Source organism: Sinohyriopsis cumingii, chromosome 17 (assembly GCF_028554795.1).
Source record: "Sinohyriopsis cumingii isolate HCF-2022 chromosome 17, ASM2855479v2, whole genome shotgun sequence".
Taxonomy (NCBI): Eukaryota; Metazoa; Mollusca; class Bivalvia; order Unionida; family Unionidae; genus Sinohyriopsis; species Sinohyriopsis cumingii.
The window spans coordinates 114,220,931-114,365,109 of NC_142977.1; the positions used below are offsets into that span (position 1 = coordinate 114,220,931).

General features: G+C 37.5%; 1 protein-coding gene across 2 annotated transcripts; it reads right to left on the reverse strand.

Annotated features, from left to right (window-relative positions):
- Positions 1-37,936: 37,936 nt before the first annotated feature.
- On the reverse strand, positions 37,937-117,654 carry LOC149779697 (clathrin heavy chain 1). Of its 2 annotated transcripts, XM_089940548.1 has the most exons (32): positions 117,472-117,654; positions 113,182-113,389; positions 101,525-101,551; positions 99,295-99,444; positions 97,515-97,633; positions 95,970-96,131; positions 92,240-92,353; positions 91,490-91,663; positions 87,524-87,721; positions 86,234-86,434; positions 85,070-85,162; positions 77,934-78,116; positions 76,217-76,354; positions 75,542-75,634; positions 72,833-72,904; positions 70,552-70,732; positions 70,074-70,237; positions 69,098-69,223; positions 65,903-66,168; positions 61,952-62,063; positions 59,752-59,874; positions 57,453-57,598; positions 56,331-56,514; positions 55,725-55,917; positions 53,383-53,540; positions 51,994-52,158; positions 51,078-51,234; positions 50,352-50,470; positions 47,160-47,723; positions 46,501-46,722; positions 45,669-45,744; positions 37,937-41,906 (listed from the first exon to the last, which is right to left on the reverse strand). In XM_089940548.1, exons 1-32 carry the CDS (start codon positions 117,511-117,513, stop codon positions 41,788-41,790), a joined length of 5,049 nt encoding a protein of 1,682 aa, XP_089796674.1. In that variant the 5' UTR covers positions 117,514-117,654; the 3' UTR covers positions 37,937-41,787. The 2 variants fall into 2 exon arrangements, with proteins under 2 accessions (XP_089796674.1, XP_089796675.1); XM_089940549.1 differs by lacking the exon at positions 101,525-101,551.
- Positions 117,655-144,179: the final 26,525 nt, after the last annotated feature.

Consider the following 144,179-nt stretch of genomic DNA (forward strand, 5'->3'; position numbering starts at 1 on the left):
ACGTTGTGTGAATAGTATATTTGGGGTTTGTATGCGTTCGCGTACGTTTGTGTTGATAGTTTATTTGGGGTTTGTATTATCTCCCTTCTGTGTTGATAGTATATTTGGGGTTTGTTTTTGACTCTTCCCTCTGTGTGTGTGTGTGTATGTGTGTGTGTGTTTAATCGCGTACGTTGTGTAGATCGTATATTTGGTTGTTTTTTTCTTCTTCCTCCCGAGTGTGGATAGCATATTTGGGGTTTGTATGCGTTCGCGTACGTTTGTGTGGATAGTTTATTTGGGGTTTGTATTATCTCCCTTCTGTGTTGATAGTATATTTGGGGTTTGTATGCGTTCGCGTACGTTTGTGTGGATAGTTTATTTGGGGTTTGTATTATCTCCCTTCTGTGTTGATAGTATATTTGTGGTTTGTATGCGTTCGCGTACGTTTGTGTGGATAGTTTATTTGGGGTTTGTTTTATCTCCCTTCTGTGTTGATAGTATATTTGGGGTTTGTTTTTTCCTCTTCCTTCTCTGTGTGTGTGTGTGTGTGTGTGTGTGTGTGTGTGTGTGTGTGTTCGCGTACGTTGTGTAGATCGTATATTTGGTTGTTTTTTTCTTCTTCCTCCCGAGTGTGGATAGCATATTTGGCGTTTGTATGCGTTCGCGTACGTTTGTGTGGATAGTTTATTTGGGGTTTGTATTATCTCCCTTCTGTGTTGATAGTATATTTGGGGTTTGTATGCGTTCGCGTACGTTTGTGTGGATAGTTTATTTGGGGTTTGTATTATCTCCCTTCTGTGTTGATAGTATATTTGGGGTTTGTTTTTTCCTCTTCCCTCTGTGTGTGAGTGTGTGTGTGTGTGTGTGTGTGTGTGTGTGTGTGTGTGTGTGTTCGCGTACGTTGTGTAGATCGTATATTTGGTTGTTTTTTCTTCTTCCTCCCGAGTGTGGATAGCATATTTGGGGTTTGTATGCGTTAGCGACGTTGTGTGAATAGTATATTTGGGGTTTGTATGCGTTCGCGTACGTTTGTGTTGATAGTTTATTTGGGGTTTGTGTTATCTCCCTTCTGTATTGATAGTATATTTGGGGTTTGTTTTTTCCTCTTCCCTCTGTGTGTGTGTGTGTGTGTGTGTGTGTGTGCGTGTGCGTATGTCTGCGCGCGTACGTTGTGTGTGTGTGTGTGTGTGTGTGTGTATTGGTCTCTGTTTGTCCCTATAAAAACTCACTTTATCCCTATCAGATACACTCTACCTACCTACCTGCAGTAGCGTGTATTCAGGTCAGCCACTTGCAACACTGTTGACATTTATCCCCTAGTGTTCAGTACAGTGACGTCACTGACGCTGGAAATTTTGAGACTATAAATATCGACTTGGGGATTTCCGCATTTTGTAGCTATACATATATACTAGAATTCATTAACAGGAACGTCACTCAAGCTGAGGCTATAAAAAGATAGTAGGATTTTCCAAAGGAAAAACCCACAAGTTGGAGCTATAAATAGATAGTGGGATTTCATAGGAATTTCAGCTGCTTATAGATACATGGGTATTTATTCACGATCGTCACAGAAGTTGATATTGTAAGTAGTTACTAATTTTATCCATTTTAGTCTAAACCATTGTAACTTAATTTTCGGGTATATGTTTATTTTCCTTTAAATTCTGGGACAATTTCGTCATTTTAGCGTTACTTTTAGTCACATCCATTTTGTCGTTGAGCATTTCCTTGATTATAGCTATTTATAGCATCATTACAATTATGCAAAGTTTTGAACACCCCAGCAAGATTTCAGGTCTTGGTAATGCTTTATATATAAATCCCACGCTTGTACTAGTGTATGTATGTCTCTGTCTCTGTTGTGTTTGACCCTCTACCATCATTGTCCCTAGACAATCCCACCATGTTCAATTTCCCTTGACGCTAGACAGTCCCACGATTTTTCTCCATATTCAATTCCCCTTGACGCTAGACAGTCCCACGATTTATTCCCATGTTAAATTCCCCTTGTCCCTAGACAAGCCCAAACTCTATTCCCCCCATGTTCAATTTCCCTTGTCCCTAGACAAGCCCAAACTCTATGTTAAATTCCCATTGTCCCTAGAGTTGCCCACGATTTTTCTCCATGTTAAATTTCCCTTGACGCTAGAGTTGCCCAAGGGGTCTTGTAATGCTAATTCCCATTGACGGTAAAGTGGCCCACTTAACTACTGTTGATTGTTGATTTTTCACAGCCTCATTTTGTCGAGCTTGACAACGGCAGACTCTAGAGTAGCATCTAATTGCAATTTTTCTGGCAGTTTTGAATCCAGCAGAACAACTACAAGTCGATCTCTGATCATTTCATCATGTAGTGGCCCGAAATTACAATTATCTGCTAACACATAGATAGCTGTAACAAAACTGTTCAATGTTTCTCCCTCTTCCTGTTTTCTTTGATTAAATGTTGCCCTTTCAAAAATTACATTCCTCCTTGGAATGAAATATCGCATGAATCTATCTGTCACAAGCTTCCACTTCTTTTGGTCCTCCGCTGTCAGGTTGAACGAAGACAAAATGTTATCAGCCTCACTTCCCATGGAATAAATCAAGGTATTTACTGGAATTTCTTCCTTTTTTTTTTCTCACCAAGTCCAGACGCTTGATGAAAGCATTCAAAGCGCTGAAATCGCTTTTCCCAAAAGTTTCAGGTATCGAAAAGTCAAAATTGTCCGGATTTGTAAATTGAAATGAAGCCATTGTTATTTGTTATTGAAGAATACTGCAGAAGGAGTTCTATACTAGTTACAAGACATCAGTACTGCTAGGAAGGGGAGTAAAGACTGCCCTGAAAGTATTTTCCCATGAAACTTAAACCCTAGTGAACATATAACATAAACCAGCTATTGGTGAATATCAGTTCTAATCCAGAGTGGAATGTCTGATTACTTTTAGTGTCAACTGATATTTCAAAGCTACTTAGATTAAGGCTTACACCACAACAGCCTACACGTACGCAGTGAAATTTAAAGATTTCAAGTCGGACGTGCCACTGGAGAAAGCAGAGGGGTTCATCACCGATGTGTGGGATTCTTTGTTAACCACAATGAAAGGACAATGTGAAGCCAAAGAAGACGATAGCTTGAGACTCTCCATTTATCATGACAGTCTGAAGTCCCCTGTTTGGATCGAGTTTAGCAGCCCAGCAGAATTTACACCTTCCAAAGTCATCGACAAGAATAAACACGTGCAGCAATACAACGACAAATTTCACATCACTGATGGAAAAGCGACACTGCACATGACCCACGTTTCTCTTCCCAAAGGGACCGGACAACGCAGAAAAGTGTTATTGGTGAATGACCTTCTTAGAACCAAACAAAGTCTCGCTCAAATTAAGAACCCTCAAGACGAGATGTGTTTAGCCCATGTCATCGTGGTGGGTTGAACTTATGCCGACAAGAATGACATGGCAGAATGGAAAAGGGCATAGAATAACATTCGAAAATCGAACAGAGCCAAACAACGAAGAGAAGCAGAACTCATGTTACAGCAAGCTGGCATATCTAAAGACACATCCTGTGGCATTCCTGAAAAAGTACAAGACTTCTTAGCTCCCTGCTACACCTTGAAAGTTCACCCTCAAGAAGTGCGCGGACCTGTGTTGTTTCGAGGCAAACATTTCAAAGAAGGAAAATACATTCACGTCTATCATCACGATGAACATTTCGACGCCATTACCAGTATCACTAGATTGCTGTGATACGGTTATTATTGTGAGATATGTGACTATGGGTATAACAATTGAGAGCAACAGAAGCATTGTGGATCGAAATGTGAGGGATGTTTGGCCTCTAAACCCTGTCGTGACGAAGGACATGAACGAGGTGCAATGCACAGCTTGTTACCAACATCTGAAGACGCAAGGTTCAACTCCTGAGATTTTGTTCTACTTGTGGACAAGTCATATGTACCAATAGTACCAAGGCGCACGTATGTTCAGGAAAGAAACGATGTCAAATTTGTCACCAAATCGTGGACTTGGAACATGAATGCTTCATTCAAAAATACCAACCCCACCAGGAGGAAGAAGAAGATGACCACAAGAAGAAAGGCAATTTCATCTTTTTCAGTTTCGAATGCATGCAAGAGACCAGCATTCACATTCCTAATTTATGCGTGGCTCATCAAGCGTGCAAGAAGTGCATCCAAGAGCCGATCTTTTGTCATTGCCCTCACTGTAGCAAGATTCCTGGAGGACTTGAAAATATATTTCGGAGACCGAACACGCTGACCGATTTCGTTCAATGGATTAAGACCTTATCGACGAAACATGGAGTCAAGAGGGCATCGAACGTTACGGAGATTGCCATCGCTATGCCACGGTAATGGCTCACAATTTCTCGGGATACAATGGACAGTTTCTTCTGAAATACTATACGGAACAAAGTACCGAACGACGATGCGATGGTTGAGCACCAACTAAATCCCGTACAAATATTTTCACGAGGCCGCACAAAAATACGTACGTGATATATTTGACTCAGCGATACACGCATGTACCTAACGTAAGTCATGACAACTGAAACATGTTGAAGATAACTCATGGCATTTAAGCGCATGGACAAGGGAATATTTATTGGACTTGGTGTGCTGCTGATCACACGTGGGATGAATTTCATATGTTTGTGAGGATCACCGTTGATTTGACTGTGGGATTGGACATATCAATTTAACAATCAAAAACAATCATATAAAATGTCTGCCAGGTTTGTAATAGAAGAGTATGAGAAGCGACGTGGTAAAGCCCCTCATGACGTCATTGGTAACGTTATTGCAGTTCGTAAGAGCATCAAAGATATGTTACAATCGAGACTGCACGAGAAGACTTCACGGCTGTCTTTGAACAATTATTTGCCCCCCCCCCCCCCCCCCCCCCCCCCCCCCCCCGCTTAAACGCACAAAGTTCGTAAATTAGCTAGACGTACCAATGCTATAAAAGTAGTAATAGAAGCAACTGCAGCGACTGTTACTGGCTTGCCAGCGGATATGGCAGAAGTCAAAGAAAACGTTAAAGAGGCGCTTGTGCATCTTCCACAAGAAAAAACACCAAACTATAAATAAATGCTAAAGGAAACAAAATATAAAACATTTAAAGCATCAGCACGGCATCAAATTTACAACGATCCTGTACGATTTGCCTCCATAGTACCTAATGAAAAACAACTAACCGAGTATATGTTGGAAAATAAACAACCAGCGAATAAAGATCGTGATCACATTGAAAAGATCTGGCCTGTGTGTGTATATTCAAGTAGTGGACTGGGCAAAACAAATTAAGCAGCAGAGGTCTAATGTGGATTGAGGTTGAAAAGCTTGTTGACCTTTATCGAATCATTAGGTCAGGAAAGATTAAACCAATTTTGAAGGGGCTATAACCTAAATCTATGGTAGAAAACGTGAAATGCATATCATCAAGGAAACCAGAATTCAATATGACTTTTTCTACAACTGTTACCGCTGATGAATCATGCACAATTGCGATCGCACTTGAGTCGCTGAGAATGTATTATAGTTGGCCTAATTTCCGATTACATTCATTTGGAGGTCTGCCCGCAAATGACGCACTTGGGTTTTCTGGAACCACTGACTCCACCTGGAATACTATTGAACTTTCTGCCAGCGAGTACGACATATAATCAATCAATGAAGAAATTCGATGAAGAATCGCATTGGTGACTTGAAAAAACTAATATTTCAGTACATGCCAATGAGCCCAAACTCAGCTCTGCCATTTCAGTCGATTCAGTACCATACGCACGTGACATTGCACGGTCATCAATGACATCAGTTTTGGTTGACCTGACGACATTTCAGATGATAAACAATTTGTACGTGTGGGACGTAACATCGCGCCTTACACTGTGAAACTTACCTCAACGACGCATATCAATTTTAACTTGTGATGCTGCCATTGATGGTTATGACAGCAGGTCCGAAACGAAAGGCGTAGTTGTTCAGTGTTATAATTTGGGATTTGACCAACAGTATAGCCAGGTGAACTGATATTAGTTAGGCCCACATCACCTCTGTATCTTCCATTTCATAATATTCGGTTGACATATTCAGTTTACACCTGTGGATCAAGCCGGGTATGCAGTTGATGTGAATGGTGAAACATTAACGATACAAATGTACATTAGAGATTTTACGAGTCTATGGTCTTAAAATAAGAGTAGTGAAGGGGGGCACTTTACGTACAATGGGAATTAGCATTACAGACCCCCCCCTGGGTTAGATTACGTACAATGGAAATTTAACATGGCGAAAAATCGTGGGTCAGATTACGTACAAGGGGAATTAACATGGCGATAAATCGTGGGTCACTCTACGTACAAGGGGAATTTAACATGGGGAATAGAGTTTGGGCTTGTTTAGGGACAAGGGGAATGGAACATGGGATTTTTTTTCTTTTTTTTAAAAAATTTTTTTTAAAAAAGGGGTAGGCAATTCAAAGACTATCTCTTTTCGAGAAATATGGCTGGCCCTGAAAAGGGCCTTTGGGTTTATGTTAATATTAATATTAGCATCGATGGCATCTGTCACATCTTCTTCTTCTTCTTAAACTCCTTCTAACTGCCGGTCCATACACAAGTACCCTCTTGAGACATCCTTGTCTTTCTATATAAACTCTCCTCATCCATAGACTTGTATCTGTCCTATCAACAACAGTCCACTTGGACCGGACATACATGAGCATGTCCGTCCTGAACATCATTGTTGACACAAGGGTTGAAGATTGAACGTCGGTCCACATCTTGAGGCTCCGAGAAACAGGTGAATCAATGCAGTGAACGGCGCTTATTTATAGGGCAGAGGTAGGATTGAAACGGATTGAGTTCATTCACCAATCCGAACACGCGTTAAAAAATTCAGCCAGCCGCATCCAATCCGAAGAGAACAGTCTGTGACGTCACGTAGTCAATATAGATTTGCTAGCGCTTGTGTGCAGTCAATCTATGCGACAGTGATTCAACATGACGGAAACTCAGAAAACGATCCATTGGGGTGCACCAGCAGGGGAGACTGCCCAAGGGAACCCGGACTTACTTTCAGAAGAGGTGAATTGGGATTTTGTGGATTTTCTCTCCTCGCAAGAATTTGTTCCGGAACCTGCGTTACCTTCTTCATTACCGCAAGTGGAGAATTTTAGACAGAGACAGAAAGAAGAATTGGAGAAATTTATACAACGACAAAAGGAAGCGGAACAAGCTTTTCTCCTACAGCAACAGCAAGAAGAAGAGGTAAGAAAAAAACAACAGCAGCAACAGCAAGAAGAAGTAGCAGCAAAGAAACAAGAGGGTGAAAATCAAACGGTCACGGTACTGTTGGACATTTTAGCGGAGTTAAGAAGTCTGAAACAAATGTATCAGACTTCTTTATCACGACCGAAGAGAATACGACCTTCCCGAGCTAAACACGTCAACCCTGTGACTAAGCCTACCGTACCACCCTTAGTGATTTCAACTCAATCATCATCATCATTACGTAGTCCAGAAGTAGGCCTTGGCCGTGGCAAAGGCTTAAGGCAGTTAAAGTTGATTGCTTAAACTCACCCCTGCACCAAAAAAGGCCCTTTTCAGGGCCACCCACATTTCTCGAAAAGAAATACAATTTCAATTTGACAATAACTCCAAAAAAAAAAAAAAAAAAAAAATAACCCACCCATTTTACCCTTATAGTACGTGTCTGTGTATGAGTGCGTGAGTGTAGCTTTTTTTTTTTTTTTTGAAATCAAAACTCAAAGACACTTACCTTATATCATTAATTTATTCTTTTCTCCATTTTTTTACAATCCAATTCACAATTCACAACACAACACTTTAATTAAAAGTTCATTCACTTCTTCTGTCTCCTTGTTTAGTCTCTCTGTTTTTTGAATTTTTTCACCGTCACACTCTTTTCCTCTTCTTCCTCCTCCTCGCTTTCTTCCCTTCTTCTTTTTTTCTCCTGTTTCTTTTTCTTCACCTGTCTTCTTTCTTCCTCATAAGAATCCCTCTCTTCCTCTGAAGAATCCCTCTCTTCTTCTGAAGAATCCCTCTTTTCTTCTGACTCCTCTTGTTTCTTTTTTGGGCAATCTGGAGACCAATGTCCTTTTTCTTTACAATAATAACAGGTATCTTGACTTTTGTCTTTTTTAGCCCCTGTTTTTGTTCTTTTTTGACGGTCTGGACACTCTGAAGACCAATGCCCTTTCTTCTGACAGATATAGCAAGTATCTTGACTTTTATCTCTAAAGGAAGGAGAATAGTCCGTAGGCTGGTCTGAAGAGAATTTTCTAATGACCCCTCGCAAAGCTCTGACGAAACGTTCCATCTGGTTAGTCTCTTCCATCGTTGTGCTCGGCTTGAGAGTGAAATGAATAGTGAAAGGACAAGACACACACCCTTTTATATACGCTGGTCTGCTATGACTATAAAGTAGCTCATGGTGTTTGAACTTGAGTCATTTGACTTTTTGCTTTCAAGATGAAACGATCTAATTCATTCGAGAAGAAAGAAGAAGAAAGTAAGAGGCAGAAACGTGATCTATCGCCTCGTACCAGGGCTGAAATCTTGGCACAAATTCATGCCAGTGATTTTGAAGAGGACATGAGTGAACCAGAATCCGAACCCTCTAAACCAAGTTCACCACCCTTAGTCAACCCTGAAAAGTACTATTCCATTCGAGAGACGGAAAAGCGCTCCTCTAGAAAATCTAGAACCACGGCTTACAAATACACAGTGAAGTTTAAAGATTTCAAGGCTGAAGTGCCGTTAGAGAAAGCAGAAGTGTTCATCACTGAGGTGTGGGATTCTTTGCTCACTGCACTCAAGCAGCAATGTCAACCCAAAGAAGACGATCGCTTGAGACTTTCCATACAACACGACGGTTTGAAATCCCCTGTTTGGATCGAGTTTAGCACCCCTGCAGAATTGACCGCTTCCAAAGTCATGGACAAGATTCAACACGTGCAACAATCTAATGACCAGTTTGACATCACCGATGGAAAAGCCACATTGGACATGACCCACGTCTCTCCTCCTCAAGGAACTGGACGCAAAAAGATGTTATTGGTGGACGACCTTCGCAACACCAAAAAGAGTCTCGTCCGAATTAACAACCCTCATGACCAGATGTGTTTAGCCCGTGCCATCGTGGTGGGACGAACCTATGCCGACAAGAACGACACGGTAGAATGGAAAAGAACCTGGAACACTATTCAACGTTCCCATCGAGCCAAACAACGAAACGAAGCAGAACTCCTGTTGCAACAAGCTGGCCTGTCCAAAGACACACCCTGTGGCATTCCTGAAATGCAAAAATTGCAAGATGCCCTAGCTCCACGCTACACCTTAAAAGTGCACCCTCAAGAAATGCGCGGGCCTCTGTTGTTTCGAGGCCAACATTTTAAGGACGGAAAATACATTCATGTTTATTATCACGATGACCATTTCGATACGATTACCAGTATCACCGGATTCCTGGGATACAGTTATTACTGTGAGAAATGTGACCATGGTTATAATAATCGAGAGCAACACAAGCATTGTGGATTGAAATGCTCAGGATGTTTGGCCTCTTTACCCTGTCTGAGCGAAGAACCAGTGCCTTGTTCGACTTGTCTGCGCACGTTTGTTAGCCCTACTTGTTACCAACAACATCTGAAAACGCAAGGTTCACAGAAGAAATGCGCTTGTCAACTCCTGAGATTGTGCCCTACGTGTGGACAAGTCATACGTACCAATAATACCAAGGCACACGTATGTTCAGGAAAGAACAAATGTCACATTTGTCACCACATCGTGGACTTGGAACACCAATGTTACGTGCAAAAATACCAACCCCCACCAGAGAAAGAGGACAGTCACAAGAAGAAAGGCAATATCATCTTTTTCGATTTCGAATGCATGCAAGAGACCGGTATTCACATTCCTAATTTCTGCGTGGCTCATCGAGCGTGCGAGAAGTGCATTCAAGAACCTATCTTCAGTCATTGCCCTCACTGCAGCAAGATTCCTGGAGGGCGTGAAAAAATCTTTCGGGGACCAAACACGTTAGCCGATTTTGCCCAATGGGTCTTAGACCCCATCGACAAGACATGGAGCCAAGAGGACATCGAACTTTACGGAGATTGTCATCGTCATGCCACAGTGATGGCTCACAATTTCTCCGGATACGATGGACAGTTTCTTCTCAGATACTATACGGAACAAGGCACCGAACGTCCTAAAGTGACTTTGAACGGAGCCAAAATCATTTTCATGCAAGTGGGACAAGTACAGTTTAAAGATTCGATGAGCTACTTGGCCATGCCTTTGAGTCGAATGCCTAAAACGTTTGGAATGACAGAAATGGCTAAAGGGTACTTTCCACACTTTTTCAATACGGAAGCCAATCAGCACGCCGTTCTACCCCATTTACCTGAGGCTCACTATTACGACCCCGACAACATGCGTACCGAACAACGAGAAGCTTTCTACGCTTGGTATCAGGCTCATGCCTCTGACCCCTTCGACTTTCAGGAAGAAATGTTAAAGTATTGTCGTTCCGACGTGGACATTTTACGGCGTTGCTGTGGAAAATTTCGAGAACTGTTCATGGAACACGGAGGGGTCGATCCTTTGAAAGAAGCTTGCACCATTGCCAAAGCGTGTTCCTTAGTGTATCGACAACGATTCATGCCTGAAAACACCGTGGCTGTCATCAGTCCTCAAACGACCCACTTTGTCAAACGTCAATACTCGGTCAAAGCCCTACGTTGGTTACATTACTTGTGCGACAAGGAAGACAAGTGGATTCAGCATGCCCGCAACGGAGGAGGCGAAAAGACCATCGGAACGTATTCGGTCGATGGTTGGGACTTAGAAAACCCCAAGATCGTGTACGAGTTTAACGGTTGCTTATTTCACGGATGTCCCGTCTGTTACCCTGACCGTGGCACTAAAAATCAGTTTTTGCAACGAACCATGGAAGACTTGTACCAGGACACTTGTCTGCGACGCCTAAAGTTAGAACAGCAAGGATACCAAGTGGTGGAAATGTGGGAACACGAGTACGATCACCGTATGAAAACCGATCCCGAGTTTAAACGTGCCGTGGAAAGTTACAAGCTGATGGACCCCCTAAACCCGAGGGATAGTTTGTACGGAGGAAGGACCAATGCCATCTGTTTGCTGTACCAAGCCGACGAAGAGAAAGGGGAAGAAATCAAATACTTGGACGTGTGTTCGCTGTATCCCTACGTGTGCAAATATTGTCGCTTTCCTGTAGGGCACCCGCAATTGCTGACGCAACACATCGACCTGAAAAACATTCGACAATACGAAGGCTTGATCAAGTGCAAAGTTTTGCCTCCCACGAACCTATACCATCCCGTCTTACCTCACCATTGTCAAGGCAAACTGATGTTTCCCTTGTGCCGTACTTGTGCCGAAACGTGCAACCAAGACCAACCTTGTCAGCACACCCAGGAAGAACGGGCCTTGACGGGAACCTGGGTCAGCGTAGAATTGTTCAAAGCTCTGGACATGGGATACCAACTGTTAGAAGTGTACGAAATTTGTCACTTTCCCAAGACACAACAATACCGCAAGGGTGACCCTACTCAGAAAGGCATTTTCGCCGACTACGTGGATGCCTTTTTGAAACTGAAGCAAGAAGCCAGCGGCTATCCTTCCTGGTGTCACACTCCCGAAGACCAAATAAAATTCAAAGAGAAATACTACGAACAAGAAGGCATCACTTTAGACCACATCGAGAAAAACGAAGGCAGGCGGTCGTTTGCCAAAGTGATGTTAAATTGCTTGTGGGGTAAAATGGCACAACGACCGTGTTTACCCAAGACGGAATATTTGACAGAACCTTCTCGCTACTTCCAGATGATTCACGACAGAACCAAATACATGAAACACGTGGACGTCGTTCGCGAGGATTTGATCTTGGTCAATTACGAAGAAGATCTGGACTTTGTACAAGACGACCCTTTTGGAAATGTCATCATTGCGGCTTACGTGACAGCTCATGCTCGCTTAAAATTGTACGAAGCTTTAGAACTGTTAGGGGAACGTGTCCTGTACTTTGACACGGACAGTTGCATTTACATCCATCACCCGATTCAACATCACCCTAACATCGAAGGAGACCGTTTAGGAGCCTGGACAGACGAGCATCCCGACGACAAGATTCTAAGTTTCGTCAGTGGCGGTCCCAAAAATTACGGTTACGAATACCGTGACAAACAAGGAGAAGTGCACACGACGTGCAAAGTGAAAGGACTGACTCTGAATTATCGTACCAGTCGTGTGGTCAACTTTGGGGTATTGAAAGAAGCCTTGCAATCGGGAGAGGATGGAAACTTTAAAGTGACCACCTATCAACCGAACAAGATTGTACGTTTACCCACTCACCACATCGTCAGTCGACCCTTGGAAAAAGTCTATCAAATTGTATACCAGAAGCGAGTTCGACTTCCCAATCATTTCACCTTACCGTACGGTCACGTCGGTATTGGTCTGTATATAAAAAGGAACCCTAGGCAAGATCGATAGTTCATTGTGACTACCAAGACCGAGCGAACAAGATGAATACTTTCAGAGAAACACAGAACAAGTTGTTTAGAAGGGCACAATTCAAGTGTGAGGCTTCGGAAGTGGAATGCGATTGTGAGCCTTGCCATGGGTACGATGCTGTACCTTGTGACCTGAGCGATGCCGTAAAGCATCATGGGAACTTTAGTGCCCCTACCCCTATCATGGAAAGTGATGCTGTGCGTGTCAAACCTGTGGGATGCGAAAGTGATGCCGCTCGTCCTCTTGGACATTTTACTGGGTTTCGTTTCAAAGGGGAATGTTCACCTTCACGTCTACCCCCCTACGGATGTCATCCAGCCCTGAGCAAACTCCTACCCATGTCACTCAACCCTCATCGAAACGAACCTGTGAAAGACGAATATTCGTTCCCTGTGCGTTTGTCGGAATACTGCGACTTTGAAAATCGTCTTCAATCGTTCAAAGGAAAATGGCCTAAGTATCTGGGAGGACCGACCCCCGAAGAATTAGCCAGAGCCGGATTTTTCTACTTGGGCGAAGGAGATAAAGTCAAGTGCTTCAGTTGCGGTGTGTCACTTCACCACTGGGAACCGCAAGATTCGGCCTACGTAGAACATGCTCGATGGTCACCGAATTGTCATTACTTACCCTTAGTGGGACCGAGACATTGAAGTAACTTCTTACCATAATAATCTGTTCATGGATACTTTACAAGAGAACATTTGTGCTTTGCCTGTGGAGTTGAGAGAACGCATTTATCGAGAACTGGTCAAAATACAAGTGAAACGTAAAGAACAATTGCATCCGTTACGTCACCGGTGTTTGAACCACTGGTACCTTCAGGCTATACAAGGACTGATTGAGTTGAAAGTGTTCCATTGGACAGACATTGATCAACGACCTCCTGGTTATAAAAAGGAATGGTTTGGTATGGACGATTCTATCTACTACATTGTAAACGTACTGCATCGAATTCCAGAGGAAGAGTTAACGAATTACCAACATCTTTCACGCAATGTCAACTTGGTGAAAGAGGAAACTTCTGAACGAATTGTAATGTGTAGATTAGTGGTGAAACGATTTAGATTTGACAATGAATTAAAACCATGTTTGTGCAAAGAGTACATTTCTTGTGTCAGACCAAAGAGAATTTAGTATAACCTATTCATGGATACTTTACAAGAGAACATTCGTGCTTTGCCTGTGGAGTTGAGAGAACGCATTTACCGAGAGCTGGTCAAAATACAAGTGAAACGTAAAGAACAATTGCATCCGTTACGTCACCAGATCTTTAACCACTGGTACCTGAAGGGTATAAGAGAACTGATTCGTCAGAAATTGTTTCAGTGGTCAGACCTTGTTCAATACTTCCAGGCCCCCGATGATTCACGTGTTGATCATTTTGGTTACTTCGAGATTCACCTAGAGCAACCCATTGAGGAAGACGAGGTAAAGGATTACCAACATATTTTCCGTGGAATCTACTTAGCGGAAGAGGAAACTTCTAATCGAACTCTGACGTTTCGGTTACAGTATGCAAGATTTACATTCCCAACTGGAGAACGAAGATCACTGGCTAGAAAGTACGTGTATTCTTTTCGAAACAAAGAGACTATAAAAACAGGCAGCTATGCCACGACTTATGTCGTATGTCATCCAACAGATTCCGTGGAAGGAACTCAATGACCATATTCAAACCGTGGATCATTACCATCGATTATTACAAGAACTGTATCCATTCAATTTGGGACGACAAGTGGTGTGTGTCTTAGTGACTTGTTTTCTGGGATTTCGTTTACCAGCCGATTCTTTGTGGACTCTTTACGATCAGTACTTACCACCTCCATGGCCTTAAATGGTCACGAAAAACTCCTTTTGCTCAAAGCCTTGCGGTTTCATCTGGATACTTCTCGACCTCAACAGGAAAAAAAGATTCGTCAACTTTTAGCTACCCAAGACGTGTATGACGATGTGTGTGTAGCTTGTGACTTACACCCTCATTGGACAGATGTTCGTGACTGGAAAAAGGGGGGTTTTGAGGCTTGGACCCAAGAAGTGGCCCAGTATGCACAAGAGTTGTTCAAGGAAAAAAGTTACTTTTCAACCTGTGTTAGTGACGGTGCCAGAAGAACCCGTCACCGAGAACAACCACTCGCTTCAGGACAGGACGTCATGGACATTCCTGAAAGGTCATTCCGGGAGGACACTTGTGTGACAATACCTCATGTAGAGACTGTAAGAACATTACACACTGTCCCTAGGACATCTTGGTTACCCAAAACATGTTGTACAGACACTTGTTTATATTCCACTTTGATCGCTTTGCTGTGTTTTATATTCCTGTACATCACTATTTGGGTTGTATGTATTTTTGTCTTTCGTGTTCATATTTGAAACATTCAATAAACGTGTTCTGAAAAAGTATATAAACTCTTGTCTTGTTTGTTTTTCGTGTCACAAGTGACATTTCTCATACCATGGCTACCTCTGCTGTCTCTGCTCCCTCTTCCTCTACTGTCAAAGTCATCGACGAACACTTAGATCGTGCCAGTTGGGAGGCTTTGTATCTTCGCCATCCCTTTAACATGCTCATTGCTGGACCTAGCGGTTCAGGCAAAACCGAATTCGTCAAACGTTTGATCGAACATAAACATCATTTGATCGATCGGCCCCCTCAACGGATCGTGTGGTGTTACAAAGAGTGGCAATCGGCGTACAGCCTTTTGCGAGAAAGTCAAGGTGATTCCATCGTGTTTGTGGAAGGCATTCCTAAAGAAGACGACGGCATCGTCTCTGACTCCCGTCAAACCCATTTGGTCATTTTCGACGACATGTTAGGAGAAGACGAAGAAGAAATTAAATTGTGGTTCACGCGCAAAGGGCATCACCGTAATGCCAGTGTCATTTACATCACCCAAAATTTGTTTCAACAAAGTAAAGCCCATCGCACCATCAGTCTCAATGCACATTACGTGGTCTTGTTTAAAAGCCCTCGAGATAAATCGCAAGTGCAAGTCTTAGCCAAACAGTTAGGAACGCCTTGGCTGACTCAGGCGTACGACGATGCCACTCAAACGCCACACGCCTATTTACTCGTCGATTTGAAACCTACGACCCCCGATGATTTGCGATTTCGTACCCACTTGTTTCACCACTGGTGCCAAGACGGAGGGCCTGTCCTGTACACGTCTCCGTCCTCGACTTCATTTCACTCCCCATAAAAAATCTATAAAAACCTCAGACCCCTTTTCGTCTGTCTCACACAGTGTGAACATGACGTCCCTTCAGTCGCATCTTCCCGTCAAATTGATTCGTGCCTTGTATGGCATCAGTCGAGAAAAAGATCCACAAACACGAGCTCGTGTCTTAGAAGCTAGTCTCAAAGAAGTCTTACGATGGTTCACGGTGACGGCACGTCAAATACTCCAAGGAATCATTCAGATTCCTCATCAAACCCAACGCTTTTTCGATCGAAACAAAGTCGCTTTGGTCCAACTGGCCGATCCCCGCATCGACACTCAAACCAAAAAACAAATCATTTTGAAACCTGGAGGGAGCGGTACTTTAGGAGGGGTCATCATTCGTTCACTCTTAAGATGGGATCCTAATGCCCCCAAAGTTATCCCCAAGACAAAAGTTCAACGAAGCCCCAAGAAGAAAAAGAAAAAGACCAGGTCCCCAAGAAGAATAACTTCTCCAGTGGCGGGACCCTCCTCTTACCAGACACCACCCCGGAAAAAGAAAAGAAGCCCCCAAAAAAAGAAACAGAGAAAAAGTCCTCAGAAAAAGAAAAGTCCACAGAAGAAAACTAGTCGCAAGAGAGGCACTTCGGCCAGGACCCAGCCTTACACTCGCAAACCACGACCTGCCACAGCGGTGACTGCGTCTCCGGCAGCCTCACGTTTATCCACTTCTCCGTTGATGTGACCAGGAACTGAAGAGTACTTGGAGACGTTGATCACACCAAGAACTTCTCCGTTGATGACCCCCAAAAGAACTTCCCCAGTGGCAGGACCTTCCAATTTAGCGGCAGTGGCTGCTGCTCACAAAGTACCTTCTCCCAAAATCAAAGTCCATGAAAGATCGGGCATGTTACAAAGTTTACTGGATTTGTCCAAGCAAGAACTGGCTCGATTTAGTCCGTTACGTACCCCTGCACGACGTGTCATGCCTGTCCTCAAACTGATAAAACGTAAAGACAATCAGTGGCGACGCGTTCCAGTATAAAAAAGGCCTGTGACCGAGTAGGATATCAGTTTTTTGGTGCTCCTGAAGACTCAAAGATGTCACCCTCCAGAAAACCCCAAGGAAAGAAAAGGAAAGGACTGCCACCACGTTTAGCCAAACATGGGGACCTGTTATCTGTCCTGTCCAAAGCTTCTCCACCCCTACGAAAAAAACTCATTCAAACGGCCTCCAAAGAGGTCATCGATACCGTGTGCGAATGTTGTTTGAACGTTTTGAAAGGCACGATCCCTTTGTCCAAACACCAGAAACAATGCTTAGGCAAACATCGTCAGGTTCTTCGGAAAATGGTTCAAAAGAAAATTCCCATTCGTCAAAAAAAGAAGATGTTGGTCCAACGTGGAGGCATTTTGCCTCTCTTGTTAGGCCCCATACTGAAAGGAGTCTTGGGAACCATGTTGGGAGGACTGGTGGGAGCAAGATAAAAAGGCCCTCGGAAGTCCCAAGATCTCAGAATCGACCGCTGACAACCCCATGGAAGGACGAAAACTAGCTTTAGTGCCGTACAAACGATGGATGGAATACCATCGGTGGCAAGAACAACGCACCCCGCATTTACCTCCCAATCCCAATTTGAGCGAGATGTCCCAGTTACAACACGAATTGCAATCCTTGATGGATCGCCAAGATTTGTCCGAAACAGAAAAATCGCAAAAGTACGGTCAACTCTTGCAAAGACTGCAACTCTTTCACCAGAAAGCTTTAGACGAAACAGCTTTACCCACTCTGAAAGATTTTAAGACCTTGATGAAAAGTCCAGCACCATCATCATCATTACCACCACCACCACCACTACTGTCATCCCCAACCGTCACCAGAGATGCTACCCCACGAAGACCTGAGGAAGAAGAGACGCGCGAAGTGTTTCAAACACCGTCAGCAGCTCCCATTTCGAGTAAGATTGCAGCATCCTTATTGACCCCGTCCCCCACACCCCAACGAGAAGAAATGAAAGCTTGGGTTAAAAAGATGATGTCCACACCTCCTTCGACAGAAGTGAAAAAGAAAGAAGGGAAACCAGAAGCGAAAAAAGAAAAGAAAACCAAAGCCATTCCATTGCCACCTCCACCACCACCACCACTACCTTCGACTTCTACTCCCGTAGCCCATCGGACTCGTAAATCCGTTTCCAAACCACCCTTTCGACCCACCCAAAGTAGCATCACCGAAGAGTGGGTGACTTATTAACACACCAACACAAAAATGGAAAAAGTCTTAGCCAGCATTTACTACGATCCCTCGCATCCTGCAGGTTACGCAGGAGTTCAAAAATTGTATCGTGCTGCCAAAACGCGACTGAAAAGTCTCCGTTTACCTCAAGTGCAACGATGGTTACAAGAACAAGCTACCTACACTTTACACAAACCCATTCGACGCAAGTTTGCCAGAAGTCGCACCCAAGTGGAAGGCATCGATCATCAATGGCAAGCCGATTTAGCCGATGTTTCTCATTTGGCCAGCTACAATTGTGGTTACAAATATTTGTTTTGTGTCATCGACGTCTTTTCCAAATTTGCCTGGGTCGTGCCCTTGACTTCCAAATCGAGCAACGAGTTAGTGCGAGCCCTGCAACGGGTGTTGAAACAAAGCGGTCGTCACCCTCTTCGATGGCAAACGGACAAAGGCACCGAATTTCTGAACCAAGCTTTCCAAAAAGAATTAAAGAAACGTGACATTCATTTTTTTACCACCGAGAATCCCGAAACCAAAGCCAGCATCGTGGAACGTTTTCAACGCACTTTGAAAGAACGCATGTGGAAATATTTTACGCATCACCACACTCTGAAGTACATCGACATCTTACCGCACCTGGTGCAAGCGTACAACCAATCTTACCATCGAAGCATCGGACGTGCCCCGCAAGACGTGACTCCCGACAACGAAGTGTTGGTGTTTGAACGCCTGTTTGGTACGTCCCCGACGAGGGCTGTCCCCAAGAAAAGTGGAGAGTTGGTCGTAGGAGATTGGGTGCGCATTGGCAAAACCAAACGCACTTTCGACAAAGGTTACTTACCTAACTGGACGACCGAATTGTTTCGCGTCACTGGACGAGTGCATGGCCGTCATCCTACCGTCTATAAATTGGAAGACATGAACGGAGAAGTACTCAAAGGAACGTTTTATTTGCCCGAGTTACAACGTGTCACCAAAAAAGAAGACGACGTGTACGACATCGAAAGCATTCTCGAACGCAGAACCCGTAAAGTGGGCAAACGACGTGTCAAAGAAGTCAAAGTACGTTGGAAAGGATATCCACCCAGTTTCGATTCTTGGATCGACGCTTCGCAAGTCATCGACTATAAAAAGAAGAAGTGACCATCATGCCCTTTCACACAGCAGACACAGCTACGTCGACCAGTCCTTCTTCCCCTAGTTCTTCTGTGCAAGATTTACAAAAACAACCCTTGTGGGTGTGGTGTGGAGAACGTGTGCCTAAAACGCAAATCGTCTTTTTCTGCCAAATCTTCGTGGTGTACTGTGTCATCGGGGCAGCCATTGCCAATTTGAGTTTGCAACAAGGAGACAAACAATTGTGGACCATTTTATTGAGCAGTTGCATCGGTTACCTGCTTCCCAATCCCTCCCTGAAATTCTCCTCGAACGGGAACGTTGTGTCCAGTGCCAGTGTCAGTCACCACTCCAATCACAACCAGAACCCCATTTTGGGCGGAGACACGCCTCTGACATCCACTAACCCCTCGGACAGCCACAGAACTCTGGAATTATGAGTCACCAAAACCAATTTTACTTAACTTTACCCAGTGACAGTTCCATGGAGGTGTTTCCCAATAACACGTTGTGCTGTTACACGGCCAAATTACCTCAAGCCATCCCCTTAGATCACGAAGCCCATTGGGAAGTGGCTTTAGTAGAAATGATTCACCCGACCCAAGTCCTCAATGTCGTTGCCAATCAAAATAAATTTGTGGTGGAAGTTTATGACGATACATTGAAAAAGTGGATGAATGACAATAGCAAATATCCCCATAAAAAAACTAACAAAGTCAATCCAAATTGGACCGACTATGAGTTGTCCATTCCCTCAGGCTATTATTTTAGTGGTCAACATTTGGTCCACACCATAGTCACCAAGTTTAATGGCGTGTTCGGGGAAGCTTTTAAGACTTTCAAGGCCAAAGCTGTCACCATGGAATACCACAAAACAGCTCGTCGCTTCCTGATAAAATTTCCTGAGGGGGACAAAATCATGGGTTTCAATTTTATTGATGATGAATTGTTTGACATGTTGGGTGGTGACGTGAAGATGAAGAAGAAAACAGAACAAACACTAAAAGAAAAAACCATCATTCACGACAACGATTCTTTTGTCAAGTATTTTCGTACCCCGGTAGAACTGAACCAAGGACTGAATTTGATGTTTGTGTATTCCGATGTGGTGGAATACAACGTGGTGGGACACACCTCCGTGCCGTTACTGCGTGTCATTCCTTTCAAAGTAGATTCTGCCACGAACGCTGACGAGGAAGGTGGTAACACTTACCACGTTCACCACGAATTTGTCCATCCTCACTATTTGCCGGTCAGCAAGTCGTATTTGGACACGGTCAACATTACTATAAAAGGAGATTTGGGACAAAATATTCCATTCACCAAAGGAAAAGTCACGGTGAAACTCCATTTTCGAAAACGGTTCTCTCACGATTCATAAGTAAGTCATGTATCCAGTGTACCGAGGGGTTGCACGACAGCGAGGACACGGTTTAGGAGACATGTTAAAATCGGCCTTTTGTTCGGTGGCTCCGGTGTTGAAACCGATGGTGACACGCGGATTGCACGCCTTGAAAGATGCGGCACTGACGCAAGGCAAAGAATTTCTCCAAAATGTCATCATCGACAAACAAAACCCTAAAGAAGCCTTCATGAGGGCTGGCAAAAATGTCTTGCTGCAAACGGGAAAAGACATTTTGGGCCGACGAGACACACCTATAAATGCCCTGCACGCTACCGAGTCAGGCATTCAGCAAGGACAAGGCAGAAAGAGACGACGAAGAAAACACCCTTTCACCAGACTTCAAGCGAGAAAGGCCAAGAAAAGAAGAACCGTTCGAGACTTAGACGTTTTCGATTATTGAGAAAGAGAAAAAAATGATGCACCGAGAGTCTTGCGCTTGTTCCAAGACGGAACTGGATCTGTTTGCCATGCCCCCCACCATGATGACCATGCAAGAATCCCAGTGGGTGGAATTTAATCCCATCTCCTCATTGACCGATTCTGCTCCCATCGAGTTCGAAATCAAAGGACAGCCCGAAGATTACATCGATCTGAATAGCAGTTACCTATACTTAAAAGTGAAAGTGATCGAATCACCCAACGATGACCTAGCCGATGATGATGCAGTAGCTCCCGTCAATAATTTCATGCATTCCTTGTTTAGCGAAGTGGACTTGTACTTGAATAACAAACTGGTCAGCAGCAGCATGGATACTTACCCTTATCGAGCCTACCTGGAAAATCTCTTGACGTACGGAAAAAACGCCAAGGACAGTCATCTGGATGCTTGCGTGGTATGGAAACCTGACCTAGCGACTAAGTTCAACACTATTGTACTTGCTGCGGATGCTTCACATTCAAAGGGATTTGTAGACCGACGAGCGAAAATTGCTAAAAGTCGTAGTTTAGAACTGATGGATCGCTTGCATTTGGACATGTGGTTACAAGAGAAGTATTTGCTGAATGGGGTGGATATCCGCCTGAGACTGAATCGTAGCAGTGCCGCTTTCCATTTGATGGCTGCAGAAAATTCCACTTACAAAACCATCATCCAAGAAGCCAGGCTCTACGTGCGTCGCGTGGAAGTGTTGCCTAAAGTAGGTAACGACATCAGTCAGACATTGAGCAGAACAACCGCCAAGTATCCCATACGACGCGTGGAAGTGAAAACGTTCACCATTGCCTCTGGACTCCGATCCAAGATCGAAGATCATCTGTTCCAAGGACAGTTACCCAAACGTTTGATTGTTGGTATCGTCAAGAATTCAGCTTTCAATGGTGTCTACAACGAAAATCCTTTTGAGTTTAAACATTACAAAGTGTCCAAGATCGAAGTCAGTCGCGACGGCAAGACCTTGTGTACCCGGCCTTTCGAACCTGTCTTTAATGACGTCGATAGGACTAAGTCAAATTACTTGAGATCGTACTTGTCCCTGTACGAAGCCACCGGTCAGTTAGGAACCAACACCAGTCACGGCATTACGTACGACGAATATGACGGAGGCTATGCTTTGTGGGCTTTTGATTTCACTCCTGACCAGGGCAGCGACGAGGGACATTTCCACCCTATAAAATCTGGCCAGATTCGTGTGGAACTTCAGTTTGCGAGTGCTCTACCAGACACAGTGAACGTCATCCTGTATGCAGAATTCGATAATACCATAGAAATCAACAGTTTGAGAGAAGTCATTCTAGATTATTAGAAAGCCATGGAAGACTGTTATCCCTCTTTACCTAGTGGAGAAACTTTGGACATGGAATGTGAGGAGACTGTGGAAGGAGAAGAATCTCAAGACAAAGACGAAGAAGATATCATAATGAAGTCGAGATGGCCAGAACAAGAAGCCCATTTAGTCTCCTGTTTTGCCAAACACTTGGTCGACAAAATAACGGAATTGATCAAGAAAAATTGCTATGGATGTCAAAACGATCATCCCAGTCAAATTCAACACGATAAATGCCTGATGTTAAGTCAAGAAGAAAAATTGGACGAGTATCTGGACGAAGCTTGGAGTCTCATCTCGAACAAAGACGTGTTGCACCAGTGGTATAAAGACTTGCGTGAACATTCTTGTCCACCATTAACCACTCAAGAGATCCATCGTATCGAAGCTCTCCTGAATCAGAGTGAGGAAACAGAACGAATAACCGTTTATTCGTCAGACATTTTCAAGCAAAAAGTCAGGATCGAATTGACGACTTATTATTACCTGTGAAGAAAAAAACCACACAAAACAATGGATACCTGGGAACTTTATTACCTTTTGAACCACAGTTCGTATACGTCTTCTTGGAATCCTGTCGTCTGTGCTAAAGATGAACTCCCTCATCGCAAACCTAAAGACCATCAAGCTTACATGATCAACACGGACGACAGTCATCTCCCAGGAACCCACTGGGTAGCCGTCTACTTTCCTCAAGAAGGATGTGTGGAATATTTCGATTCGTACGGATTGCCCCCTTTGGAAGACGATATCATCGACTTTATGAGAAGAAATGCTCAAACCACCCGATTCAATAACGTGAAATTACAAGGCACAGATTCCTTGGTGTGTGGACAGTACTGTGTGTATTTTCTGCATCATCGCAGCCTGGGCTATTCCTTAGAACATTTAGTGACTCATTTCGATCCTCGTTCTTCTGCTAGAAACGATGTGAAAGTAGATCGATGGTTTTGTGACCATTATGTTTATCTTTTGTCTCAAGCTAGGAAACGTAGTGTCCATCAATGGCCTAATGATTTCCAACAGTGGAAATCACAATTTCATTCACAACGTTGTCAGCCCTGTTTAAAGTAGATTGTACATTGAGAAAAAATGTTTGTGATTTGAAAAAAATTGTTTGATGTTATAGTGTTGGATTATTGTTAAAAAATGTTAGAGTTGTTGTTGTTTAGTGTTAAGTGATTTTTGAATAAAAAAATGTTGTGTTTTGAAAAAATGCCTTTGTGGTTTGTTTAGCTATAAGAATATTGGATTGATGCTCTTTCATTTCTTACTATCCCTCTCATGACACTCACTAAACGTTGCGACTCAAAAACCGTGTGGGGGATGTTTTCCTTCACGTCCGCGCTTTGACTTTAAGAACCGGTTTGTTCCCAGTCTAACCATCCATTGTCGACTCATCCTCCTACGAAGATGTGCTCCAAACTAGCTAAACTCAACGAAGCCTACGTGAATTTGCATAGGGTCAGACACAGTCTGATACCGAAGCCAGAAGAAATAGAGAATGTGAGAATGTTAAAAATCACTGAAGACCTGATAGAAGAGCTCTTCAGAGAAGAAATGAACAGGGAAAAAGAAGAATGGACAGAGAAGTACAGACTTCAGAGACAGCAGCAACAGCAGCAACAACAGCAGCAGCAGCAGCAACCTGAAGCTGACAGAGGCTTTGTCGATTGTCGTATCGACACCAAAGAGTTCTTCTTCTCTTTCCGAAGAAGCAGACCTATCGCCAGAAAGTCTATCCTCAGAGGACATCGCATTCTTAGAAACTAAAAAAGAATGCCATAGCAAAACAAAAAAACAGCCCTTTTCAGGGCTACCCAATACTCTAGAAAAGAAATAACCATCCATTTGCCAATGCGTGTAGGTAGAGTAGTGTGAAAATAAACACTAACTCTTTATTAAAAAATGTGAGGGAATGTGTTTGTGTATAGGATTGTGTGTTTGTGTGTTTGTAAGTGATCAAGTAAGTTGGTATGCATAGTAGATTAAAATGATGTTTGGTTTTTTTGGCTGTTAGAGGTGTATATTTGGGGTTAGATTGGATTGATTTGGGTATGTGGATAGTCTATTGAAGTGATTTATAAAAAATTTTACAATAGTGATGGGTAGCATAAAAAAGTGAGTGAGTGTTTCTTTTAGGTCCGCGCGTTGTTGTTGTTTTTTGGTCATGATCTAGGTAAGATGAATTTTATGTTTTTAGGGGGATGTTTTCCTTCACGTCCGCGCTTTCAGTATAAATTAAAAACAAATCGTCAGTTGGGCCCATCGTCGACCTGTTAACAGCAAGACAATGAATACAAGGATTGTGAAGCTGCTAGAACTCCAGATGCACCTGGAATATGCCAGGCGCATAGTAAACGAACTATCAGCGGACGCTATCGTAGAAGAAACAAGAATGAAGAAAGAAGAGGAGGAGAGAAGAGAGAGGGAAGAAGAGGAAAAGAAAAGAGAAGAGAGGATGTCGATCAATATTCCCGAGACAGAGGATTGGGGTGTTGAAGCGAATCATCCTCCCTCTGCGCTCCCCAGAAGAAAGGTGAAAGAAGACTGGGGAAGAAGATGCGTGTGTGGCGCAAGGCCAGGAAGGTGCAACCATTAGATAGGTGCATCTGGAGTTGAAAAAAAACCAACAGCCCTTTTCAGGGCTACCCAATACTCTAGAAAAGAAATAACTATTAATTTGCCAATGTGTGTAGGTAGAGTAGTGTGAAAATAAACACTAACTCTTTTTTAATAGTGAAAGTGTATGTGTTTGTGTGTGTTTGTGTTTGTAAATGTTGAAGTAAGTTTGTAAATGGTGAAGTAAGTTTGTGTGAATAGTAGATTATGGGTTTATTTATTGATTCTTAGCGTATGTAGAGAGTATAGTTGTGGTTATATTATATGAAATGAGAAAGTAGGGGGATGTTTTCCTTCACGTACGCGCGATGTTGGGTCATGATCTAGGTAAGATCAATTTTATGTTTTTAGTGGGATGTTTTCCATCACGTCCGCGCTTTCAGTATAAAACTAACAGTGTTGGCCATTGGAACCCATTCTACGGAATAAGCAAACAAGAAGATGCCAGCAGCTTCAGCTTTATACAACGATCTTATGGGAAGTTGGTATTGGATGGTGGATGGATTGAGTGTAGTAGAAAAGGTTGAACAGGAATGGAGGTATGCAGTGACAAAAGACTTCGTCTCAAGACAAGTAACCAGGCTCCACTTATCCGTAAATATTGTAAAAGAAATGATAGAGGATGAGGAAAAGAGAATCAGAGGTTTAATTAACCCACCGTATGTCAAAGTGGGTAAGTTAAAAGAAGCGATAGATCATGTGACGAGTGCAAGGTTCTTTCTAGAAGACATTGTAGAATGGACAGATTGGTGTTCCGCGAAGTGGGGGTTAGAAAAACTTAAGAAAGCTGAAGAACTAATGAGGAATGTGCTGACCGAAGAGGTCAAGAAGATCAAAGAAAAGTGGTCAAAGGAAAGAAAAGAAGAAGAAAATAGAAAAAAAAAGGGATGAATTCGAAAAACTTAACACAAACTGGATGAAAATCCAAGAGAAGTTCCGGGCCATGGGCCACCCGGACTGGTTGCCGGAAACAGAAAAGAAAAAGAAGAAAGGAATGATGGACAAAATAAGAGGATGGTGGAAGAAGTTAAGAAGTTAAAAGAAGAAGAAGAAAAACCCAAAGGCCCTTTTCAGGGCCAGCCAGCCTTATTTCTCGAAAAGAGATAGTCTTTGAATTGCCTACCCCTTTTTTAAAAAAATTTTTTTAAAAAAAAGAAAAAAAATCCCATGTTCCATTCCCCTTGTCCCTAAACAAACCCAAACTCTATTCCCCATGTTAAATTCCCCTTGTACGTAGAGTGACCCACGATTTATCGCCATGTTAAATTCCCCTTGTACGTAGAGTGACCCACGATTTATCGCCATGTTAATTCCCCTTGTACGTAATCTGACCCACGATTTTTCGCCATGTTAAATTTCCATTCTACGTAATCTAACCCAGGGGGGGTCTGTAATGCTAATTCCCATTGTACGTAAAGTGCCCCCCTTCACTACTAATAAGTAACAGAAAAGAGTGAAGACAGCAAGCTTTGTAAAATTTAGCAATTAATTTATTTCCCTAGAATTGAATGTAAAAAATGAGACAAAAGAACTTACGGTTTTGCGAATTAAATCCAAAAGTAATTTAAGAATTAAAAACACAAGTTCTAGTAATAAAACGTCCTAAATAAAACTCAGTTCAAGTCTCGAAGAGATTTAAAATTGAAGTCGATGACGTGAATGTTGTGGTCAGTGAAGTGCTGATGTGTCGATAGTCGTATGTTGAATCACAGAAATATTATTCCAGGTTCTAATTCAGTATAAATTCCGATGAATGTAATTATCCAGAATTTTTTTCAGACCACTTTTTTATTTCCAGAGAAAAGAATCACTTGAATTCAATAATTTGAAGAAAATAAACTTCATCCTAAACTGGACACAACATAATAGAACTTAAAGTGCCAGATGTTAAAGCACAACTAGTAAAATTCTTGCAGTCACAAGATAATATAGTTATCTGTTTGACCTCAGGTCACAAATTAGCATTTTCTAAAAACATTTATTACCTAATGGAAAATAACTAATTACAACACAATAACCTACTAAATTCACCTGGGGATCTCCAAAACCCTGACCTTGATCAACATGTTTACGCCTTCTTGTTTGCTTGAATAATAATTTGGTCAATGACCTCATACCCATAGATGATAATGAAGCTATTATTATCTATGAAAAAAAAAGTCAATCAGGTCAAACAGAACTGAACTCAATTTTGGACAATGTAAGTCCAGCAAACAATGTCACAGTACAACAACAGATAATGCAAAAAAAAAAAATTAAAACTAGCAGACAAACAATTTAAATTAATTATACATAACAGATATCGACCTGACATTTCGTACGTGCACATGTGAGGCCCCGTGCGCGTTAACGCGAGAAAACCCGTTTACGCGACATATTACGGAACTGGCCTCGGGTATTATATTCGTGGATTGTTTAGAGGCGCACCAAAGGATCTCATGGCTTTGACGTCGTGCGCCAATCGCTACACAAATTACAATGCGAGTGGTGATAATATGAAAAGTAGGTTGGATGAAACAACTGGCATCATAATACGGCTCAGTCGCTTCAAGAACGACTGCGACGATTAATGACTCGAGCACCACCAATGGTTCCAGTTGTACTACCATCAACAGAGACAATTCCAGTTGTAGTTTGTAAAATGAAACCGCTCACTAACGACTGTCAGATTCAGTGACTGCAAATCTGGCAGTGGTGGAAAGTAGTTTACGTTTGAGGACGTGAGTGGTAAAGCCACCAAAGCCGTCACATTAGACAAATTCAATAATGTGTAAACAATGGTCCAATTCAAATATATACCTGCACTTGACATGGGAGCGCCTGTGTCAGTGGATCGAAGTAAAAGAAATCTTCGTTATTACTCATATCCAGTCAGAGACCCCAATAAATTAAAATAATATAATTGCAGTGCAGGAAACGTCTAAAGTTTTCCTTTCATGTGAGGCATTTGTGCAAATTGAGGGAAAAGATGTACAAAATTATGCTGGAGGTACCGGTTATCCTGCCAATACCATAACTGGATTTTTAAACAAAGAAACATGGCGTTGTTTAACTGTGCAAATTATTCAATCGACGGAAAGGAAAGAGAATCAAGTCTTAACACGGAAACGTGGCCACGACGATTATCGGACTTCACAGATACAATGATGATTACGCCAGATTATCTATTCCAGCTATGATGTTTATCAAGGGTACATCTGATAATGCCGATCCTCAAAAGTATACAGTCACATATTTGGATTTGTAGTGACGTTCATAAGGTTATTTTTTGTATGCCAAACATAGTCACATTAACCTGTAAGAACATTTCCAACGATGCAATTTGGCGTGGTGCAGCTGCTGTTGATAGTAGAGTTGTATAGGAAACATTTATGTTGTTGATGCTTGTGGTATGCACTTTACTTTCTGCAGAACCAAATCTGTTATCATTCATGAAATCTGGAACCGTTTCAACGCTGTCATTTCTCGCACATACCACAGACGTACTCCCACCATCTGGTATTGCATGACTATTTACTTGGCAAATAAGTATCCAACATGGCATACTGCACCAAAGCATGTGTTTGTGGCATTTCAACTTACAAATCGAGACAATGAACAAGTGCAGGTAGAAATTATATTTGACAACTGAGAAGTAACTGATGTTTCGTTGGGGTTTAACGTTCATCAATAACCTTCACATCACAATCTGAGTCCGTACATGAACCGGCATCAATACATTGATATTGGTTTGCAAATTTCCCAACACCACTTCGTGACACTCTATCCGATTTATTACTGTTGATTGTAACATCAGGAGTTGTACAGACAATCCGTTGTCGACATCTATTTTCGTGTATGTGTTTGTACGGCTGGTGCTAATTACAGATGTTATGATGTGATGCTTTCTGACAAGATGGTACTGGTGGCCGAAAGAGGATTATCAATGCACCTGCGGAAATATATAATTGAACATGTTTTGTATTTGTATTTGTATAATGTCCTATCACGATGTGAATGTCCGCTTAAGTGAAAATCAACTTGCGGAAACAAAAAACGCATTCAAAACAATTGGAGGGTCACATTGAATCTTTCTCCAGCAAAATTAACTGGAAATGTCCCTTTGTTGTTGATCGAAACACAACTGGCTTTGCTTAATGCAGCCAAACAAAACCATACATCAGTGACGTTCAAATTATCCAGGTTTGAATGACACGAGTGCAGAAGACCAGTGGGATATTTCCATTCCTTCCAGGGATTTCAGCATTATTGTCAACAGCGGCTCCAACGGTCGCAAGAGCTGTGGTGTTAGGGGCTGTCGAAACTGCGTCAGGAAAGGCGCTGAAAAAGGCAGTTGGTGTACGCTTAATAAATGAAAAGGTCTTCGATTACCAGGAACAAGTCGTCGAATCCCACCGGTGCAGAGGTCTTCGATTACCCTGTTGCAGAAAATTACGCCGTTTACCGTCCATTTACCAATCTTGATTTATTCGTGACAGCACAATCAAATATTTTCGTGGTGTTTCTATGCGAAATGAACTTGCATCGATGGTACCATGCACATGAGAAACCTGTATTGTCAACATAGATTTGCCAACAGGACCCATCACTTATTGTGCCGCATAAGTGGTGACACCTAAACGTCATTTGTTGTTTGATTCTTATTGGCTTGCACCACCAGTTGAAGTTATTAATTATTTAACCAGGAATGGACGGCAACCACTGTTTTATTCGACTATACCAGTACAAACTCGGATGGTCTCATCTGCGGTCATCTTGTCGATGGAACGTGGCGTTCTTTAGATGTACAATGAAAATGTTTAAATTAAACATTTCAAACAATGTTGTTGTTGTTGTTATAGGGTTTAACGCCATTTTTCAGCACAAGATAGGCTATACATGGTGGCCAGTATTAATGGTGGAGGAAGAACCGGGAAAACCCCGGAAAGAACCACCGACCCACGAGAAGCTACCGGCAAGCTTTCTCACATATCCACATTTGCCGAGCCTTGGACTCGAACCCACGCAGACAGAGGTGAGATGGCAGTGATCCGTGACGGACAGCGCTTTAGACCACTCGGCCACTCGGGGCCCCTTCAAACAATGTCCTTTAACAACAAATACAACAACTGAAAATAATAAGCCACGTTTTTTTCAGTCAACGTAACATTATAGGCGAAATGTGCACGAGTTCGGAGTGGAGTATTCCTCGGATGAACGAAGGTACTTTTCGTCATACAGACCAAATCTTAAAGGTTACCACCTAGTGTGTAGGTAGGTATACATGCTAGTCGGATCAGCATCATTTTGGTTTCAATTTTGTAACGTTGGACGTTTCATTGCATGTACAATCTTAATCAAACAAACTTGACAACTTGTATTTCAACAATACATCGGTTACAGTCTTTAACCAGCAATATCCATATATGCATACTGTCGTTGAGATCTTTCTTTGCAAGATCAGTTGTAATATAGCTCCCTTGCATTGCAAATCTACTTTGTTTATTTATGTAGCGATAAAAGGTTTGTATGTGCAAAACAGTTATGAAGGAAACAAAAATCACAAGCGGTGTTCCCTTAGCACATGCTACTACGTTAAAGTTTATTCTTGTCATCTAGCTTATCTAAACGTTTCTCAACCTTTTCTCTTTGTTTCTGAATTCATTGTTTTCCTAATTTAATTTGTTTTCCCTTGTATCATTTTGATGATCAAAGCAAACTCATGTTTGTTTTTACTGTCTTCTTTATGTCATAAATACTGTGCAATTTGGAGAAGGACGATGTTCAAGTCTTGATACATATTATTATATCAGTCAAAGCTTTTTGAATGAAGTCTCCTGAACGTGATACATTATTGCCAATCAAATTAACGATAGAGATGGAAAATTATTTTCAACGCAAAGATTAAATTTTGCTACTGAAAATTATACAGTTTCTGATGAATCCACAACAACCTATTTACTTGCACCTGTGATAAGAATAAAACGAGACTGTTTCAATTCTCACAATGAGTGCTGATGGCCATTACAACCAACCAGTGTATTTGCAAAATCAAAATCAGAGGGAATGATTGAAAATTGTGACAGTGATGAAAGTATTATTGTTGAATTTTGAACCACAATAAAAAGTTCATTTCAATACCAGTAAATAGAGCAAAGTGCGTGTTACCGTTGTTAGGACTCTGTGGTCTTAAATTAAGTCTGGTTTTATTTTTAATATCCCTCAAATGAATTCCGTCTGGAAATTTTGAGGTTGCACACATTATGGTCAACAGGCGTTGGTTGCCTGGCTTGGTCTTAGGTAAGGGACCGACACATTCTACCATTATTCTGCTACCTGGTTCGTGAAATGCAGGAATAGGTTGAGGATAAGCCTTAGGGATTTGGGATTTCCTACTTGACTTGTGTCACTATGATTAGAATAAAGAGAATGCGTATTACAAAGAAGATAGCCGTGATCAATACCTCCTTATTGGTCAATACCAGAAGCAAACGTAATCTCTTCAAAAGACAGACCAATCAGCTAAAGAATTAACTTCCTGATTAACATCATTCTCAAGAGCTCTTATTGCATAACTCTAGTAATTGTAGAAACTGGACATAGATCAGGGATTTCATTTTCAATAGCATCGACTTTCTGATCCAATAAAGCTTATCAATTACAAGTGGATTAACCGCAACCTTGTCTCCAACTGGGTCATTGCCTAGTAATAAATTAATATCATCGATGGGTAAAGACGCCACTATTCCAACTGTCGTCCAGAAACTAAGTCTGATGACAAATTTACATAACTGAGAGGAATACAATTAAAACTGAATAAAGACAACGTAAATGATGATAAAAGAGTCTGAGAAACTCCTGTGTCTCTTAAATATTAATAGGGATAAGATTGGCAGTATCACTAATAAATGATATAGAACCTTCCGACATGAATGGTTCATAATTCTCCATAACAAACTTATATTTATCCATAAGAAACTTGGGTTTGATTAACCCAGCAAATATATTGCTTTCATTACGGACTGTCACCTTGACTTCGTAGAAAATAGAGCATTTGGAATAGCTCTGTCTGGATGATGTTGATTAACTTTCAATCGGTAGCAATCAGAATTAATGTGATCTTTCTTCGTGCAATAGGTGCACGCAGGAAGAGATAAGGATTTTGGGTCAGTCTTATCAGAAATCTGATTCCTAACAGTTGTGCTAGTTTGAGATTTGGAAGGGCTTGCATGAGACTAAAAAGCTTTATTACCAAAAAGCCGCTGAGAGGAGGACTTTTTGACATAATAAACTTTGTAAGTCAAGAAAAATAATCGTCACCTGTAAAAGCAACGTATTCTACTAAAGTTTCGACTTTCTGCTCATCAAAGTAGGTTTTTAAAGCCAAACTAATGCCCATTAATTCTCTGCAGAAAAGTTATTCTTCTTGTCTAAAGTCAACCCAATGTCCATTAATTCTCTGTGCAAAAGTTATTCTTCTTGTCTAAAGTCAACCCAATGTCCAATAATTCTCTGTGCAAAAGTTATTCTTCTTGTCTAATGCCAAACTAGTTGGAAGTCCAGTAGCAGGTCTGAATGCACTATATTGATTTAGTCCAACAAACATCATGAAACGTCTTTTAAGTGAAACCCCTGTATCAATTTAAAACTCCAATATGAAGGAATAACAATAACAAACTCTTCAAGGTAGCTACAATGGTCGCATTATGAGATGTCAGATTAGCAGTATTTTCATTTAGTTTGGCATCATCAGAAGTCCATCAGTGAAATAAAAAACATCTCAAGATGGCCGGCACTGTGGCAGCCATACTGGATATCTGAGAGGGCACAAGTTTCATCTGGAAGCAGCTGATATCATAAGAAGTCACGTGGAGAAAACCCCATTTTAATATAACAGAACATGTTTTGGTTAGATGTTTTTCTTATGGATTTTAACGCCATTTTTCAGCACAAGATAGGATATACATGGAGGCAGTATATTTGGTGGAGGAAGAACCCGGGATGAACCACCGACACACGGAAGCTACTGGCAAGCTTTCCCACATACTTACGTTAGCCAAGTCTGGGTCTTGAACCCACGCAGCCAAGGTCTGTAAACGCGAGCGCCTTTTTTAAGTGTGATTTGAATTTTTAACGTAGCTTTAACAATTTTTCAGTCATATCGCTACGATGTCTGCAGTGTGGCAGTTTGTAGTGATGTCTAACACTGGGGCATCATGCCGCAGACATGTAGCATGATGTCCCACCCAGTCACATTATCCTGACACCATGCCGACCAGTCCTAACACTAACCTCTTAATGCTGAGCGCCAAGAGAGGCAGCTGTTAGTATCATTTTTGTAAGTCGTTGGTATGACTCGGCCGGGGATCGAACCCAAGACCTCCCGCATCCGAGGCGTACGCTGTAACCACTAGGCCACCGGAGCGGTAGTAAAAACAGTAACAATATGTCCAAGATGGCTGCCATGGCGGACACATTGGGTGTCAATGAGGTACAATTTGTAACTAGTACCTATTAGACCTTGGAACAGATGTGTTTGTAATTTTCCATGGCAGTGATAGTAATAGTTTATGAACAGTAGCAAGAACAAACATGTGCAAACGAACAATAGACGTAGGACAGCATTCCATAACATAGGGTCCTTTTGTCTATAACCGGCAGAGCTACAAAGGAAGATGGTACCACAATTTTAGAGGTTGTTACATTTTTCTGGTTTGAAAAGTGCATTATGTTTATCGAGATGAAAGCAACACAGGTGTGTATAACAAGTAGCCAGTTTGTCCAGTGGTACTGAACTATGCTTGACAAATTGTAACGAAGATTTTAACTGCTGAACACTCAAAATGGATTTTAACTTTGTTGAAAAAAGAGACACTTTAAGGGTATGTCTAGACCTATGAACGTGTCAACAATAATATGATATTATTATTTTAATGCCTGCCAAGGGGTGTTAATTACCAAATGTTTCCCACAACATTGTGTGAAGACACAATACATTTGGATTGCAGTGCTTACTGTTGTCGATTTTTCCAGAAGTTGGGATAAAGTCAACTACCTTTTCAAGCTTCTTGTTTCTTACAAGTCATTCTACTTTTAGGAAACAATCATAATCTGCATGTTGAGCCAAGAATCAGACAACTGCAGGTGTCTGTGTTATTGACTTAGAGGTTAAAGGGTTTGTTGAGTGTGTCAGGGATTTATTTTTCGTTAAATTATGAGATATAAAATTGTGAATAGATTTCATGAAATAAATAATCAAATATATTAGCTGAAAAACTTCAAGCAAGACATAAAACAAGTACTGCATTATACATCCATGCTGTGACATTTCCCATACCAACATTTGATCTTAATTATGTTACTTCCGCTGTATGTCTTCTTGTGATGAATCTCCTGCAATTCATTATAACACAGTCTAGTTGTGACAAAATCCCTGCATCAGAATTTCAAGATGGCTGCCAGTTTGGCAATAATGACTGTCAGATCAGTGCCATTTTCATTCACTATAGACTGTATGTCATTAAAAAGAAAAGGCATCCTTGGTGAAAACCAAATGTTCCATTTAGAAGGAGTAGTGATAACAAGATTTCAAGGCAACTGCTGTGGTGGCCATATTAGATTGGCACATTTTCATTTAGGATCAACAAGACACTAAATAAGTCATTTAGTGAAAACCCCTGGCTGATGTGACATCCTTTAATTGCTCAGCGTTTAAACTGTTTGATATTCTTTAGCGATTAATATTTTCATAAATTAAACAGAAGCAGACATACTGGATGTAAGAAAAGCACCAATGTCATTTAGGAAAAACTAAGCATTGATTTTTTGTGAAAACTAAGTGTGAAAACGACCATCCATGTAGAAAATTTGTGACAAGATTTTCAATATGTTCATTGCTGCAGCCATAATGGATGTCAGCAAGGCACCATTTATATTTAGGATCAACTAGATTGCATAAAAAGCGTGTTGATGCAATTCTAGAGAAGTAGCAATAAGAATTTTCAAGATGGTCACGATGGGGATCATTTTGGATGTCCAGGTGACACAATTTTTCATTCATAACATTATAAGAAGTCTTGTGGTGAAAACTCCAAGAGTTTCAAGATTACTTCCATGGCAGCCATATTGGACATCAGATTGGTAATATTTTCATTTAGGTCCAACAGTACGTCATAAGAATTTTATTAGTGAAACTAACGAGTTGATATGGCCATCCAATCAGGAGTCAGTGTATTAACAACATTTTCAAGACAGACGCTGGTGGCTAAATGGGTTGACCATTTTCACTTAGGACCAAGTAGACATCTTAAGAAGTCTTCTGTTGAAAGCCCCATGTCAATGACTTTCCATTCATTAGTAGAGATAAAAGATTTTTAAAACTGCTGCTGGATTGGACATCTAAACGGAAACAATTTTAAGATCAACCTGACATCTCAAGTCTTCCTGTGAAACCCCCATGTTAATATGATCCTCCATTCAGAAGGGGTAGTGATAACAAGATTTTAAAAATGGCTGCTGTGGCCACCATAATGGATGTCTGAACAGACCCATAATCATTTAGGACCAACTAGACCCTTGGGATGAATGTATGTGTGTCAAGTTTCATGGCTATCCCCCAAGTAGTTTAGGAGAAATAGTGATAACAAACTTGAGTTAATGAACCGACAGATGATGGACAACAGGCCATCCTATAAACTCTGGTGGTCTATGGGAAGTATGGATAAAAATGCTCAAATTACATTAAGCACATACACATTTGCATTTGTGAAAGATGAAAAGGGACATTTTGCAACCAAACAAAATGGGTAAGTAGTTTGATAAAAAGCATGGCATGATTTTTTGTTGTTGTTGTTGGGTTTAACGCCATTTTTCAGCACACGATAGGCATGCATGGCGGCCAGTATTAATGGTGGAGGAAGAACCCGGGAAAACGCCCGAGAAGAACCACCGACCCACGAGTAGCTAATGGCAAGCTTTCTCACATACCCACATTGGCTGAATCCTAGACTCAAACCCATGCAGACAGAGGTAAGATGGCAGTGATCCGTAACGGAGAGCGCTTTAGACCACTCGGTGCCCCAGCATGGCATGATGTAAACCAAAGTACGTCAAAGAGACTGATGCTCTACTGGTTTAAAAGAATTTCCAGGAATTCTCAAGAAGACCATTCTTCCTTTTAACTGCCGAGTATTGAAACCAACTCTGACATGCTTCAACAATAATAAAATTTTCATATTAGCAGCTGTGGCAGACAAACGAGAAACAATAATGGCTTATATAATGGTTGCTGTGGTGACCATACTGAATGTCAGAGCAGTACCATTTTTACTTATGAGCTAGAGCAAGCGACAAATCTGTATGTATTGTTTCATAGCATTGCTCCTTGTAGTTTAAGGAGATGGGTAACGGACAAAGGACTGAAGACCATGTCAAGGTCTTCTGGCCTATCACTAATAGAGCTAAAAGACAGCCCAGAAGTGGGTAAAATGAAATGGCAGGTTGCCATTATAGCCTGACCTGAAGGGAAAAATATTTTCTCATGTGATCTTGACTGATGAAAAGGGGATAATTACCGAGTTATGCATCACATTGTGTAGTTTGTGATGTATATGCAGACCAAGAAAGCATCTCAAGTTGTTCAAAAGTTCCAGCCTGGATATGGAATTAGATTAATTTTCTCTTGCCACAATCATGATCTTATAGGTGTGTGCAACTGTTGTACGTGTTCCATCTAGTTGATGTATACAGAAAGAAGATCACAAGTTACAGACTGACAACACAAGACAAATGGGTACCAAGTTACATTTTCCAACCTGAATGGGTGAAGAAGAATTATGCAGTATGCCAGGTCTCTCCTGCTCCAGTTACCAAATTCTTAAACACAAGTCTCTAAGCAACTGATGCTCTACTAGCTGTAACAAATTTCCATGAATCCAAGATAAGACCGTTTCTTCTTTTTAACAGATGAAACTACTAGCATCTCCAATATTCTTGAACAGTAAAAAGATTTACAGGGTGGTGATACTGGAATTCAGATAAGCGCCATTTTCACAGGCAGTCTTGTGGTGAAAATCTCAAAAAGGCCATCAATTCAGGAGGAATAGCACTAAACGGAATTTTTTAAGATGACTGCCATAGCAACTATACTGGAGGCCAGACTGTTCACTAGGAGTAGAAATGAGATTTATAAGATGGCTGCCATGGTGGCAAAATTTGTTGCCAGATCAGCAACATTTATATTTAGGGAATACTAGACATAATGTACTTTTTTCTTGTGAAAACACCATCTCTATATGACTCTTTTTAGTAAGAGTAGCTATAACAAGATCTTCAACTGGCTGCCAAGGCAGATATGCTAATCTGAGATTGGCACAATTTTCAATTTTTACCATGAAGACAACATCAGAAGTTTTTTGATGAAACTCTTGTGTTGATATGACTGTCCATCCTGAGTAGCAATAACAAGATTTTGAATATGCCTGACACAGCAACAACACCAGATGACAGATTGTCACCATTTTCATTAAGATCCAAGGGCCTGAGATGGCTGACACAGCAACAACGCTAGATGACAGATTGGCACCATTTTCATTAAGATCCAGGGGCCTGAGATGGCTGAGTGGTATAAGGTGCTTGCCTTTATGAATCGCTTTCACATCTCACCACGGTCCACACAAGTTCAAATTTTGGCTCAACCAACATGGGTCATGTGCGAAAGTTTGCCAATAGCTTCCTGTGGGTTAGTGGTTCTTCCCCAGATTCTAATCCACAACTTTTTCTGGTCTATTACCAGCAGAGCTAAAAACCTAGCAAAGCAACGATAAAAAGTAGGTCACTATGACCTACTTTTGCTTGTACCGAGCAGTACCCCTAAAAAAAAAGACCAATGAATTTTCACAATCATACATTGATGCATATGTTACTGTTTCTGTCATCATCAACTATGACAACAGCGATGATAAAGTGCCACATGTCTCTGCCTTTACAGATGAGACTGAAACTGTTCACACTGGAGGTGAAGAAATGACTGCTTTTTGTCACCATTCCACTAACATCAACTAGACAAAAATGCAAACAAATGGGACTTAACTGTATTTATTGTTTGAATCAAATGAAATAAATACATCACTAAACCCATATAATAGAATATCACCAACAGCTAATGAGTGCTATCATCCAATCAACAACTCTGCTACACTGCACCTCAATGAATAATTCATAGTAAAGCTTTTTTAAGTACTTTTGATTGGCTAAATAATTTGGGCATGCATTATGTTCTGCCCCCTAAATTAACAGTTACCTATAAATAAGTATTGGGTAAGTAGCTAGATATGCTATAGTAAAAGTAATGACCAAACAAACAAAAAGAACTTTAAGGTCTTGAACTAATAAATCTGAATTTTTTTCAACACATTCAATATAATACTTGACAATGCCAATAACTACTTAATGCTTTCATTTGTTCACATAGTACCCATCGAAAGAATAATGAAATCAAAGAAACCTTGAGTATTTCTATCATTATTTAAGTAACTAATGTTTTTAATTTAATTTCAGATAAACTGATGAAATCTATCCTAAATATTTTTTTCCTATTGTTCTCCATAGTTTAAATATACCAACCTCATTCCAGCATGTTTACATTTTAATAGCAAAACAGGTCAACATGGGCTTTTGAAAGCCAAAACATGTAAAAACAAGACGAAAAAAAACACAAAAATAAAATACATAGCTGTATTTAAATTCCTGGCATGGCATATATACACCTTATGTTTCTAGGGGGAAAACTTTAACAAACCACAGTAAAATAGGGATCAATTACCATTATGAAAACAGGTTTCTTGGAAACAAGATGAGTTGTCATGACCTAGAATTCTTGTTAGCTCAGGAGAATGCAGTGATTAAAAATTTTAATTTATGACAGGATAAGAACATCCTCTAACTTTTCTGCAGGTATGACAAACTTACAAGACAACTGAAAACAAAATATAAGGAAATCAATTTCACAATAAAAGTATCTTGTATACTCTCAAAGAAGGAATAATGAAGATTTGACTTTTCTGTCAAGTTAAAAAAAATACTATTATAGCAAACTGTAAATAATAATCTTTAAAAAAATATTTTAAGACAAAGAACAAAGAAAATATGCCCAAAGACAATGTTTCTTAACTATACAAAAGGAACAAAAATATCCATGAAATGACAGTTACACGTATCATAAAAGGTAAATACAGCTAACTATAGAAAGTGTTTATTTTTAGAACAGAAACTGCATTTCATTTAAGAAGAGTTGACAGCATGAATTTCGGAGGAATGGAAATTCCATCCAAGCCAAAAATAAATTCAGATGTTAAAAGGCCAATAGAGCTAAATATAGAAAAGTGTCTATTATTAGAAGCACAGGCTATTTATAGTAAAAGAAGAGCTAACAGCATGCCATGGACTTAAAATTCCTCCAAGCAAAAGATTTATTCCATTAATACACAATTAAACAAACAGGATATTATTTTAATCAAATTTCATGTAATACACACCTAGTTCTATTTTGACCTAGACATGTTAAATATATAAAAGTTGATCTCAATACTTTTTACTTCCTTGACTTCCTAAGTTAAACAGTGCTTTTGGTGATAAATTAAATGCTCATATACAAGGAAAAGACTACCGTACAAACTAACAACTAAATTCATCCAATATCGAATGTCACAGCTAGTCAAGATACATGTGTGTTTTAAAATGCATGTAGCCAATAAAGATGACAATTCTTAATATATACACTTATTGATAAATAAGGATGTGATAAATAAATTCAGAACACATGAATGATGTCACCTACTGACATCCAATAAGCTGCGACATCAACACACGACTTCTGTATCTGTTCACAAGAGTGTGTTGTAATTGATAACTATCTTCTGTCTCTAGGAAGTGTATACATACAATTATTAAACTACATGCTTTTATATACATGCATTTATAACATGGAAAGGAAATAAAAATATTTACCTCTTACTAGGATATTATATATGATTTAATGCATATTCTTTTGACAGCCAGAGTCTTTGAAATTGAAAGCATCTAAAACAATTTTCCAAAAATCTATTGTTGCTTTAATTTTAATAATTTGATCATCAGCTTCTACATCACCGTGCTGTGCTTTCACACCATTCTCCCTACATCCTTATGTTACAATACAATGCATTAGGCTAATTAATAAAAGTACAATGTTGACTTGTGCCACTTGTCTTTTTAAAAAGATTTCAAACTCTGTAGTCAATTCTGGTTCTAATTAGATAATTGTTAAGTACATAGCTATCTATGGAAGTAAAGCCGAAAACTCACACATGACCAGTGAGAAAAAAAAGTGACAAATTAAACATCTACAACCCAATCAGGACCAAATTATGATTTGGTGGCCTTTTCCAGGTCCTTTAGAAATAAAAGCTTTATTTTTATCTTTTTGTTTCCTCCGATAAATGTTAAGATAACAGCTGCTGACTTTCAACTTTAAATTATTTTGAGGCTACTGTAATTATGCCATACAACTGTGGTGATGTAGAACTAAGTCAAGTTATAATAGTTTTAATATTAGTTCATCATTTGTTTTAATGATGTGACAAAATATGCAAAAATGGATGTCGACTCTTTTGAATATAATAAATGCTGAAATCCTTTCTTCCTTCTGTTGCCAACCGAGTCCTATTCAGGATGGAGAGAAGTAATTTCGCCATAATATTAGTCCACAAACTGGATCCTGTCCAAGAATTGGTGGAGCCTCAAAAATTCAAATTACATAAAAAGTTAACCGTTGGCCTACCACAGACTATCAGCAAATGCATGACAACTTGGATAATTGCTAGATGATACAGGTGACTATAACAACAACAACAACAACAACAACACATGTCCAATTATATAATATATGGTATAGCTTATGAAAAAGCTGTTATGAGGTTTATGGAAATAATGGCATTGAAATTGCACAGAGCACTGCAAGAGTAAAATCCAATCAATAATAAGTAGAGTTTCAACACTGCTTACAAGCAAATATCTAAAATACTGCTTTTTCAAACAAGTAAAACTATAAAATTGAGTGAACAAAAGCCAGAACAATAAGTGTCCAAAAAACTAAATCTGGTTCCAATCAAATGAAATCAGAATTTGATATATTTTATTGTTTCATTTATTCATGATAATGCAACAAAATGGTGTGATTTTGATCATTTTTCTCATGGGTTTTATTGAAATTCAAAATATATTGATGAAATAAGAAATTATACTGTTGGCAAGGCAATCTGATAAGCCATTATTACTAATTATTACATTATACTAAATTCATTCTTAGTAAAATCATTAACATTTATATAGGAACAAATTCAGCACTTCTTTTGCTGTTTTTCTTTTTACATTTTAACAAAGAGAAAATAAACTGAAATGTTCCATTTGTTCTCATATACACACATAAGTGACCATTTAGATTTCCTCTAATTAAACAACATACAACTCTCTATACATACTTAGTGAAAATGATACAAATACTTTAGGTCCCATCGTGTCTTCATTTATCTTTAATTTCCAAGTCTTCTTCCACAATCATTTCCAATTTTCCATTGTACACAATACCTTGATTCATATCAACAAAAGTGACAATCCACCATAAACTAGATATGGAAAACTGAATGCATGTACAGTAGTCCATCACTAAAAGCGTGATTACGGGTTATTGTCCACAAATTGCTTGTTACAAAATGGCATTCTAATCTTCTACTCATTAGATAATCCATTCCTACACCCAATGTAACTGCCTCTCTGGAATCCCATGTGGATATTCAGAACCAGATAAAAAGAATGATCCGTTTTAGCAAAGGACCACTGAACTGTAGTCCATACCAAGCTGTAATTAATGGGAAGAAGGCGGAGTCCTGATATTTCACATGCTGTAGCCATATGGTGGCATACCGCCATATCCTGCCCCATATCCAGGCTGTGGTGATACGGATGGGGGTGGCATCAACCCAGGACCTGCCGTTATCATTAGCTGTGGTTCTCCTGAAACAGATACATATCACCAAAATGTCAAGCCTATATTTCACCTCTCATTCAAAGCTGAGACAATAAAATAAACTATCAAATTATAAGGAATGTTTGGTTTGGTTTTGTGTTTTTATCCACATCAACACAAATAGGTTATTTATTGCTGAGGAAATTGCAGTGCCTTGCCGAAGGACACACCATGGTAGCAGGGATTATGCTGGGCTTCGCCAATATAGCAAATAATTTTTTCTTTTCTTTATCGCCAGCAAATTATACCATCTGGCGATATTTTTGGCAACAAAACTGCTTCATCAAGGAGAAAGACAGGGGCTCAAACTTAAATGAATCAAGTCATGTCAAAACCCAGAAGAGATTCCATTTTCATAACAAGGTGATGAGGTATGACCAGGATGTTGAAATCAGAAACACCTCAAACGGGTCCTTTCTATGGCCAATATTGTCTCTTCCAAGATGGTTTGGTTTGATGTTTTATGGCAAAGCACAACAAGCAGGTTGTTTCGTGCCAGGGCAATTGAAGAAAAGTGCCTCACCCAAGGCAACATCATGGTTGCTGACCCTGGATGAGCCAATGGTAGGAACTGAACTCGCACCCTTTGTGTCATCAATTAGGCACACTATGAGCAGAGATGTCAAAATTTTGGGAAATTTCTACAGAGTACCAAACAATCCTAACTATCAGTTACCCAGGTACCTGATCAAAGGAAAATTGTATTAAATGTGAACCTGAACTGCTCTGTTGTAGGTTCACACATGCCAACCGCCAAGAGAGGTATAAACGTAATTTATTACTAATATAAGGCAAAAAGTGTAATCTGAGCATAAAAATAGTAATCTATATATGACATACCATAATTACAGAAAACTGTAGAAACAATGTACATATTTATTTTATTTAACATTTATTTTTGCAACTTACCAGGATCTGCAGTTATAATTTTTGTCACAAATTGGCTCAATCCATGTGGATTAGTAGTTAATACAAGAGTAGAGACACAAAAGAAATTGATAAATTATTTATGCATAACACTCACTTCGACTAGTTTACATGTCTACAGTAACTTTCACAAATAGTCATGAAGTCCACAAATGATGACTTGTATCCTTGACCTGCCATGATTCACCCATTAACGACAGTCCGATGCAACATGTTTTTAAGTTTAACAAAATCTCTCTCCTAACATTTTTCAGTCATATAACATCCAAGAGTCACATCAATACAGCCCATTCTTTTATGATGTCTGGCGCTATTTATTTTTTATGTAGACTGGTCCACTACATATGTAGTATCAAAATATAGCTAAGACAAGTGGTTTCAATTCAAGAATCCCATCTGTTTTGTTGGAACTGTTTCAAGTAAAATTAACGCAAAAATTACACACGTGGTCAATTTTTATTAGATTTTTTTCAGTGTTATTAAATAACAAAGATTTCCCTTATATTTAAACATTTCAGTGAAAAATTTCATTCTGTATAGTTGTTGATTTTGTTCATTTTTTCCTAACATGGTATAAGTGCATGCTACGGTAACCAAGTTTTTGTGTTGCCTTTACAGTGACAAAAATATGTCAGGTTTCCTGCTAATAAAAAAATTAAAAAAAGAGTCCAGTAAACAAACATGTGAACAATGGCCCTGACTTAAACAGCAAATACTCGTTCCAGGGCCAAAATGGCATTTGTTAAATCGGACATTGTATTGTGCTTTCTTTTATTTAATTGTATTACGATTTAAATTTTATTTTGTCAAATAACTTACTGTCACTGTCAATGAACCTAGTTAATAAATTCATCAGGATCTCAAAACAATCGTGTTTAAGTTGCGTGAAAAATGGCGCACAAAGAATGGACAGGCACAAAATTAGGACAGTGTAGGTTTAAATATCAGCACTGACTCTTAAAAAGGTCTTGCGAGAAAGGAGGGAAGTGTCCTCCCTTGTATTATATAATACATATATGACAAGCATATGACACCGGTGGCCTAGTGGTTAGAGCGTCCATCTCGGATGCAGGAGGTTGTGGGTTCAATCCCCAACCGAGTCAAACCAAAGACTTACAAAAATGGTACTAACAGCTGCCTCGCTTGGCGCTCAGCATTAAGAGGTTAGTGTTAGGACTGGTTGGCCTGGTATCAGAATAATGTGACTGGGTGGGACATCATGCTACATGTCTGCGGGATGATGCCCCAGTGCTAAATATCACTATAAACTGCCACACTGCAGACATCGTAGCGATATGACTGAAAAATTGTTGAAGCTACATTAAAAATCCAAATCACATCACACACAAGTAAATTGTAAGCAGCCATATGAGCCCCTGTGATTATGAATAAATGTGCACATGATACGAGCCTCAAACTGTAATTGTTATGCTGTCTCGATCTAAACTTGGAATACATTTTTTTTAACGGGTACCCAGTTCTTCATTTTATTACCTGGGTTATTATTAACAAGCGGGTACCCAAGTAACCGGGCACCCGTCTGCATCTTTAACTATGAGCCGCCATTGCTCTTCTCTTCAAAGATTTCTAAATGTTTCTGTGATCATAGAAATGTATACCTTGATTCTGATGGGCTGTGATCATAGAAATGTATCTCTTGATTCTGATGGGCTAACTTCCTGAAAGAAAGAAGTTAGCCAGTTGGGAAATGCAAGCTGAGAGTGGTGCGACTCCCTTTTTGTGCAAGGTATCCATGACAAGAGCCAGGCATGAAGGATGAGTTTATACTGACACAGATTGAATAATGGCGACTTGGCTGCTTAAGCTGTGCAGGGTTGATATGATTTCCTTAGATATGTCCATTACCAAACTGAGCAATTGTTGATCCATGATCTGTTCCACACAAGGGGCAATCAGGACTATATTTTGCAAGCACCGACACTTTTCATGCCAGCTGCTTGAAAGAACATCAATGGCCCAGGCCTCTGGGTCTCAGCTGAGACTAGTTCTAGCACTGGTTGGCCCCACAGGATGCAGACTCGATGAGGATGGATGGATCGAGACAACCTTGTATGAAGCAACTGGCCTCTCCTTCATAATAAGCCACCTAGGACATTGGGGATGCGTTGCACTTGCATGTTTATATGATAATGGGATGATCAACGAAGGTACTTTCTTACTTCTATACCAATGGAACTAATATCAATGGTCAAAATTAAATATAAACTTTACAGACTGTTCACAGTTGCAAGTGCGAGTTTATACTTGATACATCCATGATACAGGTGGCTATCATGAGGGAAAAGGGGGAGCTAATCTGTAAAAGTTACTTCCCTCGGTATGACATGTGAACAGAAGGATTTTTTGTCTTTCAGATTGGGTTGAATTTTGAGGTAGCAGTTAGTCTTTGAGAAGGGTAAGGTGCTTAGACTATGAAAGAGAAATCCAAAGTCTGAACAAAATCAATCATGGTGACATGTATGCAAAAATGCAATACATACAAGTCCCCTCATGCAATACAAGAAGGGAATTTGCCAATTTTAACTAGAGTGATTTAGTACTTTAATTTGTGCCATACCCATGTAAACCATGCATATCCTGCATTACCACACCCTAGGAACATCAATGCATACATGAAAGGAAAGTAAAAAAAAAAACAATCTTTAACACTAAATATAATCTAATGTTGACAGACATATGGATACACCCATCAATGCCAAAATTTCTATGTAGCGATTCTGCCATGACAATTCAACAGATCAAAATGAAAAGAGCACATACTACAACTGGATATTTGTGTGTTATACACAAAAAATACTCACCAAAAACAATGGGTCTTTCTTCTGCCTTCTGTTCTTCTTCACTCCTCACAGCTTCTGACTCTTCAAGCTTGTCAACCTACAAGGCAATGATAGTGTTTAATCATGGCAGGGAAAACGTGAAAATCAGATTGTCTGTGTTAACAGTTATTTTTTAAAACGTAATAAAAGCTTATCACAAATTGACGGCTCCAGTAAGCAAGTTGACACAGTTATCAAAACTCGCATTATATTGATATACTGATTGGATATTGTAACATGAATGTTTATAAAAGAATTTACAAAACAACTAATTTTATCACATTGAAACGTATAGTAACTTCCATAGTGGTGAGCAATCTGCTCATGTAAATAGAGCAAAAAAGAAGGCATAACTTGTGAAAATAAGGAGTATGTACAATGGTTGGTTATCTTCTGGTGATAACAAGTTTCACAGCAATCCAATAGAGGCTGCAGAATACTATTCCAGTAGAATTAATCAAAATGTTATTTTGCGAAAACCATTTTTCTTCTTCATTCACCATGATCTTGGTCTATAATTTTCTGAACCTAAAACTGATAGACTTCTTCCAAACTCTGTCTTCTAGCATTCTAGAAAGCTTGGTTCAGGTCTGTGATGTAGAACTAATTTTATTTTGTGCAGAAACCAATTTTTATTTTGCTTTCATTAAACCAGACCTTTGACCTCCTGACCCTGAAACCAATAGGTCATCCACAAAGTCTGGCAATAGTAGATGGTGGAGAACTCGATTTATTCTATGAAAAAGAAATAGGGAAGAAAAGGGCAGACATTATAAAACAATATGATCAGCTTGTAAAAAATGTGCCCACTAACCTTGGATATGTACTCTCGCGTGACTTGGATCATGTATGGCATGGCAAAGTCCATAATATTGTGTCTCCAAGCCAGCTCTAGAATCACATCAGGTCGCAGAAGGTCGTAACACTGAAACAAACATGCTGCAAAACATTCATGGTAGTCACTCTCAAGGAACCAGGCTATCAGGTCTTCAGCAATATCAATATTTCTGGACTCCCCAGCATACAGCATGGCATCCTGTAATGACAAGAAAACACCATTATGATATTATTTAACACAAGTATCCAACAACAATAGATTTCTCATGATATGATCTTCCATTTTTAAATCATTACATTATTGAATCAAGAAGATTCTGCATATACCTTAAAATGTACAAGAGAAATAGAAACTTCACCATGATTACATTATTTAAAAGTCTATTAGCGCAAAAAAGGCATGTGGAGAAAAACTGGATAAATCAGCTCATTCATTTGACTTTTGTTTATCATGAACCAAATACAAGTAGGTCTTGCCTTAAAAAATTGATCTTTCTTGCATAGATTGTCCAAATACAAGTAGTTTTCACCTTAAAAATCTGATCCTTCTTGCATAGATTGACCAACATAAGTAGTTCTCACCTTAAAACAATTTATCATTACTGCACAGATCAACCAAATATAAGTAGTTCTCACCTTAAACAATTTATCCTTCTTGCATAGATCAACTGACTGCTTCCAACGATTGTTTCCTTTGTACAAATAGGCTGCTATCCGTCGGAATTCAATAAGTTCATGTTTCTCTAATCTCTGGGCAAGGGTAATATTATCAAAATTATCGTATGCATCAATAGATGCTCTCAATCCTTGGTAATCTTCCTCTTCTATAAATAGATTGTTTAGTGCTTCGTTAATGGCCTTGTTGTTGTTCTTCTGAACGGCCCGCAGATACGGCTTGACAAGAGGGATCTGCCTGACTTTGATGAAGTAGTTTACAGCTCTCGTGTGGTCCAACCTTGGTGTGAGGACCATTAGCAAATCATTGATTAGTAATGGCTTGTAGTCTAGGTAGAACTGGATAGCCTTGTAATAAAGCTCTATATTGGCTACTTTTGTGATGATATCTTTAAATTGGGCCTCACGCCATGCTTCACTTGGATGGTTCATCATGGTGATAATTGCGTTATCATACTCCTCATATTTGTCGTAGAGGAACACAAGTTCAGGCCACAGGTGGGCTTGTTCAGCAGCTCTCAAAACCTAAAGCAAAATAGGAAAGCCCACATTTGATGATAGTTTAATATGTTCCAGATTCCTAGTCAGTACTTATCATTCACACAAATTACATCCACCACAAGTGTAAGATCTGTAAGAATGTTATGAAAATAGCCTTCTATACAGATGGCACTCGTTTCCACACAAATGGGACTCATTTCCATGCAAATAGCACTCAATTCCATACAGATGGCACTCGTTTCCACACAAATGGGACTCATTTCCATGCAAATATCACTCAATTCCATACAGATGGCACTCGTTTCCACACAAATGGGACTCATTTAATCATTTTCAAACAGACAGCACTTGTTTCCATACCAATTTTGCACATTTTCAGAGATAGCACTGTTTTCCATATGACTAGTGCTCACTTCCATTTTACAGGAAGTCAGTTTATGGAGGGTAACTTCCACTTCTCTTATGAGGACAAGATCTTTGATCCGATAATCCACCTTGCCATTATTTTACAGACAGACTTTAACATATATAATTAGGAATTTGAGGACTAGTAAATTTAACCACTTTCTTTTATTCACTTCATTACTAGTCTAACAAATAAGGTAACAGTGTCCATCTTCAAAGGTTTGATGCACTGCCAAAACTAATGCAAGCAGAGAAGAACCCAGGACCCCAAAGGCAGGAGACTGGTGTTCCCTGTCCTCCAAATCTGGGGGACACAACATTTCAAGGCACAAAGAAAATTCCGTAATGCATTAGTATCAGTAAAAAAAAGCATCCAAAAATCTTCTTTAATTTGCAGTGCTGCCACATTAACTCTTGACCTCTGCACTGCACTATTATGATGTCCAGTAACATTTACATCATTGTTAAAAATTGTTCTTAAGATCTCATTTTTAACCCATTAAATTACACTGACATGGCTGGATATTTGGTCTGAACTAAACTGATCTTGCTCTAACCTGAGTGTTCACTTGATAACTATCTGTGCTTATTTTGAATATTCATTTGAAACTTGAATTCACTGATTACATGTCAAACTGCATATTTCTTTAAGTTCAGGGAAGAAATTTTCTCCTTTTTGGCATTAATTTACCACTCCAAAATGCCATGCTTTGCACAGAAACTCTACGGACTATTACAAAATTTTAATGTTTTGATAACCAAACAAGTTGTTTAAAGTGGAAATTAGCTGCCATCTTCACACTTTTACCACTTGTGTAGACTGACCATTGCTAGAGCCAACAAACAAGTGAAGCATGGAAGAAAATTAGCACAATTTTTCAAGTTTTCACTGATGAAAAATCTGCCCAGGAGGATGCACAGGAGTAAACATTCTAGGGACACTGTGCTTAAAGTGCAAAACTGGTATGCTATTTTTTTTCTTCTAACCCAAATGTGTTTCTGTACAACCAAAAGAACCAACACAGATGTCAATAAGAAGTCTTTCAGCAGGCAAAGTAAAGAATTTCCAAGAATTCAAGATAAGAAAATTTCTTTGTTTTACTACAGTATTTAAACCCTCTTTGACATTCTTCAGCAATAACAAGAATTAGGCCCACCCCCCAATGCATTTTTCCAGATGTCCGACCACAATTTTTCCATTGCCAACCCTAGTACTTTTTCCCCATGGACCCCCCCCCCCCCCATTTCCCCAAATTGATTTATGCACCTAACTGAGCTGGTTTTGACCAGTACTTTCAAGTGCTTAGTACACTGTTTGTACTGATCATTAAAAATAAATATAATGTTTAAAAAAAACTAATACACTAATTTTAAAATCAGTGCAATAGGAAAGAGATATTTTTGGCCAAAGTACCAATAAGGTAACATAACAAATCTCCTGGTGGAAAACCCATTTTAATAGGATTTTCCCTTTCCAAGTAAAAATGATAAAAAGATTTTTAAGCTGCGTGCTATGGTGACCATATTTGATAGCAGACTGGACCCATTTCAATTAAGTACCAACTAGACATAACAAGATGTCTTTTTGAGACCCCATTCATTCATTTAAGAGAAATCATGACATTTTCAACAAGGGCACTGTGACAGGCAAGCTGAATGCTCGAATGTCACTATTTGGACCAACTAGATGTCATAAGAACTTGTTTAGTAAAAAACCCATGTTGATAGGACAATTCATTCAGAAAGAGTAGTGAATTGGTTTTCAGCACGATTTTCGTCTTGGAGCATCTACACACCATCAAGAGGCTTCTGGTGCCATGGCAATATTAGCATTCATTCAGAAGTAGGACTATTGAAAGAATATTGACAAAATTTATTTAAGTGTTGCTTCCATTCATTCAATTATTTAAAATCAAAAGTCAATCATAATATTTTAAACTAGCTGTCAAAATTGTAAGTTTTAATATCATAAGGTATGGCAATAGTGCACTGTTGCAAAACTTTCACCTATTTTATATATTTTGCTTTTACCAAGTGTTGCTTAGAAGTAGTGAAATCGCTGTATACAGCCTCATTTCATCTAAGTAGTTCTCTCCATTGGAAACTCGAACTTGGATAACGTCAAAATGGAGTCAGTGAATACATTATATTTTGACATCAGTAAATAAATCAATTGGAAATCAAAATGTAAAAGAAGCTAATAGAAGCCAATATGTCCTTGATACAAGGTGAACTGAAACTTCTTACCTTTGGAATGTTGACTCTGGACCAGAACAGCTCCAAGTGCTCTCTCATTTTCTCTGGTTTGAACTTAGAGTACAGGATTGCTAACTCAGTGAACATACCCATGTGGGCTCTTTCTAGACCTGCAAAAATACCAAGATACAAATTGACTTTTTGTGTGTGTAGTTCCGAGATAACAACCAACACTAAGTTACAACAATTTAGTCTGGTGTCCAAATTACCAAAAAGCAGACGATGATACCCAGTAAAGAAAAACAATACAGGACCAACTTGACGATACATTATTAATTTGTGGGATGATGAAAGAAGGTTTCTATACAACACTATTTGTATGTGAACATCTTCTGTTGATTCTCATTTTACAGAAAAACAAAACTTCAGTCCTATATTGATATTATATCAAAGTTCGAGTTCAATGCCACATCTAATGCACAAGAGGCTGGATAATGAAACTCACAAAATCTTGCATTGACGTTAAGGAGGATAAAATTGGAATAATTGATGAATTGTGTCCCCTGCCAAGGAGTGAGAGATGAATCAGCTGGTACCAGTATCATAGTATATTAACACATAATTTATTTTTACTTTTTGTTTTCTTCTATTACTGTCAACACCTGCTTATGTATAGCAGACGCATGTCATAAATGACTACTTTATTTGTAGTTTAAACTACTTGCAGGAGTAAACATGTATTTTAAAACATACATGAGGGTCTTTTATACCACTTACCTAATGCTGCTTCTAACAATGCTATCAGTTCCTCAAAGAAACCTCTATCTTGATAATAATTAATTAGTTCCTCTAATTCATCGGCATGAACTACTATGTGCAGCCCACACATCTGTGCCAGTCGGAATTCCTCATTGTTCACACAAGCAAAGCACACCTGCAAAATACAGGAGTGAAACCGTCAGTTTCACAATGATACATACCCTGATCAATTTAAAGTGCCAGAATTCCAAGATGTGAGAATGAACATTTGTGTCAAAAACGGATAATTACTAAAATTATGAAAGGAAATTTTTTTATATTTTAACTTAACTGGGATTCTCTTGGTCAAAAGCCCATTTGGTTTCAAATGTGTAATTTACCTGCATGATTCATATTTGTAATGTACTGGATGGAAAGCTATGTTTCAAATGTGTAATGTACCAGATGGAAAGCTGCTATATTTCAAATGTGTAATGTACCAATGGAAACCTGCATGGAGAAAAGATTAACAGACATAGGCAATATTATGTGCACCCTCAACAGAGTACAGCAGATTACAGAATACAACATTATTTTGATCTGTTTATGACGATCGCTAAAATTTACATACTAAAATGTCTTACATGTAGGAAGATTTCTCCCCTCTAAATTGGAATATATGCAATTAAATAACATACATGTGATTAAACTGACATTTCACAAAACCAAGATATCAATATGTAATAATAGCATTTTTGTAAGCAATTCATATCTCCACCACAACATCAACAAACTTTTTACAAACTTCTGTACACACATTATATGCCACTTTCCCATTTCATTCAAGGTAACGGTTGGGGGTGGGGTGATATCTATCTACTTATAAGAGAGAAAGAGGAAAGAGGGGGAAAGAGTAAAACTGAAAATTCTGGGCATATGTGATTTATGTACATACCTCCTTCCAAGTTTTAGTGCTGTTAGCCTTCCTTGCACCGTCAACAGCTCCTTGATATTCTCCCAAGTGGACAAGGGTTATAGCCAGGCGGGCATAGTTGGAGACATTGTTGTACAACAGTTTAGCTGCTTCATACATCTTATCATCAAAACATCTGTCTGCAACCTGAAATTCAGTCCTTTAGTTATTAATCCACAAAAAAAATTCTCATGCAAAGGATAATGATTCACCTTCCTGACACTGCAAACTGTTCAACAAAACTATTAGTGTCATTACAATACGCCCTTACTTAACAAGGAAGATTTGGAAACCTATTTATATTCTTTCCACTTCAGTCTGATGTTAATGGAAAGTCTCTCAATAAGGGAGGTTTACTATTACAGTATAACATGTCCATATATATACAGTAGAACCTGTCTTGAAAGACCACTCCTTCTGCACAAAAATAATAAAGACAGGTGGCTTCTCATAACAGGTCATAACACTATACAATTAATAAATCAGTGCACAGAGATCCTGGCCTCTCAAAACAGGTAGTCTCTCATAGCTGTGGTCTCTCAAGACAGGTTTACTGTATCATATGAAGCTAAATGTATCTGCATACATAAAACTGAGCTCTAGATACAATTTTCACAAGTTGGGTAATTTACTGTATCGTTTGGAACCAATTATTGGGGGGGAAGGTATTTTGAGAGGTTATTTTCTTATTTCTTATGTTGATATTCTTGGACTAAATGCAAAAAATTAAACCTCTGGTAAAACATTAATAGATATAATGAATCACTTTAGACAATCCCATATATGGTATCCAGGGAAGGCAAGAGTATTCCATTTAAACATATATGGTACCCAGGGAAGGTTGCACTATTCCATTTGAACATTCCAGGTGCCCAGCAAAGGGAGGAATATTCCAAAACATATATGGTACCAAGCAAAGGCAGGACAATTCCATTTAAACATACACTACCCTGGGAAGGAAGGCAGGACTATTCATTTAAATATGCATGGGAAAATATTAAATGCCAGGGTTCTCTGATTACTCAGAGATCAAATGAAATGATAAACAATTGTAAACTGCATCTATAGGAGGCTACATAACATTTAAAGTGACATCCCTTAGTCCCAAATAAGTTTACTGGAATGGTTTCCAGGTGTTTTTCATCAAGTTATGTGCATTAAAATATGTCATGAGATATGATAATCAGATAAAGCACACTTCATGTTCCCAATCACAAATTAAATTCAGAGCAGTGAAAATATGAAATATCTTCCATGTCTCAGAAAGGTTTAAATTTTCATCTTCAATAAGTTGATAAAAAGTTACATTTAAAAAAATCCCCTTTCTATTACTACTAGTTTTCAGGCATACTTTCAGCAGTTCCTTCCTACCTGTGTGATATTGGCATGATTCGGGCCCGATATAAATTCTTCCAAGTCAGCTAGCCGGTTTGTTTTTGCATAGGCATATATCAACTCAGTCTCAATGAATGTCTCGCGTGCCTTTTTCCTGGCCATCTGTAAGAACTTGACAAGATCCTCCCAGCTGTCTATAAAGGTAAACAGAAAATCCTTAAGTCACAAACACGTAGCAATATTTTAAATTTGGACCATGTGCTTTACTTTTTAAGGTCAGCAGAAGAGTAAGGCGATATTTTATACTGTTAAAGAATTAGACACATGTTCTATAAGTATATGCTTTATTTTCTTTATAACATACATTCAGCACGATTAGTTAAGCACTATCTGATCAGTATTACTAAAGGTCAGAAAACAAATGCCTGAGAAACTTGCATAGCCACAAAACGTGACTGTATGAAAAGAGGATTTGGTTTTTCCTTTGGTTTTAACAGCACTTTAAACATATTGCCCAAATTATGCCAAGGTGAAGGGAGCCGAGTGCCTTTATCTCTAGACATTGGCATTAGTACATACCACATTTATATTGAGCATGAGCTGCAAAACTTTAACCAAAGATACTGAATTTCCTAAGTTCTACTCAGGACTGTTACAGCAAACCAAACCTGGAACCCACAGAAGGCACTTTCAATAGGTATTAGTCAAACATGATGTAATTTGAATTTTACCACATAAGTATTTGAGTAATCTTAGTACCCTGGCATGTATTTTAGAAAACATGTCTTTCATGGGTATCATGCATTTTCAACTGAATAGTACTCCATGGCTTGCACTCTGAAGGATACTGGAAACTCTGGGGTATACTTCTCATAAAATTTCAGTCCAATATATAGACAAGAATTCCTCCATATGCTATGTCTTTCAAGATCTGCAGAAGCATATTCCAAATATCAATGTCAAGTCACTGGAGTATGATATACAAGTCACTATGACCTCCTTTAGACAGTGATGAAAAGCAGTACCTTCCACAATCAATATACCCATGAAGTCTGATAACTGTACATGAGATAAGTGTGAAAGCACAACACTGGTACCAATGCTAACAACAAGCATAACACTGATGCCAATGCTAACAACAAGCATGACACTGATGCCAATGCTAACAACAAGCATGACACTGATGCCAATGCTAACAAGAAGCATAACACTGATGCCAATGCTAACAACAAGCATAACACTGATGTCAATGCTAACAAGTTAACATTGATGTCAATGCTAACCACAAGCATAACACTGACGCCAATGCTAACAAGCAGAACACTGATGCTAATGCTAGCAACAAGCATAACACTGATGCCAATGCTAACAACAAGCATAACACTGATGCCAATGCTACCAATAAGCAGAACACGGATTCCAATGCTAACAAGAAGCATAACACTGATGCCAATGCTAACAACAAGCATAACACTGATGCCAATGCTAACAACAAGCATAACACTAATTCCAATGCTAACAACAAGCATAATACTGATGGCAATGCTAACAACAACACTGGAAAAGTAATATCTATGACTCATCTTGTTACTTTGATCTCCTGGATGCTAAATATTGTAGATTTCACAACTCCAACGTAGACAATAGGGCACAATGCTACATGGGACAAATATGACAACTCCAAAATAAACAGGGTCACAATACTGAAGTTACAAATATGACAACTCCAACGTAGACACTGGGGTCACAATACTAAATTTACAAATATCACAACTCCACGGTAGAAATAGGATCAAAATGCTATATGTTATAAACATCCAGACTTGACAGTAGACAACTGGATCAAAATGCTACATGTTATAAATATCCAGCCTTGACAGTAGACAACTGGATCAAATGCTACACGTTATAAATATCCAGACTTGACAGTAGACAACTGGATCAATGCTACATGTTATAAATATCCAGACTTGACAGTAGACAACTGGATCAATGCTACATGTTATAAATATCCAGACTTGACAGTAGACAACTGGATCAAAATGCTACATGTTATAAATATCCAGACTTGAAAGTAGACAACTGGATCAAAATGCTACATGTTATAAATATCCAGACTTGACAGTAGACAACTGGATCACAATCCACAAATTTTAGTACCAACAGAATAAACGTTTCTTACCAACCTTAAGAACAAATGAATGCAGTTTCCGACACAAGGGATCACGACAAGCATCTTAACTTGACTGAAATGTACATTCATGGAATCACTATCCAAAATTAGGCAAGTTTCCCTCCCCAGTGAACTTTTTCATCTGTCTATCTAACTTTTCCTTAACCCGTAATTATTTAAATGTCTTTGGCATTTAAGTACATACTATTCTTGCTGGCGACGGCGACAACTTCCATATACTGTGAAGGATCATCTGCCTTAATGAAGGAATCAATGGCTTCTTTAACTAATCCAGCATTTATCTGGGCTTGTCCAAGTTGGGTCCAAACAGCAGGATCATTACAGCGCTCAGCAAACTCATAGGCTCTGTCTAGATTGTTCACATGCTCAATCAGCACCTACATATAAATAAAAGATTGTTCCCGATTTCAAACTTGCATAAAAACAATTAAATATGAAAAAGAGAATATTTGATCTGCAGCGCGTGAAGACAAGACCCTGTCTACAACTTAAAATTTGTCTACATATTATGCTGTATCCTACTGAAGCTAGATTTATCTTAAAATCAAGGCTGATTCTTAATCATTTTGTGGATTATCAATATAAAAAACTGACTATATATTAATAATAATACTGTTAATCGTCAACAAACAATGAAGACTAGACACTATTATTAATATCACATGATCAATTGTGAGAACAAACAGAATTCCAGATGATCAGTTCTTAAAACTTGTTCAAAAAGAGTGTGAAAAACAAAGAAAAAGTGGTGGTAAAGAGAATAACAATAAAAAGGAAAGGAAAGGTATACCTGTATAGCAGATGTATTAACTTCAAACTTCCTAAAGATGGCAAATGCTTCTTCATACAGTTCATTTGTAATGGCAATGTTCGCTATATCAGGAGCATCATAGTTGTCCAGGCGATTGATGTATTCCATAACCCTGGTCCTGTCAGCTTTAATGGCAGTCAAAATCAGCAGGTTTTGCAAGTTTCTAGTAAAGGAAAATTAATGCAAAATCTATAAACATGTCCATACCACATGGACGCCCCCAACAATATGATACATTGATGGGTGTGTGTGTGAATGATATATTGATGGGTGTGTGATATATGGATATTTAACATAGCTTTAACTATTTTTCAGTCATATCGCTATGATGTCAGCAGTGTGGCAGTTTACAGTGATGTCTAGCACTGGGGCATCATACCACAGATATGTAGCATCATGTCCCACCCAGTCACATTATACTGACACCAGGCCAACAATTCCTAACATTAACCTCTTAATGATGAGTGCAGCTGTTAGTACCATTTTTATAAGTCTTTGGTATGACTCGACCGAGGTTCAAACCTGTGACATCCCACATCCTAAGCAGACACTCTTAACCACTAGACCAACGAAGCTGTCTATACTGAAGGGCAAAGTTATGATTTAAACAGTGGCCATAGCTATGCAACATTATCAGAAAATGATGTAAAATAAACTCACCTAAAATCTCTGTGACATAAAGCATCATTACAAAATATGATTACAATTCATTAGAATTTTCATAAATCATTTAGTGGAAAACAAAATCATGAAGGACATGATGGAATGACATGAAAGACATATGGGTAGAACTATATGCTTCCTCCAAAGATATTGTGAGAGCAAAGAAGGGGGAAAATTTAATCAACCATACAATCCTGAACCACTAATACTTTAGTGCACGAGTGCAAGACATGGAAGCAACAAACTAGATAATAATTGACAAATAAAGTCATTCTAATACAAGCAACTGAAATTTCTCTTACTCTTTTAATTTCCATGTTTTTATCTCTCCTAGGCAAAATAACGCAAGTAATTAAAAATAAAAAACGTCTAATCAACACATAATGAAGTTTCTATTAATACATGACATCCTGTTTCACCACAGCGCAAAGGCCCTACCTGTGGTCACTGAAGACCGAGTTCTCCAGTACAATCTTCTCTAGAAGCTCAATCAGTTCATTTGGCAAGTCTGAAGTCATAAAAGCCCTAACCGTCACAGAAATGTCTTCTGGGTCCTGAGTTTCTGAAAGGGCTGTCTGTACCACCTATAATTATAAAAAAACATTTTTGATAAATACATTGAACTGTATTTATCTTTCATTTCTAAAAGAAAAGCAACACCTTTCTAGAACCTAGGTTAAGCAAACTTCTGCATAATCTCAATTAGCGTTGTTCCAGTAATACATACCCGAGGCCCAGAGAAGGCACTTTTAATGTGGGGTACTCACCCATAGATGCAATTTAGAACTTTCCTGTCATTTTAATATTAACTCTGTGCAATTAAAGTACCCTGATATATATATATATTTTTTAAACTGCCTTCCCTGGGTACCATGTATTCTTAAATGGAACAGCCCATACTAGTTACAGACTAAATAGTAGTAATTGATCAATATTTTTCTATGGCTTTGTTCAATAAACAAAATGATGGTTAAATCAGCCAGTTGCACTGGTCACATAGGATGCTGTAAATTGGTTCCACTTATCCTGTACCCCAAAAATATTAATGACTAATGTTTTTTCTAGTATGATATAATCATCTTAAATATATCTGCAAAATTTTACTATAATTTTGTGCCAATGTTACCAGATTATACATGAACGAAAAGGATATAGGTATTAGAGTCGTATCTTGCTCTTCTTTTAGGAAATTCTTCAATTGGTTACTGGTCCATGTTTGTATAAAGTTTTATAGGATGTAATGCCTTTTTCCACCACATGAGGCTATAGATAGTGTCCTCTACATTTTGGTTGAGGAAGAAATCGAGAGGACACGGGGGAAGAACAACTGACCCACAGATAGCTAGTTGCAAGCCTTCTCACATACTGCCCTGGCTGAGACACGACTCACACTCAAATTTACAGTAGTGCAATGTGCAAGTCGTCTGTAAATATAAGCACCCAAGACCACTTAGCCACCTGGAGGCCCCATTTCTATAAAGCAATACTGTTGATAAATGGAGTGATAGGTAGGTAGCAAGCAGACAGATATACTTAGATTGGTATATATTTATAGGGTTTAACAGCATATTAGCACAATCTTGTTCTTATATTGCCAAGTAAAAGTTGTTTTAAAAGGTCAAGATAATTGGTCATTATGGGCAGGGACATGCAGATACACAAAAATCTGTTCACTCAGAAATACAACAGAAGCATGCTTTTTATGGGGTGTAGAGCTTTTATTTGGTTTTGTGGGTTTAATGTCATTTCTCAGCACATTATAGGCTATACAAAGCAGCCAGCACATTTGGTGGAGGAAGATCATGGGACACACACACACCCCAACCCATGTGAGCTTTCTCACAAAACCAGACTGGCCATGCCAAACCACCGTGGACAGAGGTGAAATTTCTGTAATCTGTAACCACTCAGCAATCCAGGGTTGGGTTTGTTGGTTTAGTGGCACTTTCAACACAATATTGGCAATATTATGCCAAAATGCCTTTTCCAGGGACACATCAAAGATTGAGTAAACATGTCTAAGCATTGCCACTATGTAACAAAAGCTTGGACATTGGAATGCATATTGTACAGACTTCCATTGAATGTTTAGGAGAGTTAAGTAGGTTGGTTGATATGGTGATAGCTCTCTATCAAGGTTGGCATTATAGTTTTCCATGTTGTCACAAACTTTGTCCATAATACATGGATGTGACTGAAAATATCAATATATTGGATTGTACTGTGGATTCTGGATCTTGATCTTATTAACTATAGATAAAGTTTTACTATCTATGGTTTCTTGAAAAATTGTCCAACTCCACAATAATTGTTTCTTTACACAATAATATCTTATCTAAGTCAAAGGAACATATCTGCCCATTTTGTGATAAAGACCTTGATATCAATCATACAACCTTTTAAATATGCCATGGACCCTGTAACAAGTGTTTCATAGACACTATATGGAAAAAATAAGTGAAATATAGGACACATTTAGACATTTTCAATCATGAAATAAATGTTTTTTACTGGAATGAATTGCTATCTGAAAATTCTGTCTTTGGAGACTGTCATTATCACCAATGTGGTCTGTGTAAGTTAAACAAGGTTTCAATAAACAATCTGCTGATACGAAGATTGAAGAGAGATAGGCAAAAGATATAAAGACTTTCATAGTGATTTTAGATAGGCAGAAATATTGGTTTGTTGCTTGGCAGATAGGTGGATTTGTAGGGCTTCACACAGTATTTCTTACCTGATCAATAAGCTGTCTGCGATACTCATTATCCTCCTGCAGAACAACGGCCCACAGCTCTGGATCTCGTCTTCTAACCAAATATCGGGCCTCACTCTTGAACAAGGAGTTCTCATTGCACACCTGAAAAAAGACAACAACATGTAAACCTTTCTAAACCTAAGTAGTGTAAAAACATGTCTAAGAGACTCCCCCTTCTGCCAACAAAAAGCGGTTGCTCAAGACAGGTAGTCTCTCATAACAGGAGTATGAAACCAGGTCAGTTTTCAAGTTAAAAGAATTCAAATGGGTTTAAGGAAAACTATCCATATGCACAAATATTATCTTCTTTATTCATAGTTCCTATTATATATCACATGCATGTAACAACAAAAAGTGTATACAGCACTAAAACTACATGAATCACAAAGACTACTTTTATGTGAAGTTCACTGTAGTCTAGTGGCATTGTGGCACATGACTTGCTAAGTACCTATCACGGTCTACTTTTATGTGAAGTTCACTGTAGTCAAATGGCATTGTGGCACATGACTTGCTAAGTATCTGTAACACAACACTTACCTGTCCTCTCCATAAATTACTAACTCACACCTTTTTAACCTTTCTCCACTCCATCAGGAGTCGAAAAGCAGTCTGTCCGAAGTTTTCAACTACCATCTGTAGTATAGCTAAAGCTAACAGTTCAGCCATAACAAAATATTCATCCAAAAAACATTAGTTTTTAATGACATAATTATGTATTTCTTTCATGAAGAAATATCTTTTCTAAAACCAGTATCACTCTATATGCTCTAATTATATTCTTAAAAAGTTTACCTTCCCTGCCAACCAGTATCACTCTTTATGCTCTACCTATATTCTTAAAAAGTTTACCTTCCCTGCCAACCAGTATCACTCTATATGCTCTACCTATATTCTTAAAAAGTTTACCTTCCCTGCCAACCAGTATCACTCTATATGTTCTACCTATATTCTTAAAAAGTCTACCATCCCTGCCAACCAGTATCACTCTATATGCTCTACCTATATTCTTAAAAAGTTTACCTTCCCTGCCAATTTTGCTGCCCTTGAACATTTTCTTTAAATCCTGACTTAATCAATCAGCTACTTTCAATGGCAGGTTTAACTTAGTCAAAAAGCTAACTCATCGTCACTTCAGCATGGATTGTCCAACACTGTGTTTAGTAGAATGACAACAGACTTATTTGTGGCTTTTATTTTGGCCCATTCCTTGTGGGATTTGCACTCAACAAGTCTTCTTTCATCACAGCTACCATCATGTGTAACGAAAAATCTGATTTGAACAAAACATAGTGAACATATTTTATAAACAACCAGATATGTGTAATTCTTGAGAAACTTTTGGCTAGCAATCAACTTTTCAACTTCCTACAATTTTCTTCTGACACCACACTGGTCTTCCATTTTGAAAAACAACTGCCAATTGTTTCCTTACAGATGTTATACCAGTTTGCACATTTACCACTTCTTTGACATTAAATAATTTTTTAATGAAAAGAGAAAAATAGAAGTGGAAAGAAATGCCAAGACATGTAGTTATTTTCCAATTTGACTGCTTTCCATAGTCTTGTCTAAATGATCCAAAGTCAGTACTTTTTGCCACCATCCATACAAAATACAGAAAATCCATAGGGATAATCAGGTCTGTTTATTCTAAGATAACACTTACTTGCCCTGTCCATAATTTTAAAGTTTAAGATAACTCTTACTTGTCCTGTCCATGATGTTAAAGTTTAATATAATACACTTGTCCTGTCCATGATTTTAATGTTTATTACAAAACTTACTTGTCCTGTCCGTGATTTTCAAGTTTACTATAAGATAATACTCATTTATCTTGTCCACAGATATCTGAAATTAGCTACAACATCACTTACTCATTAAATTTATGTACACTCTAAAACCAAGCCACCCAATATAAGGAACATACATGGATCACTCACACACAAAAGGACGTAACAGATGTGCATCCAGGATTGCTAATCCTTTAAAGACGGAATATCTAATCACAACAGGGTTTTTGTTGACTACAGCATTACAATGGGTCTATAATATGCTGTGATCTGGTGTAAATATTCATCAGTGAAGGTGTAACTAAGAGTGTGTGTGTGTGTGTGTGTGTGTGTGTGTGCATATGCACATGTTAAGAATTAAGAATTTAATAGTTGCATTAGCATACCTTGATGAGTTCCACATCACATTTTCCTCTCTCATAGGCCACACACGCCAAGTGGGGATCTCTCTTCTCACAATATTTACCTACAATCTTGCTGTCATAGAATTGGTTTTCCCTGGAAAATTCAATTTTCAGTATGTTTTATTAATAACTTACAAGCACTAATCAAATCCTAACACTTGACAAAACTTTAAATACATTTTAAATCCTAAAAAAAATAGCAATGTATTCATGAAACACAAATGCCCTAACCATAGTGCATGCAAAATGATCTAAACAAATAAAAAATACACACTTACCTCAATTTGCATCATGATGTCATATCATAACAAGTGGCCATGTGACTGATCACTTGACGGACTTAAAAAAAAACTTTAAACAACTTTATCTCAACATAAGTCCTCTGTTTCAAGTTTGTCCACATGGCTGACATCTGCCTCAGAGCCAAATGCAAGGACATTTGGCAAAGAAATCTAGATAACAAGACATTCTTTATAAGTTTCTTCTAATCCTGTTAACTAGAGATTTTATGAAAACAACTGTTGCATGGGTTCTCTATATTTGATATTTTCAGCCATATTTGATTGCACATCAGCATTTGTACAATATTAAAATGCCACTATGCCAACTGTACAATATTAAAATGCCACTATGCCATTTGTACAATATTAAAATGCCACTATGCCAGCTTAGTCCAATTCAGCTTGTAATACATACATGCTATCCCTGAGAGGTGTAAGCGAAAGCATTGCTAATACAAGGGGCAAACAAGTGCAATCTGAACACAAAAAGTGTAATCTATATATTACCAGTACCAACATTAGTACTCCTACTTTGTTAAGGTTATAATATTGTAGCTAAAATGTACATGTTTATTTTTACTAATAACCTGGATATGTAAGTCAAAATATTTGGCGACAATGGATACATTCCATGTGAATTAAAACCAGAATACCACAACAAAACAATTCAACACTCACTTTAACAAGTCTACATGTCTAACTTCTGCCAAATCATTGTGAGGTCCACAAAGTCTGCAATGAAGTGCTCAACCCTAGTGCTGTATTGCATCACTCTATTTTGTTTTTTAATTTGTAAAGCAGTGATTTAAGTTTAAAGACCCATCTGCTTAAATACTGGCAACTGACAGTTAAGGTGATGCTAATTTTTATGGTAATGAAGTACACCAGACTGGGAAAACTGTTAACTGTGATATTAGTGGGTAATTTTGATCCTGAAATGCAAGTCTAAATGCTGGATGGACAAAAATAGCATGCCTGTCAATCACCCTTTCAGCAAGTGTAGAAAAGGCAGAATACCAAGCCTAATTAAAATAAATGTATTTAAAAGTAGAATGCAACTTTCATTTCTTTCCCTGCGGGATCATGTACTACAAAACTATATTTCCCTGTCGGGGTTAAGATAAAAAATGAATAAAAGAAGAATGACCAAAAAAATGAAATTAAGGAGTAAAGATCGTTATGTATATCAACAATTCTAGTAAATGGTGGTACATGATTTTATCTAATTTTTTTCATTTTTATTCATGGCTATAACTGTAGTGATTATCTTTAGTGATTTTGCATGTGACTAGGGTCTGTTTTGGGAATATTAAGAGCGTAAAATTATGTAGCATCTATAAATAGATCCTTGCATATATGTTGACAATTGCTAACAACAATCTTAACAAGACTTAATGATGACTCTGGGTTAATTTGTCATTGGCTGGTGGGCTTTGGTTGGTTCTAGAAGAATTAAGTAACTTCTCATTGGATATGCAAGGTCACATGACTAGGTATTTCAAAATATTTAAAAAGTAGCATAGTCTGTCACATGGTATGTAATGAATTGTAATCATAATAGTAGGTGCATTTAAGGAGTTATCTGCATGGGTTCGAGTCCAAGGCTTGGCTAGCGTGGGTATGTGGGAAAGCCTGCCCGTAGCTTCACATGAGTCGGTGGTTCTTCCCTGGATTTTCCAGGGTTCTCCTCCACCAGTTATACTGGCCGCCATGTATAGCCTATCTTGTGCTGAAAAAATGATGTTAAACCCTAGAACAACAACAACAGCTTTTAAGTAGAGAACTGAGCAATCAGATTTATTATTTTGGAGTCATTCTCGTTTCTTGTGTTCCTGTTTTAAGTCTGCAGACATGTTTTATGTTGTACTTGGATATTACTTGAGATGAAAAACATTCATTTGAGCTGTTCAGTGGAAATAGAAAGTGCTCACTTTTGGACTACAACATTATTACGATACTATTGTGAATTAGTTCTGGACAATGCCATTTTGACATCACGATTCTTGGCAGATCAGTTTATTTCCCGTTCTGAAATTTATATGGAATTTCTCATTCTCTTGGACTTTAATACAACTTTTTCAGGATTATTTTGGATTCACTTCATGATACTGTAATTTCCTCTCACATTTTCATTTAGAGATCTTAATAATTCAATTATTTGTTAAGTTTTATAAAACTTGGTTTTGCTTCTTTCTCTCACATTGTTTATGACCATAGAGTCGTAACAAGATATTTTGATAAATATACCTCTGGTGGCTCGAGTGAGTCCTGCATCTGATCCGATGGAGCAGCCATATATGGTCTAAAATGGTCAATACAAATCACTGAAAACTAACAGGCAGTCTGTTTGAAAGTACTTTTGTTGTCTTGCCATGAATGAGAAAGGCATATAAATCTGTGCTAGGTACAGGTCTGTCTGTAATCTGCATTCAGTAAATTGTCAACAGGGCACTACCTACCACTGACACACCTTCTAAAGGCAGAATGACCATCAAGATAATGTATCTTATTGTAGACTGTGTATCATGAGTAATATCGATACATGGCATAGGTGTATTGTTTCACCTGTCTTAGCTCAAAAAAGTTTGGAAACTTTTCTTTCTGGTTTTTATGTACAATTATTCTAGCTCATGGGTAATATCAATTAGATATCTTGGCTCCAAAATAAGATTTGTCACAACATAGACTCTGCCAAAGTTTCACTTTCTAGAATCATTGCTTTGCTGACTACTGTGCCCGATTTCTCATCTTTTCCATAATGTTGTATTGGGGTTTAAAGTCCATCAATGCCAGAGTACCACTACATATAGAAGTATTTTGATCAAATAAATACTCTGACATTTAAGTTTCTGTTTAGATTCTTGTTTATTCCATTTTTAAGCCACAAGGGCTATAGAGTTTCAAAACAAAAGATCCTGCATTGCTGAACTGGTTGAGAAAAGAAATGACAATTGTGCTCTCCTTTTAAAATGCCTATATTTTAATTCGGTTTGGATTTCCTCTTTTCTAACATTTAATTTTGAAACAATGGTGAATATGGGGCACACCGTCTGTGTTCATCTATCCACCACATATATCAGACTGGTATTCAAGACCATTTTCAGTTCAAAATTACTCACTGGTATTTCCAGTAACACTTTTGCAACTCCAATAATATTGTATACTTCAATATATTATGTCTGAAATACGTTTAAATCAATTAACACACAAATAATCCCAAGGTTCTGATTAGTAGCTATATTACAGCTCTTTAGACAGAACAGATTCACAAACATTTGAAGACTGAGGGAATATAAAATGGCACAAGGTAAGCAGCCACAAAAAAAAACAACATACAAAACAAAGATGAGACAAAAATATTTAATAGCCTTAAAATACAAACAACAAAAAGATACCAACAAACCTAACTCTCGTTTTAAATGGTCAAAGACCATGTCAGCACAAGTACTGTTACTGACACAGCACAAACACTGCTGCTGTATGCATCTGACTCAGCACAAACACAAAAGGTTGCCTCCATTTAGTTGTCTCTTATGACATGCAGATGGGTACATCCCCAAACCTCTACAGATAATATTCTAAAGCGCTATAACTTGTTTTCTGTGTACATTTATTGATCACTTACAAATAATGTAAAGACATTTTAACATACCTAAGGAATCGCTCCGGGTTGTTGTTACTGTCAATATAAATCTTGGCCAGAGCATTGTGTGTAGCCGCTTCATTGACACCCTCATGACTCCGCATCTCCAGCCATGGCAGCAGCAACTTGAGTCTATTTCTCTTTTCAACCTCCTCCACCAACTCATCTGTTGAGAACTGACCCTTCACAACCATTATCAGCTGCTTGATTACATCTTCTCCACAGTCAACGTCCAGTAATCCTCCAATAACTACAGGCAATCGTGCTGGATTTACCTGAACACAGACACAGGTGTTTTCTTTTTAACCTTACGATGAATTAATATAACTGTACAATGAACCTGGTGACCTCTATATCACATCATAATTATATATATATATATATTTAGAGTTTTCAAATTTCAACCTAGTACAATTCAACACATGAATCAAGAGATCATAAAAACTGGTACAAATCTAGACAATGTACAACCTGGTACAAATCTAGACAATGTACAACCTGGTACAAATCTAGACAACGTTCAACCTGGTACAAATCTAGACAATGTATAAACGGGTACAAATCAAGACAATGTACAACCTGGTACAATTCAAAACATTGTACATATTGTACAGTTCAAGACATTGTACAATCTGGTACGATTCAACACACTGTACAATCTTGTACAATTCAAGACACTGTAAAACCAACCTGGTACAAGTCAAGACACTGTACAATAAGGTACAAATTAAGACAGTTAAACCAGGAAGACAGAACCATTTGGTTTAGAAGTCAAACAAGGCACCTTGCTTGCTGCAAGGGAGACAGAACTATATGGTTTAGAAATCAAACAAGGCCCCTTGCCTGATGCAAGGGAGACAGAACTATATAGTTTAGACTGTAAGGGTGATAGAACCATGTGGTTTAGAAGTCAAACAAGGTGCCTTGCTTTCTGCAAGGGAGACAAAACGATATGGTTTAGAAGTATAAAAAAATGCACCTTACTTGATGCAAGGGAGACAGAACCATTTGGTTTAGAAATCAAACAAGGCGCCTTGCTTGCTGTAAGAGTGATAGAACTATATGGTTTAGAAATCAAACAAGGCACCTTGCTTGATGCAAGGGAGACATAACCATATGGTTTAGAAATCAAAACAGAAGGTTTACAAGTAGCAGTCACTGAATTTATAGGTAAAAGTACAACAGTAGTCAACATTATTTTTCTTCTTTCATTTGGTTCCCTACATTGTAATTCACCAATAAGCTTACATTATACAAATCAAATAAGGATGCTTATATGCAGTAGACTGTGAAATTACAGCTTAAAATGCAACTTTTCTCCAGGTGTGATCAAGCCCAAGGTGTAACTGGATGTTTTTAACATTTTTTTTTAAGGTCAGACTGAGTGATTTTTTTTGTTACAGCTGTGTCCATTGCAAGTGATAAATGCTGCTCATGCAAGACCACTACCATCTTCCAGTAGCAGACATTCACACACAAAATTTAGCATACATAGTGAACATGCACACAGCTAATCACAACAACTGGTATATAATATCAAGCCACAAGCCAGAAGGCATTTTTATTCAACTAATAAAACTGAATCTTCAGTCACATCAATAACTTGTTTATCCTATTTTCATTATAAAAGTTTCTCAATGGGCCTAATGCCCTATTGGTCAAAAAGAATTTCAAGAATACCACAATGAAGAAATGTGTTGTCCTTTTCTTTTTTACCGGAATGTAGAAAACCAAAATAATTTCTTTTGCAGATAAGTTAACCTATTTCCTGTAAGTACAGCACAAAAGTCTTTATCATTGCTTTTGATGTTGAACTTGATGTCACAGATGGAAGAACCACTGTGAAGCCATACCAAATTAAATTTATATTACTAATAGTTTTTTAAAAGAAAGAAAAATACAGTTTTTGAACTGGCATTATTCAAGTGTTCTTCAGATGCATATCCACAAACTGGGTCTGATAAAATTCATTCAAACTTGTTTCTGTGATCATGCTCACTAGCCAACTGTATTAAAAACTACTCTTAGACCTTAGACCTGATAATCACTGTTTGCGTACATACTATCAACTTGTTTATTGGAATTCAACTGAACACAATGTCAGGTCAGAATCCATTTGTATTGGTACAAATCACTTTATTCATAAGCTCAATCCAGTATGAAAATTCAAGCAATGGCCAGTAATATCTGGCTTTTGAACTCTGTCACAAAAATCATTCAAAAGCAATTATGTACTGCAGAAAGTGTTTTGCTGCAAAACCCATGTCAATGCCACCATTTGTACAAGAGTGGTGTTTAGGTACAAGAGCCATGTCAATGCCACCATTTGTACAAGAGTGGTGTTTAGGTACAATAGCCATGTCAATGCCTCCATTTGTACAAGAGTGGTGTTAAGGTACAATACCCATATCAATGACACCATTTGTACAAGAGTGGTGTTTAGGTACAATACCCATATCAATGACACCATTTGTACAAGAGTGGTGTTTAGGTACAATACCCATATCAATGACACCATTTGTACAAGAGTGGTGTTTAGGTACAATACCCATGTCAATGCCATCATTTGTACAAGAGTGGTGTTTAGGTACAATACCCATGTCAATGCCATCATTTGTACAAGAGTGGTGTTTAGGTACAATACCCATATCAATGACACCATTTGTACAAGAGTGGTGTTTAGGTACAATACCCATATCAATGACACCATTTGTACAAGAGTGGTCTTTAGGTATATTACCCATGTCAATGCCACCAACTATACAAGAGTGGTGTTTAGGTACAATACCCACATCAATGACACCATTTGTACAAGAATAACATCAAAATATTTGTAGAAGGCAATTATGGTGCCATGTTAGAGGTTTGATGACACCACGTTTACTCATGACCAGCAACATATTGGCAGTCTTTAAATGAAAATCGAACATCAATAAAACCATCTACTGGGGAGAAGTAGCTATATAAAGATTATCAAGATGGCCATCAAGGCAGCCATTTTGCAGGTTCAATGAACATCATTTTAATAATATGAACAATGACATTGTATGTCCATATGACCATCAATTCACGAGAAGCAGATGCAGTTTTAACACTTAGCTTTTGTACAAGTAATAAGCATGTTTTTTCAAGCTTAATTAATATTTTCATTTAAATCAGAACTTGGTAATGTGATAAAAATACAATATTCAGGATTAGACTTACCTTCTGGACATAGATTTCAATGTACTTTTGCAGATTATTGCGATACAGGTAGAGGACTAGATCATGCACAAAGTCAAATCTGTCGCAGACAATAATCAGTGGAAGTTGATCTGTCAACTTGGCCTCCTGTAATTGAAAACAAAATAAGACATTATTATTATACCAGCTGCCTAAGCTCACATACTTTGAGAAAATCTTAACCAAAGTTCTTAAAAACCCACAAAAAAAGCCAAGCCATCACTATAACAGGACTGTCTTTAGTAATGGTCAATGCCGATGGTTTAAAGAAAATACTGCTATTCCATCTAATATTAACATCACAGTTGAGAAAATGTTTCATTTTATTTTTTATGGTACAAGTAATAGACCAAATATCAAAAGACTGACATACATTATTCTATATTTGTCTGATGATGGTTATAACCTGCACACAACAAGGCAAGCAGCGCACAGGGACCAATTTTCCCTTGAAGGAGAAGCACAATAATGTAGAAAACACATTGTCTATATGAGTTAATACAAAATATAGGTCACTCTGACCTACATTCCCACAAGATAATTCAGCAGAAACATTTATCAAATTTGCCTGAAACACAAAACTTATAAAGCTAGTGTCATAGCATAAATAACAAAAGCAAGTGGAAAGTAGGGTAGTCAATTTGACTTCTTTTTCCAGAGATGGTTCAGAATAAGGTACAGAACACCCTAAATACAATAATGACCTTGTGCATAAAGTTGGCCGCAGTGATAGTAAAGCCTAGTGTCACTTTGCTAAGTTGAATGTCAATCATGCTGGGGGGTATAGCATTAGCTCTCCTATACATGTTACAGGTAAGGTTAAAAAGAAATATGAATTTAAACGAATTGCCCAAATTATGATTCACACACTGCCTGACATAAAGTAACCTTCTTGCATTTCTTCTTGGCCCTTTCAAGCTGATTTAAATGGAATGGCCCTGTGTAACCATGATCTCACCTTAAGGAAGTTCTTGACTCTCTCAGGGTCATAGCAGTTACTCTCACGGCAGATTCTCTCTACCTCTTTAATCTGACCAGTCTTACATGCTGCCTGTATATACTTGAAGTGAACATCTTGATCCTGACTGAAATTAACAATGGATCCCAGGAAATAGAAGAGACCTGAAATGGGAAAGTGAAGGTAAATATTATTAATGTCTCATAGTCTGATTCCACCGTTTATTATCCTTTCTTTCTGCTGTACCAAGATTTCTTAACATTGCAAAGTTGAAATTATTAACAGAGATTATACATGGCATCCAATTATTCCTTGAAAAGCTTCTGATAGATCAGCTCAATATATCTTTGGATGTCTTGCATCACGGTGATTTTTCCATCAAACAAGCCAAAAGTGAATAAAGCAAAATAAAAGCGACACAATGCTAACAGGGTCAACTGTGTTGAAAGTACATAATTATTTCCATAGGCCTGCTTACCTTCATAGCTCTTGAAAGATTCAAAGATTTCAATAAGTGACAGTGTGGACAACTGTTCGTGGTATTTTGATGCAATCTGGACGCAAACCTGCAGGTTTTGTCGAATGTTAGTCGTCAACATGGCTTTCAAACACTCCAGTGAGTCCTCCACTGACAAATTACCAAAATAATTCACCAGCCACTGAAATAAAAAAGGTACCTCTAAACCATATGCTACACAACATAATTAATGACTAATTTAGAGCAGTTAAACCCAAACATATTTAATGCTCCAGGGCCAATCAATTACTATAGCCCCATGTCCAGGGCTATTCATTTTCGATGTCAGGCAAGTAAAATTTTCCACATCAATAATCTGGAACAAAAACTTTCCTTGGACTTTAAAAAAAAGCCAGACAAGTGCTATAATCACTTTGTCTACCTTTATCCGACTATTCATGTTTGATTCTACCCCTCTCCATGTATCTATTTACATACTGCATCACACATATCATGTCATTGATAACTGTTGCATGTGAACCTATTCTATTGACTGACTGCATATTAGAATAAGCGACCAAACTATTGGCCAATCAAACACATGGAGAAAAAGCCTGTATGATCAATTAGCAGTGTGTTAAACAACTTCATTATATTGTGATTACTTAAATCATACCCAAACAAAGGACTCACTCTTAGATTTTAATCCAGTTAGTCAAGTTAATTAAATTAACCAAAGTCACCTTACCAACATTTGTGTTGGTTCTCTTTATGAACTGATTAAATGGGAGTGATGATTATTTAAGTTTTAATTGATTTTTACACATAATTATCATCAGAGTAAGATGATCATGATTGCTAGATTACACCGAGTTGTCAGCAACAGAAAATCGGGATCATTAGAAGGCATGATACAGATTTCTGATGATGTTTTTAACGAGATGTGATCTAGCAATCAAAATCACATCAATGTGATAATAATGCTATCACCATAAAAACTGAGATAAATTAATATTTATGAAAATCAAAACACAATTGCTAAACTTTTCAACCTCTTTAATACAAACTTCATCTTAAAAGTAAACCAAATTGCATTCTGATCAACTGACAGGTGTATGAATAATAATTTTATGAAACTTGTGAAGCAGCAGTCACTCAGTTTGACCACAATCACTGACAATGACAAATTCTTTGAGGCGTTTTTTTTTTTGGGGGGGGGGGGGGGAGGAGGGAAAAGATGTATATAAAATTTTAAAGTTATTGTACAGTTCACGAAGTCTGCATCATTGAAGATCTCACCAGATGAATGGAAGTTTCTTTCAAAGGCAACAGATGATAGCGGTTGAACAATTTCTGGCGGAACACTGAAAGACTCAGATGTGAACATGCCATAGGAATGATGTAATTGTCAGTTATTTACAGCAGAAATGGACCAACTGTTGAAACCTGATACTACAGATTTGTTACAGCAAATGTTACTCATTTCCTTTTGCTTGTCAAGTGCGGCTACACTCTGCACATTTTTGTGGCCTGTAAGTTGCTGAATTGTTGCAAGAACTTTTCCAGCTTGAATAAATTTCATTGTGTGGATTTTTATGCACATTGGTTATTTTTTTGTCTAGGAAGGTTAGTTTTCGATGCCATTTTCATAACTGTATGCAGTGATAAATATATATAAATAAGTATATTGTACATTATTTCATTCTGTTTTTAATGGATTCAAGTTGGGATGAGTGGATGATCAAGATATTTGCACAGCCCTGTGTTCTCTACTCTAAAATATAAGTATCACAAAAGATTGCAACATATAAGACCAGGTCTTTCAGAATGATGTGAATGTGTAAAAACTTCAGCAATATGTATATTAAACTAGTACATGGGCCTTAACACATTTGTAGCAAAGTTTTAACTTAATTCCCCCTTTCCATTGTCAGATTCAATAATCTTTTCCAGAGTAACATTCATAATCTGTTGGAAAATTAATGGAAACTACGATTATAAGCTGTCCCAGACATTACATGAATGTAATGCAACTATATTACCGAAAATATTATTTCTGGTTTATAAAGGTCCAAAAATGAACATATTTAAATCAAAATCTTTACACTTTTCAACTCAAGAAATTGTTCAAGTTTACAGCCTGAAATAAACTTATTCAGCTATACTCTTCACCGTTCTGCTGAGAAGCAATTTACACGCTGATAGACCTTAAAGAAAATGTATCACCTTAAAACAATTTTATTAAAGTGAAATACATATATTGCATACCCAAGTACTGTGCAAGGATTTTAATTCACTTTACCTCTGGGTTCAGAAGATGTGTGTGGACCACAGCTCTTTTGATGTCATAAAGGTCAGTATAGTGCTCCAGTGCCTACAACAATAATAATAACAATAACAACAACAATAACAACATTGTATTTATCAAAATATGAATAACTGAATGGCACACATCCTAGATACACATCAAACTGCAATACCCCCCGCAGTGGCTCAGTGGTTAAGGCAGGTAACTCTTGCACTGAAGGATGTTGGTTTGATTCTTGCTATCCGATCAGTATGTATAGGCTTCTGTGGTCTTTCCTTGGGGAAGGTATTTTATTTGCCTCTGCATAAGAAAACCTTCAAAGCATCATCGTTTCATTAAAAAACACATGCATACAAAACACATCAGAAACCAGCCCTTGGTTTAAATAAGGCTATCCTAATATTAATCATACCTACCCATACTGGACATCTTATAAATCAACACAATTCTTGGTTCCAGGGAAGTCTGGTTTAGTTCCACTGCACTGAACTTTTCATTAATTTACAACACAAGTATGTTTCTATCAAAACCTATTTAGCAGGTCGGCACAGTTGTACAAGCATAAATTTGTTAAGCATCAACTTTCTTAAGATTTGTCCCTTACTGCTGCATTCCAACCATGCAGAGTTAATTCAGAGCCTGAGACTTTTTCAAGGACTTTTCACACATTTATTCATATATCCCCTCCCAACCACCCCCAAAGAGACTGCAGCAGCTCTCACTTGAAAACAGCTCAATCATGCTTTATGTTCTCTGACAAAAGAGCACTAGTTCTTACTTTATCTATAGCACATTCTTGGTGTACCTACAGCAGGTTCCAAGTTTAGCTACAAGCAGCGTGCCACACTGATGCCAGCCTGTGGGTCTGGTGCCAGCTAATTTCACAGCAGACTGGGGTGAAAAATTAGTAGCCAGTCCATCTGACCAGTTGGATATTTTAGGTATATCAAGAAAATTTAATCTAGAAAATATCTATTGTATGATATAAAAAGAAATACAAATTGAAACCATGTGACAAATAAATAACAGGTATAGTTTTGCAGGATGTTTTGGCAAGCTTCACAAACTGGCTACAGCAGGATCCTTATTTAGATACACCATCATGGATGTTTCCTTATTAAGTCATAGCTGCCAACCTTCCAGGCTCACAATTAGTGAAAATAAGGATAAAAAGTCGTGAATTTGGACATGAATTCGTGAAAAATACTATGACAATAATTCCATCAACTCTGACCAATCCGACCGTCAATACTACACTATATCAAGTTCACAAAATAAAAATAAAACACTACATATATGCAGAAATATTTATTTATCAAGACATGATAATGTGGCAGACTTGAACTTCCTCAACTGCTTGATCGTAAATTTGTTTTCTAAACAGTTCTGACTTCTTGCCTGCTGGTTGATCTTGGGGACTAAAATTGCTGACAAATTTTCTGCAGCTAAGGAGGCCCTAAAGTCTGTCTTATTTTTCCTCACTAAAGAAAATACTCTTTCGCTGTCACTGTTGCTGTGAGGAATGCACAGGAGCTGCAGCATTTTTGATTCTTCCACAGGAAAATTTGGAAGCGATTTTCGAGTCCGGGAAAATATGTCAGAACAAATGTTTAGCATGGTCTCCAGCTGATAAAGGTAGATTGTGTTCGACACAAGAAAACTCACAAATAATGCTTAAGCGTTGGTAGCCTGCAGGTCTTCCGCCAATGGTTTAAAATATTCCAGAGCTGAAATCTGCAAATTCTTAATTTTCCCAACTTCTACGTGCTTTTTGCAACCGACATTCTTCCTCACATTGTCTCTGTGATGGCACACTGAGTGCAAAAAGCATGAATGAATATCAATTTTTAATGGCAGAATGCACAGCCAATTTTTGATATATTCCAAATTAAACTTCACTTTTTGAGTAATACATTTCTTTTTCCTTGGTGGTGAAGACATTTTCAAGGTCTTACATCCGATGCTGAACGGTAACTCAAATCAGTGTTTTGACACATGCGCGGAGCAAATTTCCGGTTAGGCCCCAGTTTCTCTTAAAAGCATTTGTAAAACTACTCTTATACATATAGATTAAAATTGGCTAAAATGCTTGCTACCGGGCCAACTGTACTAATCGGCTGTAGATCTACTAATATCGTGACCAGCAGTACCGGACCGTTTCGGCAACTGCAAATATCATGACTAGCACTTAACGGGAAATCGGTTATTTTATTAAAGATATAAAATAATCGAGGATTGGAAAATTTGTGAATTTTTGTCTTAGGGCGTGAATCCGCGAATTGCATATAAAGTCGTGAAATTCACACTAAATTCGTGAGGGTAGGCAGCTATGTTAAGTATAAAGCTATCTTCAAAATGGTAGTACAATAGTCAACTACATAGTACATGTAACTATTGCAAACAAAACAACCATGCAATCTAACAGGCAGTGTCTAATGGCAGCCAACAGTGATAATATGCTTCTTTCAAGCAAATTTGTATTTTTAAAAAATATTTTTGCTGAAATGCTAAAGAGAATCTGCTTTGGTGTGCAGACATATCCCCTACTGTAAGTCATATATTAAATAAATTGCAGACATATCCCATACTGTAGGTCACACATTAAATAAATTGCAGACATATCCCATACTGTAGGTCACATTAAATAAATTGCTGCATGGACTTTTTTTTTAAAGTTTAACAGACACAAAGAAAGAAACTGACCCTCTGAAGCAGACCAGCTTTTTCACACAACTGTGCAATGTGTGCTCTGTCATAGTGGGTGAACATCTGATTGCCTAGAATGGCATCAGCAACCTGAAAACAAAACACATACATAATCCTAAAATAATATTACATCAAGCTCAGTGAAGATGTATGCATTCTTATTAAATAGTTTTATACTAATCTTGAATTTTAATTAGGTCTACCAAAACCATTTATTTCATGTGTGTTGGTGCTTGTTGGTCATTTTGTCTAATACTTCAGTGCTATGGTAATTCTGAAAGAAAATGTGCTCAAATAAATACTGCTAATGTTCATGTATCAAACAAAATATACACTATAGTGACTTATTCTTAATCCATTTCATTCAGTGCTTTGCAACAACTTGTGAGAATTAATTTCATCTTTCATTCTTCAAAGCTTTTTATTAATCAAGATCACTCATTAGTCCATTAGCATAAAAGCATTAAAAGTTAACAAATTTGCAATGTGCAAATCTACATGTGTATTGCACAGTAAAAAACTTAAAAGTTGTGTATTCAAGATAATTTTCGCTATTAATATATTGCACTAACTGAGATCAGAATTGTATTTATACAAATTTTTTATTACAATTCATGTGTATACGATCTCCTGAAAAGATAAAAACATTTCTTAGAATGTGGATATATTAACCTGAGGGGCTGAAAGAAGGTTCATCTCCAGCAGGCGGGTCTGAAGTGGGGCTTCAGATGGGCGGTTATTTTTCAGGGCATCCAGGAGGAATGAGGTACACTGTTGAATCAAGTTGCACTCCATGAAGACATCCACAATCTGAAATGGACAATAAATATACACACATTACACTCCATAAAAAAATCTACAATCTAAAATGGAAAATAAATACACATTATCTTACACTCCATAAATTATCCAAAGTCTAAAATGAAATACACAATACACTCCATAATAACACCTACAATCTGAAATAGAAACTAAATACATGCAAATTACACTCCATAAAAAACATCCATGTTATGTATGTGATGAAACATCTGGCAAGAGATGGCAAAAAATGTAGCAAAATTCGGCATCAACTTGTTCTTAAGGAATGCCGTTAGTCTAGGGTACAGACACAGACATTAAGACCGAAATGATCACAATGTGAAGCTTCCACCAAGTGGACTTCATAATGGTAGAGAACAACGATAATTGGGGATAGGCTTATCATTAACCTAATTTGATGTTAATTTGTTTTAATGGCACTTTGAGCATATTATTGGCTGTATCATATCTAGGAAAAGGAAAATAAATGCCCTTTCTTAGGCCTTACTGAACCAGATGAACCAGCTAGTCTGAGTAGGTATTAAACCTGTGACTCTCTGATTACAAGTCTGACTAAAGGTGCCTCATCAAGCACCAGTTTGTCATCAAATGAATACTGTACATAGTTGAGGTCAGCCAATGGTTCATCATCTAACAAATATAGTACCTGGTTGAGGTCAGCCAATGGTTCATCATCTAACAAATACAGTACCTGGTTGAGGTCAGCCAATGGCTCATTATCTAACAAATACAGTACCTGGTTGAGGTCAGCCAATGGTTCATCATCTAACAAATACAGTACCTGGTTGAGGTCAGCCACTGGTTCATTCTCTAAAATACAGTACCTGGTTGAGGTCAGCCAATGGTTCATTATCTAAAATACAGTACCTGGTTGAGGTCAGCCATTGGTTCATTATCTAAAATACAGTACCTGGTTGAGGTCAGCCAATGGTTCATCATCTAACAAATACAGTACCTGGTTGAGGTCAGCCAATGGCTCATTATCTAACAAATACAGTACCTGGTTGAGGTCAGCCAATGGTTCATCATCTAACAAATACAGTACCTGGTTGAGGTCAGCCATTGGTTCATTCTCTAAAATACAGTACCTGGTTGAGGTCAGCCAATGGTTCATTATCTAAAATACAGTACCTGGATGAGGTCAGCCATTGGTTCATTATCTAAAATACAGTACCTGGTTGAGGTCAGCCAATGGTTCATCATCTAACAAATACAGTACCTGGTTGAGGTCAGCCAATGGTTCATCATCTAACAAATACAGTACCTGGTTGAGGTCAGCCAATGGTTCATCATCTAACAAATACAGTACCTGGTTGAGGTCAGCCATTGGTTCATTCTCTAAAATACAGTACCTGGTTGAGGTCAGCCAATGGTTCATTATCTAAAATACAGTACCTGGTTGAGGTCAGCCATTGGTTCATTATCTAAAATACAGTACCTGGTTGAGGTCAGCCAATGGTTCATTATCTAAAATATAGTACCTGGTTGAGGTCAGCCAATGGTTCATTATCTAAAATACAGTATCTGGCTGAAGTCAGCCAATGGTTCATTATCTAAAATACAGTACCTGGTTGAGGTCAGCCAATGGTTCATCATCTTGTACCAACATCTGTGCAAACTGTAGGCCCTGCTCTGGGTTTATCCTCATGATGTTCCTGAGCAGGAAGATGTAATCAGGGGTAAAGCCCACCTTCTTGGCATACAGAACTATCTTCTGGAACTGGCCTGTCTCAGCAAAACACTGGATAACCTGGTTAAGAAAATTTATAGGCAAAATGTTATTGATTTTTAAATGTTTATGACTCTTATGTTACTGAATTACCACCCAAATTATACACATTTTTTCATTCATTCCACTCTGTTCCTAACAGTGCCTGAGGCAATGATGAGGGAGTGCCAATTATATTCCTACTGCATTAAAAACATTGGATAATTTAAAAATTTATTGACAATCAAATTCACTTGGTTTCTAAATTACTGAGCACAGAAAAATAAAATCTGTAAAATTAAAATGACTATTTTTTTCCATTAACTTTCCTAATGATTATTTTGTTATTGGATACATGGAACTCGTTAAAGATGAAATGACCAATCATGTTTAGTGCTATAGGACACACGGTACTAATTATACGGAAGAACTGTGAACCAGTCTAGAAATGGGTGAAGAAATGATAGAGTATTTACAGGTTTGGTGGTCCATAATTGGTTAATAATGAAAATTAAAATTTTAGGAAAAATATCTTTTGAGAGCTTGTCCTATATGTAATGTAAAAAAAATATTGACAAATTTCTACTGATGCAATTTTAGCATTTTTACAGGCTTGACTCAGGAGTACTCAATACTGAAAGTAGCACCTGATTCATTTGGTGCAGAATCAATAACACGTGTTTCATGCACATGTATGTAAACAAATTGCCACGGGTCATATGGTGTTCTCCACACATAAGCTTGCACCAAGGTTAGATGTGCACGAAAAATTATAGGTGTCATTATCAGCACCCATAAATTTTAAGTTATTGAATTTTGAATATGACAGTGTTTCCATATGTTTACCATTGGAGTGGAATTAGTACCGTGAGTCCTATATGCGACCTATACCATAATAGGAGGTTGTTGTTTCCATGGTTACCAAGTGCATCAAGGGTATCAATTTGGTGGTTTTTACATATGACAATCATAATGGAGTCTTTTTATCATGGTTTGCATGTGATTTTGGAGAAAAATTCTATACCAAAGACAAATGGGGATGGTTTTATACACTGAAGAGTGGAAGTAGATAGCTCAGGCCATAGGGAAAAGAGCACAGTATGGCCTGATGGCAGAATTTCATATGATGGTACCCATAGATTGGCTTGTATGGTTAAATACCATTTAACACATGCAATAATTCCCCAAAATGGGGTGGGGTGGGGTAGATTTTATATGTAAGCCACTTATGTCACAATCACTTATGTATCAGTACTGATCATTTAACTTTAGAGACACACTCAGCAGATCAAAGCAGAGAACATTGTAAAAATAAGGACTGTGCACAAAACTGCACATGCTGCATTGCCTCAACCTGTAAATTGAATTATTATATGTCGAGTCACATTGAATATCAATTATACCGGTCTTATTTCTTATCCTAGAATTAAACTCCTTGACACCTATTCTATGTTCAGCAGGTTTCTCATATTGGTACATTACATTTTTGGGCAAACAGTATTGGAACTTTTCTGCATTCCTTTTGTTGAGGGAGTAGGGAGGGACATTTTCACTTAAAATAATAGTTTTCAACCCTTCATTCCCAATATAAGTCTGCAAAAGTCCTATCTGTATTGCATTCTTTACACAGGCAGTTTTTCTTCCCCAACCTCCCTTCATACAGTTGAAACATTCTTGATGTATAACTGCATGGTGAACATACTGCTCTCTCCCACCAAACCAGATCTCTTTTTTCTTCATGTACCAAGTCCCATGATAGAAAACCTTTATACTCAGGGTCTTGCAACCTGTGGTCGCAGAACACATTATTCCAAATCTCAGCATTTGATTACTGCGTGCACTAAGTGATATGGGTTTTGTTCACCATATATGTTGTTGTGAATAAATGAAAACAAGCTTCATGTCAGAAATATGCTTTCATATTTGAAACAAAAGCTATTTATTAAACCTACATTGCTGTGTTCTTACCATCAAGTAATAGTAAGGAATCATTTAGCTGTAAATTAGAGCTTGCTATTTGGTTTGCCAAATCAAGGCATATTACCTCCCCTTTGACTGTAATTGAGTGATTGCAATGTTTGCTTTGTTTCTCTTTTGTTCAATAATGTATGCATTTTTTCAGCTTTATATTAAAAAGTAAGTAATTTAACACTGCTTATAGTGGAAAGTAGCCACAGTAATGATTTTGAGACTTTTTCTTAACTTTTTATGAGCTTTGGGTAAATGTAGGTATATATTTATGTATTAGACAACTTCAATATGCAATTCAATTCTATTACTTAAATTTAACAAGTAGTGTATTCAGTGACAATTGTTATCTGTGTCTGCATATTGCATAGAGACATGAACTTGCCTTGGCATAGCAAAGTTTTTCACACATTTCTCCACCTCCAGCATACTTAATAGCTTGAGTCATAACAGTTTGTGCATACACTTTCTGTCTCCAACATCAATGATCAATGTCAGCATTATAGGAACTTTAGATAGCTTTTTCAAATTTGTCTCTTGCTGTCCTTATGTAACATACCTCATGTTGATGTGTTATTTGGGTTGATACACATCCCCCCCCCCGTTGTGGGGAACATTACCAGGCTTGAAGAAATTACTGTCTATTCTTTGCTTATTCACCCTTCCCCATAGTTTTATACTAAAAAGTAGCACTATGTTATTTAATTATTCAGTATAATAAAGCTTATGGAACTCTTCCTTGGCTTTTATATCTTTTTATTAACATTTGGGGGTCATGAATCACATGTGATGATAGTTTAAATAAGTTTGGAATGTCAGCATCTCTTGATGCTTCATGGGTGTGTGTATTTGTTTTAGTCACAAAAGGGCAATGGCCTCTTATCATTTTTACCTGTCATGTGGCATACTTATTTGTTTTGTTTGATTGATGTGAATAGGGATGCACTGTATCTTATTTCTGTGAGAGTCAGCAAGAAAAGAAATGCAATTCTGAAATTTAAAACATTTAAAACTTGTCTTATAGCAAGTGAGAGATGAAAATACAATGCGTCATGTAATTTGATACCCTGTGATGTCATACTTGCTGATGTCAGCATGCTTGTGTTTCTTTTGTGTAGCATGCATGCCATAGAAAGATAACATGAAGATACAAAGGCAGAAAACAATTATTTTAATAACAAGAATAAGCCATTAATAAGTACAATACAACACAGCAACATGTAATGCGGATGCAATTTAACTATAGATATTGGTATCACATAAAATGCTATTGCACTATTATCCATGCAGAAGCATGGCCAATTCTTTCTTACAATTATGCTCTAATATCAAGGAGTAAAATACAACTTTTTCCCAAAAAATTAAATCTGGTTATAGGACACACGGTACTAATTATACGGAAGAACTGTGAACCAGTCTAGAAATGGGTGAAGAAATGATAGAGTATTTACAGGTTTGGTGGTCCATAATTGGTTAATAATGAAAATTAAAATTTTAGGAAAAATATCTTTTGAGAGCTTGTCCTATATGTAATGTAAAAAAAATATTGACAAATTTCTACTGATGCAATTTTAGCATTTTTACAGGCTTGACTCAGGAGTACTCAATACTGAAAGTAGCACCTGATTCATTTGGTGCAGAATCAATAACACGTGTTTCATGCACATGTATGTAAACAAATTGCCGCGGGTCATATGGTGTTCTCCACACATAAGCTTGCACCAAGGTTAGATGTGCACGAAAAATTATAGGTGTCATTATCAGCACCCATAAATTTTAAGTTATTGAATTTTGAATATGACAGTGTTTCCATATGTTTACCATTGGAGTGGAATTAGTACCGTGAGTCCTATATATCCCAAATTAAGTAACCAATAAAGTTATAATGCCTTTTTTGTTATGAATTTACTATATATTCAACATAAAATAAATTAATGATGTGATAAATGGTCTCTTACACTTGTACCAATTTCCTACATAGGTTTTATCCATCATAAGGTCACCTTCCTTAGACAACCTCTCAATGGCAGCCCGTACCTGAATATTTATCATAATTACCTCCCAAGAACACCTACTTTCTCTTATTATGTTTTCTGTTCAAAAAAATGCATACACAGCAAAGGTAGTTAAAATGATTTTTTTTTTGTCAGCAGTGGTGTCACACATTACTAAATTTGGCTCTGCAGGCACTGAAACTTAATTCTGATCTGAATATTCCTTTAGCCATTATTTCATGGATGCTAATTAACTATTTTCTATACAACAGCCATGTTTCTAAACAAATATTCACAAGAACAAAATGAAAAAACAATATTTTTAATATTGCTGAATCGTTTTAACCCTTAAAATCCCCTTTCAAAAGGTTGAATACTCCCAATGTTTTGCTATCTGTTACCCTTAGCCAACCAAAATTTCTATTTCCTTATGAGTGATAGCTAATTATTTTTGCAACCTTAACTGACACTTGGTATAGCAACTACATGAATTGGTAAGAACACCAATGACTGCTTATCACAAAGACTCATAGATGCCAACCCCAGAGTACAAAAATACTTACTGCTAATAACAAAAATACTGATTTTCAGGAACAAATACTTATTTTTTAAAATTGTAATGCATATATAACTATTTACAACATCTACAACCATCAGTAAAGTAGAATAACTTAATTATTTAATGTCAAACATGCACGTGTTACACTCATGTACCTTCTGAATGGGCACCCTGTTCCATTTGAGTGCCCATTTAGAAGGTGCAAGAGTGCAACACACACACACTCAGGCTATTTATAGGAGCCATTTCCACACTCGCTTTTTGTTCTCCAATCACTATCAATTCCAGTGAATTCTGTGATTTTCCTAATGAACTGTTTTCATTCTAGCACATGAGTAATCCTTTGCGATTTTACTGTCTGGACAATATGTGCGACGCTAATAACTGAAAGAGGAAGGTTCATTTCTAAAAGAAATTTAATAAACCAAATTTCGATCGAATTACATCAAGGATCTCTCTGGCATTTATACACGTTCTGGCTCAGCTGTTGATGATGAAGCAGCAAGCTGATGCTTATTAGCTTTTTCATGCTACTGTATGTCATGGGCGACTCCATGTCCAATAGCGAACTCACATTACACAATTTTCAAAACGCTAAGTTTTCTCCTTTACTAGATGGTTTCACAAATCCAAACAAGATGGCACAACTGTCCTTTCAGTTCTGTTTTCTTGTCTTTCATGGAGAAAATTCTGAATATTCTGCTTTCCTATTCAACATGATTATTAGTTGAATATTTCGAAGACACGATATAGTGATGGCAGCAACTGTTTGCACAATATTATATGGCAGTTAATGACAGGCATGGCAGTCTCGATTTTTGAATGAACCAATTATAGTTTAGAACTCTATTCCTACATTCATGCGATGCACTTCTATCAGAATGGAACCAAGTGCCCGTTTCTAAACAGAAAATTGCAATGAAATTTTTTATTATTTTTTAACATTAAAAAACACATTTTAACAAGAAAAATGTACACCTACATTCAGGTCTAAAATATGGGACAATAAGGAAAAAACAAACACTTGGCAGCTATGAAGACTACTGTAAAATTCCATTACTTTCTGGGGCACAATGGCTCTCAAGCACGCAAACGAGGCCAAATGGTGATTCCATGAACCAGCTGCACACCATAAAGACTACAGAGCCAAACATGTCCTAAAGGCAACCTTTACAAAGCAGTCACCTGGTTGCAATGGCCATTCGACTACCCAACCACCCCTACAAATTTTCTATATAAATGTCATGTTTACAGTCACCAGCATTGGATGTTCAGCAGCCAGGTGTTTCCTTCTTATTAAACAATGGTTTTTCCTGCGTTAAGTGGTCGCTGGAGCATATTTACAGTGACTGCTCAGTCTATGTGAACTAAACTTTTGCTTCATGAGGAAGACATTTTTAAATAAAGGAATATCACGTGTGCAAATATTTCTTATCTCATTTGCATTCAATGTACTCCAGTCCCACTATCAATGTAATTCAAAGGTGTCAAATTCAAAACTTCAGCAGTTCTTATCATTGGAAAACAGGGTCAAAGCAAGTTGTTTGATGGAAGGTTGAAGTGTGTTTGTGTGTGTTTTGGATTTTTAAATTAGCTTAACAATTTGTGTCATATCACTACGAAGTCTGTTGACAACTGATAATGATGTCTTGCACTGGGGCATCATGCTGTAAACACATAGCATCATGTCCGATCTGGTCACATTATCCTGACACGAGGCCGACCAGTGCTAATGCTAACCTCTTAATGCTGAGCACCAAGTGAGACAGCTGCTAGTACAGTTTTAACAAGTCTTTGGTATGACTCAGCTGGGGTTCAAACCCATGACCTCCCACATCCGAGTCAGACATTCTAACCACTTAGGCCACTTAGAAATGGAAGTCACCTTCTGTGACAGTGTGAGAGGTAAAGTTTGATAATCCTCATCTGTTTTCCTGTGAATCAAAACCATCACTGAGAAGAAATCAAAGTTTCATCCTTTTTCACTAGGGTTTGAGTCATTTAATATTTAAAACTTGTCTGTAAAGATAGGTGAAGTTTTGGTTAAGTGGTCAAAAAGAATAACCACATATGGCAGTGCTGTCTAACCTTTTTGACACCATGGCCACTGAAAAATGTTTTTCTTGAAGCCGAGGGCCACAGCAGAAAAATGAAAAACAATGACTATATCGCAGCTTGAGCTCTGGCAGGCCATTTAAATAAAATTGGCCCACGGGCCACAGGTTGGACAGCACTGACATATGAGTTCTTTTGATTCCCTATTCATCACAGGCCTCTCACATAAAAAATCTGTCTATTGTTCTTGGCAAATTGAGAAAGTGGCTAATCGAGATAATTTCTCAAGTGTGAACTACTATTTCCATGCCTAATTTATAAAAGTTGTCCAACCAAAGAATCAGTCCTCAGTTTTACAGTCATATGTAAGCTATCAGCAGTGAAATCGGTGTTTGTCATGACATGTACAGCCTCATTACCTTCTGGGGAACATTGGCTCTCAAGTACACAGACAGGGCTAGGGTGGGGTCAGTCGGTTTCACAAGATCTCCAAGTTCTTCACTGCACTCCAGCTAAAAACAAAGAGAATAAATAAAAATCTGCAGCATCCAAAATTATTTAACAAGTCCATATATATGACAGATAAAAGTCCTTGAAATTACAATACAGTGCTCCCCTGGTGTAACACCATTAGAAATAATGTGGCATCAGATTGAATGATACCAACTCCCAAATATTTCACCCACACCCGCCTATCAAAGTTAAGAAAAAAGTAAATAGTGACTCACTAAAAGAACAATGATAAACTTAAATAAAATGTAACAGTACATTCTATAATCAATACCTTCAAGGATGGGTTGGGGGCAGGGGATGGGGATTGGAGGATGGATATAAAAATCCTTTTCTTAATATTTTAGAATCTATAAGATTTTTAAAACAAATGAAATGTTTTCTTGCTATAAACCGGTTTAGTATATACATCATGCCTCAACATGAGGTACATCAGTTTAAGAACTTATCAGAATATACCTAGTGATGGAACATGAGGCACTTCAGTATAAAAACCCCATCTGTATACACCTCATGCCTCAACATGAGATACATCAGTTTAAGAATTTATTAGAATACACCTAGTGACAGAACATGAGGCACTTCAGTATAAGAACCTCTTTAGTATGTATCTAATGCCTGAACATGAGGTACATCAATATAAAAATCCTTTTTATACCTCATGCCTCAACATGAGGCACTTCAGTATAAAAACCCCTTTAGTATGTATCTAATGCCTGAACATGAGGTACTTCAGTACAAAAAAACCCATCTGTATTTCACCTCATGCCTCAACATGAGGTACTTCAGTATAAGAACCTCTTTAGCATGTATCTAATGCCTGAACATGAGGTACTTCAATATAAAAAACCCATCTAAATACACCTTATGCCTCAATATGAGGTACTTCAGTATAAAAACCTCTTTAGTATGTATCTAATGCCTGAACATGAAGTACATCAATATAAAAATCCTTATAGTATATATCTTATGCCTCAATAAGAGATACTTCAGTATAAAAACATACCCAATACTGAACAGTTTGAGCTGTAATACCTAGAAAAATAGTTTGCAAGACAGACAGACACGCATACCTTTTCTTCCTTAAGCCATTTTTCAAGAAGCTGTTTGCGTCCTTGCTGTAGGACAGGTCGACACAGTTCAATGGACTCGTATTTATTCAGCTGGCCCTTATCCAGGAGTATTCCAAAATACTGCAGGAGTGGGGAGGTTTGTCCTGCCTGGGCAGGCACCTGCTGAAACCTCTGGATTGTTTGTGGGGTCCTCAGGATACCCTGTTGCAGGAATGTACATTTTACATCATTACTAAAGGTTTAAAGAAGTCCAGATTTTTTTGTACCTTTTGATACACTATATGAAAGAAAATGTGTTGTTAAATTTTTGTGGATGTTTTATTGTGGAATAGTTACATGTTGTGGCTGTAATGCTATTTTTCAGCACATGTTAGGCTATTCATGGTGGCCAGCATAACCGATGGAGGAACAACCTGGGAAAGCCCCGATAAGAACCACTGACACATGAGATGCTGCTGGCAAGCCTTCTCACATACCCATGTTGGGGACAAGCCCAGACAGTTAAATCAACCAAATTTCTCCATATCCGGTATACAATGCTGAATAAACAAATTAACTTTTCGCCATGAAATGTCATTTTTCTTTGGGAGCTGTTGCAATATTTTTCAAGCCATGTCGATATACCGCATGTAAATGATTTTAATGCAACAAGCAGGAGACCTCCCTTTTTGTTTAGCCTGCCATTTGCTTATTCTCTGTGGGTTCAGAGATAGGGAGCTGGCCAGATGTGCCTTCCAATATGTTGCACATGGGGAGTAAAAAGATCCAGAGGCATAGTGGGTGTAGGTTCAAATCCTATCAATGGATCAGCTCAGGTCAGCTAGCATGGTGCATGCTTGGTCAATGCATATTACTCCAAATGCCTTGTCATTAAACAATCAATGTGTTGCTAGATTGTAAAACACTAAATTGAGCCGTAACTGGAAAATATATATATAAATGGAAAGAAACTTAATGCTGCGTTTAATCTACAATGTGGACAGATATACAGATGTACACACACAGATGTTGAAGTGATCTCAGTCTCACGTACATATATTCACACAAACTTTGTCAGCAATAACTATCCTGGTATGATACAAAGCTGAACATTTTTACTTTTGTTCTTGTCTTTTACAAATCAAATAAGTATACTCCAGTTCAAATGACAGCAAGTTTACCAACACTATTACAACTTCAGTAAATCAAACACCACAATAAAAGAAGTAAATCTACCACTTTTACAACTGGTCAAAATAGATCTGCCAAGTTAAAGAAACATTCATTTTCAAAAACCAGCTCTTTCTTTACCTTGGGAGCACTGGCAGCTGCTTTGGCAGCTTCTGAATATTGGCCACTCTGGAAAAGCATGTTAAATTTTTTCACAAATAGTTCCTCGGCTCCTGGCAGGTTACAGCGCGAAGCAAATTTCAGAGCCAGGTCTGGATTTTGCAGGTTGTTACTGATGTACTGCACAATGTTGTCCTCCTCCACACTCACAGACAGAACCTGGTGAGAAAATTTAGAATACTTAAAGTTACATTACAAATTTACTTATAATTACACATGGATCACAATTTGGAAACCATTGACGCATTAACATACCAATGATATACACTTTATTGGTAAAGTAATAAAGGTCACATCACTTACAGCACTGACCTCCAGGTCTCTCACAACCTCTGGGAACTTGCAATGAGTCACAACTTGGAGGTTGAGCATAGATTCTCTTTCTTTCTCTCTCTAAATATATATATATATATATATATATATATATATATATATATATATATATATATATATATATATATATATCTATATATATATATATATATATATATATTTATGTATATGACCCTGATCTTTATCTATTGACGAAGAAATCAACAGTCCTCTTCAATGCTTTAAGTGTAGGCCCTAAACAAACTCTCCTCAAAGCATGTAGTTTAGGGTTAAAGTTATTATACAAGAATCACTTGTCTTCTTTCATGTGTGCATCGTTTAATATATAGATTAAAAAAACAGACTTCTTCTTTGCTTTAAGTGCAATCTAGCCACAAATCTCGGTAAAGGCAGATAGGGTAAAACAAAAGTTATTGTGCAGAAAGGAACAAGACAGATGAGCAAAAGGATGCATGGATAGACGTCATAAGAATACTGCCTCTGCCGTTTGGTAATCATATAAAACTTTTTATGACAATTAAATACAATCAACCACTGAGGAAACAGCTTTTCTAAGCTATCAGGTATGTGCATTCTGACGCGAAACACCTTGCTCACAATTGTAACAAGGGTTTGTCTGTAGAACACATTGCTCTAGGAGTCTTTGTAAACTGCAGTAACATGAGAGGTAACAGCAGTTATCAAAGACAAAGTTCTCCTGATAGGATCAAACTCAGATATCAGGTAATCAACATTAAGTGTATGAACTCAACAAACCTTGGCATTAAATTATAATGCAAGCATTCTATATACTTGCCATATTCCTTTAACTAAAGTCAGCCAGCAGAAACAATGGTCACATTCTCTACAGTGAAGGTCCACTTCTTCTGATCAATGGAAAACGTACAAGATCATTTATTCAGTGTATTGAGTCAAATACAAAATATACATGCTGCCATACGTTCATGTGTTGACCAAAGACAAGCACTGACAACTTCAGTCTCTTTCAGGGTTCACCCAGAGCGGAAATTAGCATAGACTGACTACTTAATCAGGTACCACAGAACTACCAACCCTCCAGACTTGCAATTAGTGTAAAAAGGGATAAAAATTAGTTAACAATTATACTATGACACTAGCTCCATCTATTTTGATGGTCAGTACTGCATTATATGAAAATCCCAAAATAAAAATAAAACATTATTTGCACTGATTAAAAGTACAAATTTATTTGCAGTCAAATTTACTGACATACACCAACTTCACACTGTCATATGATGCTGTGACAGACTTAAACTTCCTCAACTGGGTTATGGTAAATATGTTTTCAAAAGAGTTAGGCTTCTTGCTGGCTGTTCAATCTAGGTGACAAAAATTGTTGCAAATTTTCAACACCTAAGGAGGCACTAAAGTCTGTCCTATTTTTCCTTACAATAGGAAATACTCTTTCACTGTCACTGTTGCTGATCTCCAACTGAGAAAGACAGGTTATATTCAACAAGAAAACTCACAATGCTTCAACAACGGTAGCTTGCAGGACTCGAGTAGGTGGCTTAAAGTACTCCAGGGCTGAAATCTGCTGGGTGCTCTCCATTTTTCCAATATCTATGTGCTCTTTACAAGCTGTGTGCTCTTTCACATCATTCTGCCACATGCACACAGGGGCTCATATCACTGCTTACAGTTTACCTGTCATACATGCTCTATGTATATGTACCATTTTAAAAATAAAAAAAAGTTGGGTCCCGGTTTTCTTCATGAGTATTTGTAAAACTTCTGTTCTAAATACAGATTATATACTTTACAATACTTGCTACTGGGAAAACTGTAACAATTGAATTTAGTTCTACTTACATTGCAACTAGCAATACAGGACCATTATGGGTATCTGTAACCACTACTGCTATTTTGACTTGCACATAATGGGATAAAATTCATTTTACTCACGATTTAAGCCGATTGAGAATTTTGGAATTCGTGATTTATTTTGCATGCAGCGTGAATCACTATCTCAAGTCGTGAAATTCACACCAAAATCGTGAGGGTTGGCAGGTCATACCAAGTAGCCAACTCATGTATATTAGTGTGGTTTCTTACGAACAGAAAAAAACACAAAATTCATTATATGGAAATAATTCCAACATGGGCTAAAGGTACCTTGGGAGACAATTTAATTATGAAATGTCTGTTGCTGGAAAAAATATAAAATTCTTATAAGTTTTAACGTGTTCATTTTGTATTTATTTATTTTTTTGCCTGACGAAACATGCACAATTGGGAAATATTGGTTGCTGATCATTAATCTTTCGTTGTCACAGGCTCTCAGACAATGGATTTTTCTATCCCCGCCATGCTGATATGACCATAAATTCTGGAATAGCGATAAAAAGATTTTCAAATGACTGCTGTGATGGTCATATTGGAAATTAAATCAGTACCACTGTTATTTAGGACCAGCCAGGGTCTTCTGGTGCAGGTCCCTTGTCAGTACAACTTTCGATTCAGGAAAAATAGCAATAATACTTTAAAGACAAATGCCGTGGAGATAAGACCATCCTTTCCGGATGTGTAACGGAAAAATGATCTCCACGATAGCTGCTGTGGCAGCCATAATGAATATCAAAACAGCATCAGTTGAAATTAGGACCAACTAGACCAAGGGTTGAACAAGTGTGTGAAGTTTCATGGCAATCCTCCAAGAAGTTTAGGAATAGTAGCGATAACAAACATCTCTTAATGGATGGATGACAAATGAATGAAAGACCATCTTAAAAGCTTTTCTGGTCTAAAAGTAGTAGAGCTAAAAACTACCTTCCCAGGGTAACATGTTTAAATCGAAAACTTGATACCTAGTTTAACAGGCTCTTATCAGCTTCAAGTGCAAGTCAGCAACACATTTTACTAAAGGTAGATTGGGTAAAACTAAAGCTATTGTGCAGAAATGAATAAGAAAAATGTACAAACAAATAAAGGTAGACATATACAATCTAACGACACTTAAATATAATCAACTATCAAGAAAATGGCTTTTCTTAGCTATCGGGTATGTGCATTCTGACGCGAAACACCTTGCTCACAATTGCAACAAGGGTTTGTCTGTAGAACACATTGCTCTAGGAGTCTTTGCAAACTGCAGTAACATGAGAGATAACAGCAGTTATCCAAGACAAACTTCTCCTGATTCAAACTCAATCATCAGGAACTGCAAAAAATTCAACTTAAATTTTTTAAATATAGGCAACTCTGGCCAAGCCTGACAAAATGGACAGAAGTTAAACTGCAATCTTTACCTATTCCACTCATCCAGTTTTACTGCATTCTACATCTATTCCACTCATCCAATTCTACCACATTCTATATCAATTCCACTCATCCGACTGTTTCCTCACAGCTGGGTATTAATAAAAGACAGAAAATTGATGGAATGTTTACTTTAAATCACCTGAACACATTTTTCGAGTATTTTTAATCCAATGCAATCAACATTGAACATCATGGACAAATGAATAGCTTTTGACTGTAATGATTGCACTGCAAATTTAAATAAATTTAAGACATTTTGAATTGTGCTTGAAACTTCCTTTTGAAAGGAAGTTCCATTTTTATAGTGATTACCTGTCCCTTTCTGTTGACCCCAATAATACCAGAGGTGCTCTCGTGAGGAGCCGTCACAAAGATTGTATCTCCGCTGATCCTATTCATGTAGATGCATGCTCCAGTCTCTACGTCATACAGATGAATGTAGCCATACTTTGTTACAAGGAAAGTGACGCCATGCTTTTGACTGACCTGAATATACCACAAATTAAATAATAGGATTAAAATTATCTTCTATTAATGAACTAGATGAACACCATCATCGCCATTTATCATGTGGTAAAACCAACAGATATTACCCAATTTAAGATTGTTAATGATTTAAATAGTGTATTCCATACTGAATGATTTTAATGTCAACTTTTGTGCAGATTAAAGCAAGAGAAAAACTCCAATTTATTTTATTGTTTAATCCCTACTTTTGACAAGTTACGCAGGATACCTCTATGCCATGGTTATATAAAAATACTACTTCAAAGAGTTACCATTTTAATGACAGCGTATTCACAGTATGCAAGAAATTACAACCAAGTTCCTTTATAACGACTACTCAGGGCATCTAAATGCTTTTTTGAACAGGTAACCTTTACTTGCAGCTAACTATATACTGACTTGTAAATAAATGTGGCTTACTATATCTGACCTTTATACACGAGTAGATATGGAATGCAGGTGATCACTATGACAGGAGTAAATTTTTTTAAAAGATCGTACAATGGATAACTATTAAAACATAAATTTCAAGTCTTGTTATTATTCTTCTTCTACCTGCATGGCCACAGGAAAATCATTCTGTGCCTCAGGAGGAAAGAAAACATCTACAGCTTTCTTCTGGAAGGGTTGGTTTCCTTGCGGGGCCTGACCAACTTCTATTATGTGCAGCTGCAAAGAAGATGCGTTTAAGCAGTAATAAAAATGAACAATTACCCAAGGATTTCACAATCATGTACAAAATAAATGTAAAAACTTCTAAAGAACTTTAATATAAAATTTGTTCCTAATGCCACTGCTGCCATTAAAAATAAGATACCAGAATATTGCATACTATTAACAGCTGGCAAAGCAAAAATCCCTTTGAATGGGTTATGACATCTACTAATGGGCAACCAAGTTCTCTCATAATGACAAGCAAAACAAGGTTACCTGTGAATAGTTCATTTACTACTTGGCCACCACTGGATGTGTATGGTATTGCCAGTATAATGGTTTACCACAATATTTTTTGGTGGTATGTATCACAGTACTTTTTCCCTGTACCATTACGGTGGTAGTTTCTGTCAGTAAGGAATAAATGGAAATTCGCAAAGTACTGATATTAACAATGTTTCATTATTCATAACAAACTAGTTTAAAACATTATCTTACTTTGACAAAATGGTTGTATCTCTCACAAGTTTATGATGAATATTACAAATATAATTATATTTATTATTCTTTAATCTTATGTTTGACATGTGTCATGCATGCCTACATGGTGGCCAAATGGAATGTTGTGAAACACTTCAAGACAAAAAACCATGTGTCATGTTTCAATTAAAACTAGAGAATCTGAATGTGCCAACTATATATATTCTTTTGTAAGACTGTGAATCATCCAATGATTTTAAGGAGCGCACTTGTTTTGTCTGAACTTTACCTAATTTCCACTAAATATGTTCTCGTTTTTTTAAAACAAGTCTTATGCTTGCAGGCCCTCCTTAATAAATATCTTGCCTCAGTGTTGGCATCCCACTCAAAGTTTCCCTGCCTAGTTTATCAACAATATAACTAGAAAATTGTAGACTTCAGTATCACTACTTCCTATTTTTATCAATAGGCTCTCTAATGTCAGCATGATGTCTTTCACAGTCTCAGCTATTGTATAAATTTAATCACCCTGCATTAGTTACAGATTTTACATTACTCACTGCTTAGGATCAACACACACAGTCATCTACAATATAGTACTGGTCATTTAATATTCAAGGTGGGGGCTGTGATTTTCTTTTATCTCATGAAAATTAAAATTTCTTTCAAAATAATATCATGGATATAATATAGTGCCAATCAAAGCAATATTTTTTTCTCCAGGTATTGACACACAGAAATTAAACAATAAATTGTAATGTCCCTGATCAACAACACTGAACTGTTGGTCCATAATAGAACTGCAGTATACCGTTGTATGTATCATGCTACCTTCAGAAATGCTGGTATACAAAATCATATGTGGTACCCAGCCCTAGTTACTATTAAGTTCTGAAATATTGGCAGGCATAACAAGAATGCCCTTGAAAGGCTAATCTTATCTACTACTGGGTTACTAGTAATTTGCAACATAATGGCAGGCAAAACAAGATTTCCTTTTAATGGCTAATCTCATCTACTACTGGGTTACTATTAATTTCCAACAACAATGGCAGACAAAACAAGATTCCCTTTGAATGGATAATCTCATATTCTAATGGATTCCTACTAAGTTCTAAAATAATATAGATAATGATAATGGGCCAGGACACCTGCACATACCCCATACATTTTCAAAGCTAAGTACAACTTGATATAATTAAGCTATTACATCATAATTGTGAACAGACAATAGACATATTTGTAAATTTAATTCATTAACATAGAGCTTAAGCTAATAAGAATTTCTTACAGTGGTAGGTGCACCTCTAGTGATGTGGCACATTTTTGTTGGAAGAGACATTCTTTTGGAACAAGGTATGTGGGTGGGGAGGCTTTTAAAAAATGAAAAGGGCTTTGGTGTCACTTATGACTACCATCTTTTTCCTAGTAGAACAGAGAAAGTCACATTTATATATTCATCATACACAAATAAACAGAACAATAACTGGAATATACACAGAACAAAATGTTTTAACAAGGTGTCTGGGATTTTGAAAGGAGCAATGGGAAGGATAAAGGGCAGAAACCAGAAGGGCACCTGTTTACCCTTTCCCAGCTCCATCAGTAGTTGAAAAGCAGTCTGTCTGTAGTTTTAACCACTGCCAGTAGTATAGTTATAAAGCTTAGCTAACAGTTTAACAATAACAGAAACTTCATCCAGAAATATATTTATCATCTTTCATGTTAAACTACATTATTATGTAAAAATACGTGCATTTTTAAACATTTTATTTTATTCACCCTCATACCCATTTGTTTACCAGCTTTAAAAAAAAAATGTGGTAGGTTATAGGTCGGTCTTTGTCAGTAATGGCAAATGGTAGGTTATAGACCTGGCTTTGTCAGCAATGGTTGTGGTAAGTTATAGTCCCATCTTTGTCACTCATGGCAATGGTAGGTTATAGGCCTGGCTTTGTCAGCAATGGTAGGTTAAAGGCCCATTTTTTGTCAACAATGTCATGCAGCAGGTTTGTTATGAAGTCTGTATTATGTCACACCAGGAAAATCATCAGTGTTCTTTTCATGATAATTATGCTGGTACTTTATCTTTTTTCACTTTGGCTTCAGATCCAACTCATCCCAAGAAAAACCCATGAGTACACAGCAACTAACTACTGCTAAAGTGTATGTCAATGCATCATATAGGTGTTAATTAAATATTAATTGTTGTTACAAATTTTAATACTAACACAAATTGATAAAATCTTGATTACTGAATGCTCTGCACCTTTAATACCATTCAATCCAGTTAGTACAGGTTCACACATTTTGTCCAAAACCTTCCATACATTTTAACACTGATTTTGCCCATATGTAGTTATTGGTGCAATGTATAAAATGACCGTCTAATGAATATGCATGAAGATTATTAAAAGAGTAAATATAATCACCATTTAAAGGAGCATGCAGTCAAATTTTAACAATAATACACCCACTAGTGAAACATTCGGTACTGAATGCCTGCATAACCTGTACAACTTCTACCTGAGACTCAAACTGCAGAAGAGAATGAATAAAAACAATATGGGCTTATGAGAAGCAAGACAATTGTGACCAATGAAAATGCAGGAGTATATACTAATACTTGACCAACAACAGATTCAACAGATTTCAGTTTGCTGTGTGGCTATTTCGCTGTTCTGATCACAATTTTAGGAGTTAGCATCTTTATGTACTGAATTTACAACCAAGGGATAAGGGTTTCACTGAGAACGTTCATATTTTTGCAGCATTAGTTTGAAAAGATGATCCTTTAAATGATTCAAACCAATAAATAATTTGGTTTTATTAGGTTTTCATTTGATTCGCATGACTGATATATATCAGTGATCTGAAACAGACATTATTTGTCAGGTTTTTCATTGTAAAACTTAGCATCCAGGTAGCTACATCACACTGTGTGTATTCCACACAGTACATATTACACTTAAAATATCTTTTAACCTATGCCCTTTCACTCTCAACCAAAAGGGTATGAAAACCCTTGCGTACTGAAACTATGGAACCCTGAGCTAACGTGCAGATTTGTGTGACCACACCATTAATTGATACTCAATTTAATCTTATCATTTTTCACACAATACTGCATTGTAAAAAAAAAAATTCTAACCTTGCCTCCCTGGGCTCCACGGACAGCAAATGTAAAGAGAGTGGACGGTTGTGGATTACCATCCACCTTGAACTGGACAAAGGCTGCAGCATGTCCCTCGATTGGTTGACTGACCTTCCTCTCTACAGAATACAACTGCATTGCACCTACCACACGGTTTTGCTGGGAAAGAAAATGGCAAAGGAATTTTCATTTTAATTTAGTTCTGTGATAATAATTGCGAAGTTCCGTCTCCCCCTCCCCACCTGACCACATCATGCAACACCTCTGCAATATTACCCTTTATTTCAACAAAATACAATCTAAGACAGAAGCACAATTTTTATTTTACTATTTTCACCAAAACCAGAAATATAAGTTTACTTCTTTCAAATAATGCTTATTATTAACTACAACAACACAAGATTTGTTTCCCTACACTGTTTAAAGATCAACAAAGAAAGTGCAACACAACTCTACTGTACTCTTGACCTTACACCTGTGTTAGAGCAATTCAATGTTCATATAGACCTTTTACTTTAAATAACTGCATCTAAACTTAGGAATAGTATTAAAATTATAGCATGTGCAGTCTAAATGTGTGTGTTTGTGTGTGTGTGTGTGTGTACAGTCTCTAAGTACTTTAATTGCAGCTATAACAAACTTGTGCAAAAGGACAAATCAGTAGAGCTAAAACAAATGGATGGTGCATATTGTAGATACCAAACTATCACCTGCTAAAAAACCAACCACACGAGTTCCTTGCATATTTATCTTTGCAGATGTTCAACTTGCTGAAATACCACCAACAGAACGAGGCTAGGAACTGTTCCCATATTCTTGGTCCTCTCTAGGATGTGTGACTGTGCAATTCATGACAATTTCTATATAAAATTTTGTTTCCTCATTTAACCTCTCCTACATTAAACAATTGTCATTTTTAAACAAATGGAGGGGAATATTAAAAAATTCTGTCTTTTTTAACAAATTGAGGTGAATTTCTCCCATTATTTTTCCATTCCTGAATAGACTATGTATCTACCTATGCATGCAGATATTCACATGAATATTTCCATTGACCAAGAGAAATTGCTCAACTGGCCCTCCCAACCCAATCAAATTATCAAACTGCAGCAATCTGAAAACATAATCTGAGAAAATTTAACTGGTTCTGCTGGCCTGTGGCTGTCAAGATTTCCTGGCCCTCCTCAAACAATACATGGAGCAGCGACTAAATCATCACCTATGTTCCACTTGCTAAAAGCCAATGAACAACATGGAGAAAATAAAAGTGTACATATTTCCTTGCACAGATATTCCATGCTAAAAACCAACCAATCACGTGGGGCCAAAAGGTGTTCACATTTACCTGTGCAGACATTCCATGCTAAAAACCAACCAATCATGTGGGGCCAAAAGGTGTTCATATTTACCTGTGCATATGTTCCATGATAAAAACCAACCGATGACATGTGGCCTGGAGCTAATATATACATGTTTACTAGAGCAGATAATCCACTTGCTAAAAGCCAACCAACATGGGTTAAGAGCTGTACATATATTTACCTGTGCTGATATTCCTATCAGCAGCAGCCACTGCTGTTTGGCATCAGTTCTATAGTTAATGATCTGACATCCCACCAGATTAGAGTGACGATCAAACATTTTCTGAGGCTGAGAATCACCTGTAAATAACAGCAATAAAACAGACTTCTGAGAAGAGTAATGCATAAATCTGTCATACTCGTATGTTTATCAGTAACTAGGTTCTGTTCTAACAATTACTGAAAATACAATTTCAACTACAAAATTATTTCCACATTTTATACATGATGTAGCCTTAAGATATCTGAACTTGTATATACATCACTTAAACATTACAAGTACAAATCAACATATTACAACTATTTTAATGTTGTAGGTATAAATAAGCAGGAATGTATTCTGAGAGAGCACAAATACCCTGCTGTCCCTGCTTCTATAACACTGCAGTCAAAAGTGCATGAGAAACTAACATAACTAGAAAATGTGAACAGATTTAATAAGGTGTGCAAAACCAAAACCAGTTACCTATTTTTGTTAAGATGTCACTGTACTCTCCAATTAGCATCCACACAAATTTACATACCTGTTCAAAGGCCTCACAAGGATTTTAAAACTATGAGTCTAGGACTCCTACTCTGGTACAAATAGTAGTCCCACCAGCAAAACCTTAAGTCCCCTACCAGAAGCATATTGGGCATACCTAAAGTGGATAAATGTCCAGATGAGAAGAACCTGTGGTTGACACTGGGTTTAATTTTCAAAACTCTTTACACCACTGACATAGCTCTTGTTCATCCATCAGAGTGAGACTGAATTTTGTCAATCCAATGAAAAGCCTTATTCCAAAACACTAAGCCAGGAATCACACACCTTCTAATACTTGTCTACTTGTCCATCCAAACCATCAATTCTAGCAACTTTAGCACTCTTCTGAATCTCATTACATTCTTGGTAGATTTGCCTTTTAACCACAAAATACTTATCCAAATTTGTTAAGTCTCAACATGTCCTGACTTCAAGGTCACATGCACTACTTATTGACTACACTTGGAAATGAACACAATCATGAAAGCTCAAGTTGTTAATTTGATGTACTCTTATAATGACCACATGTGTATCTAAGGGTCTTTCTGCCTCTGAATTCAGTCATTCTAAATATCAGCACATTTTCCCACCACTCAACAGCAAGTCAAAGTCTTTGAACATATCTGTCCAGCTACTGTGTCATGTTCTTTTGATGTACTCTTATAATGACAACACGGACATTTGGGGGTATTTCAGCCACGGTCTTTGTAACAATCTGCACAGCTAAAATGATCAATTGATAGACACATTTTCCCACATAGCAGGTGGTTGAAGCAGGGCTGGCAAGCCTCGAATTTGACGTCCTGCTAATGAATGCATACAAAGGACTCCAGCATATGTGATTAAGCGTTTCCGATAATTCTGCTGCTATCAACAGTGCCTCAGAAACTGACAAATATGCAGAAGTAAACAAATTCACTGAATCATGAAAGATACATAAAATCTGATGTACTTTTCTTAAGGTAGTGGTGTGCTCAACAAGACACCAATATAATAAAGGCACAACTGAGGTAAATTCTACAGGAGAAACTAACATAAATGCAAATAACAACAAAAGTGACCAAAGTTTTAAGGATGCACAAACAGATGCATACATCCATGGTGTGTGTGTTTGTGTTTTTTTTGTATTCTTAACGCAGCTTTACCAATTTTTGTCATATCACTACGTAGTCTGCAGTGTGGCAGATTATACTGATGTCTAGCATCTAGCACTTACCTTCCATGCTCCAGTGGAAGACGGCTGTCTCTGTGACGAGGGCCACTGTGTTGACGTTAATCCACTTCCAGAAAACAACATCATCCGTCATTGTGTGGGCCTTCATCTTACTCTTCATCTCAATGTTAAAGATCTGCAGGGTTTTACCGGCTGAAACATTTTTACAAAGTCTATTATTAGACAGGAATTCTGAACGTGGTCCCCAAGGGCCAAAATCTGAAGTGATTCCCAAATTTGAGTGGCCCCAGCTTGTAAAGTGTTCCATTCTTGCAATTCTGTTTACTAAGCTGGGTGTTTTACTCACAAAAACTAATCTCATCAAGATCAGCACATAGCAAAGCTTAGCAATATACAGACTGGTGTAGCTGAAAGTACAAGGGTCACGGCTAAAAGTTGTGTCACAGTGACCAACTTTTGGAATGTCAGTTTACTCTCCTTAAGGTGCATTCACATAAATTTTCATGAAGCTGGTCTAAAATACTGCAGCTGATGAACTGATGCAGAGAAGTCACTCAAGTATGAACACTAGGTCACATTGACCTAGCTTTGGTACTACTGAATTGCTTTCATTGAGATGTGCATACATACCAAATTTTATCAATTCCTAGTGAAATATTGAATGATAATGGCCGAAACACAAAAGTCACCAAGTACCAATCAAGTCACATTGACCTAATTTTGTACAGCTGAGTTACTTTAATCAAGATGCATCTAGAACCTAATTTTAACGAGTTTAGGTGAAATATGGTCCAAAATACTGATGGTGTAATGAATTAACAACTGTAAATACAAGTCCATCAAACAGGCAAATGAGTTCGCAGTAAATTAGTAATAGTATGAAGGACTTCCCAAGACATGTCCAAATACTTATTTTGGTGAATGTCATAATGACGAAACAAATTTATGAACAAAAAAGCAAACTGATATATCCCTTCATGAATAAATTTGTGAAGGGGATACTTACATTCAAATTTCATATACCAATGACAGCTTTCGAAAGCTCCTTTTAAAACCAATTTGAATAAATTGTTTTATATCATGTTACACGAATATTGCATGTTCACTGCACTCCATACAAGTGGTAATATCAAAACATTGTTTCAGCAAATTTGGCTGCATTTAAGTTACAACTATTTTCAAGTTAAAGTCCAGAAACTGTTTGCCAGGTAACATGGAATACAAACAGCTGTGTAACTAAGACCATCTACTAAGAAATGATGTCCAGTCATGCACATAATTATAATATGGTCAAGGAGCATATATAGTAATAAATACGGTAAACGTTGATGTATATGCAGTAAGCACTCTTATCAACAATAGCGGAGGATAAAGATGCTGGTAATAGTTGAGAGTGTAAATGTTACACAAGCAAGTGTACTGTTCATGATAAAAGGCATGACTTGTTATCAAGAGATTCTTTGTGAAGGAATTCAAGAAATGCAGCTATGTGGGCAAGGCACAAGTGATACTGAATATTGCAGCTAAAAATATTGATGGACTGATGAAAAAAAGAATCAAAGCAGATTTATCCTATTGATGATTACAACTACAGAGACAATTCACAGGATTGCTGATCAAAGTGAGAATTGGAACAAAGGTCAAGAGGTTCTGTAAAATGTTTTAAAATGATAAAAATGCTTAACAGTGAAGATGGCATGGAGTTATTCTAACTTCATTTCATAACAAGAGATATGATGAAATAACAGTACACACATCAAACATGAGGAAAAGAACTGCTCAACAACGAAATAGGTAAATAAGTATTTAAATTACATAGAACTTTCTGAGCTGTAGTAAGGCATTGGAACATATGGCCAAACATAATGCCCCATTTAGAAGCACCCTTGAACAGCAAAATACATGATACAAGGCAGTCAAGATTTGTTCCTGGAATAAATATAGCATTTACTTATGGAGGTCAAGTGTGCATTATTCAGAATATTCAGGAGGAATATAATTGGATATGGGTAGAGAATAACTTATAAATTGTGCATTTATTTGGAACATTCAGGAGGACTGTGATGGGACTAATTTTTGAAACCTAAGGACAATAGTTTGTAACACATTCCTTACAAAAGCAGTGCATGTTGAATGGGCTAAAAGATGTATGTAGATATTTAAGTTATTCAATGGGCAGGTGTCCAGATTGTCATTCGGGAGGGGGAGAGGAGATAAATGTATCCAGTATGTATGTATGTATGGGATGGGTAATAGAATTAAATATACATACTGTTTCCATCTCCTGCACTCTGAGAGCCTGTCAAACAAAACACAGCATCAGTAAAACAAGCGCAGGTTCAAACAGAAAAGATTAAAACATAACTACAATAATAATAGATTTATGATTGTGTTTTGACATTCAGTTATTTGCTAATACATATTTCAATAGTTTATTTTTTCAAAAAGGTGCTGCCTACCACATAAATTTTCATCTGTGTATATGATTCAATAAACAAAGTTTCCTTTGTATACATGGTCAAGTGAACAGTTTCGTCTGTGTGCATGACTTTGCCTCTAAAGGTCACACATACTATAGCAAGAAATTCGAATTAACATTGGTGTGGCTCCCTGACCATAATATGAACTTCCACTCAGTATTCCCTTCCCTCCTCACTCTGCGTGATGCATATTTTTCTTCTATGACTGTTCAAACTTTCGCTCCATAATTGGAAGTGTTTTTATAAAGTCAGTTTTGTCTAAACAAAACATACTTTGATCATCTTAAAGTGCAGAGATATAAAAAAAGCAATGTCCCTTTCACACCAAGCTGTCGTTACACTGACCCTTATTTTTCATCTTAGTGCCCACAACACCCATAAAATAAAGATAAAAGATAATGGCTGATGTTAGACCCAATGAAATAAGAGCAGCCCGTGCAATTTACTGAACAGAGATGCACAAGATTATTAATTTCAGTGGTTGCCATAAATTCAATTAGCTTAGGCACCAATCAAAAGCATAGGGTCAATGTTCATATACAGCAAGTGTTCAGATAATGAAACCTTCAACAAAAGCAAAGTTAGTTTTAAAAGTGCTACACAAGAAACAAAAAAAGTGCTTAATCAAACAAAATAAAATTCACAAGGGGAATGGTTACTTATGTGCAAGGATATCAAATCTTGGAATGGAAGGTAGGGGAGACTAATAATGACAGTCCAGGCTGTAGATGTATTAATTTCAGCAGTGAATAATAATTTTCCCAGTTTTATATACAGTAAAATCTGTCTTGAGAGACCACTGCTATTAGAAACTATGTTCTGAGACAAGGATCTCCATGCACTGATTTATTAATTATATAGTGTTATGACCTGTTATCAGACACCACCTCTCTTAAGAGACCATTATTTTTGGCAGAAGGGGTGGTCTTTCATGACAGGCTCTACTGTACTCTGAACCAGTCATTGTCTAGTCAGACTCAAGCATGGTTTTCTACAATTTCCATGCCCACTGTTATAAGTGCAGCCCCTTTTAACTCATTAACCTCTGGTGCCACGTTTACATGGCAGGAGGTAGTAGCCTACTGCTGAGCTCTGTAGTGTCAAGGTCATGTATGATACACTAAAGTGGGTGGTATTATAGAAAGGTAGACAGATGTAGCTCTAGATTGATGCCAAAAAATGTGGACATTCTAGTTCAGGGATGGTCCTGGCTTTTAAAAAGCTGTCGCCAAAAAAATCGCCAACCTCAATATTTTGTCGCCAATTTTCAAAAAGTGTCGCCAGAACAAGTAGTGTACATTTTTCCAAGTGTTAATTTAGTCTATTAATGTAACAGGCAATGAAAATTACAAAAGATGGGTTAGATAATACTTTAATTACAACAAGCATTAACAAAATGTTACAAAGTGTTACATGAACATCCATCACGATTTTAGGGCTGCCCACTTGATGAATGCAGTTTCAAAGTCTAATTTTTCACATCTGTACATGCTGATTCTCATTAAATTCTCGAGAGATGAGATACAGAGTTTATTTCTGATGTCAGTTTTTATGAGGTTCATCTTACTGAATCCACGTTCACAGTCTACAGTGCTGACAGGTGACAAAAGTAATCTCTCAGCAGCCCCCCTCCCAACAAAGCTTGTAGTGAATTGCTTCCTAAATCCCAAGAATGATCACTGAATGATGCATACATTTTCTCAACAAGCAAAATAGGATCTCCATTCCCACGAATGAAACTTACACGAGTCAACACCTGGCAATATTGGACCGTATATATAAGCATAAATTCCCACCCAATTTAGGGATTCTTTCACTACCATATTTTGAGAAATAATTATTTTTAATTATGCAAAACTGTTTTTTTCTTGCTATTTCTTGTTGCGGAGTTTAAGTCTCTGCAGCCGTAACACGGGATTGATGGCAAAAGAAAAAGATCAATGAGTAAAATGCTGCACTGGCAACAGATATAATTGTGATTAAGATTTTTTCCATTTGCTTTGTATTTATACACAGTAGTCGGTACTTCAAAGGTTATCAGTTTTCTATGAAGGTTCAGCAAAACTACTGTATTGGTATATGTAAAAAAACAACAGAGGATTAGCCATTCAATTAATTGTATCTGTTCTATTCGCGTCTTCAGAAGTCGGTCAGTTGTAGGTATACTTCGGTAGGATGATTGACTGTATCACAGCATACAGCACTCAGCCCAGATGTCAGCATAAGCAGATTATGATGTAACAATGCACTGTAAACATGGGGTTGTCAATACGAACAAAGGATCATTTGTGTAACAGATTGATTCCAATGCATTGCTTAGTCAAGTTTGTGGCTTCCTTTCATTCTCCCTTTTAATTTATCCAGTCCAAATCCATGACTGTATGTACAAATTAAATAACCAAAAAGTCTGTCGCCAAAAAAATCGCCAGATGGGATATTTTTGTCGCCAATAAGGAAAAAATATCGCAATTTGCGACATTGGCGAAGCCCAGGACGATCCCTGTAGTTTCATTACAAAACAGAGGAAAAAAAAGTTTTTCCACCCAAAATTCACCTGTGGCTGGAATCCAATTTTGTGTCCAGATTTTAGACTTTTTGGCCTTAGATATACGGTAGACCTGTCTCAACTGCACATAGACAGGTGAACCTTTGCAAAAAAGTAGGATAAGATGGGCATTTGGAATAAAGAGTGGTCTTGATGGGCATTTGGAATAAAGAGTGGTCTTTATACAAAAACGATGGGTCCGTTAAGCAAAATTATAACAAAAACTCAAACTTTACCCTTCTGCTGATGCGCGAGGAATAAAGCCAATGAAAAACAATGTTTCTAACACAACTAGGCATTAGGTTAATGCGAAATCTCTTGGAAGTCGATGTATTAGGATGTATTCAGAAATAGCCCCCCAAATATGTTTCCTACTCACATTTCAGGCATAAGTGATAAAAACCTCCATTGGTTAATAAGTTAATAGGACCGATCAGCTTCATTTTCATTTATGATGATCTAGTCACATTAAGTCGTCTGATGGTAAAACAGCCATGTTGATGTATCCATTTAGGAGGGGTATCAACAATTTTTTCAAGATGGCTGCATCTAAGCGTCACCTGTAAATAGCTAATGAACCCCACTAACGCATATATGCAGTGTCGATAAGCCTTGTTTACTACCCCAATGTCAATTATGTGCGTATAGTTCAGCAGTACTTGAAACCCCAGTGTCGCATATATGCGGATGTGACTGCTATGTTAACTAAATGTTGATTGGTTGAAAGTACAGAAGTTTACATATTTTTGATTATATAACCTATGAGAGGCCTGTTTACTCAACAATTTGATACAAGTTTGAAAGCTGAGAGGTTAAATTTAGACACACTATAAGGGCTTTTCTGCACATTACGAAACAAGTGTAGTTGAGATAAACAAAGATGGAGCAACTTTAGAGGGTTCAGTGCAAGTGATATCAAAGAGTTTAATGGCTCATTCTTAGAAAATAGATCAGATATTGATGTTAGTCCCATTTCAACACCAGATGTTGTAAGTGATTTTGAACTGGATGACAAGAAGGACATAGTCCCACTTTCACAATGGAGTGGCTACATAAGATTTACACAACTGCCAGCAATTTTCTTCAGAACTCTGACAAATTTCAGCTTAAATAAAGAAATACATGTATGTAAATGTATGATTTGGATTTTTAACATAGCTTTACAAGTTTTTCAGTCATATCACTACAATGTCTGCAGTGTGGCAGTGTACAGTGATGTCTAGCACTGGGGCATCATGGCTGATAAAAGTTTCTCACAATTTAATAAACATCACAAAACAAAAGCCACCAACATGTTTACTGGGCTTGGCGGTGTTATTAGATGCAATCAGTTGACCAGTAAATAATGTCCACTCTATTAGCTGGAAATTTAAAGGGTATGAAATTGTGCATGCGTTCAGCTTAAAAAAAACTTTATAAAAGTGACTGTGACCATTGCAGGCCCACTGCACTTAGTTCTTGGGTTTTGCATGTGTGTATGCTGTTTGCTTATGAACTCGTTATTAGTTTCCTATTTTTTATAAAAATATTTTACCATTATGGAAAAGCAAGTTCACAAACACAAGTCGTTCTATGCCCAAGTGAAACTGTATGCCCTGGATCAACTAAAGAAGGGCAAACAACAAACTCAGCTTGCCAGAGATCTAGGAAGTAGCAAGTCCACTCTGCAAGGGTGGAAAACAGAAGAAGAAAAGCTCCGTAGTCTACCCTACATTCTAGAAGAGGAAATTGGTTTACAGTGTAAAAGGGTTAAGTTTGCTAATGACGAAAGCCAAGATTCGGCCTTGTACCAATAGTTTCTCTAGGCTTTCTCAGAAGGAGTTCCCATTTCTGGCCCAATTCTGAAAGCTCAAGCAGAGAAATTTGATCGCCATACCAATGGAGATGATTCCAATTGATACGCCTTTAACGGCTAGCTGGACTGATTCAAGAAAAGGCATGCTTTCATCAAAGTTCTTCGTTCCAGCTGTTCTGGCTCATTTGCAAAAACTCAAGGAGGAAAAAGCTCTCCTCCTGCTGGATAACTGTACTGCATACCCCCATAGCAGAAAATATTGTCAGTCATGACAGCATGATTAAAGTCTCTTGATTCCAAAAGAAAACTACATCAGAAATCCACCCACTGGACCAAGGCATCATATAGGTATTTAAGCAAACCTATCATCATCAAATGATCAAGCAGACGGCAGTGGATAAGAACTCCTCCTTCGACATCACTCAACGTGAAAGAAGTGACCTCGGCAGGAAAGCATGGGATGCTATCTCTGCACGTTGCATGATAGTGATGATGAGGAGCCTGAATTTACAAGATTCTGCCCCATATACGAGCACATCTCAGATGACGAAATTGTTGCAAATGTCAGCATGAAGAATGAAGTTGCACAACCAGAGCCTGAAACCAGTGACGCTAACAACGACGATGGCACCCCAACTCCCATACCAAAAGTGTCAGAGGCAGTAGAGCACCTAGAAGCCAGTTTGAGGTGGCTGGAAACTTGAGAAGTGGACAGCGTCAAAATCTTCTTGACTTTGCTAGAAGCCAACAGTTCACGAAAAAGCCAACTCCACTAGACAGATTTTTTAAATATAAATGATGAAATTTAAAATTACGGAGTCATGCAACCAGATTGACTCTGCACTGTGCACAATAATTGGTATGGTAGTTTTTACATTTCTTTCGATATTCACAAAATCTGAAGTAAAAGTTACATGCACGCTGAAAGCATGTGTTAGTTGTTAATTATTCTTGCTGTAGTTGTTCAAATGAATAGGTGTAAAAGTGTTAATTATTGGGAATTTACAATCGATAAAGGTAAACAGAAACACATTTGAGAAAATTTTAGCAGTATGAAATTTGTACAAACAATGTTCAAAGACCCTGTAACGAAATGAACCATACACATGCTTCATCTTTCTTAACCTAATTTTGCTGATAATTTTTCCCTCTGAATTCAGACACATAATGATCTGTGAAAAAACTAACTGCATGGCACAACGGTACGATATCAGACAGTTAAGTAAACAGTGTTAATACTCTGTTCATGCTATATATTAAATGCTGAATTAAGACACAATGATCTGTGACAAAATTATTGAATATTTTAAATATGTGTGCAATTTTTCAATGGAATTACATGCATTATGGATGGCACGATAGTAAATGGTGTTGATACCCTATTCAAGATATACATCAGACATGAATTCACATGTATGTGCCAATGCGTCTGAAAAAAGTAAAATACTGTAAAACCCTGCATTAACGCGATCCAATTTTTTTGGACCCCAATGATCACGTCATATTGGGGTTCCATTGTATGTTTTCATTTTCAATTGCTGTTCACTTACATTATCAAAATAAAATTCTTTTGATAAATATAAAACTTCATCAATATACTTCTACCATACAAAAATTAGTGTTTGTAAAACATCTCCCTGACTCCCTCTTTTGTTACAGCAACCATCCATACCACTTTGGGTTACATAAGGGTAATTTTTTCTTGCTTTTGGTTTTAACAGTACTTTCAATACATTATTGACTATATCATACAAAGAAAATTGGAGCAAATGCCTTTGCCATGGACACATAGAGGCAGCCAACTCAAGCTAAACAGGGTAAATACTGAACATATGACTCCGGGATATGGAGTCTAATGCTCTACCCAATGACTTACGGTGGCTCTCCCAATGGCTAAGTGTCAGCAGGTATGGAGACCTAAGGGGCCAATGTCAGCTGTATACCCATGTTCTTCTTTTCCTGAGCAGTAAACATAACCATAATTATAGAATGGTGATTCCAGAAGATTCCAAGTTATTACTTGTGTCACAGTTGTATGCTTTTTGGGATATACCATATTTACCTTAGAAGCTGGAACACCGCATTTGTTGGGATAACATGATTAATTTTGAAAGTATTTTTTGTGTACTGTATGTTCTGGGACACATCATTTTTATTAGTAGTAAGTTATATTCTACAAATCCTCTGGGTGAATCAATGTCCCTGCACAAAGCATTGTTTCATTTTATTTTCAAAATTCCAGTGAATACTGGTGAAAAGGAACCAAAGTTAGCTTTACTATGTCAGCCGACTTTGTAAAGTGAACAAACAAACAAAAATTGGCACACTGAAAAAGAATCCAAAGTCAGCTTCTGAGGTCAGCTTAGTCTGTAATAAAATAACTTTTGTATTGATATCTTTAAAAAAAAGTTGTTTTCAAAGGTCAACTTGCTTTGTAATAAAAATAACCTTTGTCTTTTATATTATCTCAGTAAGTTCAAACAATGAGCTTACAGCTCAATGCCAACTGATTTTATTCGCCACCCAAACTTCTATTTGCTTGGCATCTATTGTCAAAATTAATACCCAAACAGGCACTGAAGTCTGCAGTAAATACTATACACAGCAATAACTTGCTTTAATAATGCTTTATGTAATCCATGCCAGGGAAAAGATTGTAATTTGCACTCAACCAAATGTATTTTCAAATAATCATTTTTCTGTGTGAGATACTGTCATAGAGTTGACCTGAATATAATACAATTATTTTGCACCTAACACAGTGTCATGAATGGCATATGCCTTCAAACAATCAGTTGATTATTTCCCTCTCCTTTGCGATTTTGTTGGATCCAGTTTTCAGTCAAATAACATATTCAAGCCTTTGAGTACAACCAAACACGATTTGTTTCTCTACATTCATGTCAGTGAACAACGTGTCATGTGTTATCTGATATACACGATACACACTACAGTACAGATGCCTACGCTACATATATGGAGTTCGTGGATATCATTTATTCTTTAATGCTCATGGTGAAAAAAAAAAGAATAAACGTTAGTTTAAATGTTTATTTCATTTTATTATTACATAAGCATTTTGTTTATCTATTTTATTGCATCATGCAATGGGGAGGGGGCACAAATTCAAACACAAATTTATTTCGTTTCTTAAGTTCCAACCCAACCCCTAGACACGATGGATCAAAATGTGAATACAATGCACATAAACAGCCAACCCCTACATCCAAAGTTTCACAGCGGCTGAACATTTGAAACCTATTGCGCACATCAACAATCAACTCCCAACAAGGTGTGAAGTTGCTATCTTAACAGAGCATTTATATATATATACATACATACATATATATGTTTTCATACATACACATAAACACACACGACCTGAATCCATTAGGAAAAAGCAGACTCTTCTTCCAGTGCTGTTCTGATGCATTCACTCACTAATCAAAATTGGCAGTTATATAGGACTACAATCGTATTAAAAGAACAGGTTGGCTTCTGACTGAATTTTATGCTGAGACAGTTAACTTACAAGACTTAAAACGCATTTTAGTTTGTACTCAAATACAGTCTTATTATTATTTCCCCATCCAAAGACAGATTCAATCAGTGAAAACTGACATGTAACCTTGTAATGGAATCTCCGGGACAACAAAGAATTTACTTTGGGAATGTTCCAAGCATCTGAAAAACAATCATATTCAAGGCAAAGTCCTGCAATATGCCTACATGAATTCTCTCCTGCCTTAATTTCCTGTCCATTGACAATTTCAATGACTTCTTAATGATAAACAAAATTGCTGTACAATTTTTTTACATTACAATACATGAGCATATAGCTGTGCACCTGAATACCATATGCATCCCAATATATTAGCAAACTACTGTGTGTCCAAATACCACATTTATCCCAATATGAAGCACATCCATCTACATATAATGCTGACCCAGATCTACTATTCATGTATTATGCCACAGATCAGGGTTTACCTCAACCACTTAGAACCAGAAGTCAATTAGTGCAGACCTTGATCATATTCATTCTCCTTCATTATAATGCACCAGCAAAACCCACAACTACTGAAAACACATCGTGCCAAACCACCTTATAAAGCGAAAATGTACGAGTTGACTGCGGGGGGGGGGGGGGCTGGGCTAGGGTGCTTGGGAACAGGAAACAGCTAATCCAAATAAGCATTAACATTATTTAAGTATAAAATATGTGTACCCCTCACTTCGTTGCAACAGAGGTCTCAACATTATCAAATAGTTACAATGAATGATGAAAATAAAGTTCTCTATCAAAAAATTCATGCCCTTTTCTGGATGTTCATACATCTACATTTGAGAAGTCCAAAGTTAATCATTGATTATTATGAAAAAGTCAAGCACCTGCTTTGTGTAAGTACCAAATAAAGTCCCACATGGCTGATATTCAGTCACAACACAATGGAACTGACATCACTTTCCTCTTATCACAAATGACAATCACAATGTAAAGTACACAAGAGATTACTGTGTATTCTCAAATTTTACAAGATGTACCCAGGATTTAAATCATTTTGTTGTAGTCCAAAGTTAATCATTGATTATTGTAGTCCAAAGTTAATCATTGATTACTGTAGTCCAAAGTTAATCATTGATTATTGTAGTCCAAAGTTAATCACTGATTATTGTAGTCCAAAGTTAATCACTGATTATTGTCTAGATATAATATCTATATTGTTCACTGTTATCATTAAATTCCAGGCTGGTTGCATGATATCAAATGCAATTAATAAATGCTTTGAAAATATTGAAGTAACAGATGTGGTAGATTTGCAGAGCTCAAATGCAGACATGATGCATTGGCTTTGTGCCCATAACTTCGGGTGTCATACAGCCTCCTTGTGAGTACAACAAGCTGATAATCACAGAATAGATAATGGCTCAACGGATGCAAAAGGCTGATGCCCAACATGAACGATGTGGTAATATAGATACTAATCAAATCTAGAGATTATGTTTACTTGTGAAATTGAAGTAATGGGGCCTACGGAATAACGTTACATCCAGAACTGCACTACAATGATGGGCACTACAATGAAGGAGACTTGATATGAATGGCAGATCTATGCCGTTGTGTTGTACATGGCAGATCTGGGTCTATGCTGTTTGAGGTTGTGTTATACATGTGCAAATACGTTTTGCAGAATATAAATCTGAGAGGGAAAAAAAATGAATTTTAAAGCATGTTAGGTCACAGTGCTGTTGTAATGCATGTATTTTGGATCTGAGAGCACACCAGTACAATATAAGCAATACAGTGCCAATTAAAAGTTCTAAACAATGAACGATAAGAACTGCTTGACAGGCTCTCACAATTGGAGAATGGAAAATCACTCGATGGGTACTGTATCAGCGACTAAAGAATGGATGAACTTGGAGAAAAAGGAATACACAGTAAATATTCAGGTCTACGATGCATGTTGTGATAAATTTCATACAAATGAAGTTATTTACAGACATGAGGCAAAATAACTTTTAAAGTACTAAAGTACAAGTACTTCTGAAAGTTGGAGTGCAAGTACTCCTAGATTTCCTGATTTGAAGTAAAAGATTGTCACTTTTCAAAAGTACTCAAGTATCAATGAAGTACATTCAAAAATGCAAATGCAAAAAATTATAAGCTTTGTAGTGTGTGAAATTTGGATTTGTAATGTAGCTTTACAAATTTTCAGTTATATTGCTATGATGTCTGCAGTGTGGCAGTTGATGGTGATTTCTAGCACTGGGGCATCATGCCCCACCCAGTCACATTATCCTGTCACCAATCCAACCAGTCCTAACACTAACCTCTTAATGCTGAGCGCCAAGAGAGGCAGCTGTTGGGACCATTTTTATAAATCTTTGCTACAACTCGGCCAGTTTTCAAACACGCTACCTTCTGCATCCGAGGCAGAGGCTCTAACCACTAGGCCATTGGGGCAGTCAGAAGCTTATATGAACGGCATACTTCAAGCCCACTCTGTGCTTAATAATCCTCTAGCATGTATGTTTAAAATAATAAAATGTGAGTACAAGTATGTGTACAAGTGCCTGATTTACTGGATTCTGATGTACAAAACTGAATACAGATGTACTTCTGCCCCATGTATGGTCATTACAATCATGTAGCATGATGTCCCATTTATAAGGTAGCATATGGTGTCTGATGGGAAGCGCAGCTAAATAAATGCCAATCAGAAAATTACCTTCTCTGAAAAATATATACTTTTTAATATGTCAGCTCATCTTCCATTGCTGTGGATCCAAGTTCTACAAGAGCTTTCCTCTAATTTGTCAAAGTTCATTATATGAGATGGAGCAGTCTAGTTTACAACTTTAATGCCTCAAGATTACTAGCAATGCGAGATGCTGTGCTAACAGTAAGTACCAACAAGCAAGCATTTATATGCAAGTTACAAGACTTTCAGCATCAGCAAATTGGCAAAAAGATCCACAAAAAAAAGGAATAATGTAAAATCTTGCAATAATTTTTTATTTACAGAAGGCTTAAGTGCTCAAAGAATAAGAAAGCAAAATATGTATACATGCAGAATAAACAATAATAATAAATAAAAAAGAATTATTCTATGTCAAAATTATTCTAATGTGAAAAATGAAAATATCAGCATGGATGAGTAAATGTTCATCATAAGTGAGAAATGAAAAAAAACAAGTTCTTCCCTAACCAGACAAATTGATGCAAACATGAACAATTTGACTTCTTTTTTTCCCAAATGTTTGGAAGATAAAATCGGTATCCAAATTAAAAACATGTATATTGAAAATCTGCTATAAGCATGACTGTCCCTCATAGGTGATGCAAGAAATTTCTGTAACTGAGATCCATCCTTCAAAGTGAAACAAGGTTCTTATGCTTATAATTAGTTGTATTTTATATATGATAAAACTATGTAATAATATAATTAGAATCTCTCAGCTTCAAACATGATTTATGTTGACATAATCAATGTTGCACCCCAATGATCAATTTGGATATTATAAACCTAAGTCAGACATAAAACATAAGGAAAATATCTACCCACCACCACCTCTGGCTCAATGTGCCAAAATAACAATGATACCTTTCAGAGCAATGACTTTGCTGGCAGGGTTCATAATTGCTGAATCAGCAGATATTGGTCTGCGAATCGGGTTGCTGGTATCATTCATGTCTATGATAACCACCTGTGCTGTGTCACCTACTTTCTCTCGGATGCAGATGAACTTGTCAGATTCCATAGTAAGGGTGCTGAATCCAATGTTGGCAGCATTGATACCAACATTTTGGAGCTGCCAAAAGAAATATAATCAATTTAACACCTAAATTCAGTAACAATGAAGGTTATTTAAAACAAGAAATATAACTCAATATTTTGAAATTAAAAAGTAAAATAGGGTACTGATATCAACAGCTAATTTTGATGCTTTTAGAATCCCAGTTACACTTCAAAATAGCCTCCAAAATCAAATTAAAAAAAGTCAGGAACAAAGATACAAATAACTTTCACTAATTTGTGTGCGTGCAAACATTACACTCACTTATGCAACTATAAATTGGACAATCAACCTGCTTAACCCTTTGCCCACTAAGTAACTACAAGGGAAAGACCCTTTCAACACTAAGTAGCTTTCAAGATCATAATAAATGTAGGCAACAGATAATTCCGATTCATCATCAGATGAGACCACCATTTTTGGATGTACTTAGGCGACTTCGAAGATTTCCATTTATAGATTGGGAGAAAAAAACCTTGCTTGTAAAGAACCTACCTCAAGGTCCAAATGTATCCAAATAGTATGCAAATGAATCAATGTATGATTTAAATATTTATTATGGGGGAATCATAGACATTGACCAATCAGAGAATTTATCGCCAACACAGGACAAGTATGTGAGACCGGAATACCGGTCTAAAGTGTTGAGTGAAAGTTAATGTCCCTTGACCCCTTTGCCGGTCTGTAGTATTCAATGGCTTAAGGACTCTCACAAGACCATGTGTTTCCATGTCACAAATGTAAACAATGTTTACTTTTGTGCATATTTATACCACTTTTCAGTACATGATAGGCTATAATATGACAGAATATTTGGTAGAAGAAGAATCCACAAAGATCCCGAAACAACCATCGATAGACGGGAAGCTACTGGCAAAATGTCTCAGATTCAGATTAAGATGAGTATTTCTTTAACGAAATGATCAAAACTATAGCAATATTGAAGAAAAGTGTTTAGCTTCATTTCATACAATATACATATCCTTTTAACTGATATTGGCAATCCCAACTTACATTGCATTCCAGCAACTGAAATGTAGGTTAATGTAACCTGAAAATATGCCCATTTGCTTGTGTGAGAATCTGAATTTATAAGAAAGAAAGAAGAACAAAAAAAAAACAAGTAAGTAAAGTCCATATAAAGCAATATGACTTTCATTTGTAGAAAAGCATCTACATGGGCTGCCAAACGTGTGGGATATTCCTGAAAATTTGACTACTCATTCCAAGGTTAGTCAACCGTGAAACATGCTACAAAGCGCTGTTAATTAGGCAGTATGACGACCTATAAAACAAATATGAAGGGAGGCGTCTCACAATGTAGGACTAAAATCAAGCCCTGTAAGGCACAGTAATAAGCAGCAAAATGTTATCAACTACTAGTTAAAGATATGTGTAAGAAAATTCATGAAAATGACACCTATAGTGGATATAGTCTATACAGTCCTACAGTGTAAGACATTACACGTTATTTTTGCTTTAGTGCTATGTCTTACTACCCAAATAATGGGCTTGTATAGAGTATTCCAATGTCTGCTGCCATTGGAACAAGTAGTCAAAATTTCAGAAATATCTCATACACTGGGCAACCCATACCAACACTCTTCCACAAATTGATATGTAATACACTTACTGTGCTGTTTTTATCCTGGCAGAATCAAAATCTGACACTAGCAAATGAACACATTTTCATGTTCCATTGACATACATTTGAATTTGCTGAAATGTGGCAGTAGTTGAGGTATGCTGAAGTATGTTCAAGTAGGTTGTTACAGAGGATATTTCTTGAATGAAATGAAACGTTGCTTTACAGTTCCTCTTAATGTTGAGCGCCAAGCGAGGCAGCTGTTAGTACCATTTTTGTAAGGCCTTGGTATGTCTCGACCAGGGATCGAACACAACTTTCTGCATCCGAGGCGGACGTTCTAACCACTAGGTCACTGGAGCGGTAGAATTTATTAGAGAGAAAGCATCATAGTAAGTAAAGTCTGACAAAAACATTATGACTTTACTTTGTAGAAAAGCGTCATTATTTTAGTTGCCAGTTGTGAGAGATATTCCTGAAAATGTGACTTCCGTTACAACATTAGTTGAAATAAAAACACGCTACACGGTGCCATTAGTTAGGCAGTAATATCCTGACGCCTAAAACATAAATATCAGCGTAGAGGTCTTACATGTAGGACTAATAGTCTATATAGTCCTATAATGTAAGACGAAGCACATGTTTTTGTGTTAGTGCTATGTCTTACTATCCAAATAATGGCCTTGTATAGCATGTTCCGTTTATATCGGAATGAGTAGTCAAAGTTCCAGGAACATCTTGGCAGCCTATATCGACACCCTTCCACTAATTAATGTGTATTTTAATATACTTACTGTGCTGTCTTTATTCTGGCAGAATGAAAATATGACACTAGCAAATGGACACATTTTCACGTTCTCTTGATATACCTTTCAATCTGTTGTAATGCGACAGTAGTCGAGGTATGCCAAAAGTATGTTTAAGTAGGTTCATGTGGGGGATATGTTTCTTGAACGAAATGAAACATTGCTTACATTTCAAATAGGCATAATATATTTTTGCTTCATTAAAGAATAATATTTCAACTTAACCCGATTTCGGCATTCCTAACTTTCGTTGCTTTCCAGCCAATTGAAATGTAGGCCAATTTGTGAGAATTTGAATTTTGTTTTAGTGAAAAGACATCAGGGTAAGTAAAGTTTGACAAAATCATTATAACTTTAATTTGTCGAAAATTGTTATTGGTTGCCAGTTGTTACACAGGGCCATTAGTAAGACCCATCACCCCCCCGAACAAAAATACAGGGTGATGTGTCTTATGTTGCAGGACAAATAGTCTATACTGCATGAAAATACAACAAGACAGACTCTGGTACTTTAATAATGGCTTAAAACAGGTAGCATACACATTATTAGTTTTGATTAGTTAAAACAGATGAAACTCCCACCAGAGCATCACAAGACCTAATATTAGTCCTACATGTAAGACGTAGCACATGTTGATTTTGTTTAGGTGCAATGTCGTACTATCTAAATAACGACCTTGTATAGCGTGTTCCGACGACATCAGAATGAGTAATCAAAGTTTCAGGAACATCTCATGCTTGGCAGCCTATACTGACACTCTTCCACTAATTTATGTGTAATTAATATACTTACTGCACCATCTTGATCCTGGCAAATGGATGCATTTTCATGTTCTGTTGACATAAATTTGAATTTGCTGCAATGCAAAGTAAGTTCAAGACCGTACATGTAGGGGACAAGTTTCTTGAATGAAACGAACAGTTACTTACAGTTCCAATAGGCATAAGATATTTTTGTTTCGTTAAAGAATATTACAACTTAACCCGATTTCGGCATTCCCGGTTTTCAAGCTAAATGAAATGCAGGCCAACAAAACTTGAAAATAGGTCCATTTCTTTTGTGAGAATTTGAATTTATTAGAGAAAAGAAATCAGAGTAAGTAAAGTATGACTAAAACATTACCGTACTTTGTAAAAATTGTTATTTTAGTTGTCAGTTGTTTGAAATATTCCTGAAAATTTGGCCTACATAACGATGTTAGTCGACATCAAAACACGCTACACAACACCGTTAGTTAGGCTGCAAGACCTTGACGCCCACAACATAAATATCAGCGTCAGGTCTTGCATGCAGAACTAGACTTACTATTACAAAGGGGCGGAACCGATTCCTCATCAGTGTCCGGAAAAACTATATTCCATAGTAAAAATATATCGAGCGAAATTTTAAACAACTAAAATAAACAAATAAGCACCGGTACGCACCCAATTATCGACAGCCGGTGAAAAAGTCAATGTGGATGTTTACTGACGCCAGGTCATCAACATAATATTGATCACCCTACACACCAAAAAGAAAAACGAAGTGCGAAATGTAAGGGATATTTTCCATCGACATTAATGAAACATATGTTGTCTATTGATGACGAGTCGTAGGAGTCTTTGTAACGAAAAATAAAAAGCATCTGAGTGAAATTTAATGCCACCTGAAACAAGGGGCGTATAACCCAGAGTTTTAATTACCACCGCCTCTTTAAGACGTATACCTGTAGATGCTCCTGAAAGCGAATGGGGAGTATTTGTGCCATATTCCCCTTCTCTTGCCTCTTCTTGCCTTTGCTGCTAGATCAGTACTGCATAAAATAGAGTTTTCACGAAAGAAACCGGTTAACCGGTGAATCACTTTGCCAAATGACGATCAACCTTCTTGTCAAGATGGCTGCCACTGCGTAAAGAGTGCAAAAAGTAGTGCGAAAGATTATCGTGTAAAACGTTTTATCTTTCTTAGCATCATTTTATTAGGAATGGATCAAAAATACTGTTATTATTTGTATTTTATATAAAACCAAGCCAAGATATATAATATCAAGTGAAACATTAATGATAAATTTTTCGAATACTGCAAAAAACTATATTATACATTTCAAATATTCATCCGCACATGTGTACGTCATTGACTGATTTCGATACAATTACTTCCGTGTCATTCACACAGTAGCAAAGGTTGTCACGTGGATGTTTTATCTCCCCTTATTAAGATAAACCTAATAAATGAATGAACTCGACTCTATAATTTATCGACATTACGGTATGTTGAATGACAATATAAAGTGTACAGAACCATTTGCTGACTGCTTCTTTCACTTTTTTACACACTTATTATATTCAAAGCATAAACTAAACCGTGGGGGGTGGGGTACATATACCAGTCAAAAAATCAAAAAGTCATACGTGCCTAATTGAAATATTATCTGTGACATTTTAGGTTGAATAAATGCAAACTATTTCCGCTAATCGTCACATTCAGGCATAGAAGGGGACTACACCATTACATTATGATTGTATGACGGCGGCTTTCTCGTCAGATATTTCCGTGTACAAAGATTAATTACGTCAGAGGCTGCCTGTTGTATCCAATGGAATGGGTCTCTAAGTAGTAGGGTGAGGTGATATAGGGACAGATAAGGGGAAGTAAACATCACTTCTGCTATCCATCCGGATAACACATGGGTGCCCACGGAATGGGGGGGGGGGGGCAGGGGGACATGAATATGTCAGCTGTAAAGTTTAAGGATGTAGGCCAAAACATGTTTAGAGGTGACATCCGGGGGAGGCGCCTATGTGGTACCCTAGGTCGTCGTTTAATACACTGATGGCCCAGGTTACCCGGATGGTCCGCTATCTTGTAATTACGTCAATATGCCGATATAAATGTCACTGTACGAATAACATAGAGAAATTTAACATTAAAAAAAGGTGTAGCATGCAACCCGGTCTAGATCTTAAAATGGATTATGTTACACTAACCTAACTTCTAGATTTTCTCAGATTTTTCTATCCTCCCTATAACTTTTCCCGACAGTGACATATTACAATCTTTTCCAAGATCACAAGGCCATTAACCTTAATTCTGAAGCCTACAACAATATCACTTATCACTGCCTAAAAAACACGCACCAGCCAGCCTCTGTCTTTATCAGATGGTCTCTCCATTTTACGGCACCATTAGACAAACACACTGACCTAGTGTGACCTCTATCACTTAACAGGCTAGCTTTGGGAACTATTTACAAAGTCAGCAAAGATACCTTGCTACAAAGGCTATAAACGGAAGAGGGAATTTAACATGACGAATCCATTTTGAAAACTTTATACGGACATTGGCAGACGCAGTGTTCAAACTACACCTGCTTCGTGCCGCTAGACCGGCCCTGGGAGAGTGGACTCCTTCCTGCGGAACTATGCGGGGTGGGGGGGTAGTTGTTGAAGGAGTTCGAATTGGTCGTGCTTGTATGGCCCACTCCCGCATGCTGGGGGGTGAGGGCCCACAGAGGTGCGTTTCTTGCAGTGGGCCGTTCGCTGTTGGGCGCTTTGTGGTGGAGTGTTGCGGCCTGTGCGCGATCGGTGTTGCAGTGTGCATGGCGTGAGGACTCTTTTTGGTACAGTGAGCGTTACTTGTGTTGTGGAGTTCCTGAAAGCAGTGAGCATTTGCTCTAGGCTCTGGCTTTTGTGCTATCACCTAGTGTGGTTTTGTGCAGTGTATATACCGTCCCTTTTTTATGCCTTTTCGTCACTCTTTGTTGACATACGCCATTAGCGTCCCCCGTTGATCTGGGGTTTTGTTTTTCACCGTTGCCGCCTTGTCGTTTTGGTTTCGGCTGTTTGGTTTTGGTGTCGCTGGTCTGTGTGGGGCTTTTTGTGGTTTTTGAGAAGATTATACATATAACATTTTGTTTGGCGCTAAATAGCCTAACAGTGCTGATGTGCCGTTAAAATACAACCAATCAAACTACACATGCTAACCGTATGCTGTTTGAGGGACCAGCACCCACTTATATACTGACCAACACCCACACTTACTAACCACACCGTTAGAGTGGTCAAAACTCTCTTATCTACTGACCAACGCCCAGATATTCTAACCAACATAGGTAGGGAATAAAAGAAGGATAGCTAGCTATCCCCGTTCTATCCCTATACCTTATAAACAAAGCTAGATCCCCCTTATACTCTTATATTCCCTTGAACCCTAGCAGTGAAGGGAAAGAAGTTTACTGACCAACACTTAGTCATCCACTATTCAGCACTGTAAGTAGTGAAGTGGGATACATTACGTACAATGGAAATTAGCATTACAGAGACCCCTGGGTCAGATTACGTACAATGGAAATTTAACATGGCGAAAAATCGTGGGTCAGATTACGTACAAGGGGAATTAACAGGGGAATAAATCGTGGGTCACTTTACGTACAAGGGGAATTTAACATGGGAATAAATCGTGGGTCACTTTACGTACAAGGGGAATTTAACATGGGAATAAATCGTGGGTCACTTTACGTACAAGGGGAATTTAACATGGAACTATAGTGTGGGTCTGTCTAGCGACAAGGGAAATTAACATGGGGGAAATAGAGTTTGGGTCTGTCTAGGGACAAGGGGAATTGAACAGGGGAATAGATCGTGGGACTGTCTAGGGACAATGGGAAATTGAACATGGGGAATAGATCGTGAGACTGTCTAGGGACAATGGGAAATTTAACATTACGGAAACCCCTGGGGGATATAGCCTCAAGAGAATTTAACATATGGAAATTGAACATGGTGGGTCTGTATAGCGTCAAGGGGAATTGAACATGATGGGATTGTCTAGGGACAATGATGGTAGAGGGTCAAACACAACAGAGACAGAAACATACATACACTAGTACAAGCGTGAGATTTATATATAAAGCATTACCAAGACCTGAAATCTTGCTGGGGTGTTCAAAAAATTGCATATTTGTAATGATGCTATAAATAGCTATAATCAAGGAAATGCTCAACGACAAAATGGATGTGACTAAAAGTAACGCTAAAATGACGAAATTGTCCCAGAATTTAAAGGAAAATAAACATATCCCCGAAAATTAAGTTACAATGGTTTAAACTAAAATGGATAAAATTAGTAACTACTTACAATATAAACTTCTGTGACGATCGTGGATAAATACCTATGTATCTATAATCAGCTGAAATTCCTATGAAATCCCACTATCTATTTATAGCTCCAACTTGTGGGTTATTCCTTTGGAAAATCCCACTATCTTTTTATAGGCTCGGCTTGAGTGACGTTCCTGTTTAAGAACTCTAGTATATATGTATAGCTACAAAATGTGGAAATCCCCAAGTCGATATTTATGGTCTCAAAATTTCCAGCGTCAGTGACGTCACTGTACTGAACACTAGGGGATAAATGGCAACAGTGTTACAAGTGGATCATCTGAATACGCCCTACACTGTAGATAGGTAGAGTGTATCTGATAGGGATAAAGTGAGTTTTATACGGACAAACAGAGACCAATAAACACACACACAAACACACACACACACACACAACGTACGCGCGCATACACACACACACACACACAAACACACAAACACACACACACACACACAACGTACGCGCGCCGACATACTCACACACACACACACACACACACACACACACAGAAACACACAACGTACGCGCGCAGACATACTCACACACACACATAAACACACACACGTATAAAATAGATAAAATTAGTAACTACTTACAAAATCAACTTGTGTGATGATCGTCGATAAACACCCATGTATCTATTTATAGCTATAATCAGCTAAAATTCCTATGAAATCCCACTATCTATTTATAGCTCCAACTTGTGGGTTATTCCTTTGGAAAATCCCACTATCTTTTTATAGGCTCGGCTTGAGTGACGTTCCTATTTATGAACTCTAGTATATATGTATAGCTACAAAATGTGGAAATCCCCAAGTCGATATTTATAGTCTCAAAATTTCCAGCGTCAGTGACGTCACTGTACTGAACACTAGGGGATAAATGGCAACAGTGTTGCAAGTGGCTGACCTGAATACGCGCTACTGTAGGTAGGTAGAGTGTATCTGATAGGGATAAAGTGAGTTTTATACGGACAAACAGAAACCAATAGACACACACACACACACAAACACACACACACACACACACAACGTACGCGCGCAGACACACACACACACAAAAACACACAAACACACACACACAACGTACGCGCGCCCACATACTCACAGACACACACACACAGAAACACACAACGTACGCGCGCAGACATACTCACAAACACATAAACAAACACACACTATAAAATAGATAAAATTAGTAACTACTTACAAAATCAACTTGTGTGACGATCGTCGATAAACACCCATGTATCTATTTATAGCTATAATCAGCTAAAATTCCTATGAAATTCCACTATCTATTTATAGCTCCAACTTGTGGGTTATTCCTTTGGAAAATCCCATTATCTTTTTATAGCCTCAGCTTGAGTGACGTTCCTGTTTATGAACTCTAGTACATATGAATAGCTACAACCTGTGGAAATCCCCAAGTCCATATTTACTGTATGTACTGAACACTAGGGGATAAGTGTCAACAGTGTTGCAAGTGGCTGACCTGAATACGCGCTACTGTAGGTAGGTAGGTAGAATGTATTTGATAGGGATAAAGGGAGTTTTATACGGACAAACAGAGACCAATAGACACACACACACACACACACACACACACACACACACAACGTACGCGCGCAGACATACGCACACACATACACACACATACACACATACACACACAGAGGGAAGAGGACAAAACAAACCCCAAATATACTATCAACACAGAAGGGAGATAATACAAACCCCAAATAAACTATCCACACAAACGTACGCGAACGCATACAAACCCCAAATATACTATCAACACAGAAGGGAGATAATACAAACCCCAAATAAACTATCCACACAAACGTACGCGAACGCATACAAACCCCAAATATGCTATCCACACTCGGGAGGAAGAAGAAAAAAACAACCAAATATACGATCTACACAACGTACGCGAACAAACACACACACACACATACACACACACACAGAGGGAAGAGTAAAAAACAAACCCCAAATATACTATCAACACAGAAGGGAGATAATACAAACCCCAAATAAACTATCCACACAAACGTACGCGAACGCATACAAACCCCAAATATACTATTCACACAACGTCGCTAACGCATACAAACCCCAAATATGCTATCCACACTCGGGAGGAAGAAGAAAAAAAACAACCAAATATACGATCTACACAACGTACGCGAACAAACACACACACACACACATACACACACACAGAGGGAAGAGGCAAAAACAAACCCCAAATATACTATCAACACAGAAGGGAGATAATACAAACCCCAAATAAACTATCCACACAAACGTACGCGAACGCATACAAACCCCAAATATACTATCAACACAGAGTGAAGAAGAAAAAGTTTTTTGAAAGCACCTAAGCCCTCACCTGCAATGACCAACTCTGCCAAACACCTACACCCCACCCCCACTCCCAACACTACAAAACCCATTTAACCCGTTATTTTATGGCATCAGTATGTGATTTAGGAAACATCAAGACACAAAATGATGGATGAATAGACTGACTATTGTTTACCGACTTGCATGCCTAAAGAGCGTGCGTGAAGGAAAACATCCTTCCATTTCAATTCTAACTAAAACATGATCCAGAGGGATAGAGAGAGGTGAAAGAGCACAATTTCATAAAGTGTGAGTAAAAACAAAACACGCCATCCTTATTATACAATGTCAAGACCAAGAGACACTTACGTTTTCTTTCTGGTCTATTCTCTTTTAGAAGGTAGTATGAAATTTCACATCAGGGCCAACGCATCGGCTCACATTGTCAATTTTTCCATTTCCATGTCTTTACTGGCACAAGTTCTTCATCATCTTCAATTTCTTCTTCTTCTGAATCCCTCTTCTCTGTTTCGTCTTGTTTCTGTTTCTTCTCTTTTCTCGTAGGGCACTCTGAATTCCAGTGTCCTTTCTCCTGACAACGATATTAGGTATCTTGACTTTTGTCTCTCTTTCTTAGACGAAGCAGGTATTCTGGAGACAAATACCATTTACCTTTGCAGATATAGCAAACTTCATTAGCACTTACACACTTTCGTATGACTCTCATCAAATCAACGATCAAAAGAGTAAGTTTTGTTGCCACTTTCGCATGTGAATTATGCTTTCGTATGACTTTTAGCAAATATTTGACCAGCAGGTCGATCTGTGCTGACTCTTCCATCTTCTTGATCGTTTGAGAGCGGAATGAATACTCTGACGCTAAGACACTCTCCTTATACACAGAGACCTGCTGCGTATGAAACCTAGTCAAATGTAATTTTGCAATAAGATGAAACGATTTCATTGAGGAAGTAAAAAGCAATGATGTACCGTATCGCCTCACACAAAACCTGAAGTGTTAGTTCAAATCCGTGTCAGCGATTTCGAAGACGACATAACTGAGCTTTAATCAATTATCTCCAATTATGCCACAAAACCACGAGTCCTGATTCACGCCAAAAGAAATTTCGTTCGGTCCATAAAAAATAGTATCATATCTGAGAAACGCAAAAAGGAACTTCCAGAAAACTGAGAAAGACGGCTTACACCTACAACGTAAATGTTTGAGTTCAAGCAGTGCGTAAAACTTAGTCAAATTAAATTTTTATAGTCAAGACGAAACGATCTCTTTTCGAAGAAGAAAGCAGACACCAAGCGACAATGGCGATCCGTGTCACACAACACTTTTCAAAATGTATATGATCAGAGGTTTGTTCTAGCGATCTGCACGGTTAAATTAAATGTTGATGTATTTTGCAATAAGACGGACACAATTTCCATGGGATCGCCCATGGAACCATTGTTCGTGCATTAGTTTAATCTTTTAAAATATTTTTTTATATAAATCGCCTATAGGATAGACCCAGTAAAGCATGGCCATTCTCGTCACTGTGTGAATAGCTACTCAAGCCAATTCGAAGTGAACGCGGTAAGAAAATAAGTATAGCCAATGAAATGGCTTACAACGGGTGATGCATTGATTTGTTCTAGGACTGTGTGGCATAATAATCCCTATGTTCTTGCGTTGTTACCATTACAGTGCAGACAGACTGAAATGTGAACTTACAAGCCCTCTTTGTGTGTGTTGTACCATTTCTTCTTACCACATCAAAATACTGAGCGTCACAGTATTGGTTCGCGTTTTCACGCTGACCATTTTTTTTATATCTCACTTAAACATTTTAACATAAACACTCACACTCACATCGGTAGAGTCAGAACAGACGTGTTACAGTACTGAGGGGCATGTTATCTTTTTTTTTTCAAACTAATAAATTTGGGGTTTGTTTGAAGTAAAGAACCGAAAGTACAGTGAAACTTAAGGATGATGACCCAATCTGTCTGTCTATTGATGCGTGTATTTACTTAAGAAGAAATATGACCTCTAAAACACAAAGAGATACGGTAAGCATGATTAGAATGAACATAACGATGTTTTCCTTCACGCCCGTGTAATTTAGAGTTTCAATCCTCTTTGAAAACAAACTTGGTCTCCTTTTGTAGGGCTTGAAATAATAAAAAACCTGAAAAATCTTAAGCACTTTGCTATAGATAATTTCATCAACAGACTAAACAACATAAATGCCGTTACAACGCTAGAAAGCCTTAAATCTTCTATCAAAAAGAAATGCATCAAAAAAGTAAAGATTAACGACAACTAACCGATGAAACCGAAATTAACAAAGGCAGTGACATGTGAAGAAACGTCTCTCACTTTGGAAAGGTAGGCGAATGTACTCTGTCATGCACCATCAACTTGAAAAGAATTTATAAACAGAGAGAAACCTGAATTCAAAATTCAGTTGTTTTTTTCTTCAAAATTGTTTCGTTTCTTTTTTCTTTTTTTGGAACAAATCTAAGCACTAATATAGAGTGGAAAAGGGAAAATGCACATACAAGCTTTGATATTTCTGAAAAAACGAGGGGATATTCCTAACGTTCATAACCACCTATGGACTTGGACTTGTCTGTGACTTATCCACAAAACAAGATGTACATATATCTGGTCAAGCTGCAAGTGTGTGCGTGTTTTTGAAAATGGTAAAAATGGGATATACAATTTTCTCGTGACACTTATAAAGTGAAGAGTCTGTGCAAGTGTCAAAAGCCAAAGTCATATAAGTTTTGTATTTTGTACGGCTTGTAAAGATTTCCACTTTAGAAAATGTGAAGTATCACAAGTTATTATCACAAACAGAAGTGGAACATAGGGGCTTGCAAGAAAGAAAATAACCCAGACAGTTGGTGTCATCAAGAGTGCTAGAGACGGTACCCGAACTTGCTTGCTTGCTTACTTGAATTAAAGTGATTTTCGCTCTAATGGAGCATATATCACTGGTTTAATAACGCACCGCGTGATTTTTAATTACTCCTAGGGAAGGAAAGAGAGCCTCATCTCCCAGGCTTTTATGTACTCACAGACTACTTTTAAATTTAGCCACTCAGGTGTAGGACTAACTAGTCCTTAACAACCTGACTGAAAGGCTTTAAACATGAGTGGGAATAGTCTCACCACACACTCATTTTTCTGTCCGAGCGTGGTAAAGGAGGAAAAAGGTGCTCAAAAAGACAGCCATGGGTGTTAAGTACTCAACAAAACGCTAGCCCGTACTTATTTCAAATCAAGTCCCGTTTTTGCTAATGGACAGTAAAAAGTACCAATAATGTGTTAACCACTTGTGCAATTAGTTCAAATCTAACGAGTCTGTTAAATTTCCTACTTCCTAACATATCTATCTAATATTAGTACTTAGTATACATAAAAATAGCCATAGTGATCTTATTTAAATTATTATGTCTAAGAGACATATACCAGTTTGGTCACTGTTAGGTTTAAAAAGTTAAATTTGTTGCGGTGTTCCAATGGGTCAAGTTTGTTTCGAGAATAGTTTAGTCAAGGAGGGATACCAAGCCAAATATGGTTCCCTATTTAATAAAAAGCAATCTTTTGGAGCCCTAAAAAAGGTTGTTTTTTCTATTAGAAGGTAACACGTCTCTCTTTTGCTTTCACGTTCTTTCCTGCACTCCTAGTCTCATGATTCTTGATATCAGGAAATGCGTAGCCATGATGGGCGGCAATGTAAGCAGCGGCTTCTACCAGATGACTGAGGGGGTATCCAGTGTAGGTTTGTCTGTAGAATTGGGGAAGAACTCTGACACTAATCCCCATTAAGAAGGTCTTGGTTTAAAGGTGTCTAGAGATTTGTAGGCAACGTATTGTAAGGCTCTAATAAACTGCCCTGCTTTGTTGACGTCATACAATGCTTGATCTAGTCCCATTTCGGTGTACTTCTCAACGAGGGTCAGCGTCCCCCTCTTCCTCCTCAACCGCCTCAATTTCCTCTTCTGGTTCTGATACTAATTCTTTAGTTGAGGTAGATAGTTTCAAATCCGCTGCTATGGTGTCTGTCGCTGTTATTGTTGTTGTGGTTGTTCTTTCAGCTGAGACTGCCTGTAGTATCGGAGTGAGAAAAGAACGTTGTTGTTGTTGTAGGGTTTAACGCCATTTTTCAGCACGCGAGCAGCAGAGGGGGTGAACAGACCTTTGCCTGAAAGGCGTCGAAACGTCGAAAATAAACCCTCCTACGAACGATTGAAAAATAAAAAGCGTCGACAGATTTTTAAAAAGCGTCGACACTTTACTGAGAAAAATCTCTGGAATTTTTCTAATTAATATTACTCCATTGTCGTTGGTGATTTTTTTTCTAGTTTATTATGCATGCTGTTTACGCAATTACGCCTTCTCTGAGGTCATCACCCCCTCTGCTGCTATAATAATTAAATCATTATATTATAATAAAATGGTACATCCGGAATCTCATACTGCAAGAATAGCTCGAGAACGATTAGAAGCAATCAAAAAATTTCTTCCTGTTAGAGATTCATTCAGAAAAAATCTACAAGCGCAGCAAGAAGCACAAGTTGAGTTTGAAGAAGAAACTAAAAAACTGTTTAAGCCCGTCACTGCAGCTACTGAAAAGGTTACAACAGTCATCAGGGAAGATCTTCTTCCGGTATCAAAACAAACAAGGAAAATTTTACGAGATCTTCCACCTGACATAGCCAGGGAAATAGCTGCAGCTCAACCTCCACATGTCGGTGAAGAAATACTTGAAGGTATTGGAAAACTTCGTACTGAAGTCGCCGACGTGAGAAAAAAACATGCATCTGAATCCAAACCAGTAGGAGAAAACTTAGAATTGATTGCAAGATTTAACGAAGGAATTGTTGAAGATATTAGAAATACTGAAGAAAAAAAATTACCTGAAATGGTATTATCTGGTATATTTAATAATTCTAGTATTTTAAAACCACGTCATGAAAAAGTAAATGATGATAATCTCATTAGATGGATATATCGCGTTACAACAAAAAACAAGCTAGAGGTTCAGAATACGAAAGTCTTAGTAGAGAAGTAAAAAGACTTTATAGAGAGAGACTGAAACAACAAGAACAACTCGCCCAGTATCAGCTTCCTCCACCTCTGCAACAAATAGAACAACAACAATCTTCTTCACCGCAGCAAAAACCTTCACCCATGCAGCGATCATACGCCCGACGAAGTACTATATTGAATGAACCAATTGAGAAGTTTAAAAAAGAAAGAGAACAGATGTTGGCAGAAAAGGATGACGATGATCCTCCTGGCGCTGTAGGAAGTGGTTTTCTGACTGCATCAGGAGAAAATAATTTAGTTTGTCCTGATAATATCATTAATGACGTGTCACGGTTAGAGGTTCTCATAGGAGGAAAACGTGCCGGAAATAATTCACCAGAAATAACCAATGAAGCATCTGATATTTGTCGGCGATTATTTCAAGGTGGTGTCATGGATATTGGCGTTTACCGAGAGCTTATTGACGAGCTCGTTGATGATTAGTCACCGCGATTAGATAAATGGTAAATAAAAAAAGATGATCATACATAATAATCATCGTAAATCTGTACAGGTCAGAGCGGTGAACTCACGATTACCAATCTACAGAGCTACTTACGGAGATGGACTTGGTGATGTTATTCGGGGATTATTTACAAGGATAGCTCCAAAAGCAGCACCTATTGTAAAACAATTATCGATGAAAGCTATCGATATTGTTCGTGAAAAAGCTCCTGGTGCAATTATCAATGTTGCTGGTAAGGCATTCTCGGCGATCAAAGAAAGACTAGCACGATTATTGCGACGAAAACAACAACCACCTGTGAAAATGGCAAGTACTGAGGTGATGCCAGCAGACGTAAGTAAAATAATAAATCAAGCTGCAAATCAAAAACTATCAGCGTTAGCAGATCGGGGACTCGGTGAATCGGGAATTAATATTTCAAGTTTAATATCAGGAAGTGGAACTTCCCGAGGTGGAACTTCCCGAACGCGGTAATCAACGTGTTAGACGAAAATAATTATAATAAAATGTTCAAGCGCGTATCCGACACAGCATTTGACATGGAAGCACCTGTCCTTAAAGATGAATCTGTACGTGATTATCAGTTTTATTCTTATGACGCACGAACACCAGATCAACATGGAAGAATTGAACTACAAGTTCATGACACAAGTAGATATTTTCTACCCGCTGAGGCTTTTATTGAGGTAGAAGGTACAATCATAAAAACGGATGATACTAATTACTTAGATCCAGTAAAAGTTGGTTTCGTCAACAACGGGATCATGGCATTATTTGATAGCGCCACGTATATGATTGATGGAAAAATATTGAATCGATTGAGAAGGATGTAGACGTTGCTACAACAATAATAGGGCTGGCAAGATATTCTGATGATTATACAAGATCAGCAGGTCCCACAATGATGTTTGTGAAAGATAATTCTAATAACCCTGAAAGCGATCCGTATAATATAAGACGACCAAGAAATTTTGCCAATAACGCGGATGCCGATGTGTGGCCGGTGGTTCATGGTTCTAGTGAAAATTTCAACTTGGGATTTGCAGCGCGTAGAAATATGTTGCTAGGAGACAATAGAAAATTTTCATGTACAATTCCACTATCGCATATTTTTGGATTTTGCAGGAATGTTAAAAAGGTTATTTTTGGAGCTAGACACACGGTTGTTCTTGTAAGAAAGGGTAATGATAATGATGCTCTGTGGAGACCCGTTGGTGATGATGGTAAAGTAGTATTATCGAAACTTTCACTGTGGATGCCGGTAATGACTCCAACGATCGCAGAAGAACAGAAATTAATTTCTTTCATGGACACAGGTGGTAAATCCTTGTTGTCATGGTTAACAACAAACACAGATAGTATGCAAAACTGACGTTAACGGTCAGTTTACATGGCATATAGCATCACAACAAGGTGTTTCTGCACCACGACATATTTTATTGCGTTTCAAAACCATGATCGTTTAGGTAGTCAAGTTCACTCTCATATGATATTTGATAAACTAGGTCTTACAAATATTTCCTTGCGGATAAACGGACAACAAGAACCAACAGAGAATATACAACTAAATTATGAACAAAATCGTATAGGACGTGCATATCATCGTTTGATGTCATTCATGGGACATGATCAAAATGTAGATACTGGGTTGCAAATATCACAATATGATTTCAGGACGTTGTATCCGATTTATTATTTTTCACTGGAGCATCTTGATCTATCAAAACAATCTGTCGTTGATATACATCTTAAAGCAACATTAAATACAGGTGGTGTTGATTACAGAGCAATCGCGGTCATACTTAGTGATAAAGCCATGTTACTTGAAGGTGGTAGTGGTCGAATGAGGGTCGTTGATGCACCGGTGGAAAATCTGTAATCGTATTATTTAGAAAAATATATTTTATATAAAAATGTCGTATGGTGATGTTAATGTTACTCTGACTCCTGGTCAGGTCAAAAAACTTCAATCAAAAACCACCAACAAATGTGGAACTAAAATATCACTAAAACGAGATCAAATTGGTGGTGGTCCAAACAAATTATCGTTGACAAATAATCAGATTAAACATTTCAATAAAGCCCTGGAATCAAAAACTGGAGTTCAATTTCATCTTTCCCCGAGCGCCATCAAAGACATGGTTAAAACCGGTGGAATATTTCCACTTCTTGCGGCTATTCCAGCGTTAATAGCTGCTGCCGCGCCAGCCGTAGCAAAAGCAGCCGCGTTAGGTGCTGTTGGAACAGCTGCTGGAATGGATCTAAAGAAAGCAACAGGGCAAGGATACAAAAAAAAGGGACGCGGCTTAAGATTGCCAGGATCTCGTTGGGGAAAGGGTCTGAGGCTTCTACGTTAGACGCTCCAGCATCAAATTTTGATTTACTTGATGCTGCTAAACGATTAAAAATAAAAAACTTTAGAGGTGTTTTCATGCGAGATCAATTACCAAAACAACCAAACAAACTAGAAACAGGTATTATTAATCTCGATGAACGTTCTGGACCTGGTACTCACTGGGTATCATACGCGGTTGATCCACGTGGAATCGTTTATTTTGATTCATACGGGTTAGCTCCACCAGTTGAATTTATCAAGTATGTCGCACCACTCCACGCAACAACCAGAGTTTGGTATTCAACGTTACCCACACAAACAATGACAGATCCGCCAATATGCGGCCGTGAAGTAATCAATGTACTTAGCGCTATATCAAAATCATCCAAACCGCCACATAAAGTCGTGCATGATTATACAAGCAACCGATTCGTTGCGCGTAAAGCGTTTTAAACAACAGGTCTTATTATAATGGTTGATATTTACGGAAGAAGATCCTCACGTGTTAAGAGAGCATTCGGCGACGTTGATCTGTCAAAGTACGCGACTAAGGATGACCTCGCTGACGTTATGAACCTGGCTGGAGTTGACCCAGATGAGGTTGTTATTTTTCAAGATCGACATGGTAAACTAAAAACGAGCAATATCAAATGGAATGATATAATCCGACGAGTACTTGGTGCAGCTACGGATAATATTCCTGTGTTTACTGACAGCGGCAGAATTAGGGATTCAAGTGTATCATTTACAACCATCAGAGATGAAATTGCAAAAAGTGTTGCTAATCGCGTAAAAAATACCGGTGACACAATGACAGGTGAACTTAGCATGAACGGAAATAAAATAGTAGTTTTAAGAGATCCAACATCCGACGAAGACGCAGCAACAAAAAAATACGTCGACACCGTAGACGGTAAATTATCCACGTTACAGGCCGAGTATAATGTTCACGCGGGCACTTTTGGAAGATTTCGCAGAGTCCATCAAAGAATCGTAGAAGAATTCTTCGGTATTCCGTTTGTCGTTGACATAAAACTCGTTAATATCAAAACCAACATTGACACGATCAAACAAACACAGCAAGATATCAAAACCAACATTGACACGATCAAACAAACACAGCAAGATATCAAAACCAACATTGACACGATCAAACAAACGCAGCAAAACGTCGTAGCGGGAATTCCTGAGGTCGTCAATAAAATCAGTCTGATTAAAATCCCAGCCGGAATAACTCCCGGACATATCACAAACATCGTATGCACAGTATCATCGGGATTTGCAACATGGACGCAGCAAAATAATACTATCAAATATACCGCAATAGTCACTGGCGTGTACAGGCTGTCTGTGTTTAGTGCTGCACGATTTGAGATCTTCACAACGTATCCATGGCGTCATTCCACCGACAGGTTTTCCGGGGTTGTGACTATCTTGTTAAATAGCGGAACCGAAGAAATATTTATTCTGGAAGCAGCTGATAAGAAATTAACCGCAACATCTTACTGGTGGTGTTTGGAATTTGTAGCTGAAACACATCATTTGGTTACTGCATAATAATATATGGACGGTCCACAATACAGGTACAATCAAACGCGTGAATGGCAGGCGGCGCTAAAGGATCAAGTCGAACAATATACAGTAAAGGTAAAAAAATGCCGACGACGATTAATTATCGTCGACGTGATTGTTTATTCAGTATCCGCTGTTGTTGCTGGAGCTGGAATAATATTATCCACGGTAACAATGATGGCACCAGTAGCTGTAACTATTTGTATTTCAGCAGCAACAACGATTGCAGGTGTGCTTAATATCATCGTAAAAAAAATATGTACTTGCACGAATGAAAAATTATCCGATTTCATAATAAAATTACACACAGCGACGGTAGCATACTCGAAATTATCCTCGTTGTTATCAGCGAGTCTCAGTGATGGAATTATATCTGATTTCGAGTTTTCAATGATGACTAGAATATACGACGAGGGTATCGGTATTAAAGATACAAGTATTAATAATGACGGAATTACTCCAGCAGATCGTGACTAATACAACTCCGCACAAGACAACGATGATCTCGGTAAGTTCAACTAATCCTGAATTTAATATCAATTTTCCAACTGCAATTCGCGCTAATGAAATTGCACTAGCGCAATTACGGGTATATTACAGCTGGCCAAATATCAGATCAAAATCATTTAATAGTACACCAGCAAATAATTCGCTCGTATTTGCTAATAAAAACAAACCCGATGGAACACCTGACTGGATAGATGTTGGAATACCCACTGGTAGTTATGAGATCGAGGAGATCAATGATGAATTTCAACATAGAATAAAATCAATAACAGGAAAGGAAACAAAAATATCGATTAATATTCATGAGCCGACGCTGTCCTCGACGATAGAGATACATTCTCCTGATTATGCCGTTGATATTTATCAATCCACGATAAGATCCGTACTAGGTTGGCCTGATGTTCCCCCGGTATATGAAGGACCACCAGAACCAAAATTAACTGAATTTCTTACTGACGAAGCCAGGTTTATAACAACTCCAGAATATCGAGATATGTATCCATGGGGGGTGAGTATTTCTTACATTCCTTTTGGGAGTAAAAGAATTCCTTCAATACCGTTTCCTATCTTTAGTGTTACAGAAACTTCAGTTATTATCGTTAATGAAGGAAATTTCAGATCTCGTGCTAACAGAATTAGAACTGGATACACAACTACATTAAAGACACTAGCACAGTTGTTTAGAAACTATATCCTGGAGTATCCTAATGACGATCTAAAACATCAGATCATTGCAACGATACAACATTTAAATCAAATTGCATTAGATCTTAAATATCTTAATCAGATCATTATTGAGATAGTAAATGCTCATGATATTACAGGTATAGGAGGAAGAAAAAATAGTATCAAACAAGCATACATCGATCATTATAAAATAACTGAAGCAGAATTATTAAAATTTACACTACCAGGATTTGAAACCGACGAATTAAGAAAAACGCTCAAGGATCTTATCACGGAAAGTTTTTCTGAAATACTCGATGTGTGGAGAAAAATAGCCCCACCAGCAACTGTTCTTAGATATAATAATGATCCACTCGGCGGTGGAAGACACGTATCTCCGGGAATCGTTAATATAACATCGACAATCGCGGTTAATCTAGTTTGTGACGTAATAGAAGGCAGTTATCAAATAGATCTTGGAAAATCAAATCAAGCTCAACAAGGATACATTTTATATACATTTACACCACAAGTTCCCCCTGGGGATTTGATCGTGCAAGTACCAACCAATCCTGTTTATTTACGCACGCATAATCAGTATTTGTCACGAATAAATTTCAAACTCACAGACCACCTTAATCGCTTAATTGACCTACGTGGAGAAGAGCTTGTGATAAATCTATATGTGAAATCGTAGATCTTTGATCAAGAATCTTCGATTCTAAGTACCAACTAACCCATCAAAATTGCAAAATTGATTGATTTGCATGAATCTAAGTACCAACTAACCCATCAAAATTGCAAATTTGATTGATTTGCATAAATAAGAATCTTCGATTCTAAGTACCAACTAACCCATCAAATTCAGAATAAATAATAATTCAGAAATAAACAATAATTCAGAAATAAATAATAATTCAGAATAAATAATAATTCAGAATAAATAATAATGATTCAGAATAAATAATAATAATTCAGAAATAAATAATAAATCTAAATACCAACTAACCCATCAAAATTGCACATTTGATTGGTTTGCATAAATCTAAGTACCAACTAACCCATCAAAATTATGAAATTTATTGGTTTGCATAAATCTGAGTATCAACTAACCCATCAAAATTACAAAATCGATTGATTTGCATAAATCTGAGTATCAACTAACCCATCAAAATTACAAAATCGATTGATTTGCATAAATCTGAGTACCAACTAACCCATCAAAATTGCAAAATAAATAATAATTCAGAATAAATAATAATTCAGAATAAATAATAATTCAGAAATAAACAATAATTCAGAAATAAATAATAATTCAGAATAAATAATAATTCAGAATAAATAATAATTCAAAAATAAATAATAATTCAGAAAAAATAATAAATCTAAGTACCAACTAACCCATCAAAATTACAAATTTGATTGATTTGCATAAATCTAAGTACCAACTAACCCATCAAAATTACAAATTTGATTGATTTGCATAAATCTAAGTACCAACTAACCCATCAAAATTGTAAAATTGATTGATTTGCATAAATAAGAATCTTCGATTCTAAGTACCAACTAACCCATCAAAATTGCAAAATTGATTGATTTGCATAAATAAGAATCTTCGATTCTAAGTACCAACTAACCCATCAAATTCAGAAATAAATAATAATTCAGAAATAAATATAATAATTCAGAAATAAATATAATAATTCAGAAAAAATAATAATAATTCAGAATAAATAATAATTCAGAAATAAATAATAATTCAGAAATAAATATAATAATTCAGAAAAAATAATAATAATTCAGAATAAATAATGATTCAGAAATAAATAATAATTCAGAATAAATAATAATGATTCAGAATAAATAATAATAATTCAGAATAAATAATAAATCTAAGTACCAACTAACCTATCAAAATTGCAAATTTGATTGATTTGCATAAATCTGAGTATCAACCAACCCATCAAAATTGTAAAATCGATCATTTTACATAAATCTAAGTACCAACTAACCCATCAAAATTACAAAATCGATTGATTTGCATAAATCTGAGTACCAACTAACCCATCAAAATTGTAAAATCGATCATTTTACACAAATCTAAGTACCAACTAACCCATCAAAATTGCAAAATAAATAATAATTCAAAATAAATAATAATTCAGAATAAATATAATTTCAGAATAAATAAAATTTCAGAATAAATATAATTTCAGAATAAATAATAATTCAGAATAAATATAATCTCAGAATAAATGATAATTCAGAATAAATATAATTTCAGAATAAATAATAATTCAGAATAAATAATAATTCAGAATAAATATAATCTCAGAATAAATAATAATTCAGAATAAATGTAATTTCAGAATAAATAATAATTCAGAATAAATAATAATTCAGAATAAATATAATCTCAGAATAAATAATAATTCAAAATAAATAATAATTCAGAATAAATAATAATTCAGAATAAATATAATCTCAGAATAAATAATAATTCAGAATAAATAATAATTCAGAATAAATATGATCTACACGTGGTCAGGCCAGTCATTTTCATTTTCATTTTGGATCGTTTCACCAACTAGGTTACTCGCTAGCATAAGTTTTCTCAATAGTCTTATGCGAGTACTAATTGTTTTCTTTTCCTCGTACTCGTGGGATAACAACGATCTAATTTTTTCTACTGCGGCAGAGAGAGGAATGAATTCCTTCACCTGATTATCTTCTACGGTAGCTAGCGACTGAAACATTGCCGATTAAATCCGTTTCATGAGCTTGTATTCAGATGATAGTGTGTGTATTCCCTGGTTTTTACGTTCTTGTAAAATCTCAAAATCAGAAACTATTTTTTCAGGATTTAGTTCATTAGATATATTAATCCCGTTTTCCTCTAGCATTTTGATAGCAACAATTACATCATTGATATTTTCATGGTTCATTATTTAGTATATAAATCTTTAAAATAAAAAAAAATTATCCCAGAACCCCTATCGAGTCTTTAGCGAGTTCGTCGGGATGTTTCAAGGATGAAGAGCTCCTATCGAGTGTATTAGCGAGCTCAGATTATGAATGAACAGCCCCTATCGAGTGTATTAGCGAGCTCAGACGGCATAAACATATAACTTAATTAAGGAAATGAATATATACAATGAATGAACCTCTATTCGAGTCTTTTAGCAGGTTCAATGAATGAAATGAAATATATATAATGAAATGAATGAATGAAGAGGCCATTTTCTCCGCTGAGAACCCACCAAATAATCAACCCGTGGGTGGTACAAAACATGTATCAACCACCAGTTGATATATGGGTGGTGTTTCTCGCGAAGAGAGGCTGGCGGTGCCCCAATTAATTATAAAAATCGCTAATATGCGCAACCACCCGACCAATTGTCAGTCATGGGAATCGATCCTGGACCGCGAGCGTCACAGTCCAATACCATACTGACTGAGCTATCGAACCTTGTTACGAACATATGTTTCGGAAGTTAATATATAGCTAAGGAACCAATACAATTCTGAGTTCAAGAAATACGTTTTCACCAAGTTATTTATAAAAGCTGGATTATTTACTATACCACGCCATCTAACTGTTAGATATTTTCATCCTTCCTGTGACTATACGAGATTTTCAGTCCTCTCTATAACTGTTCAGTGGAGAAATATATTTACGAGATTTCCCACTCGTAAATCTGTATCGTGGTCATTGCTAATATTACTCGAACCACACACACGTACATAATTTCTGCACTGAACAAGGAAAATGCAACTGATTTTTAATTCCTACATGTATTTCTGTAATCGACTAAATGCACGCAGGATCCTTGTACTGTTAACCCCACGATCGATACAGACTAGACGCTGGATTCTGCACTCAGTAAGCTGGCATATAAATGTCGGTTTTCTGTAATGTATATGCTCTGTTGTTCTAAATGATTCACGAATAGAACAGAAAAATACACGAACTGCATATTTTTGTAAGTTAGAAGCCGAAATAATTATGACCACAAAATTACCTCCCTTCATGAGTCAAAAAATAAGTAGTGTATGGGGGAAATACTATGACATAAATTTAAAAAATTAATTCGAGGTGGTGATGATAGTTAACAATACTGAAAGGTGATTTTCTGTTTATATTTTTTCGATAAAGCGGTTTTATATATATTTTCCGCTACTTTTTGTACTGAATGCGGGTTAATATCAAAATATTTCGCAGCAGCACACATCGAACGAAATATAATTACTTCGCCAGTTTCTGTGTTTGTGGAATTTACCGTCCTTCTAGAAACTGTCTTACATCTTCCTGTATTACCACGTGCACAGTTCACGCTGTGAGAGATAGCTTGTAAATTGGATAAATTATTGTTTTGAGTGTTCCCGTCAATGTGATCGATCACAAGACCGTCTTTGATCACTCCGAAGAAACATTCATACGTAAATCTATGACATAAATAATGTTTCTTTTCTCCCTCGCATGTGAACATTAGATAACCAGTATTATTAATATAACCAACTGGTCTCTTCAACCTGCAATTTCTGATGACACCATTAATATTTGATTCATAGTTTGTTATGACAGGGTGTGGGATAAATTTATTTTGCTCCATTATAATAATATTATTTGTTTAAATCATTGTTTGTGTGAAATCTTGATATATAATCCTCCACGGATTTTATAGCATTTTCACTATTATTATTTTTTTTTGTCATAATATCTTTTAAGCTCTCTGTATCGTTTACCACCGCACTTTCCGCATAATTCTGTTTTGCCTCGCACTCCAACACCACACTGCAGACATGGTATTGGTCCTAGACTCCCCCGCCGTATGCCCTGTAAGTGCATCCAACAAAATTCACCTCTGCAGGATTTATTGCATCGATTTACTGAACCCACCATGAGCCATTTGCATTGAGACATTGTATACATATATTCTTTATTTAAATATTTGTTTGATATATATGAACGAATTCGATAGATTATCCCGAATAAAACCCTCAGGTGGAAATAGATTTAATCTTGACAGAATATCCTCTGACTTACCGATGAAATATTTGGTTGATCCGAAAAACAGGGGTTTGATTAATAAAATTCACGACGCCAAGAAAGAATTTCACACAGATGGTGCATCTCATGTCTGGTCAACGTTCAAGATTATACGCAACAAAAATATCGTTAACGCTATTGTGAACGACAAACGAGCGGCAACTATCATTAACTTCCTCTTTGATATTCATCAAGGTAATCGCAAGTATCTTTTCAGAATAAAATTCGTCGTGTTGACAGAAACAGATGATTGGATTATCCGTGACAAATATGATCCTGTCCACGGCAATAAAAAAACTGTCGTACTAAGTAGAAATTCCAAACCAGGTCTATTGACTGGCATTGACAAACCGTATTATGAACGAGCATATCCCGTGACCGCGGTTATTTATGGAATCTATGTGTTAAATGAAAAACCCAGCGTTGATAAACTATCACCGATGAAACTTTCAAAAATAAATTGTGTGGCTGAACGAGTAACAGAACATTTTACAAACGCGGCCCGTGGAAACGGTCTAACGGATAAAAGACGTAAAATAATAAACACGTGGGGAGATATGGTTAAAGATACAGGTGCGTCTATCAAAGATGTAGCTGGGTTAGGAAAAATATTAAAATTTCCAATAACCGTAGCGACGATAACAAGGGAGATTTTGTATGAATCAAAATATAAATCAAAAGGAGCCTCAATTACAATTATTGATCATAACGCACACGCGTGGACTAACGCAGTAACAGTGTTTCCACGAAATCGAACTGTTAAATGTTATTCCCCAGAATTATCTGGGGGAGGTATGTTTGATTTTATTAACGAAATAAGTAAAAACGATTCTGTGTCAGTATGGTTATTTCAGAGTTCTAACGACGAATCAGATATGAAATTTGATCAGTTTGTGAGACCGAATGGCGTTATTTATCGAACAGATCTTCTTCACGAGAAAATGAAAAATCTTGCACTGCAATATACTGATGACGCTGACGAATTATTGAGTAGCTGTTTTACTATTCCGTCAGTTGCGGCTCATTTTGCTAGAGAGAAAAATTCGTGGAAACCAACTCGGTTTGATTTTCTCAATGACATAGTATCTAGTTGTGTCGAATATGAACACGGCGGATTGTGGAATACTAAATACGATCACAGAGATGTTATTTCAGTTGATATGGTTGCGTGTTATCCCGGAAGTTTTCTTGGATACGGAGATTGTTCTGTGTATTTTGAGCGATTCGGTCATCCGACGCATGAAATGACGCGAGTATCAATAAATGGACCATTACCGGATTTTGACCTAACTGGATTCAATCGTATCAAGTCATTCGAAATGTCTAAAGGACTTCATCCAATTTGTTATGTTTGGTTTGGAAAACATTTTTCAGAAAAAATGTGGACACCAATAGTACTACTGCGGTATATGCTTGATTATACGATATTAACACGGTTGATTGTAAGTGAAGCAATTATATCATATCGAAAACAAACCGAGGTTTGGTTACCACATTCGGACGAAACTGATTCGAAGGATCTTGGTAGAAAAATAATTGGCAAGTTTACACAAGGATCAGCATATGATCACAGACGACATTGTGCAAGATTGATCATGGACGATACTGAGTTAGATTTTATAATCGTTGATACAACGAACAAGAACACGTTTATAAGTCGAGAAACAGTTTTCTTGTCAAATGGAAATAAATTAGGTACAATTGTGAGCTACATGGACGGTGAGTCACCTCAGTATACTCATTTAAGATCATCGATGCTCGCGTATGTTTCAATAAATCTATTATCGATGATAAATAAGGTTTCTGCGCATGCCGTCAGAGTTGCTACTGATTCGTTTTATATAAATAAAAAACATTCAATACTGTTAGAAGGATTAAACACATCGTGGGGTTCGTGGAGAATAAAGAATGAATATATGCTCGATTATTCCGAATCCGCTGATGTTGCGGTTAAAGATATTTACTGTAAAAAATGTCAAACGTTGACAACTTCGTTGTTACCATCGGTATACGATCCAATAACCAGACACAAAACAGTTTATCTAAACGGACCTGGCGGTTCTGGTAAAACCACTCGAGCTATCGAACTATTTCAGAATTCAGATATGATTGTACTAACACCTACACATAGACTAGCGAGAGAGATGAAACAACGCGGTGTTAATTCCTGTACTTATCAAGCTTTTTTCGATGGAAGGGTGATGCATGGACATCTTTAAGGATGGGAGAGAAATACATTCCAAGGATCATAATATGGGATGAGATATGCACTGTACCGCTAGAAACATTAAAAACATTTCTTGATTGGTTGTTAACAAGAAATACTGCCGTGATAATGTGCGGCGATCATGGTCAACCACCACCCGTAGCTGGACCATCTCCACATGATTGGCTGAAAAATTTCGTTGACCACGCTGAAGAAGTATCTGATGATCATGGAGCACTTGATGCAGCGTTGAAGGAATTTAAAAAATTAATTAGACTACAACCGAATAAAATTCAGTGTGAAATAATGCGTGAAATAATTTCAGAAACACCCATGAAAGACTTTCTGCAAACGTGGCGACCAAACGATTTGATAGTTGCAAGCAGAAAGATAGTTCGTGATAAACTTCAACGGGAATTGTTTCAGTTACAACGAGAAAAGTTTCCAACGTTGTCAGTTCCGTTATGTTATCGACCAGCAGATACGCGAAGGCAAAATATCGACGTTGATATACCAGGAGAGTCAAAGAGGAAACAGAATCTTGTATTGAATGATATTGTTGCAGTTGATGTTGATGTTGTTGAAGATGCTCTACGTGCTGATAAATCCCCGTGGACGCTTGGATACGCGATGACGATTCATTCATCTCAGGGATTAACTATTACTGATACAGTTGTTTGGATCGTTGATGATCACATCGAATGGTCGAACTTGGTTTATCTCGCAGTGTCTCGAGTTAGAAAAATATCTCAGTTGAGACGAATCGTCATGGACTCGTCAGTGATTAGTGATGATATTGACGAATGTCAAAGCGATATAATAAGAAAAAAATTATCTGGTTATGAACAGTGCGATAAAAAAAATAAACGCAATTTTGATCTTGATGTTGATTTTATTAATGCGCTGAAACAACAACAGAATAATCATTGCGCAAGTTGTAATTGTATAATGCTATGGCGGTATCTGAAAAATGATCCAAGACAATTTACCGTAGATAGAAAAAATAACAATCTTGGTCATACACGAGAAAATATAATGTTGACCTGTCTTGAATGTAATCGACGTAGAGACGCTAGTGCTAGTTAAGTGATCGCGGTGGTAGTTGTGTATCCGTGGGGATTATTTGTAGTTGTTCACGTGTAAATCCACGTTGAGGAGCAGCTGAATCTAATCTGTAGATTGCAGGTCTACCTGAGGATCTTGTCACGGTGGATATTTTGTGTGTGGTAACACTCCAAATAGGACCAGTCGCTCTCGCTTTACCACCTTCAAGTTCACCAGGCTCATATAAATACCTAACTGTGACATCACCCAATATTTTCTGTTTTTCAACATCTTTTCGTTGTGTTGGTATATTTTTTTTTCGTAATTGCGCTAGTGGGTTTCATGTTGGTCGTTCTAGTAATCTCATCATTTAATGCAGCTATCACGTTTGGTAATCTTGCCACCCATTCACGAGATCTCGTATCCTGAATAAATTCCTTCGCGTACTGATATCCAAATAACCGCTCGGCAAGTGTTCGATTAAATCGCTCAACAATTGCCTGATCACGATGAATTGCAGTATGTCCTCGTCGTATTTTGGTATTATGTTGTTTCATCAACGATGATACTGGACCAAGAAATTCCTTGCCAGGATCAACTTGTAACAGCTGTGGCCATCGTAGACCACCTTGTGATCCACCACCTCGTTGATAAATTCGTTTAAACGCGTCGGCTACCTCAGTTGCTGTTTTAGTCGTTAACGGTTCTGCATCTTTATATCTACTTGCAACATCAACAACAGTTAGCGCGTATTTGTACGTTTTTCTACGTACAGTATCATGTGGTAAAAACAGAATATCAGCTTGATGAACCTCATTAGGAACATTGACACTAAAATGAGCAAATCGAATTTGCTTAGGACGTGGTAGATAAATTTGCCATATTGCCTGCCTGGACAACCACGCGCTAGCAGTAGAATGTTTAACCGCTGCTACATCAGCGAGTTTACTAATTGCTGCTTTACCCTTCCAGTATCCGATTGGTGAATAATAAATCGATTCCATTTATATATTACCAGCCCCTAGCGCTAATTTACCTTTCATCGCGGATCTTACTAACCAATTAGCTAATGACTCTCTAATATTTTTATTTTTTATGGAATTTAATGCATGAATTAATTTCACATCTGCAATATGTCTATCTTGTAGATTTTGACTTTCATAAGCTACATCATGAACATGACAAGCACGATCAATAGCGTTTACTGGTTCCTCGCCTGGTTTTGGTTGATCCTGATTATCAAGCCTGATATCGAGTCGAGTACCAGGACCGCAATAATTATATCCTGGTAGATGTTTTTCTCCGCTGTATTTAGCCCATGGAGCACCTGGAAACTTTGACATCAAATTTGCAATAACACCACCGCGCTTATTAGATAAAAACGAAAATTTCTTTCTACCGCATATAGGACATTTTCCACCGTATGCTATTTTTTTATTTTTTGTTATAACCGTAGCTAAATCAGTGGTTGGAGTTTTAACTTTACAGCGCAAGCAATATAAATTCATGGATATTTTATACAACATGGATATAATTGATTTCTCAGCGACAAGAAAACAAGAACCTGTCAAGCACCATCCTGCGCTACCAAATTCCATCAGAATGATAATAATAGGACCATCTGTAAGTGGAAAGACACAGTTGTTACTTAATCTTATAATGAGATGGTTAAAATGGGATAAATTATATTTGGTAGCCCCGTCAGTTGATGATCAGCGATGTTATAATGTACTTAAGGATTTTAATGAAAACGCTAACGACGTTATCGAGTTTATAACCGATATTGATGAAGCACCATCAGTTGATTCCATAGACGGACTTATTAATAATTTAGTTGTATATGACGATGTGATGCTGGACAAACAATCAAACCCAGCCAGGATTTTTTCTCGAGGTAGACATAAAAATACCGACATTATTTATGTTACTCAACGATACACACAAATACCAAAAGTGATCAGAGATAACTGTAATATTTTAGT

Coding starts and splice junctions, on each gene's coding strand:
- LOC149779697 (XM_089940548.1), bottom strand. CDS start 117,513: ATGGCACAAATACTCCCCATTCGCTTTCAGGAGCATCTACAG. Junction 86,435..87,523: donor CAGCTGCCAGTGCTCCCAAG/GTAAAGAAAGAG, acceptor TTCCTGCAACAG/GGTATCCTGAGGACCCCACA. Junction 70,238..70,551: donor ATCTTTCAAGAGCTATGAAG/GTAAGCAGGCCT, acceptor TTCCCATTTCAG/GTCTCTTCTATTTCCTGGGA.